Source organism: Lepidochelys olivacea (genome assembly GCF_965140295.1).
Source record: "Lepidochelys olivacea isolate rLepOli2 genome assembly, chromosome: 7".
In the NCBI taxonomy this organism is placed as follows: domain Eukaryota; kingdom Metazoa; phylum Chordata; order Testudines; family Cheloniidae; genus Lepidochelys; species Lepidochelys olivacea.
Genome location: NC_140417.1, coordinates 17,913,500 through 18,025,495, shown reverse-complemented (window position 1 = coordinate 18,025,495; position 111,996 = coordinate 17,913,500). Strand labels below are relative to the sequence as shown.

General features: G+C 42.7%; 1 protein-coding gene across 1 annotated transcript; it reads right to left on the bottom strand.

The window, feature by feature from the left end:
- Positions 1–34,836: 34,836 nt before the first annotated feature.
- LMCD1 (LIM and cysteine rich domains 1) lies at positions 34,837–99,597 on the bottom strand. Its single transcript, XM_084634005.1, has 6 exons — positions 99,363–99,597; positions 66,140–66,228; positions 57,051–57,306; positions 47,061–47,396; positions 40,732–40,947; positions 34,837–38,815 (listed from the first exon to the last, which is right to left on the bottom strand). Exons 1-6 carry the CDS (start codon positions 99,387–99,389, stop codon positions 38,657–38,659), a joined length of 1,083 nt encoding a protein of 360 aa, XP_084490131.1. The 5' UTR covers positions 99,390–99,597; the 3' UTR covers positions 34,837–38,656.
- Between the last annotated feature and the right edge of the window lie 12,399 nt (positions 99,598–111,996).

Genomic DNA, 111,996 nt, shown 5'->3' with positions numbered 1-111,996 from the left:
CCCTGCAGTGGTGTGCCTGAGCCCTCTAAGTAGTGCCTGTTGTTAAGAACTCCAAGAGGACATTCTGACAGCTGGGGACTTCAAAAGGGGTCAGGAAAAGCTACAATCATTCCCTCTACATTCAGCACAATGTGAGTTTCTTGTAGACAAATGATGTCAGCTAGAACTTCCTTTCCCATAACACCAATAACTTACTGTTTGGTGGCAGACAACCCTTCACATTCAGCTTGAGGATCTTAAGTACCAGACGTATGATTAGAAAATCATCATCTGGAACCTGTTTGACCAGTTGACCGAGATTTGTGGTCATCCTCAAATTCAATCTGCTAATTGGATTGTCCATTTCTCCAGACTGCAAACAAGCTGCAGCTGGGTACTTACAGGGGATGCATCAGGAATGTTGATCCCTTGAACCCCACACAGGAAAGGATGAGCCACAGGAGAGAACAGACTAACTCTACATCATCGAGGGCTGAGTCTTCTGTGTCTGGGCATCCCAGCTTCAGGGTCATTTTACACCAGCAGTGCAGTGGAAAACACCCTAAACACTGGGAGAGAATGTGGGCCATTGGTTTTCTATAGCAATTACAATACGTGTATCAATTTGTAAAACCCAAAGCCTTCTTTGGAGATAATTCATTAACAAAAAAGGGGCTATATTTGTCAGAAACATTGTTCATTACACATAATTAATGCAATAGTAAGAATAGAAAGAAGACTCTACAAAAATGTGACTATTAGAACTGGTTGGTAATCTTCTGTCAAAATGTTTTGGACAGAAAATGCATCTTCCACAATAGCAAAATGTTCTACAGGAAAATTGAAACAATATTTTGATTCAGGTTGGGTCATATCAACTTGAGTCAAAATATTTTGGTTTGTTAAACCCAATCAAAATGCTTAATTTTGGGTCAGTTCAACATTAATGCATGTTCACATGAGCCCATTATCTCTCCTGGGACTTGTAGTTTGCGTATTTCACATCCCCGTTCCCTTCTATGGGTCAGCTATGCTCCCTGGCTGGACTACGCTTCCATCATGCATCACTGTCACCCTCTGGTTGAGCCACCATGGTGCATTGTGAAGATGTAGTCTGGCTGAGGAGCCCACAGAGAATGGGGTCATGAGGCACAAACTACAACTCCCATGAGGCACTGTTGCAGCAAAGGTATACACAGATTAATGTTTAACCAAGTTGAAATGGAGAACTTTAATTCAGAAGTGGTGGTAAAATGAAATGTTCCAATATTTCCAAATAGAATTTTTTTAAAATGTTCCATTACGTGAAAAGTAATAAAGATATTTTAGAGTTTTGTCTTGATTTGGAATTAACATAAATTTAGAAATAGTGGAACTTCCCACGGGATAGAAATTCCAATTTCCTACCAGGTCTAACGACAAAGTAATATTCTAAACTGTAACTCAAAAACTTGCACCCTTTTTTCTTGTTCAGTAAAGAGAATACTCTGCAACAGAGAGCATTACATTTGTGATTGTACATCATTTTCAGGTCACAATCATGTTTAGAGGAAGATTGCTTTTGCCACTGAAATTACTGCTCCTCTGTGAAACACTGCTGGTTGGATACCACAAGAAAAGAGTCTCTGAAAGAAGAGGGACAAGCATCTAGGGATAGTCATTAACCCCTACATCACATCTTTTTTATATTCCTTGTTTGGTGTGGACTGAGGATCTGATACAAAGACTTTCTACTAACTTCAGTGGGTTTTGGATCAGGCTGTGAATGCTCAAGAAAGGGGTTGGCTTGCAGCCCTGAAGACTGTAATGCCCTTTTATCCAAAGAACAAGTCCAGTGCAGGCAGCAATATGGCAATATTTCTCGTATTGCACAATGCTCTCTCCTTTCTACTCCATAAGCCTCAACCCTGAGCTGGAGAAGCCATCTTTAGAATCATAAAATCATAGAGTATCAGGGTTGGAAGGGACCTCAGGAGGTCATCTAGTCCAACCCCCTGCTCAAAGCAGGACCAATCCCCAACTAAATCATCCCAGCCAGGGCTTTGTCAAGCCTAACCTTAAAAACCTCTAAGGAAGGAGATTCCACCACCTCCCTAGGTAACCCATTCCAGTGCTTCACCACCCTTCTAGTGAAAAAGTTTTTCCTAATATCCAAGAAGTCAGATGATTCGGTCCTCATGGTCCATTCAATCCTTAGTGGTGGTGGTTTCTATGATGTGGGCAGAACTCTGTTGATGGAATTAAGGTGGGTTTACATCTATCAAATATCTGTGTTTTCTAAATGGGGCCAAGCCAGCAGAAAACTAACAAACTCCTTCATTAGAACATTGGGATAGAGTACTAGAAAATATGACACAAGGACAATCTTCTGATTGTCTGGAATGGACTCAATGTCTTAGTTATTTTTCCTCTATGACTTCTATGATTATCATTTAGCAGCATGAGTCTTATTGTCTAAACCCTGTTCAGCTCTTTGGAAATGTCTGGATGCTCGCCTTATCATAAGCCCAACTGGTGGGCAATTGTTTCCTGTTACAACAAAATGCATCTATTTAAGGGATTCTGATTTATCTTCTTGATCTCTACCATAATGGGCTGACATTTTGCCAACCCATTGTCCTGCACTTTGAAACAGATGGTGTGGGCCCAAGAAAATGATCACATTCATATAACAACCCTATTTGTTAATGTCAACCTTCCTATTATAGATGCATTTTTCAGGTCTCTGTCTCAGTTCACTGTCCTCTCTACATTGCAGTTTAGTCATAGACAAAGGACTCTTCCCTCAGAGCTGGGCATAGAAGTGACCTCTTGAGGAGTCCATGACTGGATAGAAGTCATTGTTTGGTACTGGAGGCACAGCATGCTGAAGAATCAGAGAAGCCAGTGCAGAACAGGGAAGAAAATTGGCAGCATGTGACCTCTAGAAGAAGAAAGAGGAGAACCCATGTATCTCCAATGCAGATAGAGGTAAGAAACCATTTTCAGGCTCTCTGTACAGGTATTACGGTGGAGAATATTTGGAAGAGTCATCTGAGGGAAGGGATCAGGAGACCCATCAACCAGAAGGCATGGGATGCATTGTCCTAGGGATGGAGGTTCCATGACCACCACTCCCAAGAGGAGGAGAAGGGTGGTGGTGGTTGTGGACTCTCTCCTAAGGGGGATGGAGTCATCCATCTGCTGTCCAGACCAGGAGACTCGAGAAATGTGCTGCTTTCCTTGAGCTAGAATTTAGGATGTGATGGAGTCTCTGCTGAGACTGATCAAGCCTCGGACCTCTACCACTTCCTACTTCTCCAAGTGGACACCAATGATACTGCCAAGAATGACCTTGAGCAGGTCACTGCAGACTACGTGGCTTTGGGAAGAAGGATAAAGGAATCTGAGGCACAAGTCATGTTCTCGTCCATCCTCCCTGTTGAAGGAAAAGGCTCAGGTAGGGACCATTGAATTGTGGAAGTAAATGCGTGGTTAAACATTTGGTGTCAGTGAGGGGGGTTTGGATTCTTTGACCATGGGATGTTGTTCCAGGAAGAAGGATTTCTAGGAAGAGATGGGATTCACCTAACTAAGAAAGGGAAGAGTATCTTTGAAGGCCAGTTTGCTAACCTAGTGAGGAGGGCTTTAAACTACGTTTGCCGGGGGATGGTGACCTAAGCCCAGAGGTAAGTGGGATACCAGGAGGAAACACCAGGAGGAGGGTGCAACAGGGAAGGTCTCTTGATTCATACTGAGAAAGTAGGGCAATCGGCTAGTTATCTTAGGTGCCTGTACAGGAATGCAAGATGCCTGGGAAGCACGAAGAATTGGAAGTCCTGGCAGAGTCAAGGAACTATGATGTGATTGGAATAACAGAGATTTGGTGGTGTAACTCACTTGACTGGAGCACTGTCATGGATCGGTATAAACTGTTCAGGAAGGACAGGTGAGGGAAAAAAGGTGGAGGAGTTGTACTGTGTGTAAGAGACCAGTATGATTGCTCAGAGCTCAAGTATGAAAATTGAAAAAAACCTGTTGAGAGTCTTTGGGTTAAGTTTAGAAGCGAGAGCAACATGGGTGATGTCATGGTGGGCATCTGCTATAGACCACCAGACCAGGAGGATGAGGTAGATGAGGCTTTCTTCGGACAACTAACAGAAGTTTACAGATCACAGGCCCTGATTCTCATGAGGGACTTCAATCACCCTGATATTTGCTGGGACAGCAATACAGTAGTGCACAGACAATCCAGGAAGTTTTTTGAGAGTGTTGGGGACAACTTCCTAGTGCAAGTGTTGGAGGAACCAACTAGGGGACATGCTCCTCTTGATCTGCTGCTTACAAACAGGGAAGAATTGGTAGGGGTAGTAGAAGTGGGTAGGAACCTGGGTAGCAGTGACCATGAAATGGTCGAGTTCAGGATCCTGACAAAAGGAAGAAAGGAGAGCAGCTGAATACAGACCCTAGACTTCAGAAAAGCAGACTTTGAGGGGGAAAGGAATCCAGAAGATCTGGCTGTATTTTAAAGAAGCCTTATTGAGGGCATAGGAACAAACCATTTCAATGTGCAGAAAGAATAGTTAATATGGCAGGCGACCAGCTTGGCTTAACAGTGAAATCTTCAGTGAGTTTAAACACAAAAAGGAAGCTTACAAGAAGTGGAAAATTGGACAGATGACTAGGGAGGAGTATAAAAATTTGCTCAAGCATGCAGGGGTGTAATCAGGAAGGCCAAAGCACAATTGGAGTTGCAGCGAGCAAGAGATGTGAAGGGTAACAAGAAGGGTTCCTACAATTATGTTAGTAACAAGAAGAAGGTCAGGGAAAGTGTGGGACCATTACTGAATGTGGGAGGCAACCTAGTGACACATGGTGTGGAAAAAGCTGAAGTACTCAATGCTTTTTTTTGCCTTGGTCTTCACAGACCAGGTCAGCTCCCAGATTGCTCCCAGACTCCTTTCTGGTGCGTTGCTCCTCTTACCTTCATACAGCTTCCATAGTAAGCTAGATAGGTTTCCATCTAGATTTTTAGAAGGATACTTCTCACAGTGGTATCTGAACTAGACTGTTGGGATAAGACTCTGCTAACACAATGAGGACAAAGTTCTGTGTCTTTCCTTTTCAAATTCATAAAATAATCCTGGTAATGAATATAATAGTTACACTCTCAAGAATTCATATTTTAGCTTTGTAGCTATTCCTGCCTAAACTAAGTTAAATTAAAGGTCAAAAGTGCTGCTAAGAATTATGATCTCAAAGAAAATTGTTACTCTTTCTGGGACAGCTGGTGAATGGGATAGTATATCCTCTTAAGTCACACTTTTGTTGTATAAGAAGCAATGAAAGACAGCTAGCTTAATTGTTAAAGTACATGTCTTCTAAAATGATATACGGTATTCATTAGAACAGGTTGAAATGCTAAATTGCCATTCCATGAGAAACTCTGATGTTTCAAAACACCTTTGGGTTCCGAATTGGAATGAACAGAAAACATTTTTTGAAATATTCAACACAACAAATGTAAAAAAAAAAATATTTGCTCCAATCAAAATACATTGTTTAGATAAAAGCATAGAATCATAGAATATCAGGGTTGGAAGGGACCTCAGGAGGTCCTCTAGTTCAACCCCCTGCTCAAAGCAGGACCAATCAAAATATTTCATTCTGCTTTCAATTTTTTATGTGATAGATTATAAAATTTTAAATGTATAAACACAAAGTAGTTTTGAAATGAAAAATTGAAACATTCTGTTCCCATATGGCCAGAAATGGAACATTTCAACTTTATCAAAATGTTTTCAATTTTTTTCCTAAATGAAAATGGACACATTTCTGCAGAATGTTTCTATTTTGACATAATAATATTTTCTGACAAAAAAATGTCCCATCAGAAAATTTTTGGTCAGCTGTAGTATTTATTGAATGAAAGATTCTAGAGAAAATTCTCTGATGCTGTAAATGGATGAAACTCCATTGACTTTGATGAAGTTTAATTCATTGATACCGGCAAAGAATTTTCCTCTTAACTACTATCTGTCCTGAAAATTCTTGATGCTAACCTCTGTTACACCAAGATATTTATTCTGCAACAGGTCTAATTCTTTTTCAAATAGATGTTCAGTCTCCTACAACTGAGGATAGCTCTTTTTAGGTCTAGACAGAATGGGCCAAATTTGTTCCTGCTGCCACTCCATTGAGTTCAACAAATTGACACCTGGGATGAATTTCACCCAGTGATTTTAATCAAAGAATCAAAAAATTTCAAAGCTTAGATGTGAGCAGGACAGACGACTGACCAAGACAAGACCAGGAATCAGTTGCACTATCTAAATGTCATGCCTTGCTGAAATGTATAAAGACAGGCAAAAACTAATAATAATATACAATGAAATAAAAATTTGCCCTTGAAGATTTAAGAGTATGCTGCTCCCATGGAGCATATTAAGCTTTGCATATAAACCAGTTATATTCAAACTACCCATGGAGTATCAAGGGCAAAAGGATGCTGTATGTGAAACAGATAACAAAATGGACCATCTTTGTCATTTAAAGCAAAATATTTAAACTGAAGTCTAATATATCTGATGATCATAAAGTTTCTGGCTTGATTTCAGTCTGTACAAACAAGGTGGAAAGCAAAATGTTTGCCGTTTATTTTGTTCAGAACAACCTTACTTGTTACCTTAAACAATTACCTTAAAAAAACAAAACCAACCTTTCCTCTTCTCCCCCCCCAAAAGAGTAAAATTTACTTGAAAGTATTTAAATAAAAACCCCACAAACACAAACAAAAACACCCTGAAAAATCTGATTAAAAAGGCATAATCTTTTCCTGTGCCCTTTGTTTGATGCTAGGCATTCTACAGGGAAGGTGGAAAATATGCAACGTATGTTTAGCTTTTAAGATTTAAATGTTGAGCCCTACATTCAAGGGAAATCCAGTGCATTCCAAACAAATCAGAGTATGTTGTTTTCTTGCTGGTTATTTTCAAGGGTAAACAATTAGGATTTGACTTGTGTAAACATTTTGCCCTGAAAAAGGCTTGAAAGAATGAGAAATATCTTTTTGTGTTATTTTATTTCATTTAAGAACAAGAAACCTTTTCTCTGACTACAATGCCAGTTTCCCACGGTGAATAGATTTTGGACACACACACACACACACACCATGAATACAGAGCATGAATGTGAAATGAAATGGTCACTGAGAATGAAGATTAACTCTTTTAAGCTCTTAAGTAACTTCAAACTTGCAAGAAACTCTCTACCAAGGGTGGGTCTGGCTCTAGGGTTTTTTGAGTTGCAACTTTAATTAAATTAGATTTAATTTAATAAGTTAAAATTTGCCTTCTTGGGCTAGCCTCATGATTCATGCACATCTTGTTTTTGGCACAGGCTCACAAAGCATACAAAGTTCCCCTAGCATACTCCAGTACAATACAAACAACAAAATGCAATCAAGGTGCTCCATCTAAAACAGGGATCGGCAACCTTTGGCACGTGGCCAGTCAGGGAAAATCGCTGGCGGGCTGGGACGGTTTGTTTACCTGCAGTGTCCACAGGTTCGGCCGATCGCAGCTCCCACTAGCCGCAGTTCGCCGTTCCAGGCCAATGGGGGCTGCGGGAAGCGGCGCGGGCTGAGGGATGTGCTGGCCGCCGCTTGCTGCAGCCCCCATTGGCCTCGAACGGTCAACCGCGGCCAGTGGGAGCTGCGATCGGCCGAATCTGTGGACACTGCAGGTAAACAAACCGTCCCGGCCCTCCAGCGAATTTCCCTGACGGACCGCGTGCCAAAGGATGCCAATCCCTGATCTAAAATATCAGGCAACAAGCAGCCTCAGCCCTGGTCTGCACTACAAACTTATGTTAGTATAACTATGTGGATTTTCCACACGCCTGAGAGACATAATTATACCGACAGAACTCCCCATGTAGACAGCGCTATGTCAGTGGGAGGGCTTCTCCCATTGACATGGCTACCATCTCTCGGGGAGGGGGAGTAACTACATTGACGGGAGAAGCTCTCTCGTTAGTGTAGATCGTGTCTTCACTAACAGCCACAGCGGTGCAGCTGTGCTGCCGCAGTGTTGTAAGTGTAGACAAGGCCTCACTGTCAGTTTACTGAACAAAGACAAAACCTATTAAACCAAGGGATTGAAAGTAACTAAAAACTAAGACCCAATCCTGCTTAACAGCACATAGGGGAATAATCCCACTGGGTTCCACTGCAGCAGTATGGTACAGGGAGGTAGGTGGGCTCTCTGGTAACCAGGTTCGAGCCATTTAGAGATGTAGAGGTTAACTGCAAAACCTTCCAGCACTGATACAAGGGCACGGGTGTCATATATTCTCAGTGTGAGACTCCATTTCCTCACAGCTCTCTTGCTGTCTCGCGGTGCAGCCACCTGGAGAGCACATTTGTAGGTGTGCTTATGCCTTCATATAGTGCTCTAGGGCCCCATATTCATGATAACGAACACCTCCTGTGAGGTGATGAGCGCCTCCTCAACCCTCTGAACTCTCAGTGCTTTGCAGGAGGTGCCTGGCACCTTGTAGGATCAGGCTTATAACGGGGGCTAAATTGTAGAACCTGGACACAGCACTACAGTGGGCTGTCCCACAACTGCCGGGGAATACATATCCTCCAGCACACGTAAAGATGGCGCCTCACATACATGATTCTGTGGCTAGCCAGTTCTATCTCTGCACTGGCACAAGAAAGGGTTTTGCCTCCCCTAGTCAGAGGATGCCAGGGGCCACTGACACAAGCTTGGTTAGCACTGACAACTCCTCAAATTTGTGTCCCTGTTGCAATAACCCCTATGGGCCACTACGGGGGCACAGAAGAATTGGTGTGAAATTCCATCCTAACCATGCCTCCTCTTACTCCATCTGCTTTGACCCAGTCTGCCTCCAGCCTGTGGTATTGGGGGGTCTGTGCCTTTAAGGGCTGAGCTTCCCAGACCAAGAGTCTGTGAAGCTCTTGTTGTTATGCATGCCCAGTTGGGATCAGACACAGAATAAAACACATCTCTTGTAAGCTCCTTAGCATTTAGTGATACTGAACACTGCACACCCTGCTCCTTCCTTTGCACACTTGAGGCAGGCATAATCTGGCCCTTTTGGAGATTCAGCACGTAAGAACGGAAGCAATTTTACTTGCTTGGGAGGAGTTTTCACAGAAAACCAGGACATAAACAAGCTGTCCATTCAGAAATCAAGGAAACCCTTGCAGACCTTTGCTGGACTAATGAATTGCCTCCCATATTCTGCACCAGCATCCTTCATATATTGGTGCAAGCAGCATGTTCACATGAACTAGCACAAGATACTGTAATGAGAGAACACTGGAGACTGACTAACAAGTTCTGTACTTGCTATTCAACAGAAAACAACAGCCAGCTGGTCCAATCTGAAATTCTCCCTCAGAAAACCCCCCCCCATGAAAATGCATGGAACACATTCCATCCTGGATTACACCTTATTGACATCAGTAGTATTGCAGAGGGACGGAAGAACTGGAGTAAAGATGTAGGGATTGGGTTCCAGTGTCCAATGTCTAGCAAAACTGGAATAAGGTGGATTTGTCACTGCCTTGCTATCAATTATTGTACACGTTTCTTGTGGCTGGGGCTGGAAGACTATTATGTAACCTACGTGGTTTTGAAGGACTTTAACAACAGAGCTGATCGGAAAATGTTGAAGACCATGAAACTGACAGAAAAAGAGAAACAAAACTTGTGTATTTTTTTCCTTCTGTTTTCTCCCCAGCTGTGCTTCCTAAGGAAGGTTTGTGTCAAAAGTGAATGGTCTGAACTGTCTGCAATTCAGTCTCATCTGTGGTGAGTTTGCTTCACGTATACTACGACTGGCACCAGACTAAGAACAGTAAGGAAATGCGGCAGCACTCCAGGTTGTTCCCTCCTGGGGTCGCTGCTATTAATTGGACAGACAAGTGTGTGTTCTGATGTTGGCCCCGCTGGAGTAATAAGCATGCAGCGCATGGGAGAAGCCAGCATATTATGCAGCTCATTCTTGAAAGTACACTGAAAGCTTGTTTTGCTGGTACGCAGTCTTAATATTGCTCTTGTTCTTTAAGATCCACGGAGATGCATATAATAAGACGGGTTTGCACTGTTGTAGCCGTGTCAGTCCTAGGGTATGAGAGAGAGAAGGTGGATGAGGTAATATCTTTTTGTCACCCACCTTGTCTCTCTCATATCCTGGGACCAACACAACTACAACAACACGGCAAACAACAAGGTGAGATATTGAATTTTGCCACCTGAAATGGAAACTCCACAGTATGAAGGTGAAGGAAGCCCAAAGTAACAGCGACATCTACTTTCTGAGCAAATGCAAGAAACGATTAGAAGATGGCCCAATATAAGATATTACTTCACCTACCTTGTCTCTCTCTCCTATCACAAGATAGTCATACATTGAAGGCGTAATATGCCCCGTTAGTATATACAGTGGTGGATTAGCCACTGGGTCTACGGGGCCCCGGAGCCCTGGTCAGGTGGGGAAAGCCCCCATGCTGCGACCCCGTGTCCAGGCAGCAGCACCCACCCCCCATCCCTGGCAGCAGCCAGAGGCGGCGTGGGAAGCCCCGGTGCCCTGGACTCTGTCCCCTACAGCAGCCAGGGGGCAGCAGGGGAAGCCCCAGCATTGGGACCCCCATTGTGGTCCTGGGACTGGAGGAGCTCTTTCTCCCCACTGCAGCCTGGGGCTGCAGTGGTGGGACAAAGCTCTGGTCTTGGGGCTACAGTAGGGAAGCAGAAAGTGGGGAGACTCTGGGTAGAACGGGGCAGGGCCCCGGGGAAGGGGAGAAAGGTGTGGGGCCATGGGTGGGATCACATGTGGAGGGGACGTAATAGGGGCAGGACCACAGGTGGAAGGGGTGAGAAGGGGCCTCTCACTTGCTCTGGCCCAGGGCCCCAGGAAATCTTAATCCACCTCGGAGTATATGTTATTTGGTCTCAACGGAAAAGGGGTAGAAAGTCAAAAGTGGGTCACTTTAATTGTCATAATTAATATTTGTTGTTTTTATTAAGGTTTGGAGGCATTTGACTTCAGGCACCCAAATAATAAATAATGATGATAGAAAATAAGTAATTCCATAGAATTCACACATCCTCTGCTGGTGTAAATTAGTGCAGACCCATTGACTTCAATGGAGCTACGCCAATTTACACTAGCAGATACTATGGCCTAGTGACTTTAAAAAGTCTCATGGACTTTGTCTCTTTCTACTACCCTGTTCAGCTAGCACTGGCTTTCTCTCTCTTTCTCCCCCAATATCACCATTGGAGATAATCCCTGATTGTCCTAAAGTACGAAGGGACCATCAGAAAATTGTTTCTGAATGTATGTGGGGGTGGTGGATGGGACAGGAAAAATGATCACATAATTGGAAGCTGCAGTTGTGTTATGCGCCTCAGTTCTACAAGGCTGAAGCAAAGATCTGCAGGAATGGAAAAGAATTTAGTTTTCACCCAGAGTTTAAAACCCCACACGTCTGATGTGTGAAGCTTCCCTTCTCTTAAGAGCTGTACAGGAGGTGAGTGCAGCACTAAGGAATATAACCAACTTTCTGTTAACCTGGAATTTTAGTTTTGCAGCTTGGAAAATCATGGGTTAACTGCATTTATTTCATCTGGAACAGCTCTCTCAAATCCTCCTGCCTCATCAGCTCTCCACCTTTTCCAAACCTTCCTTGCCCCACGTCTTATTTTTTCTCTCATTGATCTAAAAGACACAACATGACTTCTACGTAAGCCAATGGGGGTGGAGGGAATTCAAGTTTGGTTGAATTAAGTCGTTAGTTACAATTTAATGCCCTGAGCCTGCAAATACTTATCCATGTGTGACACTTTATCATGCTATTTATTTCAATAGGACTTCTCAAGGTAGTAAAGTTAAGCATGTACACAAGCATTTGAAGAATCAGGGCCTAATGGTGTACAGCGCTTACAATAGTTTGTATGAAAGATGCTAAAGAAAGAGAGGTTGTGTTGTAAGTGCATTGTGTTATATAAGAGGCCTCACTATTTGCTCAAAATCTTCTCCCATTACTATGTTATTACTCGACAGATTTTGCTTTTCCAGGGGACAGCTCTATATAACATCTGGATACAGAAGTGGCATTCTGTATGACAGGGGTAGGCAACCTATGGCACACGTGCCGAAGGTGGCATTCGAGCTGATTTTCAGTGGCCCTCACGCTGCCCGGGTCCTGGCCACCGGTCTGGGAGACTCTGTATTTTAATTTAATTTTAAATGAAGCTTCTTAACATTTTAAAAACCTTATTTACTTTACATACAACCATAGTTTAGTTATATATTATAGACGTATAGAAAGAGACCTTCCAAAAACATTAAAATGTATTACTGGCATGCGAAACCTTAAATTACAGTGAATAAATGAAGACTTGGCACACCACTTCCGAAAGGTTGCCGACCCCTGCTGTATGATAACGTGTCATGGAATCACCTGGGCACCATTTATAATATTTAGACTTCATTTATATATGATCAGTATTTTGCAGTTTAAATAAACATCACGGTAGTTCACTGATACTTGTAAAACCACAAGGCACTGTTTAGATTTCATCAGGCTCTTTGTTAAGCAACGCAGCTGTGCATAAGCTTAGGACCTAACCCTGGCACTCTTTATGTAGGCAAAATACCCATTAAAGTCAATGAAAGTTTTGTCTGATTGCCTGCAGAGGACTGTAGGGCTGAGTCCTTGATTATGAACTGTTGGGAAAAAAATCAATAATACAACTGACCAACCAAGGTATTTACACAAGCAATATTGTAACTCTTTTTCCTCTAAAAGGTAAAGAATGATTTTGCAGTTCAGGAGAGAGAGATTGTGGCACATTCATGAGGATATTATTGGTCCTGAGACATTGTTAACATTCATTAAGAAGAAATATGAGGCCACCAACTGTTGACCTTTGCAATTTAGTGCCTTTTCCCTTGTATCTTGGGGACAAAAACTAACTAAGACATAGGTCTATTTGTCACACTTACTGCTACATGAAATCAAGATTAACTCATATTTTTGTTTGCCCTGAGGTCAGAAGCCTGGATTTAAGCTAGTAAAAAGGCAGTTTTCCTCAGTGTATTAGAGCTGCCGTGGAGTGAAGATAGAGTGAAGATGTTTGGATTCAGATCCAAGTGAAGACATTTCCAGAGTTCAGGAATTTTCAGATTCAGGGTCCTGGTTTGGGCATGGAGAGATGGGCATGAGCCAGGATCTGGATTCAAATCAGACCCCAGTAAAGTTAAAGCAACTAAAGATTTTTTCCAATAACTACAGGCCAAACCCAGATACGCTTACTCCATAAGAAGTCCTGTTGACTTCAGTAGGACCACTTGGGAGTAAGTTGCTAGTCAACATGACTAATAACACAATTTGTCCCTCAGTAAAATATTTACTTTCAGTAGTACTGATTCCAGTTTTCATTGAATTTTTCTGCACAATCACAATTAAATTACCCTATGTTTAAACTAAATCTAAAACCTACTTTTTTGGCTGAATGTTCAGACATGCACACTTTTATACATGCACATGCTTGTCTTCTGCCATCACTTTAATCCTGTGACAGACGAAATATTATAAACAAACAAAATGTTAGCATACATTTTGCAGCCACTTTGGTTTGATGGATCTATTTTATTTGGTTTTGCCCCTCCCTCACTTCCAAAAACCAGCTTGTCTCTGATATCTACATATCATTTGACTGTTCTCTTTATTTATGTCTCCTTTACTATCTGTTGTAGATTCTTTCTTGTGACTAATGATAGGTCTAATCCCCAAAACTCAGATCTGCATCTAGATTTTGGATGCTCAAGCATTCAATAGATTTCAGAGCTGGGGAGTTGATTGGGCTCAGTTTAAGAAGAGGTTCTATTTGCATTTGTTTATAAAGCAATATCTCTAACCTAAACCTAGGCATAGGGTAGCACCATAAGGTGACAGAAGACCATACTTTTAGAAAGAAAAAGAATATTTAAAAAATACTAAAGTTAAGTTCTTGTAAAGATTTTTTTCAAAGTGGTATTGTTATTTATTAAGCCAGCATGAAGACAGCAGTTGAATGGGTGGTATTCATAGTTCTCAAATTATATATGGTACATCAGCAAGATAGACAAACTATATAGCTGATATGCCAAAAAAAGAAGACTTCTAATAATAGTTTTTTGTGTAAATGAAAGAAAATGCACAACTTTGCTTGCAGGCATGCTTAAATTAAAATCAAAAGTCTAGCGTTTATGTTAGTCAAGCTAACCCGCCTTAGTTTGGACACTTAAACTCTATCATTTTTTGCTGTTGGCGCCCACCAGAGAGATGTGGTTTTGAGTTGCAGGGTGTGGAAGTAACCATGGAAAAGGCATTTCTGTGGAACAGTGCTGCTTTATGTCCCCTGTGGACCAACTTGTATAGCAGCCATCTGTCTTCTGGTTTCTGTGTTTGGAGTAAACATTGGTAGATAAAACAGCTGAGGAACAAAAAGTTTAATTTTGATTTGTGTGCATATTTTAGGGCAGCAGGAAATTTATTTTAGAGTACCTCTGCACTACAACTCACCGCCCTGCCCGCCCTGTGCCAGCAAGTCTCAGAGCCCAGGTCAGCTGACTCGGACTTGCACTACAGGGTAAAATTAGCAGTGTAGACAAACCCACTGGGGCTGGAGCCTGGGCTCTGACTCCCTCCCCCATTGCTGGGTTTCAGAGCCCGGGCTTTAGCCAAAGTGGGAATGTCTACACTGCTTTAGCCTTGTAGTGCTAGCCCTGCAAGCCCAAGACAGTTGACTCAGGCTCCGAGACTTGCTGCTGTGGTTGTTTTTTTGTTTTATTTTTTTGCAGTGTAGGTGTACCCTTAGTTATTTTAATGGAAGATACAATTCCAGCATTATGTCAGACACATTAAGTGATCCATGAGGTGTATCAAGTTCTTGAACACTGTCTAGTTTAACTGAAATAAATCACTAACCACTGTATGGTAGTCTAGTTGTTTTACCTGTAGTACTAGGCTAGAAAAAGTAGCATGGAACTACCCCTCCAGTTTATAAAATAGAAGATACAAGGTCTCCTTTACTTATCCACCAAAGTCATTGATTGCACTGCCAATTAGCACTAAAGCTAGATTACCAGCTGCACAAATTTATCCAAAAATGACCAGCAAAGATTTGGGAACCTAACACTCAATCCGAAAGTTTTTGCAGTACGTCAGAAAAGTAACACGTTGGGCACACGGCCATTTTCAAAAGGATGTTCCTGAACTCAGCTGTTTTCTGGGACATGGCCACACCCGAAGTGCATATACACTTCAGTGCTTGGTGCAGTGGGTCTGAGTGACTTCAGCAGGAGTTGGATCAGGGACTATATAATGAAACAATTAGTTTAGGCCTATAACTTATGGAGTATCCCATTCAGCCTCCAACACGCCATGTACCCATATATGCAGGATACAAGGCCTGTGTGCGTTCAGGGGCATAGCTATTTCCTCAATGGGTGTTTGCTCAGTGGTAGAGCATATGCCCTGTTCCAGGGGAAAATACAAGATGTATTTTGTGCATTACATATAGTCATTGACTGTCCTGTTCTGCAGACCTTACCCATCCAAGACTCCTATCAATGTCAATGGATGCATCTTGTGCCAAAGGAATACACCATCAGAGTCCTGCTGACAACACGGGATTCAGTCCTGTACTGGGATACATAGGGTTGTGCATTGTTTATTCCTGGAATAGTCTCTTATTTGAAAAACAGTACTTCATTCCAAATGCAGCTCAGGTCCTCATCTCAATGTATATTCCCCACAAGAAAAGCAAGAAGTTCCCAGGACTTCCATATTTCAAACTGTTGGCCATGATCCCATTTCATAGCTCAACATTTAGCGAGAACTCCTTGTTTTCTGTGGATGGATAGATCTCTCGATATGCACCCTAAGATGGCATTTCTTTCTTTACAAAATATTGTTGTATTATGAGCTCATATCTAATTTATCATAAACTCTAATCCGTTCATGTTGGTCTTTTCCTGCATCAGTGAATAAAAAGACCTGTACATAAATTGCTGCTTTTCAAACCATACTTTCCCATTGTATATCTTTCCTTCCTTTTTTCATCTTTCTAGCATTCCTCCAATTTATGGTCCAGGCTGACAAGTTAAGAAGTTGGGTTACATTGTCATGTGAAATTTGAACAAATATATTTATAGGGTTTTTGTGTGACTGAAATTCTGTGAAGTATCCTTTCAATATATCAGGTCTCTGAGGTACGTCATTAATCAAAGTTCAACGTAATAAATCACTCCTTGTAAAACCATCTGTAAAAATCTTTCCCACTATGCTGCTGCTGATTAAAAAAATAAACACAGTTTGTCTCTTTAACGCCCCTTTTGTTTTAATTACCAAACCTGTATGTCTGACTGAGATCAGATTTTCTAAAACAGTTGATTCTTCTCCCTGTGCAATGAATTTCTCCCTTTCAGATAAAGCTTCAGCATAAAGAACTGATTGTCATTCTCGTCCAAAATGGCAACAGAAAAGGGCTTTCCATTTCCTCCCTTGATTACTGCCGTTTTTCAAGTTCTTTAATTTTTTTACCTCAGAGCTGAGGCCTGGAGGCCACCACATTGCTGAAAAAATCCTTTGGAAGAAGCATTTATTCAGTGCTTTCCTTTGAAAGAAGTTACACAGAACTTATCTGTGCCCTGAGTTTAACAAAAAGACTAAGAAGACAATAAAATATAACGATAAACAAAGTAGTTATTTATTAATAGTTTAGTGTAAATGTCTGATGTGAAAAGAGTCCGTACTACGAGAGTGATCTGAAATAACCCTCTACCAGATTTAATGGTGAACATAAGCTGATTGGAACCAGAGAATTCCCCCAGGATCAATGGATGAAAGAGACCTCCTGTGCTGGCTCAGCACTACTTCCTGTAGACAGAGGTGGGGGAAAGTGAATATTCGCCGACGTACCATCCCTGGGATCTTGTGGAGGGTTCTCTCTGGCTTCAGAATTTGCTGCGTCTGTTTTGTTCCATGGAGAATGAGAATATAATTTGAAGAAAACTCTATAATGAAAACCTTGGGGCAGTTTTCTCCCTTAAGCTTCCTCTTGCTGCCATAGGAGTCAAAGCCAAGAAAAAGAGGAATGTCTAAAGTGCTGCTCTAAACTATTCCAGGGCCTGGGATGACATAGAACTGGCCACAGGAGTGACACAGTTGCAAATGGCTTCTTTGCACCACTCCTCTATCTCTAAAAATTAATCAGGTGTTGTAGTCTTCATCAGTAGATAATCCATAGGACTGTAAACATTCTATAGCATTTGCTACCTTCAAAGACAGACAGACTTGCATATGCATTCATACCAAGTGCAGTTAAAAAAGTTAATACACTATCATACAGAGCTACATAGGTAAGACAGGCAATCAGGGATAGACAGTATCAGAAACCGCAGAGAGAATTTTCTGAATGGCAAAAAACAAAACAGCCCACCAACACCATCCATATGAGAAGAAAGCACAGAATTCACGATCCAAGGGAAACGGACGTTAAGGCAGCTTTAAGCCACCCTTGTGGCTTCCCAATCCTGAGCTATTCTGCAGACTGAAGAGGCCCCAGCACTACTTAAAGGCAGCAATGAAGGCCTAAGAAACACAGCCTCCCTGAGCTGTCCAATACGCCACCACACAGCATGCTATTGCCTCATCCCAAGACGCCCTCCTGCCATCCAGCTCCTCCCACCTACTCCAGATGTTTGAGGGAGTCCTCAGAAGGCAGCCTTACAGCTAGCATCCACAGTGCCTGTGTCAAGGGAATCTTCCCCACAGCCAGACTGGGACTTTTATGGACCCTTATGCAGCTCCAACCCTTTTACATGGGGGGAAAAGGGGTCTGAGCAGGGGCGAGGATCCATCCCTCCATGCTTCTCGTGCATTGAAGGCTTACAGAGGGAAATGTGATGATAGAATCCATGTGACAGTTCAAGTCCTTTGAAAAAGCAACTTGGGATGAAAGACAAAAACAAAGGGCTACCACAATAAGTTAAGATATCGACGCTGCAAGGGAAGGCCCAACCAGTTTTGATGAAGCAAGAACCAAACCAAACCTTCATCTTGAAAGATGAACTAAAACCAACTCTAAATCCCTTCTGGAGGCTCAAGCAGCTCAAATACCCTTTTTTATTTTATGTTTGTAAACAAATTATTTTCCATTTTCAAGGGCGACTTGAGTTTTGGAAAAAGCAGGTCAATTAGTGACAAAAGGTATTCACAAGTAATTTGTCATTCGATGGTAAACGAATTGTGAAAAACTTATTTGATAAATATCAGTCAACAATCTGTAGAGCTGGGCGACTAATGAAACAAAGATGTCTAATATTTTATTTGTTATTATTTCAGCAGCTCTGCTGGTTACAGGTGTCATTGTGTATGGAAATACTGATGTTCTGCAACAATTTCAAAACATCTTCTCACAAAGTTTCTTGCCCAGTTATGTAGATTTTGCTGTTAGATGTTAGATTAATGACTAGACAGTGGGAATCCTGTGTTTACTATACCAAAAACGCTCCCTCCCTAGTTACCTGAACCTTCCTGTTTTTACTCCAGCTGTTGTCTTATCATATGTTTAGCCTGCAAGCTCTTTGGGAAAGGACTATATTTTTATGATGTCAGTACAGTGTCTAACACAATGGAATCCTGACCGCTGATTGGGGTCTCCATGACCTACTGTAATACAAAATACTAATATCAGATAAGCACCCTAAAGTTCTTTTGCTTCTCCATGCATTAATTCAGGCAAAACCTTACTAATGATATAGGGCCCAATTCAGACCTTCTCTGAAGTCAGTGAAGTTCCACCTACTTCCATCAGGTAGGAATTTGGCCCACTGACTCTTTAGGGAAAAAAGATTCTCCCCATTCACTTGCTTTCCCCGCCAACCCAGGAAAAGATACTAGCCCCTTAATCTTGATGTTATTGTGGCATTAAGTATTTTGGTTTATTTACCCTTAGATTTTCTCTGGCTATATTTTATATGTCCACTTCTAAGCCACTGGAAGGATTCCATTGCAAATGAAAATGAATTATGTATTAACCCCCCCCCCCACACACACACAGAATCAGTAATTTCATTCAGAGTAGTCAATTAAAGGTCACTTGTTATTGATTTTAGGATTCTTTAACTACCTAATTGCCCAGATCTTGTAATGTCACCAGAAAAGAAAAATTACCGTGACAGGTTTTCCTTGTGTTTGAAAAATGGCCTTTCATTTCTGAGTAAATTCTCTTCTGCAAAAAGACAAGCTGGTGCCTCCCAGTTAAATAGCTTTTGAATCCTGTTCTGCTAAAAGGGTGCCTTTTCCAGGCTTGTCAGCTGAAGGAAATTTATTCAGGTGGTCTCGGGGGAAGACCTTGGCAGTATATCAATAGGTCTCTTTTATAAGGAGACCTTTACTCACGGAGCTGTAACTTGGTCTAAGCCTGCTATGGCTTTTAAGTTAAAATACACACAAAATGTCTGTATTTAAAGGCCTCCATGCTTCAGCTCTGATTGTGAGTCTCCCAAGGAATTTATTAGCCCAATAAATAAAACAGCTGGTCCAACAATAATACATTTGTACATCGGTTGTTTTTTATTTTGATGTGACGTGGCAGAGATAAATATTCTAATAGCAATCTCTACAAACCCTAGTGGTGCATATTTAAAACTACCTGGGTGTAATGAACAAGTTGTACCTTGCAAACAGAAACACCACGTGCATTTGGAATAAATGGCATACTGTAGGCAATATGGATCCTGTCCTGATGGAAAGGCAAATGTAACACATACAAGTTTACTAAGTCAGGAAATGTTGAGCAGCCGATCCATAGTACATATTGCTTTAAGCAGATTAACAACCTCTATACTAGGTTTCAGAGTAGTAGCCGTGTTAGTCTGTAACCGCAAAAAGAAAAGGAGTACTTGTGGCACCTTCGAGACTAACCAATTTATTTGAGCATGAGCTTTCGTGAGCTACAGCTCACTTCATCGGATGCATGCAGTGGAAAATACAGTGGGGAGATTTTATATACACAGAGAACATGAAACAATGGGTGTTACCATACACACTGTAAGGGGAGTGATCGGGTAAGATGAGCTATTACCAGCAGGAGAAAAAACCTTTTGTAGTGATAATCAAGGTAGGTCATTTCCAGCAATTGACAAGAACACGTGAGGAACAGTGGTGATGGTGGTGGGGGAATAAACATGGGGTGTCATAAATATAAAGGGAAGGGTAAACCCCTTTGAAATCCCTCCTGGCCAGGGGAAAGCTCCTCTCACCTGTAAAGGGTTAAGAAGCTAAAGGTAACCTCGCTGGCACCTGACCAAAATGACCAATGAGGAGACAAGATACTTTCAAAAGCTGGGAGGAGGGAGAGAAACAAAGGGTCTGTGTGTCTGTCTTATGCGGGGTTTTCTGCCGGAGATAGACCAGGAATGGAGTCTTAGAACTTTTAGTAAGTAATCTAGCTAGGTATGTGTTAGATTATGATTTCTTTAAATGGCTGAGAAAAGAATTGTGCTGAATAGAATAACTATTTCTGTCTGTGTATCTTTTTTGTAACTTAAGGTTTTGCCTAGAGGGGTTCTCTATGTTTTTGAATCTAATTACCCTGTAAGCTATCTACCATCCTGATTTTACAGGGGGGATTTCTTTATTTCTATTTACTTCTATTTTTATTAAAAGTGTTCTTGTAAGAAAACTGAATGCTTTTTCATTGTTCTCAGATCCAAGGGTTTGGGTCTGTGGTCACCCATGCAAATTGGTGAGGCTTTTTATCCAACATTTCCCAGGAAAGGGGTGTGTGCAAGTGTTGGGAGGATTGTTCATTGTTCTTAAGATCCAAGGGTCTGGGTCTGGGTCTGTAGTCACCTAGGCAAATTGGTGAGGCTTTTTACCAAACCTTGTCCAGGAAGTGGGGTGCAAGGTTTTGGGAAGTATTTTGGGGGGAAAGACGCATCCAAACAGCTCTTCCCCAGTAACCAGTATTAGTTTGGTGGTGGTAGCGGCCAATCCAAGGACGACGGGTGGAATATTTTGTACCTTGGGGAAGTTTTGACCTAAGCTGGTAAAGATAAGCTTAGGAGGTTTTTCATGCAGGTCCCCACATCTGTACCCTAGAGTTCAGAGTGGGGGAGGAACCTTGACATGGGGAAATAGTTTTACTTTGTGTAATGACACATCCACTCCCAGTCTTTATTCAAGCCTAATGTAATGGTGTCCGGTTTGCAAATTGATTCCAATTCAGCAGTCTCTCGTTGGAGTCTGGTTTTGAAGTTTTTTTTGTTGAAGAATTGCAACTTTTAAGGTCTGTAATCGAGTGACCAGAGAGATTTATGTGTTCTCTGACTGCCTGATGTCTGATTTGTGTCTATTTATTCTTTTACATAGAGACTCTCCAGTTTGGCCAACGTACATGGCAGAGGGACATTGCTGGCACATGATGGCATATATCACATTGGTGGATGTGCAGGTGAACGAGCCTCTGATAGTGAGGCTGATGTCATTAGGCCCTATGATGGTGTCCCCTGAATAGATATGTGGACACAGTTGGCAATGGGCTTTGTTGCAAGGATAGGTTCCTGGGTTAGTGTTTTTGTTGTGTGGTGTGTGGTTGCTGGTGCGTATTTGCTTCAGGTTGAGGGGGTGTCTGTAAGCAAGGATTGGCCTGTCTCCCAAGATCTGTGAGAGTGATGGATCGTCCTTCAGGATAGGTTGTAGATCCTTGATGATGCGCTGGAGAGGTTTTAGTTGAGGGCTGAAGGTGATGGCTAGTGGCATTCTGTTATTTTCTTTGTTGGGCCTGTCCTGTAGTAGGTAACTTCTGGGTACTCTTCTGGCTCTGTCTATCTGTTTCTTCACTTCAGGAGGTGGGTATTGTAGTTGTAAGAATGCTTGATTGAGATCTTGTAGGTAGGTGTTTGTCTCTGTCTGAGGGGTTGGAGTAAATGCAGTTGTATCGTAGAGCTTGGCTGTAGACAATGGATCGTGTGGTATGGTCTGGAATTTAGCTCAATCTTATTGCAACTCTGTGCCTAAGAGTTCAGACATACATTTAAATGTGCATTTGTGCTTGCAGTCACTGACGGAGCTTGTGCAGTAGTAGCAAGTACATACAAGTTAAGTGTGCAATTGTGCACACACTTCCCTGAAAACAAGTCTCCATACTCAGAGGTGTACAAATGTTGTGTTTCTATAGAGTTGTACTATGTTCTGCTCACTTACTACTATTATATTTTTTATCGTACTTACAGTTTGAGAGCAAAATATCAGAGAACAGTGATCCACTTTGGAAACAAAGAGACCGCCTTGCCTTCTCCCAAACATTCGCTCATCTCCAGAACTCACAGCTGCTGAATAAGCCTTTTTGATATTTCTGAAAAAGCAGGATTCATTTTTTAAAGAAGTTTTTATTCTGAGCATTGCTGGGGTTCCAGACGGGGCTAGAACTTGAACTGACAACACACTGCAGAGAGAGAGAGAGATATTTGCAGTATATGTTGTATGACCTGAAGCTGGAAATGCCAGAAGTCATACAAGAAAGCATGTTCTTTCCAGATATTGAACCCAGTTATGCAGACCCAAGAAGCTGGCTTTGTCATGGCTGGAAGGCTGGAGATCAGGACAGAAGGAAAAATCCCTAAGGGGAGGAAGCCCCTAAAACCCAGACATCTTTAATCCCCTTTTCATCCACAGATGGAGAATGTACGAACTTCTGAATCCATTTGTTCCCTTCTGCTCACCTTGGCAAAGAAAGGCCAAAAAGAACCAAGCTGACTTAGCATGGCAAGCTTCTAACAAGTAAAAAGCATGTGGAGAATTATACTTTTCAACAGAATGGCAGGGAAAATATTTCAACTTATGCTTAAGAAAACCTAAATCAAAATAGCTTTGTTGCCTGTAAATAATCAACTGGGTTTTGAGGGAACACCACCACTTTTCTGTGCATTAGAAGCCAAATGTATCCATGGCATAAGTTCTAAAATGAGTGGAATTACAACAGGATGAATTTGGCCCTAGAAACCTCCAGTACTTAGACAACAATTTTAGAATCTCTAAATAGTTTATAAAACTATTTTGTTTCAGTTGACATCTGGTAGTTACTGGGACAAAGAGTTATTTTTCTCTGCAACAAAGAACTGTGGCCAATATTTTAGCAGTCTTACCATGATATTTTAAGCAGGAACACTTGGGTTTGTTTTTTCTTTTTACCTGGAAAACAGAAACTGGTTTTCGTTTTTTTTCCACATTTTTGTGTTTTGTTTCTGTTACAGGATATGTGGTTTATTTAAAGTCATAAATAAAGTATTTTTGTAAGCAGTGGAAGTCAGAGTAAAAGCAGGCCAAATTAGACAAGTACAGTACCATAAAGCTCCTGCAGGATACACGATGTCCATGTGAATGAACTTCAGAAATAGTAAAAGAGAACAGAAAAACCAAAATGTAGAAATTTACTTTATTTTTGGTAGTTTTTACTGGAAAAGTAAGATTTTTTTTAAAATTTACCAAGGTAATTTTAAATAGGAATAATTAACTTCGCTTTTTATAAGACAACACGTATCCACATCAACCGTATTATAGGACAGCCCAAAAGCAATAGCTGTTTCAGGCCACTAAAAGTGAAATGTGAGTTTTCTGAAGCACAAAAGCACTTCATAATTCAAAATGAATGCCTGTTGTTTTTACAACTCTGATTTTCTCTCTCTGGGGTTTTTCAGAAAGCATTATAATAGCATTTATACAGCGACCTAAGCCTGCCTTTGGTTCATATTTTTCTCACCTAATGTTGCTGAGATATGATTCTTTATTATTTAATGAAAAGTATCTTTCTATAATTACATTTACTTGCTTGCATATTTATACCTGCTTCTGGAAATTTCCACTACATGCATCCAACGAAGTGGGTATTCACCCACGAAAGCTTATGCTCCAATACGTCTGTTAGTCTATACGGTGCCACTGGACTCTTTGCTGCATTTACTTTCAAAGTTGCCTAAAAAAATTAAGACTCCCGACAATTTCTATTTCTTTTGATTTTAGCACATTTCTCCTGGGTCCAAAGCAAGATGATCATTACCAAGTTACAGGGCATCAGTGGTTTCTTTAGGCCTGATTTTGTTACCGCAGACATGAATGGTAGACATCACATTAACTTTAATAGAGCAGGATTAGGCCTGTTATCTCATATTAGTAGTTCTATTGGTTTCAGCAAATAGGGTCAACAGGATTTAGCCTATGATGTAATAAGGGGATGCATAATAGGCATTCTTACCTAGAACCCAGATCAGGGAGCAGCCATGCCCCAGTTTCCACCCATGGTCCACATTCCGCTTCCAGCTGGTTGGATGCTTGAGTGATTTAGTCCTCTGGCCAAACCAAAAGAATCCCCTTCTGTGGTAAAACCAAGATTCTAAATAGTCATTTACCATGCTAGACTGAGTCCTTCCTCTGGGTTTTAAGTGTGTATATGGGGGTGAGGGGAGTAATTCCTCCCACACTTTTTAAAAATGTCCCAGCCTGGGACTCCTGCAAGAAAAGCAATTTGCATGGAGAATGCCTCAGCCCTCCAGCACTGCAGCTGTGCCAGATCAAACAGCTCTTCCCCTGCACTATCCCACTTCACCAGAACACCAGCCCTTCATCCAAAAATAGCTCTTTATCCTTTGGTTACTTCCACAGCCCTCCAGTAGAAACCCATAAGTATCTCCATATTTCCCCTTCCCAGGCCTTTACCCTAAACCACTGTGGAGAGACCTCCAGAAACATACTGCTGTCTTTGAGTTTCTTCCTACATAGCAGGAGGGTGCACTGTCATCTGACCCTCTCAGTCACCTGACCCCTCTAGGCCATACAGATCCCAGCTTCTCCCCTGAAAGGACTAGAATTTAGAAAAGAGATAGGCTGAACTCAGACTTGCCTTTTAATGGATAGCTCACCTTCTGACGGAGTGTTGTCCCCATGACACTCTTATTTCTCTGTGAATATCCCCTAGTTTTCACCTATCACTGATCTGAGAGTTGGTATTAAAGGATGTCAGGAAATGGTGAGGTTTTCAAAGTTCTCCCAGACAGCTTGCCCATGTTATAAGATTTGAAAATGTGTTTCTGATGCTCCTCAAATCCCTCTGATGCGATTGCACCATGTTAATTAAACTGTTGTAGGATTCAGACAATATCTGAATTCATTCAGTGCAATATGTGATCATACTTTTGAAGCAATTTTCATTTTATCTAAATTAGTCTGCTGTAGAATAGTCATGATAAACCTTCCATGATACTGGGCATGTTTGAAAATATTGTTGGATTTTGATCATTGCTATGATTGTCTTTCTCAGTTCTTAATGCATGCTAAATGATTAATAGTAACAGAGTAAATTTCAATAACCTAAATTAATGTCTAATAAGCACCTACAAAGCTAGAGGTCATTGTGAACATGAATTCTGCTCTTTGGACAGTTAGCAAGAGATAAATATTTTTTAATTAAAATAATCATGACACTGTATTTAACGTGTTCATTTAAGCAACTGCTTGTCTTCTCTTTGACATATTTTTCCCCGCAGGGCTGCACAAAACCATTATTTCACTCATCACTAAATTTTGGATTATCTTTTCACTCCAGCAGTAGAACAAGTTTTTTTCTCTGGAGGAAGTTTCTTTAAAAGGTCTTCCAAGTAGTTTTCAGGTTTCGTGCTAGCAGCAGCCATTGCCTTGATACTGAAGATCACATTGGCTACAAAACTATTCTATTACACTGGTAAGAATTGAATATTTTCATAGGCTCAGAGGATTACATAAATCAAGCAGCTTACGCATATACTTTATTAATTGAAAGGAATGGAAAAGATCATTTCAGTTAATATAATTTTACATAGCACAAATAGAAAAGCGGTTGGATGCTACATTGATGGGCACTACTCAAAAACTAACTGCCTCGCTAGGTACCTAAATCCAATAGTTAGGCCCCACTGGCATTCACAAAACTCCCATTCAGTGGCTGCCTAACCCTGGAGGTGTCCAAGTTCCCACTGGTAAAGTCCCCAAGGCACCTACATTTCTGCCAGTGAGCATGTGCGTAGCTGCCTAACTTCTGATGCTGCAGAGCTCCACCTACCCCCGGGGGGAGTCACAAAACAGGCATTCTGTACATTTTATGTGCTGAGCCCACTCTGGTAGGTGGGCTCACAGCACATCTAATCTGCACAAAAGACCTTCTCCTGTTATATCCAATAGCCCAGTGGTTTGAACCAAATCCTTGCTTTACTGATTTGAACCTTGTGTGGGCCCCGCTCCTTGGAAAGTGAACCAGCAGGATACAGAGTCAGTCTTTTCTCTGAACCAGTGAATATTTAATTAGTTCTACACAATGGAACACTTCAGCAGGAGACACTGAAAGAATCCTGGGTCAGAATACCCTATAACCTAGAAGTTAGGCCACTCACTGGGGAGGACTGACCTGGGTTTAAGGCCCTGCTCCAAATCAGGCAGCGTGAGGATCTGATGCTGAGTATCCAACATCCCAGGTGAGTGCTCCTCCTCTGTCTCAGGTGCTTAGGGTGTAAAAGGGGGCAACAGCTCCTTCTAAAACCCCACAAGAAAGGGCTCACCCGATTTAGGCACCTAACTTCAGGAGAACATTCATGGCTGTGACATCTGACTCTCTTTATCAGCTATTTCACTGGTGATATTGGGCTCACAGATTTTCTTTACATGGCCATAAGATTCATGCAGTGCAATATTACATGGTCATCAAAGAAACACATTACAGTTAATTTCATCTTTAAATGGCAACTACCTCAGTGCGGAGAAATGTAATAGGCTGTCATTCCTTCTCCCCTATAAAGACTGTAATTGTATGACTTATCCATGCAAATCCTGCCAAAACATACTATTGACATTACCAATATAGCTGATCAAAAGGCTCCGATTTCCCAAGGGTGGTAAATATCTGAGAACAAGGCTCATGCTTTGTCCAGGATTTAAAAAAAATAAATAAAAATAATCAGACTCATTTAAAAAAAATCTTATGGAGTCATCCTGACCACAGAGTTCATAGAAATCTGAACTTGACATTATAGAAAAGATTCTTAGCTGGTGTTAAACAGCGTAGTTACATTGCCATCAATGGAGCATCTGGTGGATTACAGCAGCTGAGTATCTGGCCCATAATATTTAGAATGACTAGAAATCTAGTTGTTCACAGGTTTGTTTCTTCTTGCAGGCACTCTGTCCCATTCCCCAGCTCACCGAGTCCCATTGACTAATGCGAAGGGGGAGTGACAATGGCTCTCCTTCCTTTCCACACCTCCCATGGGGCACTAACAAGAAACAGACCCTGTTTTCAAGAGAGAGCAGACAATGTACTGTAATTGAGCGACATCTGCAAGGGCATTGAGATGCATGCAAAGGTTAGTCCCAGGTTGACCCACAGTTAATAACACTACAGTTCTGTGGGAAAGTCTTTGATGTTACATCATGAAAACACGAATACATTCCACTCATTCATACTATGTGTGTAATTTAAAAAAACAAATACATAATTGATGTGATGAGAATTCATTGATGTGGCGTGTCTTTGAAAAGGGTCATGATCATGGGGCAGGTTGATTTGTTATTCTGAATTACTTGACAAATTCCTGCTCTTTAAAACCTCTAAGGCCCTATCATGAACTGTTCTCTGCATCTGTTTACATTTGCTGTTTGACACCTGTTTGTTGTGACTGGTGAGATAGGGTAGGGGCTATGATTTCTGCTCCTTAATTGGTCAAGTGTGTCAGCATTTCTAGCTCAAAAAACACATTTGTTTGAAAAAATAAACATTAGGGATTAAATTCTGGCATCATTGACTTCAACGGGTCCAGGATTCCATGCTAAGGCTCTGCAAATATCTGCACAGGGGACCTTGAATCAGACCTGTCAACCGCCAGATTCTGAAGTGGGGGACAGTGGCCCTCAAAATGGGGGACGACTTTAAAATCAAGTCCAGATGTGGGATGTCCTGCACAATGTGGGACACTTGAGAGATATGCCTCGAAATTCACACGCCACAAACATCTGGGCCAGAACTCAATCACACTGATGTTCACAGTAAGAACACACAAAAGGGGAGTCAGCATGGGCCAGGCAAATGCATTTAAAAATTGGAGTTAATGGTTACAGAAAAGAAGAGAAAAGCAATAATTTTTGAAGTATTTGCCTAGCTATAGTCATGATTACCTCCCTTAAGAACTGGGCAGAACATGGAGGAAGGCATGTGATTTACTTGAGAGCAGCGTGATTTATGGAGAAGGAAGAGGATGCTTGGTTTACAAGGGGTAGGAGTTGCAGGTCTATGAGACAACATGGAATAAGGCCTGAAGAAAAGTACCCCAGAAGCTGAATGAAGACATGCAGGAGGAGAGTGAAGACAACGAGAGCAGATTTGTGAGCCGGACCAGTGCTTGAGCCTAGACGGGGAGAGTCAGAAGCTTGAAATGCATAGAGAAAGTGAGAAGTAGCCAGGTAAGGGATTTGAAGTGGGGAAATGACATGATTGGAGTAGCAAGCCAGAAACAAGAGGTCTTCACAGCAGGATTTTGGATGGTCTGATGGGAATCAGGTGGCAAATAAAGCAATCTACAGAGGAAAACGTTACAGTCACTAAGGGGAGAAATGATTAGGACCTGGACATGGTAGGGTGGTTTTTGGTTTTGGTGTCATTTTTACCTAAAACTCTCCTCCTCCAGTGCAGCAGCAGAATGGAGAAAGCATTTGGCATGGATTTATTTCTGTAGGGGTCATGGCAGAAGTGGATCTCTAGGAAGGATTTGAATGCCACAGATGTTAGCCTCAGGAAGTTGGTTTGGGAGGTTACTCCATACATAGGGAGAAGGCATGGAGACCGAAACAAGAATGAGGACAGGAAAGATGCTGGCATCAAAGAGGCATGGCGGGGACACAACAAGATGAGCTTGAGCTATGGCAGAGTAGATGTCAGAACATGTGTCTGCAAGTCCCTGGCCTTTGCATTTTTCCTGGAACAAGTCTGATTTATTATAAATAGGTGGACAGTTAACTTCTCTTTTTCTTACTGCGGATAAAAACTCACCTTAAATCTAAAGAAGGTGGCTGCCTTTTACTATACACAAAATATTGCTTTAAGCCTTTAAAATAAATAAATAAAACCACTTTCGTTGACAAGTGTCTTTTTACCTCAATGGATGAGCTATTTTGTACCTCCAGCCATACGGTGATGTTAAAGACCGTCCAAGTGCAGTCTCCACCTTTCCGAACTGAGCTTACACATCATGGTTAAAATAACTGAAACAGGAGCTTCGCTCTCTTGGCACAGGATTATTTTCTTCCATCCATCACACAGTTCAAAGACAATGTTTTTGGAGGCTTTGCAACATGATCCAAAGCCCCCCACCCTGATTACAAATTGACTGACCAAAGCCTCTTCTTTATTTTGTCCACTCATTTAATACATACTTTGAACAGTTGAACATGAATTTCATCAGTTATTCTGCATTTCAAAATATTCTCCTTGCTTGAATAGCAAATCCCACTTTTCTCCAGGGGTTGGAGGATAGTATAATTCTTGTTTTCCCTTAAGCATCATTGCAAGACACTCAACCCAAAATAATAGACTATAGCACTGAGCTATTATTTTACACTGGCACAAATCTTTAAACATCATGATTTTAAAGGATGTCATTGGTATTGGATGGAATTGTTTATGAGTCATCCAGTCACCTTTTATATTAAATTCACAGTAGTTACATGCAGACTTGTCAGTTTTTTGCTGTGTATTACCTCTCTATAATAGTTTGATTTCACATTTATTTGTCTCAATACAACTAGTGACCTGCAGTCCCCTGGCTTAATCTCTCCAGCTCAATTTGCAGTTTGTCTCTGTCATACAATGTCATACTTCACATTTTGCTGCTGTAATCAAAAGTTCGACCGTTGAATTTATACTCTTTTCTGGATTGTCCATGGAAATAGGAGATTCAGTATTAAACACGGTCTCCCTAATTTATTATTTTCTTCTCTTATATGGCCTCGTCGCTGTCATAACGGAGCACCTTACAGTCAGTGGATTTTATCCTTATGACACCCCTGGCGCCATTAAGCTGCTTGACTTGTTACCAGATTTATCCATTTCCTTTAAAATAAATAGGAGGTGTCTTTAAAAACCTCACAGTTGTATGCTTCATACTTAACACTTTCCAAATCGACAGGGTGGAACATATTGAGATGCTTTAAAAAGAGATACGTGTTTTATTTACGCATTTAGAAACATTTCTATGTCTTATCAGTCATATATGTAAAGAAAAAATGATGCAGAATATTTTAGTTTAAACTTCATCAGAGAAAAGTATTAATCTATATTTATATACCAACTATATATCACCATTTTGAGAATATATGTGGGAAGCAAACAGAAGACTTAGTCACTTATAAGCTTAAGCTATAAGTCTGGCACTGCTTATTAAAAGAAGTGTTATTAAATTGCATATAAGTCATAAATTATTCCTATCCTTTCACGGAAGGGCTACATTATTATAAACACAACTATCAAGTTAAAAGATCATTTAACCATATTCTCTACTGAGCAATTTGCTAATCAACTGAAAGCAATAGGTAAAACAAACTCAGAATTTATTTGCAACAACTCATTCTTGTGTGAAACCAACTGTCTTACACAGCTGTCCTGTGAGCTGACTGTGTTATAGCAGCACACAGATGTGTTTAAAAATAAATTACATCTAGATCCTTGAAGAAATACAGTGACAATATTGGAAAGGTATATGGTAGGTGTCTGGGATATCCAGAGTCTGAATTATCCCCACTAGCATGGATCTTTACACTGAAGAGAAAGCTGAGCACAAATTGAATTCTCAGTTCAATGTGGTGTTTCACTGACTTGCATAGTAATGAAGCTCATTCCAGTTTGTAGCTGTTATTAAATTCCACTTGCCCTGTCTAATCCATTTATAGTAGAGAGAAAAACAAATTTTACACAGTCTGGATGAACAATTTTAAGCATCCAAACTCTGGACTTTTCCAGTTAAAAGAAACTGAGTTAAGGGGGAAAAAATAAAGTTGTCAACTCGCCTTGCAACTAAGCAAACACACAGAATGATTGGTGTTATTCTTTTGATGGAGGCAGCTCTGAATGCTTAATTTTTGCTCAGCATCTTTTAGTACCTTAGCACAGAAACAGAGACTGATATTCTAAAGTCTTATTATATACAACCAAATCCGACAGGATGCTTTTTCATCATAATAATTCACACAGCACTTAATATTAAAGCTGCTTTCTTCAAATCACATCACACATCCGTTAGTAGCTGCAAATGCAGCTGGAAGATTGAGGTCTTGTATGTTCCTCACTGACAGCCAGTTTTTTTCATGTCTGTCATCCCCAAACTGAGTCCTATGTGCTTATTCCTCATGCCGGTTTATTTCATTCTTTTTTATACCTCTGAAGATGAGGCAGTTATAAAACTGAAGCATGAATGCTGTCATTAGCAAATTAAAGGGAGAGGGATATTTTCCAGAAGGTGATAACATTGCCATTGAGTTACAGTGCATCAAAGGCTTTAACCATGGGAATGTACTAAGATTTGGTAGAGGATCTAGAGCAGTGGTTCTCAATTCTGGTCTGCCGCTTGTTCAGGGAAAGCCGCTGGTGCGCCGGGCCACTTTGTTTACCTGCCACGTCCGCAGGTTCAGCCGATCGCGGCTCCCACCAGCTGCAGTTCGCCACTCCAGACCAATGGGCGCTGCAGGAAGTAGCAGCCAGCACATCCCTCGGCCCACGCCACTTCCCGCAGCCCCCATTGGCCTGGAGTGGCGAACTGCAGCTGGTGGGAGCCGCGATCGGCCGAACCTGTGGACGTGGCAGGTAAACAAACCGGCCTGGCCTGCCAGCAGCTTTCCCTGAACAAATGGTGGAACCAGAGTTCAGAACCACTGATCTAGAGGAAGCAGTACACAGCCACTGTCGATGAATCAAAACTCAGTTGAGCAACAGGGATTTCTAAAGTAATTCTCGTGTCAGACCATTTGGCTGGCCAGGGAGGAGAACAAAATCAGCTGCCTACTCAATGGATGCCATTCAGTGGGTGTCCGCTAAAATGCTACAAGGTAGGGAAAGCACCTTTTCTCTGTAGTCTCAAAGCACCTTGTAACAGCTAAGAATTAATTTAATAAAGCAATCACTACATTTAGGGTTTGCGTTTTGTAGCACCCTTTTTGGGGCTATTATTCATATTGCTGTAGCACCTAGGAGACATACTCATGGTACAAATCCCCATGGGACTAGTTGTTGTACAAAGACACAAAGACACAAAGATGTCACAAAGACAGTCCCTGCCTCAAAAAGCTTAAGCTATAGTAGCTTCACGCATCATCATACTAGATTCCTCTTTTGTCTTCTGTGGAAAAAATCCTACAGATGGTGTACGTTGTTTCATTTATGCTTTTCCACTGGATAGGGTGATCACGCAATGATAGGCATAGCTTTCTTGCAGAGGACATACCACGGCACATTGTGGAAGTCGTCTGATAATCTTCTTCGTTCTAGATGATGAGCCATACAAGAATAGAGGCCAATGTATTTCTTTACTTGCTATTGATTGGTGTCGGACTTCATGTTTGCATTTGTTTTGACACGAAAAGTGAGATTCAAGAGACTTGCATGTTTTGCGCTGTTCATATCAGTCTTGTCATCCAGTTACTGACATCTGAGAGGTGGAAAAAAACTGAGCTTTTTAATCATAGAATATCAGGGTTGGAAGGGACCTCAGGAGACCATCAAGTCTAACCCCCTGCTCAAAGCCCCAATTTTTGCCCCAGATCCCTACATGGCTCCCTCAAGGATTGAGCTCACAACCCTTGGTTTAAGCAGGCCAGCGCTCAGACCACTGAGCTATCCCTCCCATCCCGTGCAAACATGAGTGCCATTTTGTTCCTAGGAATGGTGGAGGAAAGCATGGATACTTGTGCAGATATGGATCTGTGCCAGGGTTCCCACTAGGGTTGCCAACTGTCTAATCGCACAAACCCAAACACCCTTGCCCTCCCCATTCCCTGAGGCCACACCCCTGTCCTGCCCCTTCTTCGAGGCCCCTCCCCCCACTGACTCCGTCCCCACTCCCCCTGTTGCTCGCTCTCCCCCATCCTCACTCCCTTTCACTGAGTTGGGGCAGGAGTTTGGGATGTGGGAGGGCGTGCAGGCTCTAGGCTGGGGCCAAGGGGTTTGGAGTGTGGGACGGGGCTCCAGGCTGAGCCTGGGGCAGGGGATTGGGGTGCAGGAGAGGGAGTATGGGCTCTGGGAGTTTGGAAGCAGGAGGGGGCTCAGGGCTGGGGCAGGGGATTGGGGTGCAGGAGGGGGTGAGGAGTGCAGGCTCTGGGTGGCGCTTACCTCAGGCGGCTCCCAGAAATGACCAGATATCCGACTCCTAGGCCCAGGGGCAGCCAGGTGGCTCCGTGCGCGCCCCCACCTGCGGGCACTGCCCCTACATCTCTCACTAGCCGCAGTTCCCAGCCAATGGGAGCTACAGAGTTGGTGCTCAGGATGGGGCACAGGGGCAGCACGAGGAGACCCCTCCTGGCCACCCCTGCACCCAGGAGCTGGACATGCCGGCCGCCTCCGGGAGCTGCATGAAACCAGGGCAGGCAGGGAGCCTGCCTTAGCCCTGCTGTGCCGCTGACCGGATTTTTGACCTATAAAAATCACCCGGATTGCTTTTAATAGTCATCAGGAGATTGAGGCCAATTCTGGAAGACTCCCGGCCAATCCGGTAGGGTTAGCAACCCTAATTCCCACTGGAAGCTATGCGTTAAAAGCCCTCTGTTTGCAATCACTCCAATGAAAGTGAGAAGACCATGTGACCAAGGCAACTATCACAGGGCACAGCTCACAGGTAGCACACACTGAGTAAGTAGTTGCTGGGACCTTTTGCAAGCAATCCACATCACAGAAGCTTTGAGAAGAGTGGCTTTATACACTGGTACGAATGCCTCAGAGGCTAAGAAAGAGGGCGGTAGCCAATTCTTTAGGGTTCAGGGAGGTGTGTACAAATCTGAAGTTGGAACTTCAGAGGCAAAGGCTTGTTACGATTTTACCTGCTGCTATCATTAGAGAAAAATCCAAACTAGAACATGCTATGTTAGCATTTAGCAATCCTGAGTGATCAAATCAGTTGGTTATTGTTTAATGCAATAATAGTTTATCCACCACTAATGGCAAATGGATCTGAAAAAGAGCTCTGTGGAAGCTTGAAAGCTTCTCTCTTTCACCAACAGAAGATGGTCCAATAAAAAAGATAGGACCTCACCCATCTTGTCTCACCCACTGATGGAGGCACAGGCTACATACAAGTTTATACAGTTGGTATTGTATGTTAAAATAATTGTATTATAATCCATGGCCTATGATCTTTATTCATAAGGATACACATATGTGGAAGACATCATCATTATGACACCTTCTACATAATCAGAACCTTATGCCCACAGTACACTGAAGAGCAAACAAACAGTTTAATTACTATTTCAGCTGGAGAGATTAAATAAAGCAAAACAGGATTTAGAATCATAGAATATCAGGGTTGGAAGGGACCTCAGGATGTCATCTAGTCCAACCCCCTGCTCAAAGCAGGACCAATCCCCAATTTTTGCCCCAGATCCCTAAATGGCCCCCTCAAGGATCGAACTCACAACCCTGGGCTTTAATTGGCTTGACTCACAACAGCACTACTTTGAGAGAAAGAACAAGGTCTTTTTTTGGGGGTAACAAAAGAACAGACAAAATGGTGTTGAGAATGGTCAAAACAGGAGTTTATTCAATTATTATTTTTTAAAACAAATAAGTTTAAGTTCTGGAAGAGTTAAACCTATCATTTTATTCCAGTAATTCAAACACTATGCCAAATTCTGCTTTTAATCGTACAGATGAAAATCCATAGTTAACTGAATTATACCAGACTTACACCCATATATACAAAATATTTTTGGCCCATAACAACAAAGTTTCAGAATGGAAATTAAGAACCTGATTCTGCCAACCCTTCCTTATGGGAATGGTCTCATTCATTAGGACTACTTATGCTGGACTACTCACATATCAAGGATCTGTAGGACCAGATTCTTACAGAAAAGCTGGGTAGATTATTAATACAGAAAATAGAAAGCTTCTTTCACTAGCTAATTTCATGCCCAAATCTGGTCTGCTATACCAGTTTAAATTAGGAATAGCTATTTCAGAGCCAAATTCTCCATCATGCTTTATGCCCCCTAGGTATGTCCCCCTAGTTTGGGGGCTGATTCAGCCCTTCACACCCACCAGGGACACTTATGGCCTGGCTGCATATAGCTCCAAATGTCATTCTGGCATCCAGGGACAGACAGACAGAGTGAAGTTGTGCTGTAGCTATGCTCCCCCTACTCCCAACCCTGCCCGCTGCAAGGTCACACCCGGAGATGCCAGAAGCTGTGGAGGGGTGAGGGTGGGCAGAGGTGTTACCTAGAATCATTGGACTGGTTTTATGCCACATAGGACTGTCAAGTGGCTGGATCCCCCAAGTTCACTGCCTCTTAGTGCTGGTTCAAAGGGACTGTGGCACAATGGAAAAATCATGCCAGAAATCTGTGAAGCTGCACAGGTACAAAACCAGTGTAAGCAAGGTCAGTCCGGCCCCAAGCAGGACAAACTGTGCACGAAAGAAAATGGAATTACTGCCAGCAACATATCTGAAAAGATGGTTTCTGCCCATAGTTTCATTAAGATTCTAAAGTCCTCTGATTTGAAGGCAACAGTGTTCTGCATTCATTGGCTCTGACATTTATACATATTGCCACCATGCAAATTCTTTTGAACTAACAAAAGAAGAACAATTTGTTCCACCTCATGTTCACTCTGACCTGAGCCTGTTTTTTAAAAAAGAAAAATGATTACCTTACGTATCTCTTTACAAACTGCAGTAGCTGAGACTTTTTAGATGAAATCTGAGCTTATCCTGAATATCTTTGGCTTTGGCTTTTAGACTCCTATTGCAGTATACATGCTTTGAGACAGACACAAAAGCAAGGACTAAGCAGCCAGTTTACTTTAAGCAAAATAAGAAATCAATAACTCTGTAGGGGGTAGACCAAAGATGTACTGTATTCACTGCAAGAGAGTGATTTTTGTTATATTTAAAAATAACTCAATGTTTTATTGACTCATTATATGTGATTTGTAGGTTTCTTCAACTCACGTTCTTTTTTCATATTTACCTCTTATGAAGTGATAGGGCTAGAACATAGCATGCTTTGTGCACAAATGGAAAGTGAATACCTGTCAATAAATGCTGCTAATTTCTTTATTGAAAGAGTATTCTCTATATGATTCAGGCTCTTTTCACCACCAATTGCATGCTGTGTGCACTTTTTACCCTTCTTAATCTTTTAAAGGTACAGAAGTACATTGTTTTATTTACGTTGGACAGCAATAATTCAGGATACTATAAAGGACATCTAGAAGGGTGCTGTAAAACAAAGCCATTGGTTTTTATTTCCATCCACACATTGCTAACTTTTGACAATCATTGACTACTTGTATCCAAAGCTATTAAAAGTGAGCTTAACAATTCCTACTGTAACTTGGAGTCAACACATTTTAAGGTGATTTATAAGATCCTACTGAGTTCACTGAAGTAACTGAATCAGAGATGAGTCAGATTGACAAAATGGCCACAGGCAACCCCGAAATATGCATACTGTAGCTACTCCACAAAGGATTCATTTTCACTGTTCCCATGCCTATTACCATCAGCATCACTTCAGAACTTTTGATGCTACTACATCAGTCCCGGAGGTAGGGTTTTACTTTTAAATGTCCAAGCATGCCCAGGAACACCACTTATAAATATGTCATCTAAGTCAGTGGCATTCAAAACAGAGCCCTCATTATGTGCAACGTAAGAGTCCCCACTATGTTTTTACAGACCTCCATATGTGGATTTATCCGTTCTCACCCCTATTCCCAGAAATAGACATATAGATTGGCAGATGTTCTCCTTTGCATGCGTGAAGGTGGGTTTGAGTAAACTTAGGTTTCACTCGGAACATGTATAATATACAGTCACACAGCATGGGTGTGCATTACATAGCAGTTGTGCCTGTAATAAGGTGTGAAGAACTGGGAACCTGATTTGCGCATCCAGCTTTCAATACGTTTGTTGCATGTTCAAATTTACCACACTTTCATTTTCTAGTAATATTACAGAAATTGTTCATACACTCAGCATGCAATTATACCTAGTCCGTCTGAAAGAAAGACATTTTCTATAGTTCAAAGAACGATTAGCCAGCAATTCCAAGCATAGTACATATCTAGCATGGAAATATTGTTGCAAAGTTACCGGTATATTCCAGTTCTCTTTAGTGAGTAATTTGGGTATAAAAATATAGAAAACCAGGCTTATTCCCATTTGGATGCTTTTTTGTCTATTACCAGAATCAGATGGGTGTAGGGAATTGATAATAGGATTGGGAAGGTCTGGATGTTAAGAATCCTTTTTCAGTTTCTTGGGTGGGAGCATTAAATGTTATCCTAAAACATCAGGCACAGCAAGAATCAAGACCGTTCTGATGAGAAAGCTGGTTTCTGTGAGACTTCCAGGCTAAAAACCAATGGTATAAAAATCCAAATAAATTCCACTTTTGAAGCCATCCCATTACTACTCACATTAATACAATGCCTCTCCCCAGAAATTCACTAACTATAAAGGGGATGAGAGGAGAGTATGAGGTTAAAGCCTGTAGCCTTGGGGCTACAAGTCTAAGAATTTCCAGGAAATTTTAATCATACCAAAATTCCAATTAAATAGTGGGATTAGTCAATTGCCCTCATTATTCCAATCTGCCATCAGCCTAGATATACCTGGCTCAGAGGAGGACTCCAATAACCTACCTGCAACCAAATTCTTGCAGGCAATTAATATGCCAAATTACAGTGAAAAAGTGGGGCATTATACACCAACGAGGAAAAGCCTGCTTGTTTCTACAATGTATACAATTTCCTGCCCACAACATAATTATTGGATTAATCTATTTCTTTGAAGCTACTGATTTAGTACAAATTGCTAGTTTTCTATGAATACATTGAACAATAACACCATAAAACTAGTTATTGACCAGAGGTTTAGCATGTCCCAAAAGGGCTTTTGAAATGTGTCATTATAAAAAGGATGCAGCAAGATCTTACAATTGAACCAAAAGTCTGCATGTTTCTGGATTTGTTGGGTTCAGATTAGTCACATGCTAATCACAAGGTTTAACCTAGTGGATTTGATCTCCCAGAAACTACTTATACCAGTGCTTTAGTGCAATTCTTTCCCAGGAAAGAGACCAGAGATCTCCTTCCTGTCCCCTGGCATGTGAATTTTCTTTTTGTTTCCCCAAAGGGTTATTTTCCTTTAATTTAAGGAGGGTGGGGTTCTAGTTGCCTGGCAGTGAACCGGCAGACTCTAGTTTGAGTGAAACATGAAGTGATTCTCCCCCACCCTGTCTATCCCTTTTCCACATTTGTCAAATTTCCACCAATTCTAACTTGATCTATGAGAGCAGACTTTGGATTCTCAAGCTATGGGGTGTTTATGGATGTTTGGTTTTACTGCAGGTTGTACACAGAAGCTTGGCTTTATCCAGGCTGAAGGATTTGCCAGTCAGCAGCATCTCACACTCCAGGCAGGTAAAGTGTTTCTTGTGCCAGGTCAGCCCTTCAGCTTGCTGGTAGTCCTCCGAGAATATTATCTGTGGAAGTAGACAAATACATCTGTTTATTGGCATAGTTTTTCCTCGTGCAGACAAACCATCACCCTTCATTAGGTGAGCAAAGAAAAAGGGTGTTTGCCAAGTTGGAGCACAAAAACAAACGAACACATTTACTTGTCTCCTTTAGATATGGAAGCTGTTCTTAGGAGAACTCATAAGCAAAGAGCATGGGATCATTCTTGATGGTGAAACCAAAGCCGCAGACCATATTTACATGTTGCTTTGAAAAAATAAAAATCCCACATATTTTAAATGCAAATAAATGGGAAAAAATTCAGCTCCATTACACACTGATTACAATGACGTTATACTAGATTTGCGCCAGTGGAGTTAGTAAATAAGCCTGCCCCCTTCCTCAAAATAGTCTGGATGATCACAAAGTGAGCTGATTACTCATATTTATTATTGCTAATAGGGAATGAGGTCAGCTCTCTACCATGCCTCAACGCAGGACTTTCCCCCTGCAATACTTTAATACCAATACTGGTGGCTTCAACATATTTTAAGCTGTTTTTAGATAACTCTCACAACTGTATCAGAACCTCTCTAAAAAGCTTCTCACCGCTTGTATCTCTTCATGAGATTAGCCTTGTCTACACTGTGCATGAAAGTCGATCTAAGCTATGCAATTTGAGTTACGTTAATAGAGTAACTCAAGTCAACGTAACTTAGATCTGCTTACCGTGGGGTCCACACTACGCATTGTCGATGGGTCGACTCTCCTTACTCTTCTCGATCCGGTGGAGTACAGTAGTTGACAGGAGAGCGATCGGTGGTCGATTTAGCGGGTCTTCACTAGACCTGCTAAATCAACCGCCTATGCATTGATCCTCCGGTAAGTGTAGACAAGTCCATAAATAGATATAGGCTCCCATGAGAAAACAATTACATAGTCTACCTTCAACATACTGGACTACATTTCAATGAGACCATTTTCCAGGACCTTTTAAAGACAGACCACATTCAACAGTGACAACAGCAGTTTGCTATTCTTTGACAAAGCTTCTTAATAGTTAAATAGCCCTAAACTAGGATCTCAGACCTGAACCTCTTCAAATTTGAGACTAAATCTCTGGATCAGAGTCTGAGTCTATCCAGTGATTTTGGTTCTAGGTCAGATCTAAAAACCAGAGGAGAAATATTACCTCTTTCTTGTGAGATTTTGCTCATATTAAAACCAGAATGGTTGCCCTTGTGAGGAGATTTTGGCATGAGATGATAGAAACTTTCAAGATGATGCCTTTGTTGGCAAGAAATATAACACAACCAGCTCAACAACATTTTCTGCACTGCCGATTCCATACCTGAAACCCAGCCCTATACCTTGAACCTCCTCTTAAATCTAATCCTGATTGAAATACTGGCTCCTTAGACTCTCTGAAAAAAATTAAAAAGGCATTTAAACCACAAGTGCCGGTTTCAATGAAAGCAACAGCATATAAAGCCCATTCCAATTCATAACCCTTACTGCTATCTAACTGCACGGAGACCTCACTCTTTAAGTAGCCCTACACTGCATATCCCCAACTCACCAGCCAGATTTCCTGTCCTTGACATTTCTAGAGCCAGTGGGAAGCATCAGAGAACAAGTTCTTTAACTACCTTCCACATATGGCATTTGAGTCTATGGATTCATGAAGGAAGATCACCAGGTCCACAGAGCCTCAAACAGGGGTGTATGTGTATGCACACTCCCCCCCCCCACCCCCAACTCACACACAAAGCATGGGAGGAAGGAAACCCCACAAAAGCAGGATGCAGCTATAAGAGAGGTTCCTGGGCATACAGAGATGGAGGAACAGAAGAGGAATAGGCCCTACAGGTCTCTTTGCACAAGGTCCCAGAAAGCCTGTCTGCCTAGGCATAGCAGAATTGCAGCAGGGAATCAGCCCTACCTCATCACAAGCTGCACAGCGTGGCCTTATGCTCTCACAGTAATGGCGGCCACACCAAACAGCACCGTTCTTCCAGAAGTAGATCAGGTCAACTAGAGGTTCAGAACACTTGTAGCACACGAAACAGGCTGGGTGCCACTGGTGATTGTAGCCTGCTCTGTCCACATACACCACAGGGCAGTCCGTAGGCACCACCTGTTTGCAGATCTCGCAGCACTAGAATAAAGAATAGATTATTGACTGTGTGGGGAGCAGAGAGGCGGACTCCTTCTGCAAGTCATGGCAATCAAACCTGCTGTAAATACAAGGCATAGTCATGACTAAGAATTTTGCATATTTTAGTGACTTTTTTAAAAGGAATTCCTGATTTATGGCTTGTTTTGGATCTTGTATTCTTATTTATGCAGTTGATAAGTACTGACAGAACTGCCATGGTGGACTAGTACAATAATCCATCTAGCCTAAAATAGTCCATCTTGTCTCCAACACAGAGGAATTTAGATATTCCAGGGGAAGCAGTAATTAGACAAGAATGCTGCTAATTGTTCAATAATATACCAAGAGGGGAACACGTTTTGGTCTCAGGATCAGCCAGATAATCAGCTTATGTCCTGCAGTAGGAGGATTAAGAGCTCTTGTTTTTAAACCATCAGTGGCCTAGCAGCAGAACAAGTGTGAATTCTTGTACAAATATGTCCAATTTAGGTATTCCTTTAGCTGCATAATTTAGGCTTAAGTTGTTTTCCCCCCTCTTACTCTCAGCAAGAGTAGTTGGAAGAGCTGAGGAAAGGAGCAAGTCGCTGTGATATTTTTCTTTTGAAGGAAGAAATGATTAAGTAGTAAAAAGTAAAACCAGACTTAAGGAGCCAATGCAGGCAGTGCTGCAAAGTTGTCCAATGAAAAGCATTAAATATTTGCTACCCCAGGATGAGAACTGAGGGCCAGTGATTCAGCTGGGATAAATTGACACAGCTCCTCTGAAGTCAATGGAGCTACATGAATTTCCCATCAACTAAAGATCTGGCCCCATAACCTTCTGACGTTAAAAATTAATCAGATTTTTCTCATTATTTCACAGGCTGCAAGGTATCATTGTAATCATCTAGTCTGACATCCACATAGTTGGGCCATAGGACTTGCCTGAATTAATTCGTGCTTTAACTACAGCAGGTCTTCTAGAAACTTTCCAGTGATGGAGAATCCCCCCACAGTTCTTGATAAGTTGTTCCAATAATAAAGTTACTCACTGTTAAAGATTGCACTTGTTTCCAGTCTGAATTAGTCTAGCTTCAGCTTCTAGCCATGGGGTAGTGTTATATCTTTGTCTGCTAGATTGAGGAGCCCTCTATTATCAAATTTCTGTTCCTCATGTAGGTACTTATAGACTGATCAAGTCCCTCCTTAATCTTCTCTTTGATAAATTAGAGCTAAATGCAACCTACAGTCTTTGTTCTTAAGGGCCTGACCTAAAACTTGGCCCTAGTGAAACAGACTGGTAAACTGGGCACAAGAACAATCTGGATTGCTGTGTATCAGTGACTTGTCCTCTTCATTATTTACCACTCCCCCGATCTGCATATCATCTACAGAGTTGATCAGTTTTGATTTTACATTTACATGACATCTTGTAACTCAGAACACCAAACAACAACAACAAAAATCAGCATGTCTTAGCAGGTGTAATTTTCTATGAGCAGTCTTTGAAGTACTGTTAAAGTTTCATCAAACCAAGATGTAATGCTTAAGCAACTTTGTCTCACATGTGTTGTGCTTTAAATTGCTCTGCCTGATTAATTGTTTCATTGAGTAACTCTCTATTTCACAGAGTTTAGTGTGGCAAGAGTCATGGATGATCAGAGGTTAAGAATTAAAATTCAAGACTCCAACTCATGTTTAGAGCAAACAGCCATTATGTTGGTGTTTGCACCAGGAGAGAGAGGAAAGACAGAAAGCTTTTCCCCAACAGTGTGTATAGAGTGACAGTTTCTGGGATCTCTGACAATCTGAGAGAGTCCTGTGGTTGGAGAAGGGGTGTGGGCAGAGGGGCAGGACGCATGTGGTTTGACTGTGTTCCAGGTTTGTAGCTTGTGCAATTATATAATTTAAACAAAAAAATTTAAGCTGCATAACATTTGACTTTACTTCCAAAGATCTAGATAATCTAAACATTGTCATATAATCTGAAAATACGTGGGAGGTTCCTTTAAATGAATGGGCAAACAGTAATATTTCCACTTTTTCTTCCTTGTGGTAAATGAAATTCTTTTGCACATTTTTGTAGGGATCATAATAAGGCACTCTTATCTTACAGCTCAATTTCTCTGGGGATGAGTGAATACTTCATTTGCGGACTACCACCTGGGGTAACTGAATGCTACCCCCTTCCTCCAAATTGAATGGTTTCAAAATTTGATCTCTCAAAAGAGCCAGTCATTCTCAAAGCTCTTTTACAACTGAAGTTTCCACAGTTGAAGCTACTTCTTCCTTTTTGAATATGTCTGTGCTGCCACTGAATATTTATTAGACTGCTGCTGGCCTCAAACTATTTGGAACCGTGGCTAATTTTGATGGATTCCAACATGCTGGTTGGAACACTTCTTGAGACTGGGTGGGTCAGAAATAGTCTGTTTTCTACCTGACAGAAAACTAGTTTGGCTAACAGGAGATATCAAGTCAGAGCATGGTCCTGTTATAGCTACGGAACTCCTCCCCCATGGCAGAAAAAAGTGCAGCCACAGTGGTTTGAGATCAGCTCCCTTCCTTAGGGAGAGAATTCCATGGATCCAATAAGTTTTGCTTTATACACTTTGATTCCAATAGGAAACAGCTGCCTGAGCGTGCAACAGCCATTTCAAGACTGGTATTAGGGAGGTATTCGCCAATTGATGCGTGCAATTAATAGGAAGGGATTTGTCAAGGGGAGACCAAATACTGCACAGAGAAATGAACTGGAATGGTCCCATGTAGTTACTGTTGTCACAATGCAAAGCTGCGAGCATCCTGCACAAGGTTTTAGTTCTGTACTTCAATCTGATCTCCTTGACAGCAAAGTCTGTTTGAATTAGGCCAGGGTGAAAAATCAGCTGCTGGGATTCATGCAAACCTTTCCTTTGGATACACCTGAGTCTGTACCCTCGGTACAGAAAACAAGCAAAATGTTGCAGAAATGAATTCTGAGAAAAAAACGTCAACAGTACACCCTACCAGGTCACGTTCTGTAACCCTGGTAGATCCCAAGACTGGCTGTCTCCCTCCACCTTGGCTTTCATATCTTCTACCTCTTATCTTGGGTGTCAGAAAACTGACAAGTATAGCTTACTGTCCTGGTAAATCCCAAGACCACAGATGAAACACTCCTTCTCTGAGGCCAGCTTCAGATGGCATGGAGATTGCTTAACGATTTGATTGAAGCCTCCTAGGAGAAGCAGTGGTAGGGAGGGTAGAAGCGAGATCCCACAGACAAAAATAAATCATTCCATGTAGTGAAGATGTTGCAATATTCAGGCTTACACTTTAGGATTTTGGGAGGTGCACAGAAGATGGTGGCATTAGATAATAGCAATACTCGGATCTAAAGCGATAACGGTCTACATGACAAATAAAAGATTGCTCTAAGTATCTTTACATCCCTTTTACTTCATTCTCAGCCTGCATTAAAGCAACTTTAAATTAATTCTCACATTCATCTTTTTCTGTATACTCTATTTTGTTCAGATCTCCCCTATAGTTTTGGCCTCTCACTAATTGAAAGGTAAATGCTGTATTAGAATACCATTTGCTGTACTCTTGGCCTGGCTCTTCGAGGAATAAAATACCAATACACATCTTAGCTTGGACAAATTGGACAGGATTTGAATTGCAGCCCACTTCATAGGGGGGAGGGATAGCTCAGTGGTTTGAACATTGGCTGCTAAACCCAGGGTTGTGAGTTCAATCCTTTAGGGGGCCATTTAGGGATCTGGGGCAAAAACTGGGGCTTGGTCCTGCTTTGAGCAGGGGGTTGGACTAGATGACATCCTGAGGTCCCTTCCAACCCTGATATTCTATAGCTGCCATCCCATCTTAGCATTTAAGATGGACCCCCACAAAGCCACAGGCTTGCCTTGCCCCCTAATTCTCAAATTTCAGGACCCAATTCTTAGCTCTTTTACAGGTGTAACATCACTGGAGTATGAGAATCTTGTGGTATAAAGCCATTGAATCAAAGTTCAGAATTACACCCTTAGCCCACAGCCTTCTTCCTTCATCCATGCTACTTTTAGAGGCAAGAAAAATAAAGTGTGCGCCCAGTACTTGGTGTGCATGTTTCAGTGTTGAGAGTAAGGGGAAATGTGAGTTGGTGTGGACAGGAGGAGGGAGGAATCTATGATATGCTCTAACAAAGGCAGTGACAGAGAACCAGGAAACAAGTTAATGTCACCACATAGCTCTTATCATGGAGCAGCTTGTTTAGCACATCATGTGGCACTGGAGAATGAAGAGTAAGAGTCACATTAGCATTGCAGGAATCTCAGCATTGGCTGAGCCAGCCCTGATCTCTGTCTGGCCTAATACTACTTTTCTTGCCTGTTTACACTTGCATGAAGTGGATGTAAAAATGCTACCAGTTTTCACAGCAGTGATTACAGAAAGGCTAGAGAATCAGACCCCGTTGTTTGTTTTTCTGTCATAGAATTAGTTTTTCAGGATTCATTCCTGTGCAGTTCTAGGAAAGCCAGTATTAATTTAGGACTTTAACACATTCAGCTTTTGAGATCCTAGCCACTCAGGCCAGTTCAGCTGTGTTAAGTGCTGCATCAAGTCATACTAAAATGGATGCCCTTGTTAGACTGGGAAATGTGCAATTACTCTTTGGTATGGCAAAGCCTGCTGTGGAATTTTACAGCACTGCCTCAAAGTTCAGCTATGTGATACCTTAATTACAAGGGAGACATTGGTGCTATTTTCGAAACAATTTCAGTTTTCAGCTGGTGCCTGAACAAAAATAAAGCTTTAAGTTCTTAAAAGAATAACACCACAGTTATGTATTTGCTTGGAAGGACAAACTTCCAGTCTAAATAAGCCCTTTGTGCCAAGATGGCTTTTATAAATTAGTTAATGGAAGCCTTCCTTTTCCGGATACTAAATTTTTTAGTTTGTGATTCTTCACACAGCTTTAGGTATATTCCCAGACTAGTTACATACTAGTCGACATGGACAATGAGAAAGTTAATAAGAGGTCTTTACTTGATATAGACTGAAAAGTGACCGCACTTTTGACATGCTACAATCCCAGTATAATAATTACAAGAAAATATTGCCTTAAAAATTCACACGTTAGTTTTTCAGCTTTAAAAATCAATCCATCATTGAAGTTACTTTTGCAAGCGTCAGCATGAAATAAGTTTCCAGCTCAATGAATATATTTTATGACAAGCGTTTCTTGGAATGATCATGCTGACCACCTCAGACCCCTTTTAAACTTTACGTTACATTAGATTTATATTCTCCAAGCACAACAGACTGGTGAAGAATCTGGATACTTTCGGAAATGCATTTTTCAATCCCAGCTGTGCACATCTATGGATGATGGGTTCCAGATGTATTAATATTTCATAGGTTTATGATTTATCTAAAAATAACTGCTCTTGTAACTTCATTGCAGAGCGCCTCCACCATTACGTGTTCAAAGCATTATGTTCAAATATAATGCTGCTGCTATTATTTAAGTTATTTTTACTTTTATTTGGGTTGAAGACCCAAATGAATTATTCAATAATTTATGGGTGTAGTAAAATAAAGCCACCAACTGTGTGTGCGCTTCATTTTCTCATGCCCAACTTGAGACAGATTGTCTAATTTTTAAAGGGCTGAGAACCCATAACTCCCACTGAAGTTAATAGGAGCTGCAGGTAATGAAAACAAGGCTGCTTTTTTCCACGTGTGTAAATTTAGGTAGTCAGCTTTTGACTTAGGGAGAGATTTTTAAGATGTGATCAATGTTGGGTGAACACTCAGAATCATAGAAGATTAGGGTTAGACGAGCCCTCAGGAGATCACCTAGTCCAACCCCCGCTCAAAGCAGGACCCACACCAACTAAATCATCCCAGCCAGGGCTTTATCACGCTGGGCCTTAAAAATCTCTAACGATGGAGGTTCCACCACCTCCCTAGGTAACCCATCCAGTGCTTCACCACCCTCCTAGTGGGATAATGTTTCCGAACACTACTTTCAATGAGAGCAGGGTTGGGCCAACATTGAATGCTTTTGAAAGTTGTGTGGGCAATGGGAACTCAGCCTGCAGTAATGTCTGCATCCACAAGAACTTCACAGAAGTAAGGATACTTACATACTCCACTCCCATTGGTGCATCACTCAGGGCTCCGTTGGCTGAAACAGGTGGTTTACTTGCAGCTGCATTTTTGTGGTGTTGCTCCCCTTCCTCCTTGGCACTGCCACCTTGGCCAGGAAGTGCAACTTCACCAACTCCTAGAGCATCACTTTTATATTTCTTTACAAAATCTTCCATAAGCTTTATCTCACTTTCAGCAAGGTCATGGCAGTGGGAAGAGTCCTGGTCATAAATAGGGAGCTGCCTCATTAACTGCCTACGACGATAGGATGCCCCTTCCGTGCCAGCGACTGGTTGCATATCCTTTGGAATCAGTTCCATGTACTGTATAGCCTGATGTAGGGAGAAGGAAGAAAATCAATATTCTCAAAGTGGTTCCTACAGAGAAGTACTAGCTCTGTGTGTATGCTTAATAATTTTACAGTTAAGATGAACATGTTCAGACAAAAATAAAAAGGTAGGCTGAACTTCTGGAAGCTAAGTTTGAGTTTTGAAGGAAGAGCTAGTCAAAATTTTTCAAATTTTCAAATAAAATTTGGATGAGAGACAGGAAAGTGTCAAATGTTTGTTTTTCCTTCTTGTTTTTCCCAACCAGCTCTATAAATACCTAGAGAGATCAGCCAACCTGATATTTTAGCTCAACTCACACATTCTCCGTGTGACCAAGAATGAAAATACTATCATATATAGTATTATATCTAGTGCTTATAGAATGCATTTCATCTGTAGGAATCAAAGCACTTTACAAAATTATGATCCCCATTTGTAAAAAGCCAAGTTACCCAAGGTCACCAGGCTGGTCAATGGCAGTGCTAGACCTTCAATACAGGTCTTCTGTGTAGCAGTCTGGTGGCCTAGCCACATTCTTGTGTCCATCCCAATATACATGGCTCTCACAGTCATCTAAATAGCCTGTCCAACTCTAATAGGCCTGGGTAAGCCTGTGTAATTATCTGAGCCAACACATCTTCTATTTTAATAGACTTCCTTCAGAAGTCCCTTCCTAGCATTAAAAAAAACCAAAAAGAAAAAAAGAAGTAAGAGTTCTAGTCTACATAAACAAGCCATTCTAATCAACGTTTTTGATTGCCAGGAGAGATTTTTTTCAAAAAGCTGTTTGCCTAACAAGCGTATCTAGTAACTAAAAAATAAAAATTCACTCAAGTTCAGAGTCATCCCTTATTCTTTAGCTTCAGATGAGCTATTAGAAGAAGTTTGAAGTGTGTGATCAGCTCAATTATGTCTAGACAACTAGAAGACTAGTTCATACATCTTTGTGCATAACTGCATCAGTATTTAATACTAAGCCAGCTAGAGTAGTAATGTGTATTGTATTAGAGTCAGTCAATTTTCCCCTTCTAAAATGAAGGGAAGCATCTAGCAGGTATAGCAGGGTTGATATGTGGCATGTCTTTATAGTTTTATTCATATCATTTGCATTGACAGTGGCTTTTGGGATCTCAGCTGTTCCAAGATATTGAAAAAAGGAATTGTTGGCCAGAAGAGCTTTATCCCATCCACATCTGGTTAGGATGACAAATCATTCCTCTGATTCAGGCCCCGCCACCCTTTCACCAAGGCCCCATCATATCACTACAGTATGCTCCTTGAAGGGCTACTATTGAAAGCCTCAGCTAGTACAGAAAGCAGCTACCCACTTATGGTCCCCATCCAGCTCCAGATTACTTAACTGGGAGTTGCATCAGGACCTTATTTAGCAGTGTTAGTGAAAGGCAGCATAAATTAGAATGACACCAAAATTCCAGGTTCCATGTCCATGCCCTTTTCACTCAGCATCCAATGGCTTGTTAAGCATTGACAGAGAAAAAAAAACACCCAGAAAAGCCAGTTTTCTACCCCCACCACGCTAAGAATTTGTCAAGAGGCTTACATCTATTTGCAGCCAGTGTCTTCCTGAAGAGACAAGCCTTTTAGATTTAAAAAGACAGTGTTTACTAACAAGAAAATGAATTCCTTGAAGACATCATTGAACCCAGGTGTTCTCCCATCTTGTGGAAAGCTGGCACGTCTAGATTTTTTTTGAATAATGGTTGCTTCTTACCCGAGTACAGTAGCCCCTAAATGTTCTAGGTTAAAATATGCCCGCCGGAGCACTTTCAGGTAAAAGGCTACAACAAGAACAGAGTACATCAGGAGACTTCCGTCCTATTGCTGAGTGATTGTACAAAGTGGCTGCCAACAGCCAGGTGGCTGCCAACAGCCAGGTGGCTGCCAGTCATTACAACTGAGAGAGAGAGAGAGAGAGTCAGAGGCAAGTCTATAGCATTGTATAACCAAAAACTACAGCTTATAAACCTCAAGAATTGCACACATACATTTTATCCATTGTTTAAAGGGAAAACCCAGAGGACTACCCATGCCTCCCAATGTGTGTGTGTGTGTGTGTGTGTGGGGGGGGGGCCAGGGCAGAGTGAGGGCAGCTGGCTTCAACAGTGTTACTGAGCACGTTCAGTCTGTGCGAGCACACTCAGTATAAGCCAAGCAACAAATCGGGGGCGGGGGAGGGAAGTGGGGCATACGCCCCCTCCCCTCCGCTAGATAAACCTATATGCCAATAAGAAGTTCAGTGACTACTGAACTGACAGCTTTGAAATAGATGGCCACCAACATTACTGCACTACTGATTTTGTCATATATGGATGGTGGTCAGCAGCTTCATACCTCATTACTGTGAAGAGAGAATTTGCAAGAGGGCAATTAGGAAACAGCTCTCTGAATAAAGTTAATCTGATGGAAGATTCCCTTGGTAGCCAGTTGGCCATTGAATTCATAGCTTTTTTGGTCCTATGACAAGTCTTGTCCCATGCTGAATTAACATTTGCAGGAGGATGTTTTCTGTACACTTAAGTAATTTCTGGCATAGATCTTAAAGGAAAGGGAGTTTCCCATTGGAGACCTTTTTCCTACTTTAGTGTGAAGAGCTAGTAGGCAGCCAGTTGGCTGCCTGACATTCACTTTTAAGACCAGCATCCAGCTGCATTAGATTTGCATCTTACTTTGTCAGCATTTACAAATAGAACAGTAATGGAATGAAAGACTATTAACTGTTTAGTGTATGTCTTAAGTGGGTAGAGAAGTTGTTTACATAGAGTAGCAAACATTAAACAGCCAATAAGAGAGTTGTTAAAAAAAACACAAACAAAAAACACACACCTTAATGTAAATTCACTCCTCAACTATCTTTAGCAAAAAGATATTTCAGAAATACCATGAAATTTCCATCTGATTTCAGAGCTCAACTAGAAAAGGAGACTAATGGGAGAAATCCTGGCCCCACAGAAATCAGTCAATGGTTAAATGCCCATTCAGTTCCCCAAAGACCAGGTTTTCACCCCACATTTTTGGCAGTGTAAATAAATGTGGTTGCAAACAGTGGTGTTTAGACAAACTGTCTATTTACCTTGTGAATGGAAAGAGGTCTTAAAAGTGTTGATTTTTGCTCCTGATAATTTACAACCCCACCAAAGAAGTGTCCTAAAGACAGCTGTTGGTACTAAACTCAAGATCATGTTGAGGCTCCGGGTTTCCACAGAAGACCACACAAGGAAAACAATACTGGCCCAACCTTTATGCATATGTATCTGTCATAAATCTAAAGCAAGCTACAGAAACGCTGCAGCTACTTTAAGCACAATCAAATGCATCACACAGACATAGCTTCCACAAGAAATGAAATAAATATGTGAGATTATACTACCATAAGCATTTATTGAGTGGGAAAAGAGTCAAGGCAGTTTATCCAAGAATATTAAAGATAACAGACTAGACAGCTCAAAATCTGCTGACCTAGTTCAGCTGCAGCACAAAAGACAAAACCCGGCACACCTCAATAAAAGGCTTTAATAAGAATTTGGCAGGACTAATGTACTCCTATAGCAGAGCCATGAGACCAATATAAATGTCAACATACCTATCAAAGGCATCTTATTCCAGTGCCAGATTTTTTTTAAAATAATGTAATGTGTTAGCAAAGAAAATGAAAAACAGCAAAATTCATAAGCCTTTCTAAGCCTCAGAAAGGTATTGGTCAGCTTGGCCATCTTTAAGACAGGGCCAGATACAGTGTACTCTCCCCCTTCCAGATGAAGGAAATGCTTAAGTGACTGCAGAACAGGACAGAGAAGTCCAACCAGTCAGTGAAGACTGGATTCAGTGGTAACAAGAGTTCACCAGCACATCTACCAATGTGATATATGCCACCATGTGCCAGCAATGCCCCTCTGCCATGTACATTGGCCAAACCAGACAGTCTCTACGCAAAAGAATAAATGGACACAAATCTGACATCAGGAATCCTAACATTCAAAAACCGGTAGGAGAACACTTCAACCTCTCTGGCCACTCAGTAAAAGATTTAAGGGTGGCAATTTAGTAACAAAAAGCTTCAAAAACAGACTCCAAGGAGAAACTGTTGAGCTTGAATTAATATGCAAACTAGATACCATTAACCTGGGTTTGGATAGAGACTGGGAATGGCTGGGTCGTTACACATATTGAATCTATTTCCCTACATTAAGTATCCTCACACCTTCTTGTGAACTGTCTAAATGGGCCATCCTGATCATCATCACTACAAAAGTTTTTTTCTCCTGCTGATAATAGCTCATCTTAATTAGCCTCTTACAGTTTGTATGGCAACTTCTCCCTTCTCTGTGTGTATATATAATCTATCTTCTTACTATATGTTCCATTCTATACATCCAGCGAAGTGGGCTGTAGCCCACAAAAGCTTAGGCTCTAATAAATTTGTTAGTCTCTAAGGTGCCACCAGTACTCCCGTTCTTTTTTGGTAATAAGAATGAGCTTCTTCTTTTGCTACTATAATGTATAGTCAAATGTTTTATTAGGTTACCTTCACTTGGATAATTTAGGACAAAAACATTTTCACTTTTCACCCCGACTATTTTATTCTGATAGTTTGCAAACTGTTCTCTTAATTTTCCACTGGGATTTTGGATACCCACTTAATTACTTACACAGACCCAGCTCATTGAAAACAAGCACTGAACTACTGCCTTCTGGTCTTGAGCCAGCCACTTCAGGACAACATTAAGAAAAATCCCTAATTTCCACTTTCTATTCAGAAGGGGAAAAGGTCACTACTGCTGGTTGATTAGAGGTTTTTCTGACCCAAAAGGCCCTTTTCAAGCTTTTCACAAAAACTGTTGATGTTCAGAATTTTTCATGAAAATGCCATGTTTATCAATTTAACCAAAACTTTTATCAATGTTCAAAGTTAATGAACATTTGTGTTTACTGGAAATGTAACTTTACAACAAAAATGTCTAACAAATCAAAATCATGTTGGAAATTATCAAAGGGTTCAGAATCTTTTTTGGGGTGTGAGGAGGAGGGAAGAAAAGAGATCCCCATTGAACACCCTAGTCTGCTATGTCTGTAAGAATCTAATTTACAGCTCTTTAGTCAGTCTGAACTTTAAGGCCAGGCAACTTGCCCAACCACCAGGAGGCTCTCCAAATGTTCTCTCTGAACAGTATATACACTGCATTTGGTATAGACACATGATTACCAGTAGGCATGTGGTAGATTCAGAACCATAAAAGGGCAATATGGCTATGAATTAAGAGTTAAGTAAAGATCTAAATTGAATGAATAATTTTAATTCCATGAATAGAAAATAAACCCTCCCACAGTGCTGTCTAGTCCAAGCAGCACTATTCAATAGCCAGCCTTCATCATGGTGAAAATTGGATTTCTGGTAAATCTAAACTGGGCAGTGTGCTTTAAAAAAAAAAAAATCATGTTACTTTGGATAACTGCCATTATTGTTCTCTGGATCCCCCAACAAGCTTCCTATCTCCCCTGGGACTCTGAAAGACAAACACTGGTTAAACATACATTCCAGCTGTATTTGTTCTTTAAGAAAAAAAATAAAAATAACCTCCCCCCCCACACCACCAGTAGTAGCTGCTTGATTAAATAGCCAGACAGTCAAATAAGATGGATTCTTGGCCTCCTATTACAACACACTGCTCTAGTTTTCATTGAAAAAATGTGATTACATAGTTGCACAATTCTAGTGAACAATAACCTGTCTGTTTTTCCCCCGAACAGGGAAGACAGTTTAGTTAAGAAATAAATACCATGTATGCCTCCCTGATTTGATGAATCCTGCAACTTTACCTTTACTTCTAAATCCTTCTTTGGAGCATAGAAGAGAATTTTTAGAGCAGCCTAAAAATCATCCTAGCTTAAATTTGAAGAGGAAAAGACCCCTCAGAAGTGTGTGTGTGTGTGTGTGTGTGTAAATAGGATGTTTAAATACCAGAGCACATAGCTCAAAGTTATCTGAGCACTCAAATTCCCCTAAAAGTCCTTCTATTGGTTAGTTTACTTCCAAAATATTTTTAAAATGTTTTCATTTGTTCCATAATTGCATTATATACCAAGTCCAAATAGTGGGCATAGAAAAGAATGTGTGATCTGATTTGTTTTCTTTAAAATCCAGCTACCCATTCGGATGGTGAAGAACCCCCTTTTGGCTCAAATACTCAAAACTTAATTTTGTTTTTGAGTTAAGCAGCTGATTTGGTCTAGACTGTATTTAGCTGTAAGAAATGTCTCAGCTTCAGTGCCGATGTGATAAGGCTCATTTCAGTGGTTTCCCTATGCAATAAATACAACTGGACACCAGATAACAGTGGGGCTCCTAGCTACTGACTTAGGACGCTTAAGGAAAAATAAGTTACAGTCCAACCATCCAATTTCTCGCAGTTTGTTTCAGTGACACCTGTGTCCAGATATTTCTCTTTATACTCCCTTTGCCTTTTAGACAAGAAGGGGGTAAGAGGAAGATGGCACTTGCTAACATGGCAAACATTTGTCATGTAAGCCTGAAGAGCTCAGCAATAGTTGGTTCTCAGAGAAAGCAAATATTAAATAAATAGCTTCATAATTGTTGAAATAGTTATGTTTGCTAAAAAGCAGACCATGATATTTATGGATGGATGGCCTTTGTGCCTCAGAATACACAAAGATATGTTTATGTATAGTGGATATCAAACATTTCAGTTCCATATAAATAAAGCCCATGCGCAAAGATTTCAAGCTAATAAAGGACCAGCTAGAGTAAACATTTTTTAGAAGAACTGAAGCACACAAGACACTTTAATAAGCAGCAATGATCTGGATACTACTGGATGCTGACTGACCAGTCACTAACTAGGTTATGCTCCTTCTTACCTGCCGTGAATTTATGCCAAGTCCCATATTTCAAATCGCCCTCATGTATGTATGGATCTCAATTCACAGTACATATCCTGAGTGTGCTACTTAGCATCCTTAAGAGCTTAGGGCAAATATTACAATATAGCGCACACTCTGTGCGTGGACACAACAGCAACCTAGTTTAGTTGCTAGCTATATATGTAAGTGAAGCTGAAAGTGTCTGGTTTCCCACAAGCAAGTTTTAAACAAACAATCTGCTGTACAAAATGGGTGAAATCCTGCTCAACTCAACAGTGAAACTCTCAGTGGCTATAATGGGAATGTCCACACAGCAATTAAATATCTGCAGCTGGGCTGGTAAGCGGACTCACGCTCAGGCTGTAGAACTGTAATATTGCTGTGTAGACGTTTGGCTCGTTCTGGACCCCAGATTCTGAGACCCTCCCACCTCATGGGATCTCAGAGCTCAGGCTCCAGCCCAGGCCCAAAAACTTCTACATAGCAATAGTACAGGCCGCAGCCCAAGCCCGAGTCAGCTGACTTGGGCCAGCCAGAGTCATGATATGGGTCTTATTCAGTGTAGACTTACCTGATGAGGCCAGGATTTCACCCTATTTTTAATCTGAACCCTGAAACATTTAGTACGTTATAAACATTTTTGTATTCCAGACAATTGTTAGTCTATTGTAAATTCTAGTCTCTGTACCTGCTTTTGAGCTGACAGAATCTATGGATGATTAAGATTTTATTTGCTCTTGTATTTCTAAAACAGGTGCTCAGACAATCCCATCCTCATTCCTTTTGAGTGACAATGAACTTTTAAACATAAGTATTATGTCAGTCGCTCTGCCCTGTAACATTAGAAGGTCATGCAGAGCCCCTGCAGGATATTTGCCAGTATAAGCGATGCCTCTCTTAGCCAAACTCCTTAACTTGTCCCTCATGTAACTCCTGCAGCTCACTACCCCTATTTTCATGCATCAGCACTTGCTTCCAGAGACTGGAAGCACCGATGTAATTGAGACACCTAGTTTCCTCACTATTCCAAGCCAGCTGGAAGTAGGAGATACTGGAATTCTATGAAAAAAAATCCTGTTCTGACAAGACTTCTGGGTCCAACAGATTCAGGACAAGACAGAAAGGAGGAGAAAGCTTTTCTGTGAGAGTAGTATCTGGCGCTTGACCATTCTGGGAGAGAGAGCTGATTTCCGTTGAACGGGGGATGATTGTACTTGCCCCTCTGCAAACAACTGGAAGAGCAACAATAGTTAGAGAGGCAAACTGTTAACAGATGCAAGTCATTTATTGTCATGGGCCTGGGTTGGCAGTATTGAGCGCTAGTCTTTACACAAGCAAAAGCATTGCGTTCAGTAGGATTATTCACATGAGTAAGCAAACGAATTTATTCTGAGCAAGTGTTTCTTATGGTCGTGGGGCCTGAATCTGTAGATTTTAGGGCAGGGACCTGGTCTTTCTTATCTGTCTGCTGTCTAGTGTTCTGTTGGTACTATAAATAAGCATCTTCCCCAACTTTGAAGTCTGCCTTTAAGGGACGGTATTAACTTGTCGTTCTGCATATTTGTAAGTGGCAAAAATGTGAAACTTGCATGCATAGTTCTTATTATTAGCCAGTTATCACTTACATCAGTGTCTTACTTTAAGTCCTAAAGCAAGCTACAAAAGCTATTACAGCTTAAATCACAAAGCAAACACCATTTTTACAATGGCTGTTATAGTTTGGCTCTGTGCAGAAATAGCTTAGGAAAGCAAATCCAGAGGCCTATACAACAGAGCATTAAAGAGGAAGTAATACTTCATCCTAGAAAGATTTAAGACCAGTTTGTGATTTACATGTCAGGAAATGACCACGGACTGCTTCTGGTTAATGAAGAGAGATACTGTACCTCAAATTAAGCCCACACTATTGTTGGCCTCAAAGGGTCAAGAAAAAATAAACTGCTGTTTAAATGGAGATTTCACATCTACTGTTGAGACCATGGCTCATTTTTTAACGAGACTCATACAGGAAATTTGCAAATACAGCATCCGATGTAGATGCTGCATTGGTCCTTACAGCTTTAATATAGTGGTCTTGTTTTTGAAAAATGGAGTCAAGTACAGTTTAAAGGTTGGTTGAAAAAACCCAGACTCCTGTCACATTAAACCACCTTCATATAAGTATACCAGAATTTCAGTAGGCCTTACAGTTAGATTTGCAGGCGAGTCAGACCAACACAGCAAGCACCCAAGGCATCTATTCATGAAAGATTAGCATCCCGATTGTTTAGCTTTGAAACAAACTGAAACATGCCATCTTCCTTATGACCATTCTGAAGAAAGCTGAGAAACATTAGTCTGGTTTTTTAAGCTTAAAAAACACTTATGTGGAACACACAGATTTAGTATAACCAGATGTACAACAGAGATAGGTTGTCCGCTCCAATGTTTTTACTGGGCATTAACTGGATGAATGAGGTAGACTTTCCATTCTTAAAATACATTTCTAGGGGAAACATTAATGTAAGTGAACCTAACCCCCGTATACATTCCCCAAAATCCAAAAACAAATACATCAACCTACAGAAGCCACCACTATTGTTGCAGCCTGAACCCACTGAAGTTATTTCTGCACTTGTGTGGTTTTTGCACTACACTAACCATGGCATGAACTTTAACTCCAAGAGAAACCATAGGTTCTAATACTTTTTAATGGTAATGTTTCCAATAGGGCCTTTGTTACGCAATGCAGAACATATTACTCAACTGGCAAATCCTTACCAGCTTCTGGGTCAGTCCTGGTGGAGCCCACTCATAAGTTATCGTGTCAAACGTTGGATCTTTCCGAGACACAATAGGATTAGTGATGATCATGCGGTTCCTTTTGTAGATGCGAACACCATCGCCACCTTTCACCCGGGCAGTGAGCGTAGAATACTTTGAGTCAGACAACAAGCGGCCAATTTTCCGATCATCTTCTGCATCAGAGCTCAAGCTGTGATCCTCCTGGCTACATTTGCATGACTTGCATATTTTCCTGTGTGGGACAAGTGAGATCAATCATCCTTTTGATATAAGCTGGACCTTGGTAGGCATGTGCTCTTTTGAAGGCTCAGTGCTGAACTTTAAAGTTACTAAAGGTTAAATACTAAACTGGATCGCGACAGAAGACAAAAAGGGCTTTGTGATGCAAACTATATTTGGGAAGGCAGCAGGATATGCCTTAAAGGAATCTGCAGTGGTATGGAATACAAAAAACTGTAAATGCCTTACTGTTGTCCCTGGTGAGAGCAGCAGCAGCCGCCACTGATCAACTGTGCCTTCTCACCCGCTGTTACTGAACAGCTAGTTTCCATGAATTTATAAGGGACACTCAAAGAGATTATCAATTTCATGGCAGTACCACACAGTTTCCGTTACTGAAATTTATACTTCATTGCAAGTGTTTTTGTAGTCATAATTATAACCAAAAAATAGGAAGATTATAAATCCATACTGCTATTTCTTGGTAGTCAAAAATATATAGTTTTAAAAGCAAAGGGCCAAACTCATTTTTAGTATAATAGCAATGATTAATTTTGATTCCCAATTCTTCTCTGTAGTTGGCAAGTCGATTTAAAACAAGAAGTAGCTGAACTTTGAAGGCTGAGATTTTCATGCAGCTTAGGTGTGGAAATCAGGAACCCACAGTTGTATAATGTGATGTTACATACCACATTCTGTAAATCTGTAATTAGTACTTAAGTAATACAGAGATTCCATATGTACAACAAATATGGAACTGTGCAGTACTTAAATACATAATTATAAAAGCAAATTAGAAAACAATACAGAATTCACTGACCAAACACAACGGAGTGTTAAGTTCTAAAATCTTGAAAAGGGTTGTGTATTTTACAAGCATGATATAGACTCTTAAATCATAATTCTTGTTCATCTGCTAGACAGAAGTTGCCCTCTAATTTGTAGTCATTGTTTCTTTTTGATTTGCAACCAAACACTTTGGCATTCTTCAGGATAAGAGGAGGGATACAGATGTTCAGTAGTTAACATCTGTGCTGCTCAAGCTGTCCTCAAAACAGAAGTGTGTTATTGGTAGATCTCTTGGTTAGATGATTTTTTTAGAAAAATACTGAAAATGGGATATCTAGAAACACAAGATATTTCTGATACTAGACATCCTGTTGAGATAAACCTCAGTTCAGCCAAAAATAGGCTTAGGAGAACCATTGCTAAGGTAGATATTTTAACCTGTTGATGAGCATGGTGAGGGACATTAACATCCTGTGAAACCAAAGGTTTTTATTTTCACTTTCCCCAGCCATGTCTGTCACTTTTGTCCTTGATAGCAGTGAGTCAGTGTGTAGAATATTTACTATGGACATTTGGCATTATCCTGTTGGCTCATGCCTCACATTTTGAAAGTGAGCAAGGACAGACAGCATGGGTTTTGTTTAAAAAGCATTTTTCAAATCGTTGTACACTGGGTTCCAAGCCTGTGTAACACACACACACACGGGATTTGCATTACAGTATATAAGCCCATATGCAGTACATCAGGTGGCTCAAGTCTAAACAGAGTATAATTACTTTGGCACTAAGCCCCATTCCTGCTGTGCCATTGAATAGCATCAAGTACGTCTGCTATTTTGCAGCTGGCTGATGACAAAGAAAAAACAGTAGCACAAAGAGAGCCACCATCATTTAGTATTATTACTTTCCCCCCCAAAGTTATGTCAAAGCATAAGTGAATATTCAGTTTCATTTACTAAATTCTCAGAATTACACAAACTGCAGTAGGCTGAAATGTAGGGTTTACAGCCTGTTCTAATCCCTGCCAAGAAATTCTATTACACAGCACAATTTAAAAAAAAATATTTTAAGACAAAAAAAAAAAAAGAACTGGTGGAAGAGAGCTGCAAACTCGTTTTGACTTCATTTGAACCTGCACTTACACTGTGGGTTCTAGAGTTTGACTAGTTCAGACACTGCTACTTCACAACCCTTAGCCCCTTGACCCAGCTTTTCCCTATGGGAGGGATATTTGAGTTTGTAAATTGCCTGGCTTACTGGTGGTGGATCATACAGCTGCAGTTTCATCAAGGGCACACAGAGCAGATGGACAGAACTGCTAAAATGGCACTGATCCAACATATACCCCCACTGGCATTACTGCTGTATTTAAGTGCCTCCCAGTATTTGAGATAGAAACTCCTCTCCTGCTTCCCAGCCTGTAAAAGTAATAGCTTGATTAGTTATCAGGATTTTATTTTTGCATGAGAGTTTCATATTCAGTTCGGACTGCTGCAAGACCTGAGCTGGTTATCTTTGCAGGAGCAAGGCGCATAGTCTGTGCTCCTGTGAAAACGGTCTCCCACACTCATGGGTGAAGTTGGTTGAAAAATAGGAATTTGTTTCCTTTGTTGGAAGATTTCAGGTTTAAGTTTTCTGCATGTTTTCCCCTCTCCTTTTTCTAGTCGCATTAGATGTACAGTTTGGATCTAAGGTGCTTAAGTCAAGTGAACTGAAAGATGTTTACTCTATCCAAAGAGGAGTATATTTTAATTCATTTTACAACATATGACAAATGCTCTCAGATTTAGGTGAGTGTGTATAGATTACTGTATGTACCAAGTGCATTATTGTTTCTCCTTGTTGTGATACACTGGGACCCTCTAGCATGAGGGTTGCTAGAGAAACGGAAAGAAATGGTTAACATATGCAGAGGTGCAATCTAGATTAATACATTCTGAGGTCCAAAATAATCCTCACAGCACAGTAGGTCACCTGCAATGTGTTGGCAGAGCATTTGGTGCAGTTTGGGAGATCTAGATACAAAAAGTTAGCCTGCTAAACATCTATTTTCCTTTGTTGTGCAGGTCTCTACCCAACCAGTATATTCTTACAGATTTTATATTCCAACCCATTCTATTAACAGCAAGTAATCACATCACAGCTGTTTCTTGGCTCCAAAGAAGCCATAACATAACTAAGTGAAGCTGAAGATGTGTTTTTATTTGTATGAGATGATGTATCACTAGTATGCGTTCAGCTTCTCTGTCACCTTCATCCAAGTATCACCTTAAAAAAGGTCCTAGGTTAGAGCCACATCTGCACATTAGAGATGTGGAATGGAGCAGTGTGTTTACTTTTTAAAGTTACACTATAGAAAAGTTTCAGAGTAGCAGCCGTGTTAGTCTGTATTTGCAAAAAGAAAAGGAGGACTTGTGGCACCTTAGAGACTAACCAATTTATTAGAGCATAAGCTTTCGTGAGCTACAGCTCACTTCCTCAGATGCATATCGTGGAAACTGCGATATGCATCTGAGGAAGTGAGCTGTAGCTCACGAAAGCTTATGCTCTAATAAATTGGTTAGTCTCTAAGGTGCCACAAGTCCTACTATAGAAAAGTGCCTATTAAAGGGAAAAGTCAGTTCCCCACAACGAAGATAGATCATTTAATTGAAAAAATGCACTCTTTAGCTTTGGATCGGGTTAATTCATTTTTGTTCTACACAGACAATCACCTCCCAGTGCTGCTCCGGAGGGCTACCTTGGCAAGAGTGGCTTAGACCCTTTTTTAATCCTCCCTTGATCATGGTCCCCCACAACTAACTGCAATCTCAAGGGTGATTTAAGTTGTGCCAGCTGCCCATGACCTCAAGAGGGCATTCTATCATATGGAGTTAGCCAAGTCACAGGGCTGTCGAGATCATGCCCCTCCACCCCCAATATCAGCAGGTGTGAGTACAGCAGCACCAGAGTCTAGACCTGATGAACAAATGTGAATCTTTTCCTCAGAAAATGCTTGCTACGACAAGATTTTCTTTTAACATTTTCCATGTAGATTTCAGGGTTTCAAGGAAAAGAGCCTGAAAGGCTTGACAGTTTAAAAATTTGGATTGCTCCCTGTGATAGAGGGGAACAGTTCATAATATTTTGTATGAAGAATGTGTGTTCCTCAATTTCCCCTACATGCTGCATGGTTAACTAGGCAGGGGGGAAAGGTTTATTCCCTAGACCTAGATGTGACCGACCCCTTGCTGTCGGTGGCCTGGGCCCAGACAATTGCCTGGCCATTTGGTACCTAACAACTAATGACCAGAGGGACCCACCCTCTGCAGCATGCCGGACAGGTCTGACCAGCTGGAGAACAAAGGGCCAGGTGATGATGTTTTCCCAGGAACAAGAAGAAATGTTTAAGGAAGAGCCCTTCGGGATTGTTAAGTGTGGGGCTGCTGGAAGGAGGAGATGCTTCTGGACTGGGACTACAGAGGGATTGGAGGAGGGCTCTGGGCTGATCCAGATGGACTTTTCTGTTCTCTACATTAAACAGAAAGACTTTCTATGCCATTTTCCAGACATCTAACAAACCCTTCTGTTTTTACCAAGCTGGCTGTGCCACTCCAGAGTCAGGGGTGCATTGCTCCCTTTGGTTGTACAAGTCTCCCCTAAGTGTTCAGTTCAGGTGCACTCACTGAGGGGGAGCTCACGGAGCGAAGCAGGTGTGCTGATGGCTCCAAAGTTCAGTCCCAGGAGGTGGTAAAATCAAGGGACTTACCCCAGTGAGAATGCGACCCAAACAGGCTCAACACACTAAAGGGGTCCTCCCCAGGGACTGTTCCAAAGCACCAGACTTGTGGATCTGAGACACTCCCGTTCCCAACCCTTTTCTTGCTTTCTTGGTGGCGGGGGAAGGGGGAGAAGAGACATTTTGACTAGTACTGTGAATATAGTTAAAGAAATACAGAGTAAAGAAGTGACTATGCAATTCTGACAGATGGCACAAGATGAAGAAGTGTTTTCTGGATAGAATGAAATGGTAGTGTAAGCAGGGGAATAGTCCCGCTATTGTGGGGAACTTTCCTGGCTTCTGCACTACTCCAGTGAAGTGGGCTAGCGAAAGGATCCGAGTCCTTGCTCCCACTTCCTTTACCCAGTGGCCTCCCTGTCCTTGAAGACTCCCCTTTCACTCTCCTGTCTGGCAGAATCCTCATACTCCAACAAGGCTGGGCCCAGGATTCCTGGGGGGCTCAACCCCCAACCCTGCTGTGGTCACCTAGGACAGGGGCTAGGGTGTCCCCACTCCGGGGTACTCTCTCTGCCCTGGGCACTTCTCTGACCCACTGACCATTACATACAAGTTAAAGTTATTTAATCAACAATTAATTTTAAAAAAAGAATAAGGAAAAATGGGAAAGGTTACAGGAAACACATCACCCCACTCTGTGGCAGGGAACATCACAAACAGTGTCTCTGGAATGCTAGGGCAGTTCACAGTCTGTTCCTTGTAAGTCCCAGGCCGCCTTCTCCAGCCCTGGCAGTGCTGCAGGAATGCTGTGGGCTGGACACTTGCTCTGGTGGTGGCCACACGCTCTCAGGCTCTAAGTGGTAGGACCCTTCTTCCAAGTGTCGCCCCCGCCCAGTCGGGGTTACGATCCAAGCCTGGCCCACAGAGCCTCTTGGCTGAGGTGTCTCCCTGTGCTGGGCCCGCTGCCCAGGGTCCCCCTCGCTCTTCCCAGCTGCTCACCACACCCAGCTCCGGACTGCCCCAGCCCCAGCACTCTGTCTCTGCTGCTCTGCCTCCAGCTCCCTGGGCTGCTTCTTTGGCCCCTCTGCCTCTGGTTGCTACAGCTCTGCTCCCAGGAAGAGGTCTGTTCTGCAGGCTGCTTCTGTGACTCTGCTCCCAGCACGGACCTGCTTCCTGGGCTGCATTTCTGGGCCCTCTGGCTCTGGTTGCTGCAGCAGCTCTCCTCCCAGGGCAAGTCTGCTCTCTCTGGGCTGTGCCTTTGGCTTTGGGGCTGTAGCTCTGCTCTCAGGACAGGGACTGCTCTCTCCAGATCTAGCACAGCTCTGCACCCCAGCTCAGCTCGGACCCCTGCTTTCTCCTTAGCTCGGCCCCACTCTGTGTGACCCAGGCAATTCCGGCTCACATGGAGGACGGGACCTCCCTGGCCTCCTGACTCCCTGATTAGCCTGCCCGCCCTGTCATTCAGGCTGACCTGGAGCATTGGCCTCTCCCCATTGTTCCTGGGGGCTGTCAGTCTCAGAGTCCTGATTCCCCATCAACCCTTCCCCCTTTTTAGTACTGGGAGCTAGCAACTAGAACACCCCCACTGAATGTTAGTAAGGGGGCAACAGTCCCTTTACAGTAGCTAAACACACTGGGCCACTGATAGTTTACACAGGCTGGCTGAAGAGGGGAGTCCAGTCCTGAATAATTTTTATTCTGAATTTGTATCATTTAAATCGTGCAAAAAGGTTACTTTTGTTGTACACAGCTACAGTGGAACTGAGCTGAGGAGTTTTTAAAGCATGACATTGTTGCCCTGGGATCACTCGTGCATCCTGCTGAAATTGCCTCCTGCCTCCCAATTGAAGTAGGAGCATACTCTAAACATTATTATTGTAGACATACTGGGATAAACACCAGACACTATTAGCCTGGCTGCTGTACATGAGAATTTTGAAAAGCTGAAGAACATTGAGAAGCAAATGAAGTGTGTGGTGGGGGGAAAGGGGAGGCAGGAGGATGGGGTCAGGAAGAATCTAGGAGTACTTCTGCAATGAAGTGTTGATACCATTTGGATTCCTTCAGTAAAACCTAATGGTACTGATTATGGTCTAAGAAAGAAGGACACAAGGCTGTTCTTTGGCTTAGGATCAAGGTGGGGAAAACTATTACAGATTTCTGTGGGATGGCAGTGTAGAAGGGATATTTTTGTCTGCTAGCTTGTATGATTTGGGCCATTCCTCATTCACTGAAGATCCAAGCGCCACTTCTGGTACAGGGTTCTGGCAGGAGGTAATCTTAGCAAAGACTCCCTTCCCTATCCACTCTGCCCCCCAGCTCATCTTGGAGCCTCTCCCCAAGCCTGGAGGTTCCCCAAGATCCCAGAGACTTTGTGCAAGTGCCCTGTGCCCAGGGGTGAAAGTATGTTAGAGGACTTACCGGTACGCTGGAGTCCTGAGCAGGGGGCGTGGCCCCAACCAGAAGAGGCGTGGCCTTAACCCCCCGAGCCCTTTAAATCACTGAGGAGCCCTAGGGGCTCCCGGCTGCCACCGCTACCCTGGGGCTCTGGGGTAGCAGCTGCCAGAGCCCCAAGCCCTTTAAATCCCCACCTGAGCCCTGCTGCCCGAGCCCTGGGGTAGCGGCAGTGGCGGGGCTTTGGCGGGGATTTAAAGGGCCCCGGAGCTCCAGCCCCCGCTACCCTCCCAGGGCCCTTTAAATCCCGGCCTGAGCCCTGCTGCCTGAGCCCTGGGGTAGTGGTGACCAGGCTCCATCAGGGATTTAAAGGGCCCCGGTACTCCAGCCGCCGCTACCGCCCCGGCCCTTTAAATGCCCGCCGGAGCCCCACCACCGCTACCCCAGGGCTTTGGCAGCAGGGCTCAGGCCGGGATTTAAAGGGCCCTGGGAGGGTAGCGGGGGCTGGAGCTCCGGGGCCCTTTAAATCCCCGCCAAAGCCCCGCCACTGCCGCTACCCCAGGGCTCGGGCAGCAGGGCTCAGGCTGGGATTTAAAGGGCCCTGGAGCTCCAGCCGCCGCTACCGCCCCGGCCCTTTAAATCCCCTCCGGAGCCCCACCACCGCTACCCTAGGGCTTCCGCAGCAGGGCTCAAGTGGGGATTTAAAGGGCCCCGGGAGGGTAGCAGTGGCTGGAGCTCTAGGGCACTTTAAATCCCCGCCAGAGCCCTGCCACTGCCGCTACCCCAGGGCTCGGGCAGGGATTTAAAGGGTCCCGGGGCAGTAGCGGTCGCTGGAGCTCCGGGGCCCTTTAAATCCCTGCCGCAGCCCCGCCGCTGCTACCCCAGGGCTTTAAATTGCCGTCTCTGAAAGCCAGTCCTGATATGGCGCACCGGCTCTTACCAGTACGCCGTACCAGGGCATACCGGCTTACTTTCACCTCTGTCTGTGCCTCATTATTACCAGGATTACAGTAAAACTCTGATCTCACCTAGGGCATCTGATTCCTACTGTGCTAGGCATTAGACAAGTTGGGTGAGAGACAGTTCCTGTCCTGAAGAACGTACAGGGTAAAGAGAAGACAAAGAGGTGGTGGAGTGGAGATATACCATCCTGGTAGAGTGAACAGGACAATAGTCTCCAAACATCATGATAAATCCACAACTTTGCTTGTTTCTTTAATTTTTGGATGGGATTGCATAGGGAGGAGATTAGCTAAACAGATAGAGGGAGGAGGACTGGTTAAGGTGTAGAGACCGAGGGTTATGTCTACACTGCGCATGTAGCCTGGATGATTGGCACTCAGGTTAGCCTAACCCAGTATAAGCATTCATCAGAAAAGCCCTATATGCATTATGTCCTCACCGTTTCTGCACTTAATGTGTATGTGGGGCCATTTCCCATGATTCTTTGTGCTCAGATACTCAATGGATTCTTCAATCAATTCTGTCAATTGTGGAAGAATATACCTGTCTCAGAGAGAATTGTGGAGGACTATCAATATTCAAGTGACCTTTCCTATGTCCTCACTGCAAAATGGGCAGGTTCCAGTCTGAGATAACAGCTTCAATCCAGACCTCCAGACATGCAAGCAAACACAGGTTCAAAGCACAAAGAGACACATGCTTGAGGGTTATGTGCAGCATAGAAGGTTTAGACCAAAAAATAAATAAATCAAATCATGTAGGTGCATGAGCTAAGACTGCACTGTAGACATATCCTAAGGGCAGAACCTTCTAGCCCTCTAGTGGCCTCCCCAGCACTGAGCTTGCACAAACTCTGCACTTCCCTTCCTCCAACACAATCATTTATCAGTTTGCATCTACAGAGAGTCAGTGAAGCCTGAATATAGACAAAGCCCCAAGAGAGATTTTTTTTAAATAGCCCATCCAGCAGTAGATAAATTACCTCCAAGAATGTGGCTCAAAGCCTGTACACATCCCTCTGCATCGCAGACAAGGCACCCCTCTTCCTGATTGCTGCTGGCTTACAGACATCTGGAAAAGAGAAGAGTTTCAGGATTTTTCTTTATTTTATATATTATCTCTATCTCTTGGCCTTGAGTTCTTCCATTGTGCATGGCTTCTCAAGCATGTTGATTCCTTTACAACTGTGCCTTGTGCGGTTTGAGGTCTCCAGATCAATAAATCATTGGGCAACTGGGTACTCATGGTTAAGCAAGACTGCTGAAAGAGTTCTGGTCTTGAACATAGATGAAAAGGGATAAAGACCTCTTATTGACTATCTGGGTGCTAGCTTATAGTACCTCCACCATACATTATAAACCATTGAGACAACATTGGAATAAAACTTCTGGTGGCCAATAAGTTGGGCTCACCAGTCAGTACAACTGAACATTTCTTATCAAAGCAAAACTTCAGACATCTTCCCTTCTAGGCCACTTGTTTAATGGACATGTGATTAAAATGCAGCACGATCTAAACAGATGTTTAGAGACTGTGAATAAAGGAGCATGTTTTACATTTAGTTTTGGCACAGGATATTGAATTACCACTTACATTTTCCATTTAGGGGGCAGTTTGAGATACTTCTGTGAATGTGAGAAGAACAGATCTCAGACTGAGTCTTGTTGAGAGGTTATCAATGAGTTAAGTTTCACCAAACTTATCACACAACTTGTATACCATGTACAAATCAACTCAAGATTGTTGAGTGATAATGACTGAGCTCATTATCTTTTTACTTTAAAGATTAAGGGGTAATTTGAAATACCTAGGAGGGGAACACATGTAATAATGGGCTCTTCAATCTAGCAGAGAAAGATTGAATGTGATCTAATGGTGGAGTTGAGCTTAACAAATTCAGACTAGAAATAAGGCACAATTTTTTAAAACACAGTAATTAACCATTGGAACAATTTACCAAGAGTTGTGGTGGATTCTCCATCACTGACAACTTTAAAATGGAGATTGGATGGTTTTTGTAAGATCAGTTCTAGTAATAATTTGGGGAAAAGTTCCATGGCCTGTGCTACTCAGTAGGTCAGACTACAGGATCACAGTGCTCCTGTCTGGCTTTTGAGTCTATGAATTTGAGTTTCATGGGATGCAAACAGCTGAATTAGATAATCTTTAGCCTTAACCATGGGAAAAACTTCCAGGAAAAAATGTCTGGGTGAGAAGAATTATTTAGATATAGGGACAATTATTCAAATAGGTGGGAAATGTGAGGCCAGAGACACTACAGCAATTTAAATATATATGAATTGTAATGATCAGTGGTTGAAAACTAATACCCCTTTTAACACAAAGACTGGATTTTAAGAAAAATCCAATCCCTCATTTGGGCCCCCTCCTTGCATTTGCTTCTCCCATGTTGAGGATTCACCATTCTAGTTGTTCAAAAGAAATTGCAAAGAAGTAACCACCCACTCTTCCCATTGCTTCCTCTAAAGACACAGATTTTAATTTATTAATGTTACCAAATGAAAGGCAAATTTTTATAATTATTATACATTCATATTCAGACAGAGCACCTTCTCTTAAAGCAACAGAAATGAATGGGAGCTGAGGGTCATCTTGTGGGGCTATTCTCATTTCATGTAGTTCTAAGGGCTTGTCTCTGGGAAGCTATTCCTGATTATCTCTATGTGTAGACACTCTTATTCTAGAATCAGAGTGCTTTATTCTGGATTAGTTTAATCCAAAAATGGACTAAAATAGTTGATCCAAATTAATTCAGAATACAGCACTCTTATTCTGGAATAATGGAGTGTCCACACATGGAGATAATCAGAAATAGCTCCCCAGGGAAACAAGTTCTCAGCTTTCATTCACTTCTGTTGCTGAATAATAGAGAAAACACCCTTAAGCAGTGAAAGATTGAGATACACAGTGCTGCCTTACTACTAATGTTCATTTTATTGATATACAGTATACTACTGTTTATCCAAAACCCTGTTATTCCAACCTCTGCATTATCAGAATCCCTTCTTCATCTCCCATGGGTATGTATACATTGCAATTAAAAACCCTCGGCTGGCCTATGACAGATGACCGACCCACAGGGCTTGGGCTAAAGGGGTTGTTTAATTGCAGTGTAGATATTGAGGCTCGGGCTGGAGCCTGAGCTCTAGGACCCGGTGAGATGAGAGGATCCCAGAATTTGGGCTGCAGCCTGAGCATCTACCCTGCAATTAAATAGCCCAGCTGCCCGAGTCCAGCTGGCAAAGACCAGCTGCAGGTGTCTAACGGCAATGTAGACATATCTTATGTGTCTTGTGCTGGGGAGCCAGAAGAGATGTGGATGAGGATGTTTGGATAACAGACTAGGGACCCCCAGACACAAGGGTAACAGGGGTGGCTACCTTGCTGCTGACTGGCTCCTGCCTTCAATTAGCTGAACAAAATCCATGCCCCCCCATGCTATTCAGATAGTCCGGAGTATACTGTAGAGACTTCCTTGGTCCCTATTCAGAAACTCAAGTTTCCATATCTCATGTTTTGCTTTGCAGATGGTTTCCATGGTGAAGGGGAAACATGGTGGGGAATAGATAAATGCCCAAGGGAGGAAAAGAAGAGGAAAAAGAAATAGTGTGATCATGCTCCACTTTAGGCTGTTCATTCACGACAGTTGACAGACTAAGTTTATACAGAGGAGTCCATGTCTGTGCAGGGAAGGCAGTGACAAAAAATGCTAGTCTCAAAATGGGAAGAAGGGGCAAATATGAGCTCATTTGTTGAGCAGAAGCAGCCAATAAGGTTTAAAAATACAACTTCTGTGTCTATCTTTGCACTGCAGGATTTATCAAACATGACTTTCTGAATTTAAAGAATGTGAAATGCATGACAGGAGCCAAGAATGAAGTAATTCTAAAGGAAAAATTATGGAGAAGTGATACTGTGGATTTCTGAATAGGGCTATAAACTTTCCCAGAATCCCATCTCTGATGGACAGTTCATCTGCACTGGCAACAAGTCTCTACAAAAAAAACAAAAACAAAATCAGTTTTGCCAACTGTTAATTTTTTTTTAAATCCTGTGAGTTGATCCCTCCCCCCCAAAAAAGCAACCCCACATGGGAATTACAATTAAGACTGATCCCAAAATTATGATTTAATCTTAGGCTTTTAGAACCCCTCTCTTACCCATTCCCAGTGGGAGTGTGAAAATTAAGATGTTGCTAACTCATAAAATTTATAGTGAGCAAAGCAATTTTGGTCCCGATACAGGATTTTTCACTGGAGGACACAATGAATATCAGGGACCTACTGCCATAGGCTCTGTACAAACATATAGTAAGAGACAGTCCCCATCCCGAAGAGTTTAATCTCACTACCATGCTTTGCATTAGAGTATGTGACATGGGAACTGGCTTAAACTAATCTCATATATGGTCCAAACTTCCTTGAGATAGCAGTATTTAAACCCTGCTGAGCTGGACAGGATAGTGACCTACAAGTGAAAGCATTTATGCCTCAATTAGCAATATCCCAATACATCCAGTCTCTTGTAAGTGCTAGTGTTGCCTGGCTTTCTGGAAAGAGATATACTAAATCAAGTTCTGACCTTTCTGGAGTTTACACAGACTGGGTCTTTCATCCTGTAGACACAAAAACAAAGCAGCTCACACTGCTCTCAGTCTTAAATATATTGCCTGTTCTTAAAGGGACAGATCCATTAGTAGCACAACATCCATATTCCCTTCTAAATAATCAATCATTCCAACTACCCGAGGATCCATTTTTATACAAATACAAAATATTAAAAGAACATTAAGGCTGCGAAAATAAAAGTACGCTGTCCCCCATACAGCCTCAGGGACATCACAGGTGAGACAGGCTCCCTGCTCTCAGTTCCATTGCCCACGCCAGAACTGCAGCCCAGAGCTGCAGTTGCAGGGGAAGTCCTGCTCAGCCCCAGGCTGGAGCATGCCCATTGTGCACAGCATCTTCCGGGAACATTGACACAAGCTAAGTCACTTGGCAAGGGCACATGGCTCAGAGGAGACTTGCTAGCTAGAGCTTTTAACAGTTTTCTCTTTTGTTCAATGAAGTCAGCATTTGTAGAGTGCTTGGAGAGCAAATGCAAGGAACTAAGGGTATGTCTACACTATGAAATTAGGTCGATCTTATAGAAGTTGATTTTTAGACATCTATTTTACACAGTCAACAGCGTACATCCCCACTAAGCGCATTAAGTCGGCGGAGTGCGTCCTCACTACCATGGCTAGCATGGACTTACAGAGCGGTGCACTGTGGGTAGCTATCCCAGAGTTCCTGCAGTCTCTGCTGCCCATTGGAATTCTAGGTTAAGCTCCCAGTGCCTGATGGGGCAAAAACATTGTCGCGGGTGGTTTTGGGTACGTGTCGTCAGTCGCCCCTCCTCCATGAAAGCAATGTCAGAATTGTTTTGTGCCTTTTTTCCATGCGGACGCCAAACCACGGTAAGCAAGGAGCCCGCTCAGCTTAGCGTCACCGCCGCTGTTGTGTCCTGGGTGCTGCTGTCAGCAGACGGTGCAGTAGGACTGCTAGCAGTCGTCATACACTGCTTCCGCTACAACTCTGCTCTCCTGCAGACGCCATACCACGGCAAGTATGGAGCCCGCTCAGCTTACTATCACTGCTGCGGTTGTGAGCTTTGTAAACACCTCGCTCATTATCTATTGTTTTGAAACCATGCATTCTTTATTAAAAAAGAGATAGCGAACACACCGGGTGGGGTGGGGGAGGAGGGAAGGACAAGGCCACACAGTTTGGATTGTTAGTATGACTACAATAAACTGTTTGAATGACAGCCTTCTGTTGCTTGCGCCATCCTCTGGAGTGGAGCGGCTGGGGGCCCGGAGCCTCCCCTCCCCCACCCCGTGTTCTTAGGCATCTGGGCGAGGAGGCTATGGAACATGGGAAGAAGGGTAGGCAGTTATACAGTGGATGCAGCGGGAGAGGGGGTGGGGGTGTGTGTGTCTTGGCTCTTGTTGGCTTTCCTGCAGCTCCAACAGACACTTCATAATGTCTGTTTGTTCCCCCAACAGAAGGTTCATAATGTCCATGTGCTCCCCCATTAGCCTCAGCATCGCGTCCTGCCTCTGCTCTTCACGTTCACTTAAATTCTTTCTGCCCCTGAATGCCTCCATGCATTAAGCTGTGCCCCATCAGTGCAGGAGGACTGCACGAGCTTGGAAAACATATCGTGAGTGCGTTTTTTTTTGGGGGGGGCCTTCTAATCTGCAATAACCTCAGGGACGGAGATGATGGGGGAGCATAGGAACATTTGCACCTGGGGGGGGAGGAGATAAAAAGGAGAGTAAAATTGGGTTGGCTTCTTACACCTACATAATGTGTGGGAATGTTTTCAAACTGCAGCACCCCCCTTCCCCAGAGCAAGCAATGGTTTGGGTTTCAAATTTAAAAAGGAGGGGCTGTAGTATTCTGGTAGATTTGCAGCACACACCTACCCCCACCCCACCACGTGGCTATTCTTGGGGATGATCACTTCACCCCTCCCAGCCGCCACATGATTATTCTTTGGGATGATCCCTTTTAGCCAAGCACAAACAGTCCAGCATGAATGGGGTCCTTTTACTGTTCCCTTACAAAAATCCCCCTATTTCAACCATGACCATGAACACTATTGCTTTTAAACCCTGTACTGTAGTTCCAAATGTGCATGCACGAGATGTGCCTTCTCTGGTTTCAGGGTCGGGGATCCTGCCTTGGGAGGGAATTTCCCCCCAAGGTGATGAAAAGGTCCTGGGTAGCAGGAAGAACGGATTCACTGCTTGCCTGCTGTGCATTCTCCTCATCCACAAAATCCTCCTCCGTGCAGCATGAGACTCCCCTCTTGCAGGTGTCCACAGACAGTGGTAGGGTCCCCCGCCCCCCAGAATGGCATGCAGTTGTTCATAGAAGCGGCATGTATGGGGCTCTGACCCAGAGTGACCGTTTGCCTCCTTTGTCTTGTGGTAGGCTTGCCTGAACTCCTTAACTTCCATGTGGCACTGCTGTGTGTCCCTGGTGTAGCCTCTGTCCAACATGCCCTGTGAGATTTTGGCAAATATATTTGCATTTCTTCTTTTGGATCAGAATTCTGCCTGCACAGATTCTTCTCCCCATACAGCAATGAGATCCAGTGTCTCCCTTTTGGTCCATGCTGGGGCTCATTTGCTATTCTGGGACTGCATGGTCACCTGTGCTGCTGAGCTCACCACGCTGACCAAACAGGAAATGTAATTCAAAAGTTCCCAGGGCTTTTCCTGTGTACCTGGCTAGTGCATAGGAGTTGAAAGTGCTGTCCAGAGTGGACACAATGGAGCACTCTGGGATAGCTCCCAGAGGCCTATACCATCGATTTGTGTCCGCACTACCCCAAATTCGACCCAGCAAGGTCAATTTTAGTGCTACTCCCCTTGTCGGGGAGGAGTACAGAAGTCAATTGTAAGACCCCTTTAGGTCGACAGAACGGGGTTGGTTGTATGGACGCAGTCATTTTTAAAATCAACCTAACTCTGTAGTGTAGACCAGGCCTAAGAGAATTCATCAGAGCCACATAAACATAGCTAGATGACACTTGGTCCCAGTAAACCCTTTCATAAAACCTTTATAATCATTTTTGGCCCTTGTATGGGTCTGAGCTGCAAAGTTCAGATTCGATCCAGTTCTAGATTTCTAAGATGCTGAAATTCAGAGAGGTTTAAAGCAATGGTTTTGATCTGGCCTCTACTTTAAGACTCAACATTTCTATAAATAGATTTTACCTGACTTGCCCCTAAATATTAGTTTACTGTCTTGTTAATGTGCCTTCAGGATGTGAACTAGACAAAAAACCTGCTTTGCTGAAATAGCTGGCAATGCAGTATAATTGCGCAAACTGGCTACTCTGCTGCAAGCAAAGGACACAGCTGACATGAGACTGTAAATCTACCCATCGTTACTCGAGATGCACCACAGCTAGAAAAAAATTGCTACGAGTTCTTGAAGAGCTAGATTCCCTCAGTCCTAAGGATTCACAAGATATGCCTTGAAATGGTCATTGGCCCCCCTTCTTCACATTCTTCAAAAGTCACCACTGGCTATGGTGACCAGGTGTCTGGTATTTGACCACAGCACCTGATCAAAAAGGGACCCTGGTGGCTCCGGTCAGCTGAGTGGACCGGCCAATGGGAGCTGCAAGGGCAGTGCCTGGGGGCAAGACCAACATGAAGAGCTGCCTGCTGCTCCTCTGCCTAGGAACTGGACTTGCTGTTGGCTACTTCTGGCATACAATGCGGAGTCAAGACAGGCAGGAATCCTGCCTTAGCCCCCACACTGTGCTGTTGACTGGGACCAGACCCCAATCTCCTGCCCCAGCCCTGAGCCCCCCCAAAAACCAGAGTCCCCTCCTGCACCCATAACCCCTCATCCCCAGCCCCATCCTAGAGACTGCACCCCCAGCTCAGCCCTTGTACCCATCCTGCACCCCAGCTACCTGCCTCAACACACAGTCCCCTCCCACATTCTGAATCCCTTGGCCCCACCCCCTAGCCTGGAGCTCCCTCCTGCACCCCAAACCCCTCATCCCCAGCCCAGAGCCCACATCCCCAGCCGGATCCCTCCCCCACCTCAACTCCCTATCCCAGCCCAGAGCCCCCTCCCACACCTTGAACCCTTCTGCCCCATCCCTCAGCCTGGAGCTCCCTCCTTCACCCCAAACTCCTCATCCCTAGCCCCATCCCAGAATCCACAATCCCAGCCAGACACCTCACCCACTCCTGCTTCTCAACCCCCTGCCCCAGCCCAGTGAAAGTGAGGAAGGGTGGGGGAGAGTGAGCTACTGAGGGAGAGGGGGAATGGGGGTGTGTCCTCAGGGAAGGGAGGGGGCTAGGGTGTTTAGTTGTGTGTGATTAGGAAGTTGGCAACCCTACCCCGGCCAATAATCTTTTTGGGACCCCAAATATTGTGGGTGAGGCAGGAAGCCAATGAGGACATCATCAGTTTTGGAACAGTGCATTAAATATAAAATAGGGACTAGGGATTTTAACGGGGACATGTACGGTTTGCAACTAGAGATTCAGATGTCTGACAGAATTTGAGTCTATACTTCTATTTAAAAGGCAAATAGGATTAAATAACCCCATTTAGAAGAGAGTTATGATACACAGACCAAAGGGGGGGGGGAAAATGTAGGAGAGCCACGGGTTTTTTGGGTACAATATCAGCCAGTTAAAGGTCTAAAAGTAAATACCCGGTCAAGACATTGAGAGTCAGGGACATCCAGCGACCACTGAAAAAGTTCCAAGATACATTTGATATTTCACTTAGCCTTGTTCTGTTTAAGAGTGTTTATGGGAGAGTAGACTTGTCCAAATATAAACACTGCTTTATGGGCCTGATCCAAAGCTCACTTGAAGTCAGCCTCTGTTGACTTTAGTGGGATTTGGATCTGGTATCTACATGCTTTAAAAATTACTTTCTAAATCCACATTCCATAAAAGCATGGACACAGCTATCAGACAGTTGACTATGAACTCTGCCAGCTCCATGTTATCCCTTTGTTAACACTTCTTACAGTTAGTGATCCTTGTTCCGCTCCATTATGTACTGGAACAGATTTGACTGACCAACTCATATGTAAAAGACGGAGACCCTTATACCTGCTCTAGCCCCTTTTACTCTAGAAAGGCATAAAGGCATAGGGGTGTGCACCAGGTTAGGGCCACCATGCTCTGGAGATTCCAGACAGTGCTGTGGCCCAAAGGGCAGCCAGTTAGCTAGAACACAGACAGCCCTGGGGGCCTACTTGTTACACCAGGGTTTACACTCAAGGGTTAAATATTCAGCACCTGTTAGTGTGCACTTTTCTGCTGCAACAGGTGAGGCTGCAGAGTGGACCCTACTATGTCAATCAATCCCTCATATACACAAGATAAATAAGCACTTTGAACTTTGCTTGTTTGTGTCAGCATATCAGGATAGCGGAGATGAAATAGGTTTCACCTTCTCACTTGCTTTCTAGGCAACACATCCGCTTTGCCAACACCAGCCTCATTTGAGATGAGACCTTTTTGAACTCCCCTATTGTGTATCAGGGTTACACATCTGCTCAGCTCAAGCAAATTATATATATATATATATATATATATATATATATATATATATATGTATATATGTGATTCAATTAACTCTTATCTTGAGCTGTCAATATAAATGAGTGGTGTACTTCTTGGATTATGCAATTCAGCCTTTCCACATGAGCATTTGCTTTGATTTAAAGATGTAAAACAGATGGACTATTTCCTTAAGGAAAACAATTTTTTCTTCTTAGGCAAATGTAGACTCAGGTTATCAGTCAAACAGTAGAAAATACCTCCCATGGCTCCTCTCCCCCACTTGTTTAATTGCCATAGCTAATTGCTAATTCCATGCCTCAGAGATAAGAGCAACATATATCTAACTTTCCTAGGGTACTTTTGTTTCATAACTTTCAACAGTTTGATAGCACTGCTCCTCCTGGTACTAGGCATATGAACCAGCTGAAAGCCAGCCTTGTGTAAACCTAGACCTAAACCAGAAAGGAAACAAAAGAGAAACAGTGTCAGGATAATGTGCAGGGCTGGGCTGAACACTTAAGAGGCTCTTCTAGCTAAGACAGGGGTCCTTAAAATATATACTTTACACCTTACAGTATCTTTGACAGTTTGTCTCTCCTCCAGTACCATGACCATAGATGGAGATAGATCTCTGGGTCAACCCACGGGGTACACTCCGCACTGCAGGGTCCCCAGAAGTGCAGAGGCCTTAAGTAGCTACTTATGTTTGGTTTGTGTTGCCTTCCAGGCACAATCCTGTGCAGTTGCACTATCCCCTTCAGAGTATCAGGAGGCATCGTGCCTTGGGGGAAGCATAATACACTCCAAAGTTTCCAGAAACTTCAGGGCAGAGTGCTTGCCTGATGCACTACTTCAGTGTTGTGCTGCATTTTCCTCTGCACAGCCAGTTGTCTCGGCTGGCCAGTGGCTCCAGCTCCTCATCCCCTACCCAATTTGGATGGCTAGTGATGCAGTGGGCCTTCTATATTCAGAAGATTGCCTGCGTGCTCTTCTCTTCCACGAGAGTGGAGGGAGGTTTTGGTCATTCATCATTTGCATCCCTGTGATGGGGCTGGTCATAATAGGAGCCTTTGTCTGTATTAGAATTTGCAGTCAACAGTACTTCCTGCCCAGAAATGCAGCTTCTTAGTTTCCCCACTTTATGTATCTTTAAGGGTCTGGATTACAAAAACCTCCCCCCATAAACGAGACCTGGCAAAGAAACAGCAAGATAAGGTAAAACAAATTATCATGAACCCTGTCTCTGATTTTCTGACTACCTATGTACAAGCATGCTTACAAACAGCAGCAGTGAAAGATGAGGTACCATTTAACAGATCAGAAGTGAAGAGTTTAGCACACAGGGGAAGGAGACTGATCATGGGAAACACTTACCTAAACTTGGGACAAGCATGCTTCTAGTAAGGGGAGGTGAATAAGACTGGGTATAGCTCACTAGAACAGGCTGAACTCCGAGACCTCCCAGTGCCAGACAGATGTACTGACGATAGCCAGCAAAGAGCCCTCAGAGAGCAATTCCTCCACCCTTAACCTTACTGGGGTTGGTGTTCAGGTAAACACTCAAGTACTTGCCAGTATTATACAGTTGGCTTCAAATGGATTCAAAGCCTGTTAGTAGTCATGATCTTGTGGTCTGAACAAATCCAATCTAAAGCTCCAGTGATAAAGGGCTTGAAAGTACTGCCAGAAATAGCACTAGTTGTTTTGTCTGCTAAGATCTGCACGGCAAGTTTATCATGCAGACAGCGACTCTTCAGGTTGAGGTATTGCACAATAAGAAGGGCTTACCTTGATGCGTTGTTGTGGCTATAACAGGAGCTGTTGAACAAGAAATATTGGCATGGCCCTGGCACTCAGGTAGCCTAGTACACCACATAGCCAACTACATAAACCAGTCTATTGAGTACTTGTTGTAACCATTATTTTAAAAACATTTAACGTTAAGGGCTAGACAGTGCATAAATGCACTACCTCTGAGCAACGGGGCATACCACAGTTCTACGGCACTAGAGGCCTTGTGCCTCAGACATACCCCTTGGAGAATGGATTTCTTCAGTCTTCACTCTTGCATGGAGACCCTCCCCCTACCCTTTGCATCCAGTCACCTCCACTGGCCAGCACAGAGCCATGGTTCCATATGCTTCATTTACTCTTACGGGCAAGGGGGTAGCCACTTTTTTGACCCTGCACCAGATGTGTGATCCAGTCAGGTGTGATGCTGCCTCACAAAGGGGGCAGGGTACTGCCTTGTTGGGAAAATAAGGTTATCATGGGCTTGGCCATAATAATCAAGTCATAAGCAGCATATTGTTTAGGGGGCTTGGTCTTGTACCTGTTGAAGTTACCAGACTCCCATTTACTTCACTGGGAGCCCCTGGTGAGGTACTGATCTGACCCCCAGTGAGGTACTGAGGTAAAGCATAATCTTGCAGGATGCTGGGTACCTGCAACTCCTATTGAGTTCAATGGGAGTTAAGGGCACACTGTCTTTATCAGGGCCATGCCCATGATCATCATTCGGATTCCTTTCAGCATGCCAGGCTGGTGTCCAACATTTGCTGTACAAAGACTTAATACTGCTCAGACCTTTATCTGCAACTTTCCCACAAAGGGAGAGACAAACGCCAATAAGAGGTTTATGTTTCCCTACAGACGCCAATGACATATGCAGTAGTTGTTCAGCAAGGACAAAGTTTTCAAAAACTTATGCCTAATTAGGCACCTAAATTCATAGTCTGGCACAAAAAAAAAAAAAACCACACACAAACACCAAGGAGCTGATCACTCTCAGCCTCCCACTGGGAATCATCTTTTCAGCAATGGAGTTAGTCCAGTGGCCTCTTGTCAGTAGCCTAATTTTTTGAAGTACCTTTGCTTGGTTTATCAATAGTGGCAAAAATAAACCCCCAACAGCTTATAATGAGATAAAGAATTCATTGAATGTGTTAGGCAATGCCTGTATATTAGGTAAGGATTAATAAAATGTATAGTATTGTCACGGAAAACATGATTGACTGCAATCACACTAAACAGTCCAGCACTAGACTAGACTAATGGTTCAACTGTCTAGACAGAATTGGAAAGGCAAACCTTATTCCTGGTCAGCTACCCTGATAAGCTAATAAAAACAAGGAAAGCACTTGAGCTTATGGCTAAACTAGGTAAATAAGCAGGTCTGGAGTATTTATATAAGCAAATATTCATAGAAATTATAAAGTTTCATTTTACAACATCTCCTGTCACAGCTGGACAACATGAATTCAAGTGTTGACCAAACATTTGACTTGTAAGCAAGACAAGTTCATGTTCAATCTAAAGTTTGTTTTCCCAACATGTACTACAGTGTCCTAGTGGCAAATACAATCTGTGGCAATTGTTTTAGATGTGGAGTTCAAAGTATCTGTCTATTACAAGAGGCAAAAGTAGCATCAATAGGAGAGAGAAAAATACTACATTCTAAGTTGTGATCGTATGAGAAACAAGCCCAAAGAGAAGGCCAATAAATCCAATTAAGTCAATAGGTTGTACTCCTGTGTGCTTTAGTGTATAATTAACACTAGCCCACAGAGAATACAATATTACAGTTCATTCTTGAAGCCCATTATACTACTTTGGTATCTAATGTATCTGTCCATTGTAGTTGAAGCCACAGTGTAGCAATATTTTGCTTCCTTTAATCACCTTACAGAGCTTTACAAATATTAAGGGCCAAGCAGAGTAAGTTTTAGCATGGCCAGTATTAGCTGGGACAGCTCTGTATTTCCCCTAATGGGAGGTCAGAAGTCTTATGCTTCAGGAAGTATAGAGTGGGACTGTGCAGACTGCATCAGAGTTTAGGATGAAGCAGACTATTCCCCTCTTTCTACGATCAGCCAGCTCCATGGGCTGATGCAGGAAGTGCAAGGAAGGGTCCACATCTACCTCCCTCCATCCCTGTTGGAGAATTTACAAACCAGACTCCATGAAGAAACAAGGGCAGAGCATGGGACTCTCCCAGTGATGTGTATCTCAACAGTGCTGAGTGGGCCCAATAAGAATTGGAGCCCCATTGTTTGACTCCCAGCACAACCTTCCTGACCCCATTTATGTTCGGGTGCGTGGGGTGGGGGTAGAAAGAAGGGTAATAGCAGCAGGGAATAGAGGTTGCATGTATTATTTGTATTACTGTAGCACCTTGGAGCTGTACTCATGGGCCAGGATCCCACTGTGGTAGGTACTGGCCAAGCATATAATTTGGAGGCCTTGTGGTTTAAAATAATTAGGGAGTCATGTGGTGCAGGTGGTGAGGAGAAGGAAGGGAAGGCCCCTTACACATCCCATACCTCTTCTGCCCCGCACAAGGGTCAATCTGGACTCAAGTTAGTTTTGACATCCTTTGGAGATATGGAAATATTTTCCTCAGGTAGGGGAATTGAGACATGGAAATTAAGTTGTTTGGCCAAGGCAGTGAAGCCAGGTCTGACTACTAATGATTTTACTTCAGCAGTGATCAGTACCGGAAGAGCTAAGGTAGTGCAGATCAGGACTGAGCTGCCTTGGCCAAGATGAGTGGCAAAGCTTAAAACAGCACTTGCTTAGAGTATAGTTAGCTCTTTCTGGCCATTTCTTCCTCACGTTCCTGGGTGCTAAATTGATCCACAGAATTATTAGAGGGGTAAGGACTAGCCATTCCACTTTAGTGCCAAGCTATACAAATATCTTCAGGAACAGGTGGCATTCCCATGACAGGAATTACAGCATCAGGCTCATTCTGAAATAATGTATGGCAAGGTTTTTGCCTCAGGAGGTATGTTTTTGTGAAGGTAGTGGCCAAACATGGAAGCATATGTTAGTTGCATTTGTCTACCATAGATCAATTTAATTTGAATAATATGAGGACATCACTTTTTAAAATGGTAAATACACCACATGCATGTAGACTTGCATTCCTTCCAAAAAAATCAATGAGTCAGTTTGAAAGTGTCATAGAATCTAGAGATAGACTGATAGAATCTATTTTCAAAAAGGCAATGTCTCTTGGTGATAGGTACTACTTTTCTCCTTCCAAATAGCTTTCAATGGCTCCAATCACCTGGAAACTCAATTGTTCAAATGCAACAGCTTGTGATCCAACACTCTCTCCCCCACATCCAAGATTTTTTTTTTTTAAAATAAAGACGACACCTGGAATTATTGTTTTCAAGAGGCACAGAAGGCTGAAGGGAAAATGGGTAAAACATTCTCCCTTGAAAGAGAGAAGCAGAAAGTAGACATTTACAGATTTAGTAATAAAAACCCATAGCATTTACATTTAGGTATTGTTTGGTATCCAAGTGACTTCTGAAACAAAACCTGAAAGACAACTTTGCCAGCCTTAGCCTTCCTCTCACACATGTACATGTTTTCTTATTTAAAGGAATGCCTGAAACTTTGATCACAGGCATATCTCAAGTTATTATGACTTGCATCGAACTAGTGTAGCTCATGGGTATATTTTACCAGTGGTCCTGCACTGTTTGCTGTTTTAACTGAAGAAACTGCAACTCTGGTATTTTATCCGAGACCTAGCCTTAGTCATATTAGAGCTATCTATGGGAGACAATGTAAACCTAGTTCTCTTCCCGTCTTTTTATTATTAAGAGTGTAAGAATACAGCTCAGACCGAGACTAGAGGCAGATTTTAGTGTTGGTGTAAGCAAGCATAACCCAATTCTACTTGGGCCTGCTTATAAGAGGGCTGAATTTGACCCCAGGTTTCTGAGGAAAGATGATTAACAGCAGGCCAACACTATAGAAAACAGAACTTGGAGACCTGCTTTAAAAGCAAACACCCTTATTTATGCTCTAGCCTTCTAAATGGTTAGAGCACTTTCCACAGATAAAAACCAAGCACAAACCTTTACTTGAAAGTCTGTGCAGAAAGATGTATTTGATTATTTGCATTACAGTAGTTGCATAGAGACTTCAACCAAAATTGGGGCCAAGATTGCTAGGCTCCGTAAAGACAATTCCTATTCTGGAGATCTTAAATGCTAGACAAAGGGTGGGAGAGGGAAAGGCAGAGGTGAAGCTAAGAGATGCTCAGAAAGCCATAGTTGAGAGAGAAGGCTACACTGGTTAAAAAAAAACACCAACCAAACAAAGCCTGGCTTAGAAAGGAAGTGAAAATTTTACATACACACACACACACAGACACAAAAACAAAAAGGAAAATAGGGAATTAAAAGCTAAGCATTGGAGAAAGTTGATAAGTGAAGCAAGAGAACAAGGAGAAATGGTCCTTAATTCTGCTGGCCATAGACAAGGAGGAGTATTCTTTTAAGAATAAAAGGACCCATAACCATAAGTACCTAAATGGGAAACAGGAGTTTTATCCTGGAGGACTTTTCAATCTAAAGAAGGTATAAGAAGTTGGAAGCTGACGCTAAACAAATTCAGACTAGACAAAGCACATATTTTTAACATAATTAGCCAATGGATCAACTTACCCAAGGTTGCAGGGGATTTTCCATCACTGGAAGTTTACAAATCAAGATTGGAGTTAAAAACATGCTCTAGTTCAAGCACAGCTATTCAACTTGAAGCAGGAATTATTTCAGGGAAATCCTGTGGCTTGTGTTATGCAGGAGGTCAGATGATCACAATGGTACCTCCGGCCTAAAAACCTAGGACTTTGTGCAAGCTCACACAGCAGATCAGTGACAGTGCTGAAAATAGAACTCTGCTCTTCCTGGTTGCCCATCCTGCATCTTATCTGCCAGGCCACACATATATAGCCCATTGAAAGTCAATACTAAAGTTATTTAGGCACTTTTGAAAATGCCATCTCGTATGTATAAAATGCACTATGCAGAATAATGCCACAAGAATCAATGGAACGTCTGCTCTTAAGTCACTAGAGTGCTTTTGAAAGGGTTACCTATATTTAGCCAAATAAATTAACTCTGGAGATGCTTATCCTAACTGTTCATCCCCACTTACCTATATGAGGCCTCTGCATTCTCAAGGAGTGTATTGAATTTTTACTCTCCAAACAGAAATGTTATGCAAACACACTATGCACAAACAGTGAAGCATCCAAATAATACCTTGAGGTGGTTATGTTTCAGTACAGGCTTTAATTGGGAGAACAAAAACAAAAAAAACCTCTCCACACATCACGACGGACAGCCACAGAGACCTGTATCACTGAAGCAACTTCAGAGAGTGGATTTGAATTCACTGTGTAACTGAGGTTTGAGCCCATCCCTTTAGCATTAAAGTTTTCCAAAGTCAAATTCTAGCTTGTCTTATGGGAAGATTGTTGAGGAAGAGGAATCTGTTCCAAAACAATGACCTAAAGATTACTTAATTCTAGTTCTTTGGTATAGTTTAAGAAGTCCTGCATTCAAGAACGTTTTGGGCACTTACCAGCCCAGCCTGAAAGCTGGGGTTAAATGCCCGTAAGGCAGAGCAAGAATGTTATGGGTGGGGCTCCTCCAGCCTGCACAGAATTTCAGACATTAACAATTCCAGCTTTGAAAGGACTCCCACGGGCAAGAAAACACTAAGAATTCATGCATATAATGTTTAGATGGTTTGGGACATTCCATGCAGCATGTTTATGAGTTTAATTACTTATTGCAATTGCTTAACTGGGTTGTGCTCCTTAGATTAAGGTTTATTTGCACACGTTAGAGAACTAGGACTGGTAGGAAAAGGATGCCTAACTCAGCAAGTCTCCTTAAGAGGTTTCATATCATGGCAGGGTGGGAAGTTTAAGTGAGAGAGCGCGCAGGTATCTGCAGTATAATCTGTATAAGCAGCTGCATGATCTGAACATAAGCTCCAGGAAAGAAATCACAGAGGCTGAAGGAGGGAAACAAAGCCAAGACAAGCTAAACAGTGAGATTGTGTGTGTATATATATATATATACACACACACACACATATACACACACACATATATATACACACACACACACCCACCCACACCCACCCTCCCCCCCCCCCCCCCCCAAGATGCACTATGTTGGAGGACAGGAGAATTAAATACTCAATATATGGACAAAGGCTTTCTTCGCTGCATTCAGCAGGCCCAGCGGTATGAATATTTGTGTTTCCTTTGGTTTGTTATATTTATTCTGTATTGACCTTTGCGATCCATCTAGATTTGGAAACAACTGTACACTGCACCCACATCTCCAGGGAAGCTTAAAAAGTGAACAACATCTCTCTTAGTTTATTTGAAGCGGTTGTAAACAGTAGCTCACTCTAGAGTTTGACTTTCGCTGAGTCCTTTGACCAAGGCCAGAGGCTGCAGCACTCTTCTCTGCCAACGTCCCTGTATGTAGCATCAGTGATTAGAGAGGCTTCCAGGAAGAGGAGAGGAAAAAGAAAAAAGCTGTTAGGAGAAGGACGTTATCAAGGTATGACAAGTCTGCAGCTCCATTCCTGCTGGAGTCTCAGTGAAAAAAAAAAACAAACTTAGATCTACCCGAAATAATGAAGGTTCCACAGCTCCTAAAAAAAAGAATGGTGGGGAGGGGGGTGATTATTGGCATGGAACTCAGTTCCACATCTTTGGGATTCTTATCGTTCCTCTCCTGTGTTTCATATCCAGTTTTGGAGAAGTGATCAACGTTTCTGGAATTCCCAGAAGGGTCATCATGCCCACCCATCTTCTGATCTCAAAATCTTCGAGACATTCTAGGACAAAGCTCATAAATGTGTTCATGCTTGTTTATAGTTCAGCTGGCATAGTGATGATTATGACTGTAGAGAAAAGGAAACATGTCTGCCTTTCTGCTGATAGTGTTTACATACAGCTGAATCAAAAGCAGCTGCAGTAGCCCTGTGTATACAGGCTGCACTAGACTGAAAGTGACTGGACTTTACAATTGTGTAAAATGTCATCCTTTGAAACTGGTTCACTTTTGAACAAAGCAAAGTACATCACACTCATTCAGTTCTATTAATAAATGCAATAGGAACTGGCAGGATTCATTGAGAAAGATGTAAGGTATACAAGACCTGCCCTAAATTCAATGAAAGTCAGGACATTGCTCCTACCAAGGCAGATCCAGTTAGTACAGCAATAGGGGAATTGTGTTTCAGTTAGAAGTTCTTTCTCCCACTTCAGTTAGGACTTTTGATAGCAGCTGGATCCTCAGAATAGATTATATGCCTTCTCTTGGGTTTAAGAACAAGGAAGTAGATATATCCTTGGTGTTTCAGATGGGAATGGGTGATCCACTGTGGATAAGAATGGGCTCAAAAATTTCACCCCAAAACTAGAAACAAACCTAACCCAAATATATGTGAGGTTCAATATGTTCTTGTCACTTCGTTTCCCCATTCTGGGCAGAAATTCTGATATACTATGAGAAAAGTCAGTCTAATTTTGGCAAAAAACATGGAGACTAAGTACCAGAACTCAGACTCTCCCTCATGGAGGCTTCCAAGTAATTCTGGTAAGCATCCAAATTTGTGGGTGCATGTCCAAAGGTGATCTTTTGTAGTTTCTATGTATTGTTTGGCTTTTCTGGGTCTCATTTATTTTACCCCTAAAATCATTTTGAGGAAGAGAAGTATCATGAACCACACTTTAGAGATGTGGAATTCAGTCAGCACGCATAGTTGAGGCCAGATTTTCAGAAAATCTGGTCTCCTAGTTAGGTACCTAACTAAGTGGCCAGAATTTCAGAAGTATGGAAAAATATGGGCAGTCACAATGGAAGATGCTGGGTGTGCAGCATTTGAGAATCTAGTCCTTCATTCAGTGCCTAAATGTGAAGGGAGGGTTTGTTTTTTTTGGAGGGGGGAGGGGGGGAAGAGACGGGCGCCTCATTTAAACACAAACCTACAGTTAATGCACTACAATTTACACACACTTCCCCTTATTTAAAATGTAGGGAAGTTCTCTAAAATTTGCTTTAACAAAACACACACACAAAAAAACCCAAACCAAATCAAAAAACCACTAAGCTTCCATGCCTATCACAAGGTCTTCCAAAAGGAAGCATCTTTAGTGAAGATGACAGATTTACTGAAATAATTTTAGAGTATATAGGCTAATTAATGCCTTAGAACATGCATATGCTGGACATTTATAGAGCAATCATAACCTGCTATGTAAATTAAGATTAAGGGTGACTCCCAAGAGAGGAAGACTTGAGTTATTACCCATTAAATCTGTGCTGTACTGAAAGTAGATTCGGGGACCTTGCATGGCGGATTAAAATAAATAAATAAAAATCCAATTTCTTGCTGGTGCTTAAATTAATAAGGTGCTGCAAAGGCACTGAGGGTCTGATTTTCAGAAACGTATATGTTGGATTGCATGTGCTATTAGCAATTCAGTATATTCCAGTTGCGTTTCACATTTGGCAATTGCACACACAAAAAGCTGAATTTTGTGGCTAAACTTGCTATTTAATGCATAGGTCCATTGGTACATGGAACTGTGGTAAGGGTGTACACATCTTGGAGCCATAACCCTGTAGAGACTTACATGCATGCTTAGCTTTATGAATTCTGAGTGGCCAAAATTAAGTCAATGGGACTGTTCAGGGATACAAAATGAACGATGTGAGTAAAGTGTTTGAAGAATCAGGACCTATATTTATAACAACTTGACATCACCAAATACAGGACAAGGTACATGTTTTGGTGAATGCCAGGAATTATATTAAATTACATGAAAACCTATGTTAGAGGAACATTAAGTTTTTAATGTCAAGCAGTCAAATTTAGGTAGTGATCGCATTAAAGGTTGGCTGAGCTCCTTGGGCATTATGATCACTCTAAAATGATCACCTTAATACAGGACCCCTGCCTCATTCATACAAAAAAAAAAAAAGCCAAAACACCCAACACCCCCCCATCCCAGGTTAGCCTGAGGCAGACATCCAGCATGGAAAATTGCTAAAGTAAAGTTTAGCAAAGTTATGAACAGCTGGAGAGGGTCTTATTGTGGAAAGTATTGTGCAACCTTGTAGGTGGTATGTATGTATTATCTGCCTAAAAGTCACATGCAGAACAAAGATCCCCATCAGCCCACACCATAGGCAGCAGGAACCTGGCCTGGAGTATCATGAACTCATAGTTTGGTTTAGGGATTCACTTCACTTCGGCAACATAAGACGACGCTTTCTTTTAAGACCTTTCGACAAACTCCTTGAAGAAAAGGTATCCTCTCAAAGACAGAGCACTGAAAAGTTCTAACAACTCTTATAGATCAGTTCTTCAGAAACCACAATGCTTAATATGCACCAGTCCGATGTGTTTCCCTAGTAAAACAGGATTACCTGACACCATGAATGTTGATAGAAGTGACCGGGGAGGAAGAGGGAAGAGATAAGAGTTCTTTGAAGAAACTTTGGCACAGTACTTAGGATCTATATGCTAGATCCTCAGTGGATATAGGTTGATGTAACTGAATATTAAAAACAAAAATTATGTGATCAAAAAGAATCGTGTGCTCAAAAATATAAAAACCTTATTTTAACTAAAATTATAAATATACAAACATTTTTCCTCCTTGGGTCTGATTTAGCCCTGTAATAAACAAATCTTGGTTGGTATAAGTGACTGTTATACAGAGAGTAGGGAAGTTAAAGTCAGAGCCAATTTGAGTTGTTTTGATTCACTTTGTGCTCTGGAATTGATGTTCACCATGCCTTTTATGCAAAAAGCTCTCTGGTTTTACTGTTCCACAATTAAGCAAAACATTTGCTTCTTGCATTCAACAAGCAGAATGGAGAAGCAATGATGTAGGGCTTGGATGATTACTGTACATATGTAGGCTATATTCAAGTCAATGGCAAAATTCCCTATTGACTTTAATGGGTCTAAACATTTGGTCTTGTGTCTTGATGCTGCTGCAGTTGCATTGAGAAAAATATACAAAAATTTCAATATAGAGGTTATTGGATGGTTGAAGTTCAAAGATGAAGCCAGTTGGACCAGTTCACAAGATGAAACCTGTTTATTTGCTCCAGAGTTGCTTACAGTTATGCTGCTGTTGTGTGTTCATGACAAGCGTGTGTTAATGAAGTACAAAAGGAATGACGTAACACAGCAAGGGTCCTACAGTTGAGGCATAGGAATATTAACCTTGCCAAGCAGTTTCTCTCTTTAGTAGTAGTATATGCTCGTTTTCTCCTTACAATTGAGGAGTCCAGAACTATGCAATGCCTGTGTCCTGTCAAGTACCCTCTAGGTGAGGCCAACTTGGTACTTTGACAAGCAACCTAATGTCTTGTCACACAAGGCAACTGTGAGAGGCCTAGTCTCTTAGAGAGGACAACATTCAGGATGGACAATTCACATTGCTACAATGCTGTGGAGAAGCTTGTCCTTAGTGACTTTTGGAAGGAGCTCCTTGACCATGTCCATTACTCATCTATGGATTCACTATCCAGTTTCCAGTGGAAAGCATGGCATATCACAACAATCTGCCAACAGGGCAATTGGATGTCTCAGCAGAGGTTAAAATGGCAACTGAACAATCCTCCACCCCTTGGAGATTGTAGCTTCAGCTTTGTGTCAAAACATTAATGTGGCGAAGTTCTGCAAATAGAGAGAACCTCATCATGTAGGGCCGTCAATCCAGCACCTCTCCCCAGCATTGAATTCACTAAAAAGTGACAAAAAATTGTCAGGTGTGAGATTTATCAACACCTGCATTTCTTTGTCTAGGGAAAAAGGACTGTTGAGACTTCTTTTCTTATCATTTGCATGGGAGCAGGGTCCATCATATGCACGATCTTGACAAGACTTGCTGTGGTAACAAATTAGGTTAAGTGCAGATACTCATGCTATTACACTTTGAAGAAAAAAGTCACTTTTAAGGTCTGAATTAAACTAATCCAATAGAGAGTATTTGGATACAAGATGTGGAATGAATTGGTGCCATTTGGAATGCTGGGAGTACTAACTGACATTGTACTTCAGAGTGTGGGAAGTTTATCCTAAAAACAATGCCTTTTGTTTTGGCAATATATAAAGCACAGGGAAAGGCATTGATATTAAAGGAAACTATTTCAGCAGAGGTGCCAAATTTCAACCTCCAGTACGACAAAGATATAATCGAGCTAGAGACTCTGCAAATATCTTTCTCGTCCAAGAGCACATACTTGGCAGCCAGCATTCCTTTCTCTAACAGAGTGTGAATTCATGATAAAGAAAGGACAGGCTTTTTTAAAAAAAATAAGGTGAACAGATTTTTCCACCAATATGAAACTGGAGCTTTGAAAACTTGGTCTGAATTCTAAAAAAATTGAAGTTTGGGGGTGTGAAGCTGCCCAAATTTGAACTAAATACCAGCCCTTATAAGTTCCAAAACGTTCAGATAAGTACTATATTTCAGTTAAGTGTGCCTCCTCTGAGCTTTCTGCTTCCCACTGGAAGCAGAAGTGTTGAAATACCACAAGCATGGTAATAATCTACTAATATTTTGCACTTCTGTTGTACTTTCCATCCAAAGAGCCTCACAACCCGCCTCCCCCCCCCCCCCCCGAGCACCCTTGTCCTCAGTTGATAGATGGGGAAATTGCAAGCCATTTAACTTCCCCATGGCTCACCAAAGGCCACAAAGGAAAGCTGTGAGAGAACACGTGACTCCTATTGGTTCGAGCATGGTAACAGATCACATTCCCTGTTCCCACAGTATTTACAGCTCAAATGGAAGTAGGCACCATCAGAAATCTCACATGGAGAAAGCCTGTCCTTGGATATTATAAACTCACCGGTAGAGACCTAAGAGTTTCAAAATAGGTGTTGAAACTTTGGTTTCTTTACAAAACCTTAAATGCAAATCTGGGGAGCTTTTAGAAGAAGTGATTGGAAAATGTATTTAAAGACTTAAGTGTGAATATTTTTGCCTCAGGAACTTAACGTTACCTAACTAAGTAGCTTGATTGACCTGTGATGAGTATTCATAGCTCCCATGGATTTCAAAAGGGCAGAGTTTCTGCACAGGACTGCAGGCTTGGGTCCTTGCTTTGCAAATATAGGATTATAAAGGATGCTTTAACCTCAAGAATGATTACATAATCAAATGTATGCAGCATTGTTCAAGGGCTATTAGCCAGGGAAGGTGTCCCTAGCCTCTGTTTGCCAGAGGCTGGGAATAGGCCACAGGGGATGGCTCACTTGGTGATTACCTGTTCTGCTCATTCCCTCTGAAGCACCTGGCATTGGCCTTTGTTAGAAGACAGGCTACTGGGCTAGATGGACCATTGGTCTGACCCCGTATGGCTCTTCTTATGTTGTTCTAGCCATAAGTTTAGCGTAAGTAGTTAGCACATAGACGAAGGTACCATTCAAGGCAAAGTGGGGCTCCTCCACCCTCACAAGGTCACAGCCTGAGCCCAAACATCTACACAGCAATTTTTAGCCCTGCAGTCCAAGCCAGCTGACCCAGGCCAGTTGCAGGTTTTTTATACCTGTGTAGACATACCCTGTGTGTCTTACGTTGAAATCACTACCATGGACTCTGTCCATACCAGAACAGAGTTACATAACACATGGTCTGATCCTCAGTCCATTACAGTCAATAAGAGTTGAGACTACTCATCACCTTGAAGGAACCGACCCATCACGAGCTAACTGCGATCACAGCTTCTCTTCATAGCTCTGCCAATGGACCTCACTCCAAATTCACACCACCGTAGGACTGTTTATATATTGCAGGCCCAAGACTAAAACAATCATGACAATTTTAGATGTGGATATTTGTCTAAAAAGGAGGAAGATCCAAATCCTCAAAGGTTTTTAGGCACCTAAATGGCATTTATTCCAATGGAAGCTTGTCACCTAAACACATTTATGATTAGACCCAAGGCATGTGAACATCAGACCTATGTCCATTTGTAACCTAAGCAAAGGGACTCCAGAGGAGAAAAGCTAATGCTTTTACAAAGCTGCAAACAATAGTTCAGGCTCATTAATATTTTATTGTTATATTCAACTATTCCAGACTACAGTATGTAATTTTTGGCTTTTAGTGAGACAACATTAAGTCAAATGACTTGTTCCACAAATGAATACATTTTATATAGTTCAAAGCCAAAAGTCAAAATGAAGCTGGCACAAGGTCATTTAAGTTACACTCCCCTATACCAGCCACGCCCCTTTTGCTGCAGGGGACACATGCATGACACCTCTATGGAGCCCCAGCCAATAAAAAAAAAAAATCTCTATGAGGAAGGTACCTCTACCACCTATCCTTACTCAGGGTTCCTCCTGAAGAGAGGACAGCAGCTTTAAATCAGCTTATGGCTGGCAATCCATAGAAATCTCATGGGCTGAGGCTGCAGAATGGATGCGCTGCATCAAACATTGCCCTGGTTGTAGAACCAGCTTGGCCACTGGTGCAAACTATTTGGCTAGCTCTGCTCCCCTACACACTCCCAGTGATTGGAAGATATTCTCTACTGTCATGAACTCTCTCCCCCCAACAGATTTTCCATGTCAGGAGCACTTTGCCAGGGCTTGAGCAAATCTTGGGGAACTTGCCCATAGTTTTAGTGGATTGCATCAAGTATTAGTGAAGTTTTAAAAGAATAATATAGAACTGGATCCTGCTTCCACTGAAATCAATGGGAGTTTTGCCATGCCTTTTAGAAGGGAAAGATCAAGTCCATGAAGATCCCATGGGGAATCAAAATCTGATTTGGAACTGGGCTGCTATGGCTTGTCTTGGGTTATTATTCTGCTTCTGTTCTGGCTGGTGTCTGTATACATATAAACACACTTGTGCTAGGTCTAGCTGCTAAATAAAAGCACATAGGGAGCTGCTTGTTATGTTTACTCTTCCTCTTCCCTTTTTGTGAGGTTTTCAATCTTGTGCCCCCAGCAGAGACTGGGCAGCATCCCTGCAAGGCTCCTAAAAAGCTTAGCTGGTATGTTCACGGGTGCATGAAAGAGGGGAAGGAAATGGGGAGTGTTATTAATATGCCCCCTGGGCATCTCTGAGGGCCTAACAACTGCTACAGCCTGGATTTTCTCACTTACACATGGATTTTACACAAATGTTAAATTCTGGATCCTACTAATTAAGTCCGCTTTTTCAGAAAGGCTCATTTCTTTCAAACAGCTCATTTGCTATCCTTATTAAAGAGCCTGTGGCCCTAATTATTTGTACTCATCTCACCTTGGAACTGATGGTGAGCTATTTGACACACCCTCCAAACATTGGATGGAGTCTTTACTTTCTAGAAAGTAGAGAATGTACAGTAATGTGAGCAATGTTACATGGGTACTGCACACCAGTAGTGGGGACAGGGGTTTTCCCCTCTCCTTTCTTCTGACCGATTCAGAGGATTCAGTTCTTAGCTGGTTTTAAAATACTCTTCCTGAAGGAGCTGCTAAACATTAAGGCCTAGATTTTAGACATCTTTAGGCATTGCTGCACTCAGCATTGCAGCATCTGATTTAGGAATCTAAAGCTCATTTTCAAGAGAGATTTAGGGTACTTCAGAGTCTAAATATAATCAAATGTGGATGGAATTTAAACTCCCAAAAAATAAGTCAGATGCTGCAACACTGGGTGATGATTAACACTTTAAAAATCTTGGCCTAAAAAAACCTATCATGGCTTTTCAGGCAGCAGTTCCCAATCTCCAAAACTGTTACTAATTTCATTTATCTCAGTACTCTTTTTTTTTAAAAAAAAAGTACAGACCCTTGCACTTTATTGTGTGGTGGGCCAAGGACTGAAGAGGGGGAGGGTTTGGAGATTCTACACTTGTGCCTGTGACTGAACAGAAGAGAATGGGACACTGAAGAGGTGTGGTGGTGGTGATGGTGATAAGGGGAGGGTCTATAATAAGACTAAGGACAAGAGAAACTATTCAGAGTATCTGTAACTGGACTGACAGAGTTAAAGAATTTGTAGCCAGGGTCAGGTGTGGTGAGAATGTCCTGGGAGTGTGGACGGAAACAGCCCTTAAAATATTGACTGTAGTGGCTAGATAGTCTCAGAACAGCTCCACTGAACTCCTAATTTTGAATGAAACAATACCTACATTCTTGGCACTTCAGACCCCCTCCCTATTTACTTCCTATAAAAAAGGGACTCTCAAATTCCTTCTACAGGAAGAATATTTCTGAAGTGCCTGAACCATAAGGTAAGCCAGATCTGGCCCCAAAGTCTGGATAGAGCCCAAACACACAAGCTCTTCACCCACACATTCTTCACAGTGAGCTACTGGCTGAAGTTTCATAGCAATTTGTGTTTGGTCTCATTCAAGGCTGTTTTAGTCAGGATGAGGGAAAGGCAAAAATATTGTCCCCCGCCCCCTCTTCACATGACAGTTGACAAAATATGACAACATCAGTGCCTTAACAGTCTAGGTCTAAGAGAAAGAAAGGCATGGGTGTGGGCAGAACTCCCAATCCTCCTGCACTGAGGTCAGACTGTGTTGACAACTTTATGATTCAGTACACAGAAATACTTGTTAGTAGAGACAAACAAGTGTCTACAGTAAGATGAATGTTTTCCTTTGCAACTAATGCAGTGCTATTAGTCATCCCACTCCAACAGGAGGAGGATTGCTCTCATTGGGGTACATACTGATTCAAGTCATGCAGATATGACAACTATGGACCAACTTTTAAATATGACCACAGATGGCAATGTGTCTCCAGTTTTCTTGGGTAGTACATTACATAACACCATTGAGATCTACTGGAGCTACACAAAGAAGGAATGCCTTTTGGCTTTCCAGTTAAGAGTAGGGTCTGCATTAGCTGAACCGTGTAAACTAACTAACAAGGTTCCAACACGGAACTCTGAACTTTTGCTAATGTGATCCACAACCAGCAATTGTGAATACTGAGAAAGACAAGGAGTACTTTTTCCTTCCAGGTTAAGCGTAGAAAATATTTTGGTCAGATTTTCTGACAGTGTAGACATGCAATTGGTTGTACAGTTATTGTTCACACAAATAAGCACTTGCATATGCAAATAACTAATGAAATCCTTTTGCATGCAGTGTCACTATAGTTTACATGTGCAGTCCTAGTAAATATGCATGTCACTCAGACCTTGTCAGTGCCAACTGGCAAAGTGTTTGCTGTTCTGTAACAGTACCCTGACAAACTCACTGCACACAACAAATTGCCGTCATAGTATTTATCTGTAAAGAATGTCGTATGAGATCTTAAATGAAAGCCAGGATCTTGCTGGTCGTTAATATTTTTAATCATCCATATATTTCACAAGTTATGACTAAATAAGTTATAGTTAGTATCAAGCATTACCACCCAACACAGGTGAAAAACTGGTGTTGCCAGACAAAGGGATATATATGTATATATTCTCCAGTCTGTCTAGGTTCACGTGTAGAGTAAGCATGGTGAGCCAAAACACTGCAAAGCCCCATTTACAAGCAATCAGTGGAGGGATAGGAAGTCAACAGGAAAAAAAGAGCCATGTCTAGAGATGCACTTCAAAAGTTTTTTGGATTTGTCCTGCAGTTATAAGGCAACACCCTGTTCTCCATCGGAGAGTAAAAAGGAACAGAGCTTTTTGCATCTGTGGATCCCAGCCCCGGGAGTTGGGGATGCTGGGAGATTGTTTTAGGTGAGAAACTACTTCATATAAGGATTTTAGCCTGTTAAAGTTTAGACTCCAAGGAGTTATACTTGTTATGTAACCATTTCTTTTCCTGTTATCCTTACTCAATCTCTCTTAAGTCTTAGTCTTTGATAAGAAGCATGACTGCTTCACTATAAATACATCTCTGTGTTGTGATGTTATAAAGGGACCTCAAATGGCTGGTTGGACAGTTGTAGGAGACCCACCATGCACAGCAAAAAAAAGAAGATCACTTTGTGGATTTAGCTTAAAGCTCCTGACTGACTTAAATAAGCGATATAGCAATTTAAAGGTCTCACAATACTGCATTAAGACAGAGACCAAAAAAGTTGCAGGATTTTAAAAGGTTCCGGGTAATTTTATGGCTTATAACAGTGAGCCAAATTCTGCAGTATCAAATGAAACAAAGCTCTCATTCACTTCTATATCATTAGACATAGTCAGATATAAATAAAATCTCTGGCCCCAAGGCATATGCTGACTACTGCAGGGTTGCTGGTGATTTATTATGGAGTTTTTTTGTCACTTTCCAAAGCATTAGGTTGTCCATCCAGAATTCCAGACATGACAGACCAATGATCAGATCCACTATGGCAAATGCTTATGCTCCTATGTTCTCTCTAGCTCGCCCACTTTGGGCAGCACAGCTTTCATTTAGCTATGGACATCCCCTGCTTTAAAAGAAAAAAAAAAAAAAAAAAAAACACACACCCACACATTTGAATCACCTCAAACAAAACTCTTCCGCTTCACTTTGAGCGCAGTTTTTATTTCCTTTTCCTGATCAAATTAGAGTTTGAATTCAGGGGCAGCAGCCCAGGGTTCTCTGTGCTCATTCAAATATTTCCAGTAAACTGCAAAACATCTTTGTTTTGAGTTAAAAAATCTTTTCAAAATTTAAGCTAAACCACCGATCCTCCAAGCAGAAGGATTTCCCCTCACCTTGTTTTAATTTCCTTAGAGGAGCAGTCCCATAATACACTGGGCGAGACATCAGCAATAACTAAACCCAACAATGATTGAAGAAGAAAAAAAAATCAAATTTTCAAGGCCCTGTAACAAGCCCTAAAGAATTCCAGACTCCCATTCGTAGACTTGCTCAGACTGGCAGTGTGAGACTGCCGAGCCAAATTAATAGTTGACAGTAGCTCACCCTGTGCCCAGAAAAAGTGCCCTTCTCACAATTCAGGAAATTAAACGGCTGTCTAATCCAAAGACATTCGTGTGCCTTTGAACATATTCTATTATTTGGACAGATTGATGCAAGATAATTTTTTTGGTATTATGTAACTCCATTTCCCTTTAAGTGTGAACTAGCTGGGGCTTTTTTCCTTTTACTGTTGTGTTTGGTTCCAATTCAGGTGATAGGAGACAGACAACTTATCAGAACAATTACAGAAGATAAGGAGATAGATCATTGGGTCCGTGGATTCAGGGAGTTTTAGCCCTATTTTGACCCTTCAGATGCAACTGTGCAAAGACATGTGAACATGACACCACATCCCTGTAATGCAGAGCAGATACTCATGCAATGCTTGTCACACATTTAAATGAAGTCCAAAGTTGCTGATGATATCTTCTTTCAGCAATGACAGCTCTGTATAAAGCTTTATCTTTTGGAAAGACTCTGACAAGTTTCTGCATCCAGAGTGCAAAATACCCCTCTGTGATCCACAGCTGTGCAGCATCATTGTCCGTTCTCAAATCACATATGAGGAACTTCTGGGCAAAAACAGCCTAGTGCAGAGATTGTCACTCATAGTATATACTCACACTGGGCAGATAGGGGAGATAAGTAGTCCCCTTGTTCTCCTGCATACGGTATCCACATCATGAGTTGCAGCATGAGGGAAGAGTAGCTAGAGCTGGCTGGAAAACAGATTTTCTGCCCCAGGAAAGGTTTCAAAACATCATCTCAAACTTTTTTTGGACTAGCCACCCCGAGTACAAATGCACCATACCTCAGGGGTAGATACTCGGGACTTGTACCATGCGACACTGCTGCGTGGGCAACCACAGCTGCACTATGATTTTCAGCATGCTATCTCAGAGGAGAGCTAATGCAAGTATGGCTACATGAGCTGGGAATCGCATCCTCAGCTTGTAGCGTAGATGCAGCCAAAGAGTGAGCTTCGTCTTCTGGCCTTCCCTAAGAAAGGCTCATTTCTGGGCATCAGAGGAAGTATTCTTGGATGATCAAAAGCTACCGCTAAATTTTTTGCCCCATATACTTCAGGTTTTGCTGTCATTGTGTGGTTTCTGCTAGGGATCGTTTCAGGCTGTGGGACTGCACCCCATGTGGAAGCAATGGCCCAATGACATTCTGGCAATAAGGGGCTTTTAAAAAATATATATATATATAAGTGTGCTGTACAGTGAGTGGAACCAGTGTCACTAGACTAGCAATGCCAATGACAGTCATCTCAGCCAGGCAGCATTCCAACATGCATCAGGAGGGAATGAAAGATGGGGAGTTGATGACCATATGGAGGACAGACAGCAGCAGAGTTGGAGGGGGAGAGGAAGAGGATGAGGATGGGAGGGAGAAGACAGCACAGATCAGTTAGATGTTCCGGGCTAGACTGTGACTGGTCTTTGGGAGGGTTTACAGAGGGCAAACCAAAAGAGCTGCCTCTCCCCAGGAGCTTGGTGCAATGGCCTGTCACAGCCATAGTCCCGGAGCTCAGGAGAGCACAGTAGTGTGCACCCATGGGGTCACATTGCACCAGCGGGAGTAGGTAGGGCAGTGAGAAAGCAGGGCTGGGTCCCAAGCTCAGAGGGAAAGGAGGTGCAGGGGTGGGGGGAAACAGGTTGCACAGTGCTTTTTGGGGAGAGATCCCTGCCATTGGTCTCAATGGTGCCACTGCTGCTCATCACTACTCCAAATAGAGGGAGCCATGTCAGTCTCACAGAGACAGATCCTCGTTTCCTGTATTAAAGCCAGGAGAGGGATTTTTGGGGAGTTGTTCTCCGCAAGGAATCGCTCATGGAAGGTTTTAGCTGGGGATGGTAGGGGTGCCACCCATTTCTCCCACCTCAAGACCTGCCACCAAACCTGACAGATTCCAGGGTGGCTACAGCCATCTGCAGAGGCCCCGAGACTCAGCACCCATGCTAGTCAGTGGGTGCTGCCCCCATCCAGCTCCTGGGGGAGGGGGGGAGAACCATGCTACCAGGGTTGTTGCCATTAAGTAGTGAGGTAAGAAGCTGTTATTGTAAAGAAATCCAAACTGTGCTATTTTGACAATGCAGAAACCTAGAGATGCATGTGATCTCACTTCAAGGAGGTGGTTTCCTTTCTTTCCCAAGTTATGCTGCCATGCAGGTGTAGAAAATAAAGCCAAAAAGTACCCAGTTCTTTGACAACATACACCATATATCTTTTCTCTGGAGACTAACAGCTCTTAAATTCAGTTTTAAGTCAGGAATCACAGTGGGATGATGTTCAGTTGTTCTAACTCAAAGAAAAGATTGAAAGTGGCCTGGGACTTCACTTCCTGAGTAAGGGTGATAAAGTACTGAAAATTGCCCAGTCTCAAACAAACAAAAACTCCACCCACCCAAAGGGTCTCTCTAAGGTAATCTAAGTCTCTAGTAGAGGCTGATGGTCAAAGCTGTGATATATATCAGTTTAGAATAGATAAGGACTAGTAATTGGTTTTGGCCAATTGAAGGTTTACTGAAGTAAACTTTCTCGATACACATTTTCCTGTCAAAAAGCTTTATATAATTCAATTCTTGTATTAAAGTTCCCTATGGATTTTTTTCCATGTACTTAGTGCAGAATGTTTTATATTACACATAACAATACACTTATTTTGTAACAGTCCTTCCTTCTGTGTCTGCTGTTTATGCATTGGATCCAGAGCCCATGCAAGTCAATTGATTGCCCACACAACCCATCAACTTCAGTGTTCTTTGGATTAGGCCCAGAAAGGGATGGAAGTAGTCCAATACCATCACACTAAGAATTCACTTCTATAAGTCATAGAAGGGTAGTGGAAACCATTCTGAATCCTGATCACTACAGTGTGATCCTGCAAAATACTGAGCATGCTTTCCCTGAGCCAATACAGCACCCAAGAACACCTACTTACAATTAAGCAGGAGTAGTTCTATTGAAATTAACGAGACTACTCACATGCTTAAAGTTAAGCATGTGCTCAGAGCTTGAAGGGTCACGCCCTGTTTGTATGCATACCACTCTAAGCCACCACTCCATCACAGGCTTCTTTTGGGGTAGCTCCATACAACCCCTTACGCTGGACACGGAGCAAATATTACACACAAAATTGGGCAAAAATGTAGAATTGAAATGTTCCACTCTCTCCTCCCACTTCTAGCACATAAGATTTTTTTTTGAATATGTAACTGTAGCCTTGGAGAAAAAATAAGAAGATCTTTGCATGCATGTACAATGTGTGGACAATTAAGGAAGTGGCAATAAGGGGGAAAAGCGTTCCTCCTATAATCCAACTCTACCAAGGAAAGGAACAAGACCAAACCCATTTTTAAATGGATTTCCACTCTAGTGAAGAGAGTCAAATCTAAAATTAAACTCCCTCGTCATTGTAAAACAGCCCAAGGTGAAAGTTTCTAAAGAATCTCAACTTTCAGAAGATATCATTCCCAGCTTTCCCCATCATGCATTTAGGCATCAAGTTTTGTCAGGCAAGCCTTTCACTGCTAGATAACTAGCTCAAAAAGAGATTTGGAAAGAGTCATTAATTGCACCCACCAGGGCTATTCCTCCATCTGCTTAGGAGATAAATGACTACATTGAATAGAAAACTGAATTCCTTCCAGAATCTGGCTTCTTTCCATTGTGTGCAGGTAAGTTATCTGCCTTCAAGCTAGGGGAGTAACAAACTACACTCAGTTTTATTTATTGACCTGCACATTTATTAAAAAAAAAAAAAAAAAAACAACCCACACACACTGAGCTGGGCACCAGGCCAGCACTGTGGGAGTGAAGGGTCAGACCCTGGAGAGAGAGAAGTTAGCTACCTTGTGCCTGAGTTGTGCTCCCAGTACTTTGAGCAAGCATTTTGGCAGTGGCCAAAGACGTTACAAGAGGTGAAGGGAAACAGGGGTTTTGTTACTAAAGATCTACCAAAATAGGCTACCTACCACTTTGTTAAACTCCATAGGCTACCTTTCTGATTGTCCTCTCTGAAGTACACCCATGGTGGAACGAGTCACAAGGTGGCTGAAAGCAAATCCTACAAAGTGACAGCAGATTAACTGTGTCCTTTAGAAAAAACATTACCGTCTCCCCAGCCAAGAGAGTAAGTTAACACCTCCACTGGCATTAGAACAGGAAAGATCAAGGTGACACCACAGAGAGTCTGTGTTCAGGAAGAAATTGCACTGATCTATTTAGAGGCTTTACTTAGCTAGAGCCACGGGGGGAGGGGGAAAGGCACATCAAACTTTAGAACATACTAGCCACCCCTAACCTTGCTAGGCGAGTGGGAGAGAATATACAAAGCAGAAGGTGCAAATAAAGTTACAACTCACCTTTTGCACTCCTGGGCTCAGATCCATTACAAGCCTCGTCCTTTCTTTCCCCCTTCCCTTTCGTCAAGGTGTCAGCTCTCTCGGTGCCCTACAGCAGGGTGCGACAGGCTGTACTCCTGGCAGCAGCCGGTGAACGACCTCTGTTTGTAAAGGGCTGTGGGCTAGAGTAGAGCTGGTTAACAAGGCTGCCGCTGAAGCCCTCTCCGCAGCCAGCCTGCCTGCGAGGGGCCTCTTTAATTGGAGGCTACAGCTCCCTCTAAAACGCTGTCAGCCAATCCGAGGCGGGGCTCCAACTTTTCCGTCCAATGCCGGAGTGAGACTCGATCCTCAGGTTCTTGCTCTCACTTTCACCCCTGCGGGGGCAGGGGGCGGAGTAGGCGGCACCCAGACCCAGCTGTTGAGAGTTTGCTGCACATCTGCCCCGCGCAATCGCAAGCAGGGAGGCTGGAGCCTGAATCACATCCCCCCCTGTAGCCTTTTTCCTTTAAAGGAAGAAGGAGGGGGAAGGGGAGGAGGAAAGCAACGATCTTGGGAAACCAACTCATTCACAGAATCACAGCAAAAGGGAGTGTGGGTGTTTAAACAAGAGAATCCAGGGCACTTTTAGTCCTTTAAATCTGGAAATTAAACCTGCTCTGCCCTCTCCTTCCCTCCTTCAATCTCACACTGCGCCCCCCCTCCCCACTTTGCAATAACCAAGGTATTGATTTAAACCAGACTATTATCTTCCAAGCCAAGCTAATATTTTCTTGCACTGGGGTGTGTTTGATGGAAGGGGGACAGAACTGTGAGCTCTGAAAGGGTTGTAGGGTGATATATGATTTGTTAGAACCACAGTGCAAAGGCAAGTCATTAAAATATTTGACAGTGAATAGGCATCCTTCAAACAAAGACTTTTTTTTTTTTTTAAAGCTGCCAGTGCCATAGGCTTTAGCACTGGGAAATGCTAGAGAGGTGGGGTCTCATAGGTCTTGAATCAGGCAGAAATGTGTTGGGTCAGTTTATCACAGTGGACAGAGATCAAATATATTAGAAGGGCAAGGGTCTAAAAACATGATTCCCTTGTAATTGTTTTGTTGGAGGGTGGGGGAAGCCCCAGTGCAAGATAGTAGAATAAACATGACATTTTGACATGAAACTGCAGGATCTTCCTTAACACCCTCAACAAGGAGTTCATTCCTGCTCTTTCTTTTGCAGCGATTTAAACACAAAAGCCCCTTTGTCCAGATGAAAGTCAAAGTGGATTTCATACACCTGTGTTTTCAGTTTCCTCACTTCACCCTTTTGCCCTGCTGTTTCCCATTTCCTAATTGGGGTCTAGCTCTAAGCTGCTGAAAAACACAGACAAAATGGGAAGTCCAGTCAAAGAGCAGGATCTAGTTACCTTGTTGTGTTTGGAAATAAAACAGGCATTTCAGCAGTGAAGAAAAATAACTGATCAGGGCTGAATGGTCTCCCTATTACATGTTCAAATGTATCTCGTGAAAAGTTTAAAAACAGCTAACTGATGGCTTGTGGGCAGCTGTTTCTAAACTTTTCACGAGATACATCTGAACATTTTTAAATTCATCTGGAATAGAAAAGGTATGGGAGAAAATCTGGACACACCTAAAAATCCTGTTACTTATAAAGCCCCCTCAAAGAGGCATTTTCAGACTAGAATGGCATAAGGATATTGTGTTTCAAGCTCATATGATGAAGGGTGGGCACACACACAGAGTCTGGGAAATGAGTTTACAAAGGCACTTTTCAAATCCATATGCAGGGAGCTTCCACCACAGGATCAGGAAATGGTGGGGAACTTTTAATGTTTCAGGGCTAAATTGACTTTGCAACATGGCTTGCGCATGGGGCGGCATGTAGCTGTGTCACCGCATAAGCGGCACAGAGAGATACAGCTCCCTCCCTGCTTCCCCCTTGCTGTAGAGGACTTGAGAGGTGGCTTGATGTGACAGTTCCCAGCAGCAGCCATGGTTGTGAGGCACCTCGCTATGACCTGCACTTAGTGTGAGGAAGCCTTGTCTGTGCCTGCCATGGGCCAGCTCCCTGACTCTACCTGCACCAGGTAACACAAGCACTCCCTCTAGGCATTACAGGCCCCACTGTTACTCTGCAGGTTCGCAATAGGCACGCTCCAGCTCTCAAGCCCTCCGAGTGTCTCCCTGGAGGATCCAGTCCCTCTTCCACTGGACACAATATTCACAGATTCGGTGTTGCCACAGACACAGGACCGAATCCCAGCTTACCAGTTATACCTCAGACTACTGCTCCGTTTAACATACAGCCCTCAGATAGTGAAAATAAGTAAAAGTTTATTTAACAACGTACAGAGTCAAGTGATAGCAAGTAGACGTGTTGCAAACAAATGATTCCTTATCAAACAAAATAACACATAACACACATTCTAGAACCTAGACTTACTTTCACATCTTACAGAGCAATGCTTACCCAAGTGTTTTCAGCATTTTACAGCCAGGCTTGGCTCTGGTCTTCCATTCATGAGCCAAATCACCCTGCCAACTTGCCTCCTCGGTGAAGATCCAGGGTGTCTGCTTGCACCCACAGAAAGATCAGAACAATTGTTGTCCTTATTCATGAACAGGAAGTCCCTTGCTGGTTGTTTTTTCCTGTATACTCCTTTCTTGTAGATTTCACAATCTCCTAATCAGCATCTGGCTCAGTGTGCAAATAGACATACATTGTGAGACACACAATATACAATGACCAGACAGAGATAGGTATGTGTTATTCCCAGCCTGAAAGAAACTTGTCTGAGACCTCTCCTCCTGGTTACCTGCTGTAAGAACATTATTTTCAGTATAGATATGTAACCTTTCTGCCCATCAGAGTTGGCAGCAACAAGGGCTGGGTTCAGTATCTAGGGGTTCCATTCCAATAACACAATGCAAAACCGGCAAGAGCTCCCACCCAGTGACTGGGACAAATACACACCACCCTTGCTGGGCACCTTTAAGAGGCAATACTTCCCCTCTCGCAAGCACAGAGTCTGAGTGTAGCAAAAGCCTTTTAATAACAGAAAGAAACAATGTGGCATTATGTTGGGGAAACACCACCAACAGGATTCATAACACAACCCATGAGCCAAAGCCCACCCCAAGCAAATTGGGCCATGTCCCTTCCCTTTGGCTCTTGAGACCAGTAACCCAAAAGTCCTCCAAAGTCCCAAAAGTCCAACAACCCAAAAGTCTCTGTCCTTGGTCAGTGCCAGAGCTTGGCCAGAGTTTGAAAGTTTATTTACAGAGTTCTACCTCCCAACCTGGGTGGAAAGGGGGGGGTTAAAGGGGCACCTTACATGGTCCAAAGCCGACTGCCCAACCTCTCCGTGGGGCTCTGCTCTGCCAGTGATCCCACGAGCTGCTCCCGCCATCCCACGAACTGCTCCGCAATATATCTTCAGCCCCCCCCCACTACTTAACACAACACTCAGTGATTTTAGCTCTTTAGTGATTTCAGCTTGTAGTAAGGAAGCCCCAGTGCTTATACACAATATTCAGGGGTATACCACTGGCCCAAAGTGAATTCAGCTCAATACCCTGTAACTAGACTCATAGTAGAATCAAAACTATCTCTGATATTCCACCACGGAGAGAGGATGAGAAGGTACAATTGGCATGTAATGCCCTCATCAGGGCCCATACCACCAAATATTAATACCCATCCCCAGCATCTCTCAATTCACTGGCTTTTGGAACCCATGACCCTTTCCTAGCGAGTGCTGCTTAGTTGATGGTGAGTCCCTCCATCATAACGAAAGGCCAAATACAGTTCCACTGTCCTTGATTCACATAATCAGGATAATAACAGTTTATTCTTCCTGCCCCAGTAACAGAGAAACTGGGGCTCCTATAGCAGCCAAAGTGACGATCTAGGCGGGGTGGATGTGCCTATGCAAATGAGATCAGCCCCTGAAGTTCTTTTCCATAACCCACCATGACTCGCCACTAGATGTCAGGGTAGAGCTCATCCTGATTCTGCTTACAGACATATAACTGCTTAAATGTCAGCTGGATGTACATTTCACAATTATGATGACCAGTGGGGTACTGCATGGATGGCAGGTGAACCCCCCTTTTTGGGGATGTTAGCCCCGTGGCCCGGCCCCTTACATCCAAGCCCCCCCTCCACCCGCCCACCAGAGCCCCAAGGTCCACCCTGCCCGCTGGAGCTGAGCCCCCGCTGGTTTCAGGGAAGAAGGTGAGCAAGGGTAGGGCCTCAGGATGGATTGTGGGTGAGGCCACAGCCTGGGTTAGGGGAGGCTTAGCCTCCCCTGGCCTATGATACCCACTGCCAATGGACCACTGGCTCAGAGACTTCACATGCCAACCTTTAGTGAATTACTATACATATATAAAATTTTATGCACCCACTGTGTCCTCTGCCAGTTGACACTGAGAGGTTTATGGGTCACACTTGATCACTGTGGATAGATGCATACACATGACAAAGATATCTGAGAGGGAGGGGCTTTTCAGTCTTGTTGACAAAAACCATTTCAAAATCCACCAGCTGGAAGGTGAAGTTAGGCAAATTCAACCTTAAAATAAGATGCAATTGCCTAGCAGTGAGGTTAATCAAACACGGGGACAGTTTACCAGGGGAGTTGGTGGACTCACCACCACTTGGAGTCTTTAAAGTGAAATTAGATATTTTTCTAAAACAGTGGTTCTCAAACTTTTCCAGTCACCCCCTCTGCCCCCTTCCCAGTAACAATCTGTCCATGCCCTTCCCCCTTCGACCCATTACTGCACAGCCAAGGCTTCCTTGGCAGTGGAGCTTGAGCTGAACGTAGAGCTGGGGGTGGAATTGGGGGTGGCGGGATGAGTTGCAAGCTGGGGGTGGAGCTGGTCTGGGCGCAGAGAGGGAATGAAGGAAGAGCTGGTCTGGGGGTGGAGAGGGGGTGAGAGCGGAGCTGGCCCTGGAGGCAGAGCAGGACTGGGGGGCTGCATGGGATCGGAGGTGGAGCTGGTTTGAGGGAGGAGCAGAGCTGGAAGCTTGTCGCTACCTCCCTGCCTACAGGGGAGGCTGGCTGTGCCCTCACCGACTGCCCCCCAAATGTTCCATGTTATTGGGCTCAGTATAGGGGTACTGTGTAAAATTTAATGGCGTATGGTATACAGGACGTCACATTAGATCTAATGATCCCTTCTGCCCTTAGCCTCTCTCAAACTATGAAAAGGACAGAGGTAATAATTTGCTGCTAACCTACACCAGCAGCATGTTACAGCATCCCTCATGCTAGTTCAATTGCATTGGCCAGTGCAATGGTAGAGACAGACCCAAAGTGCCACTCAATTCCCTGCACGTCCCCAGTCACCTGTTCTGAGGGGGGAAAAGGCAAATGGGCATGCAGTACTCACTAACTCTTGTGCACTTGGGGCCAAAGGCTAGGAAGTTTGCACAGGAATGTAAGGAGGTGTTCTTACTTTCCTTTGCCACCTGCACAGACACACAGCTTAAATTAAAATATAACCTCTAATGAATATATTAGATGAGGTCAGAGGCCATATAGCTAAAGGCCACCACTTTTATGGTATCATTCAACTATCTGCAACATGAATTCCGACCAGGAAGTTAGTGTTTATTATAGCTAAGCACCATTCAGCATAAACTCCCACACATTTTATGTTATTCAGAGATTCCAAGGCCAGAAGTGACCACTGTGATCCTCTAATCTGCCGACTATAGGACTTCCCCAGAATAATTCCTAGAGCAGTCATACTGCCAGTTTAGGTACCTGTGTTATCTTGTACACTCATCAAATAGGCACGACAGCTGAAAGGAAAAAAAATTAGAAAGATGGTGGTGTTAATGTTTTTAATTTGCATATCAATAAAAAGAGCATGTTGCAAATATGTTTAAAATTACTTTTTACTTACAGCTATGTTGTTTTTATGATTTATTTACTATTTTTTTCTTTCTGTAGATTTAAACCATAATCAGGACACCCATATAGAAACCTAAGGTTTATTTCAATCTCTAACACTTTTGGTTAGCAACATCGGAAAGGAAAATAAAATCAGTTCTGAGGAACGTGTGGACACTCAAACTATGTCAGGGAAGGATTCCAAAGTAAGTTATCACTGGCTGCTTCTGAATAATAAGTCTGTGTGCTGTACTTGGTTATATGCTATGAAGAGACAAAATCTTTCTATGACTAAAGAGTGTTAAATCTTTGTGGCAATCATTTTCTGGAAATTGATGACAAATTGATGAAAGAGAATGGTGCTCAATTATCAGAAACAGAACAGCAAGAGATCCTGAGTTTCCTGTTGATTCACCTGCAGTTTTTATTGGAACAAAAGTATCCCTGCAGAGATGTCATCAAACTGCTGCTTCCTGAAGTGCATTCAGAGGTCAACTGAACTACAAAGACAGGAGCATGCAGTACACAGGGAAAACAGTTGCCAGCTGATAAATCAACAGTAAAAGGTTGAAATCGTCATAACTTTGTAATCAAACAGGATTCCTTTTTTCTTCTGACAAGATGCTGACGATTTAAGCTCTATTTCCTGTCTCCTTTAAGTACTTTTTCGGAAGGGTTTGAAGTTTATTTTAAGCTCTGAAGTTAAAGGGATAGAAAAGACGTATTAAGTTATCTAATCCATCCTTCTGGAGTGGGGGTCATGGTAGGATTTTTTTTTCTTTTCATCACTCCGATGGTTTAAAATGTCTCAGGCAATATGCCTGTCTTGGGCCTGATTTTGCACTCTCTGGTAGGAGTATTGCAGGGTGTCATTCAATGGACTTTAACAGGTTTATTCCTGACTTCTGTTGCTTGCAGTAGTGGAACCAGCAGAGCCTGGTGAAAAAGAAAACAGGAATGCTGCCAGAGGGAATGTGGCATTTCTGATAGCCTTAATGCTTCAGGTGAGAATGCTATGTTATCACCGCACCTTCCTTCAACTCTGTACACCTCCTCCTGGGGTTTACCTCAACTAGCTATATTGAGGTATAAAACTACAGTGCCTTGTCTCCGCTTGGATTTTACTTCCAGATAACCATCTTGACGGAGCAATCTCAATACAAAACACCTTTTTTATGCAATACAGACATACCCACATCAAGCAGATAGAATGAGAGAAAGAGGACTGTGGGGGTGGGGCTCAGCTGCACCCTGTACTAGGCTCAGCCCTTCTTCTCAGGTGAAGGGAAAAAGGCCATGTCTACACTGCATACCTTACAGTGGCACAGCTGTAAGGTCTCCCATAAAGCCGCCCTTTGCCAGCAGGAGAGAGCTCTCCTGTTGACAAAATAAAACCACCTGCAATGAGCGGCGGTAGCTTCGTTGGCGAAAGAGCATCTCCCACTGACAAAGCGCTGTTCACATCTTTTCGTCGGTAAAACTTTTGTCGGTCAGTGGGGTGGGGTGTTTTTTCACACCCCGATGGACAAAAGTTTTACTGATAAAAGTGCAGTGTAGACATAGCCTTGGTCTGGGGTCTTGTAATAGACGACTGTGACTGAGAGTCAGGCTTGCTGCAAGGTAAAGCAGCCTGAGTTCAGGGAGCAGGCTAGAGAGAAGAAGGCAACAAAGAGGCCCTCAGGTAGATGTCCTGCAGGGAGCAGGCTTGGAAGGCTGGAATCCAGTCTGTTGGAGAACGGCATCAGCAGAAGTGACCAGAAAGACTCTCCCTGGCTTCCAGGCAGAGAGCATGGGGAATGAAACCAGGCAGGAGTGAGACTTGCAGAAGATCCTGGGTTCATATGTGAAAATTATGTTGAACTGTTTTATTTGAAGAAACCAAAACTCAAAATGCCCGAAGAAAAGGCATTGAAATCCTGAAGCTTTTAGGAGTGTAGTTTGATACACTAGTGAGTGAGCGGATCCACTGGCTCACAGAGATAGCCTTATCATCAATGGGCAGCTAATATGCTACTGGCATCCCAGATTGTTCATCCATGTTTGCCTGAGGTGTAATGGAACTCCACAAATCTTTCCCTTCTTTGGAAAATAAGAGTGAGAATTTAGCCCAGAGACAGAGATTTTCATGTACAAGGGCTATACATAGTCACAAAGGCTACACATGTAATTACAAATGTGCTCTTATAACATGTGGGTGAGAATTCCATTACTTTTTCAGTGATATGGCTCTGTCTGTACAACCTGTACCGTCCTTTGTCCCAGTAAAAATAAAGTTTATGAGCTGCAAATCAAGGAGATGACACTGTGGTGAAAGGGCTTACTTCACACCATGCTTGTGTCTTGAGCAAGAGAATTTTATATTACCACATTCTTGGGCAATTTTATTCATTTGTATGAACACAAAGGACTCACTGGAGTAGAAAATACCTCTCCAGAGCTGTTTTTGCTTTTACTCCCTGAACATGGTATTGAAAATATAAAGAAATTCTGATTTTGGTTGAAATACTTTCGAGAATGCTCTAATTTCACAGATTCTGAATCAGAGCAAAGCAACCAAATAAAAACGAGCTTGAAAAATGGTGGGAAGAAAAGAATGTGAAACAAGAACAACAATTAAACCAGGTAGCTCCTCTCCTGTCGATTACCAGTTAAACAAAACCAGCCCAGAGTGCTTGTCAATATTCCCTGTATTTATCTGTGAAGAGATATATTACTGCAACAAGAAGGGAAAAATGCTGCAGCTGCTTCTCTGAGAGATATTTTGTGGCAGCATATTTTGACTTTTTTTCAATGGCCACCGTCTAGTGAGTCATAGAGTTTATGGACAAAAATAGAGCCGATAATTTGGATTAAAAATAAAACAGTAATGCATGTTATAGACATAGCTTTTGTGTTACAGAGTTTCCTAATTTGGCTATTTTTGAATATGGGGATCTTTTTTCCAGAGCCTTACACAAGTGAGCAGCCTCACTGAAGGATTTCTCACTAGAACAAGGCTTTTTCCTTCAAAATCATATATTAGCTCTCTAGGGGTATGTCTACACTACGAAATTAGGTCGAATTTATAGAAGACGGTTTTGTAGAAAGCGGTTTGATACAGTCGATTGTGTGTGTCCCCACACAAATGCTCTAAGTGCATGTAGTCGGTGGAGTGTGTCCACAGTACCGAGGCAACCATCGACTTCCGGAGCGTTGCACTGTGGGTGGCTATCCCACAGTTCCCGCAGTCTCCGCCGCCCATTTGAATTCTGGGTAGAAATCCCGGTGCCTGATGGGGCTAAAACATTGTTGCGGGTGGTTCTGGGTACATATCGTCAGGCCCCCGTTCCCTCCTTCCCTCCGTGAAAGCAAGGGCAGACAATCGTTTTGCACCTTTTTTCTTGAGTTACCTGTGCAGACACCATACCACGGCAAGCATGGAGCCCGCTCAGCTAACCATCACCGTATGTCTCCTGGGTGTTGGCAGATGTGGTACTGCATTGCTACACAGCAGCAAATTGCCTTTTGGCAGCAGACAGTGCAGTATGACTGGTAGCCGTCATTGACGTAGTCCTGGGTGCTCTTTTAATCGGATGCCTGGGCAAACATGGGAGTGACTCAGCCAGGTCATTTCCCTTGTTTTGTCTCGTGGCAATTCAGTCCTACCGGCAGTGCGCTGTCTTTTAACCTCCAGCCAGCAGAAGATGATGGCCAGCAGTCATACTGCATCGTCTTCTGCCGAGCACCCAGGAGATGATGATGGCTAGCGGTCGTACTGCACAGTCTGCTGCCAGCAAGATGTATAAAGATAGATGAAGTGGCTCAAAACAAGAAATAGACCAGATTTGTTTTGTATTCATTTTCTCCTCCCTCCCTCCTTCCCTCTTTGAAATCAACGGCCTGCTAAACCAAGTTTTGAGTTCTATCCTTGAGGTTTTGAGTTCTATCCTTGAGGGGGCCATTCAGTTTCTCGCAAAGCCACCCCCTTTGTTGATTTTAATTCCCTGTAAGCCAACCCTGTAAGCCATGTTGTCAGTCGCCCCTCCCTCTGTCAGGGCAACGGCAGACAATCGTTCTGCGCCTTTTTTCTGCGCAGAGGCCATACCACGGCAAGCATGGAGCCCGCTCAGATCACTTTGGCAATTAGGAGCACATTAAACACCACACGCATTATCCAGCAGTATATGCAGCACCAGAACCTGGCAACGCGATACTGGGCGAGTAGGCGACGTCAGCATGGTGACGTGAGTGATGAGGACATGGACACAGACTTCTCTCAAAGTACGGGCCCTGGCAATGTGGGCATCATGGTGCTAATGGGGCAGGTTCATGCGGTAGAACACGTTTCTGGGCTCGGGAAACAAGCACAGACTGGTGGGACCGCATAGTGTTGCAGGTCTGGGACGATTCCCAGTGGTTGTGAAACTTTCGCATGCGTAAGGGCACTTTCATGGAACTTTGTGACTTGCTTTCCCCTGCCCTGAAGCGCATGAATATCAAGATGAGAGCAGCCCTCACAGTTGAGAAGTGAGTGGCAATAGCCCTGTGGAAGCTTGCAACACCAGACAGCTACTGGTCAGTTGGGAATCAATTTGGAGTAGGCAAATCTACTGTGGGGGCTGCTGTGATGCAAGTAGCCAACGCAATCAAAGATCTGCTGCTATCAAGGGTAGTGACCCTGGGAAATGTGCAGGTCATAGTGGATGGCTTTGCCGCAATGGGATTCCCTAACTGTGGTGGGGCCATAGACGGAACCTATATCCCTATCTTGGCACCGGAGCACCAAGCCAGCGAGTACATAAACCGCAAGGGATACTTTTCAATAGTGCTGCAAGCTCTGGTGGATCACAAGGGACGTTTCACCAACATCAACGTGGGATGGTTGGAAAAGGTGCATGATGCTCGCATCTTCAGGAACTCTGGTCTGTTTCAAAAGCTGCAAGAAGGGACTTTATTCCCAGACCAGAAAATAACCGTTGGGGACGTTGAAATGCTAGTAGTTATCCTTGGGGACCCAGCCTACCCCTTAATGCCATGGCTCATGAAGCCGTACACAAGCAGCCTGGACAGTAGTCAGGAGCTGTTCAACTACAGGCTGAGCAAGTGCAGAATGGTGGTAGAATGTGCATTTGGACGTTTAAAGGCGCGCTGGCGCAGTTTACTAACTCGCTTAGACCTCAGCGAAACCAATATTCCCACTGTTATTACTGCTTGCTGTGCGCTCCACAATATCTGTGAGAGTAAGGGGAAGACGTTTATGGTGGGGTGGGAGGTTGAGGCAAATCGCCTGGCCGCTGGTTATGCGCAGCCATACACCAGGGTGATTAGAAGAGCACAGGAGGTCACGGTGCGCATCAGAGAAGCTTTGAAAACCAGTTTCATGACTGGACAGGCTACGGTGTGAAAGTTCTGTTTGTTTCTCCTTGATGAAACCCACCGCCCCTTGGTTCACTCTACTTCCCTGTAAGCTAACCACCCTCCCCTCCTCCCTTCGATGACCGCTTGCAGAGGAATAAAGTCATTGTTGCTTCACATTCATGCATTCTTTATTCATTCATCACACAACTAGGGGGATAACGACCAAAGTAGAGCAGGAAGGGTGGTGGAGGAGAGAAGCACCAGGAAGGGTGGTGGAGGAGGGAAGGACAAGGCCACACAGCACTTTAAAAGTTTAAAACTTTAAAACTTATTGATTGCCAGACTTCTGTTGCTTGGGCAATCCTCTGGGGTGGAGTGGCCGGAGGCCCCCCCACCGCGTTCTTGGGCATCTGGGTGAGGAGGCTATGGAACTTGGGGAGGAGGGCGGTTGGTTACACAGGGGCTGCAGCAGCGGTCTGTGCTCCTGCTGCCTTTTCTGCAGCTCAACCATACGCTGGAGCATATTGGTTTGATCCTCCAGCAGCCTCGGCATTGAATCCTGCCTCCTCTCATCGTGCTGCTGCCACCTTTCAGCTTCAGCCCTCTCTTCAGCTCGCCACTTACTCTCTTCAGCCCACCACCTCTCCTCCCGGTCATATTGTGCTTTCCTGCACTCTGACATTGTCTGCCTCCACGCATTCGTCTGTGCTTTGTCAGTGTGGGAGGATAGCATGAGCTCAGAGAACATTTCATCACGAGTGTGTTTTTTTTGCCTTCTAATCTTCACTAGCCTCTGGGAAGGAGAAGATCCTGTGATCATTGAAACACATGCAGCTGGTGGAGAAAAAAAAAAGAGGCAGTGGTATTTAAAAAGACATTTTCAAGAACAATGGCTACACTACAATGGTTTCACGGTAAACCTTGCTGTTAACATTACATACACAGCACAAGTGCTTTCGTTTCAAGGTCGCATTTTGCCTCCCCCCACCACGTGGCTAGCCCCCCCCATGGCTAACAGAGGGGAACATTTCTGTTCAGCCACAGGCAAACAGCCCAGCTGGAATGGGCACCTCTGAATGTCCCCTTAAGAAAAGCACCCTATTTCAATCAGGTGACCATGAATGATATCACTCTCCTGAGGATAACACAGAGAGATAAAGAACCGATGTTGTTTGAATGCCAGCAAACATACACTGCAATGCTTTGTTGTACAATGATTCCCGAGTACGTGTTACTGGCCTGGAGTGGTAAAGTGGGTGGAATAAGGCTGGTACCTGGTGTGGTACCATGGTGGGTGGAATAAGGCTGCCCTCCCCAGAAACCTTTTGCAAAGGCTTTGGGAGTGCATCCAGGAGAGCTGCAAATGCCAGGGCAAATTAATCATTAAACATGCTTGCTTTTAAACCATGTATA

Coding starts and splice junctions, on each gene's coding strand:
- LMCD1 (XM_084634005.1), bottom strand. CDS start 99,389: ATGGATCTGAGCCCAGGAGTGCAAAAG. Junction 47,397..57,050: donor CAGGACTGACCCAGAAGCTG/GTAAGGATTTGC, acceptor TCCCTACATCAG/GCTATACAGTACATGGAACT. Junction 40,948..47,060: donor CACCAATGGGAGTGGAGTAT/GTAAGTATCCTT, acceptor TCTTTATTCTAG/TGCTGCGAGATCTGCAAACA.